We start from the raw sequence: 144,179 nt of genomic DNA, 5'->3' as shown, positions 1-144,179 counted from the left end.
ATGTCAAAAAAAAAAAAAAAATGTTTTAATTAGAAAATGGCTAATTGAAGTCAATTGGTCAACAACTCGTGCAAGAGAATTTGGTACAACCTATGACTAATGACATAAACTTTTTATGCATTTGCTACTCCAACCGTACATGCATCCACATCCACATCCCCATCTCATTTTAATTAGTCTTCTCTTAGAAATAAATATGCATGCTCGTCTCAGTCAAACATTTCTGCACTACTTTATTTTCAGAAAGCAAAGGAAAAAACACAAGAAAAACAAAAACATTTATACGAATTATTTCTTTCCCATTGGCCGGGCCATTTACTAGCAGCCTACCAATTGCTGACTGGCTCATATGCAGTAATGAAGACAATTATTCTTATTTGAACGAATATGAGACTTTATTGATAACATCAATCAAGTAGGGGCAAAAGCTCCCTAGTTACAATACCGCTCAGAATTTCATCAATCTAAATTTTATTTACGACAGTTAAATGAGCAGCTGAATTCATCTCTCTTTATATGTACAATCCTCTACGATCTCATCTGGTGCAATCCTTCTTTAATACCATCAATGAAGAGGCCAATCTTACAACGCCCATATGATCTCGTACAATAATGCCAACCCCAATATGCCCATGAGATATGTCAATCGTTGCATTCCAATTAACCTTACATATACCACTGGATGGTTGCTACCATAGCATTGTTGGTTCGTCAACTTTAAAATTCCGGGACCGAGTTCGTTGGTATTAACCCTTTTGAACTCCTCAATAGAGTTTTTTGCTTCACGAAAAATTTGGTTAGGAAGACCATTATTCTTATTAAGTAATAATGTAAAAATAAATAAATAAAAGAGGAATTTTTCTACCTACAGCGGACTTAGATCATGATATATATTGATATCTCTTAAAGGGCATCAATATATATATATATATATATATATATATAGAAACTTGTGATCAAACTCTTGACACGCATGAACGTACGCTTTGAAAGATTGGAAAGACCGGATATTTCATATTTGTGTATTATTACATAGTAATTCTTTACTTGTATAATAAGGCATAAGCTATGTGATCGGAAGTTTCTTCTTCTTGGACTTGAGGGGAAAGTTGGAGAAGAATTTTGCAACCGCCAAGCATTTTCCTGTGTCAAAAGTAATATATTTGGTTGAATAAAGACGTACGACAATTCTTAAGAACTATATATATATATATGGGGTCTCTATGTTCGAAGTTTGAATATCAATTGCATCGTCATTCGTCAACAGCACAAGATTTGAACAATCTAATTGAAAATCAACTCAGATGGTAATAATAATAAATTTTCAATGTATACTAATAATATTTAATTTATCATTTAAAATAAATACTATTGGCTGAACGTTTTAAACATTTTTTATACGTATGTGGGCTAATTATTTGTTTTTTATTTACTATTGAGATGATATCACTAGCTCGAATTAATTGAATGGAATAATTTTGTATGAACTTATGAAATTAACGCAAAAATAAAATTTAGTCTCCAGGCTTTTGCATGATTTCAATGTATGTAATCCCGTGTTTCCAATTTCATCAGTCAAGTCCTTAGATTTTGTTCAAGTTTCAAATTTTTATCAATTAGCCATCATATTTAGTGATTTTTCATCTGCCACATTTGACACGTCTTGCACAAAATGTCAGCATCACGGTGACAAACTTGCCATGTCATCCCATAAAAAAAAAAAAAAAAAAAAAAAAAGAAAAAGAAAGACGCTTACAATGAGTGAAAAATATAGGTGTATACATTGGGGATCCGGATCCCCTGAAATTCTCAGGGGATTCTAGATTCTGAAATTAGGGGATCCTGGCCGTCCATTTTAATCCAAAGGCCAAGATCCCGCTACGTGTCCCACTAAATTAAAAAACCTTTAAAATAATAAAATAATATTTAAAATTTAAAAAGTAATTATAAAAGAAAATAATAAAATAATAAAATTTAAAAACAAAAAATAATAAAAAACTTGGGGTGGCTTCGGGTTGGGGGTGGCATCTGCCCTTGGGGGTGGCCGGCCACCCCATATGTCAAAATTGGGGTGGCTGGCCACCCCAAGTTTTTTATTATTTTTTTGTTTTTAAATTTTATTATTATTACTTTTTAAATTTTAAATATTATTTTATTAATTTAATTTTTTTTTTAATTTAGTGAGAAACGTGGCGGGATTCTGGCCTTTAGATTAAAATAGACGGCCAAAGATCTCTTAGTTCCAAAATCTGGAATCCCCCTTAGGATTTCAGGGATCCAGATCCATGCATTGAAGCCCATACTTTAATTTAATATACCAGCAAGTTAAGTCGCAAATGTGGTTTTTGTTTGAGCAAGAAGTTGTAGATGGCATAAATATGTGTTTTGTCATCACCAATAGCAGCCTGCCAAGTCAGCTCCTAACACAAAAATCGAAAACACTAAATGATTTCTTTATTATATTCTGACCAATCACCCTTCTTCTTCCACCGCCCATTCCCTTTTTTCTTTCTCCTTTGTCAACCATGGTCCAGAGCAATAACTATTCCACGGACACGCTCCTTCTTCATTGCAAAAGCCAGGCTGATGATCTAGAAGTGTTCTTCTTTTCTTTTCTTTTTTTCTTTTCTTTTTTTTTTGTTGAGAAATTTGAGTAATAGGGGTCTCTTCACTTTTAATCAACCCTATCTCTAATTGGAGGGGGAAGGAAACGTGAACAACACGTTAACGCAAAAGGGAAGGGAAAGAGACGGGGTGACTAGTATAATATATACGTCCTTTGGTTGTATGTTGTAAGTTACTTGTAACCCCTGAATTAAATTGAATACACACCGAGATAATTAATTAATTAATGCTACTCAGTCGTACGGAATGGAACGGACACCGTCCTTTTACGAAACGTTGAATCACGAGAAATTGATTGGTTTGGTTTGGTGGGAATGGGATCCACTTATTTCTAACTTTTTATTTTTTTATTTGTTTTTAGTTTATAATTAATCTATAGCCGGAGAAAAGGACTCCAATTATGTGAATTAAAATCTGATATGGTTTGCATTTTCTTTACCCTCCAAATTATGGATAAGTTATCACTCAAACAGATGTGGGTATCTGTTATTTAATATAATAATATTTTTATTATTTTATATAAAAGGAAGAGTATTCATTTAACGTAAAATAAAGAGTAATATTATTTAATTATTAAAGTTAAAAAATAAAATTTATAATATTATCACTTATTTTACATAATAAATATTATGCATTTTATTTCAAATAAATAAATAAAATGATCATAAATATATGGACAATAAGCTGTTCACATTGCATGGTGTGAACACATAAAAAATAATAATAATAATTTTTTAAAAGTAGGGTCAACAGTAGCATTTATGGTGAGGTATATTAATAAATTGGATAATGCTAGGCATCTCAAGGAATTCTTTCTAAAATGTTTTCCAAATGATGTGGCTAAGCATTTTTTTCTTTAAAAAATTTTCTCTCTCTCATTTGAAAATATTTTAAGAAACAATAGTGCTTACTACATCATTTGGGAAGGATTTTGGAACACCTAGCAACCTTCCAATAAATTTGGGCACTCAAAAGTTTCAACACTTAACTTTGTTGGCCAATGGGTGAGCTTGCTTGCGCATTCAACAAAATCGAACTCAAATATTCTTACCTGAGTTAAGAGTATTTTTGTTTTTTTAAAAAGTAAAAAGACAAAAATACGTACTTATTATAACTAACTAGATATTTTCTAATTCATTTGAGATATGAACTAGTGCAATAAAAATACTATTTTTGCCCTATAAAAGCCCTAGGTTGTAAGTGGCTGCAAGCCTCATCTGTAGTTGTTATAACCTCACCTATTAATTGAGCATATGACCTCTTTTCACCCATAACTTTTATGAAAAAAAAAATAATCTTTTTATTACACAATAACATTTCTCAGTTCAGGAGAGCATTAATGTTGGAAGTCTATGTACGGAGAGCGTCTTTTATTTCTCTTTCCACCTTTTTTTTTTTTCTAAACTTATTACAAATATTTAACAAAGTTACTTTTTTGGGTCGTGCTCGTGCATTATTTGGAATCTTTTTATATTTTAAAGTTACTAAGTTACTTTCTTTTTTCCTTTATGTCAAAATATGGTTAGAGTTATTTTATATTTTATAATGGGCTCGGCCCAAAATCATTTAAAATAGGGTTATAGTTTATTTTATTATGTCTATTTAAATGCTCTTTGTACTCCTTCGAAAATCAGATTATGATTAATGAAAAAAAAATATTTCTTAGAAGTACGAACGTTCTCTTCTTCTTAGTAGTGAGACAAAACTCTATTGTTGACCGATGAGACTTTAATCACCGAGGTTAATTTATTTATCTTTTTATATTATTCTCCTTTCTGTCTTGCATCAATTTGTTATCAAAGTCTTCCTGCATCAATATAAGATTAAGCATCGGTATAAGATTAAGCATCATCATATTTTGGTGAGTAAAATTAGATTATTCTTTAGCCAAATAAGTTGGAAAATAAATTGGATTGTAAATTTTTTTTTTAAAGGAAAAACATTCTATACTCATTCATAGATAAAAGGTCGCAAGTAAGAGCTATTACAAACAGAGCAAAAAGCTCTGAAGCAAATCATAGCCAAAGCTAAAGACACAGACATCAAAGATACCAACATACCAATCAATTAATCTGGCCAAACAAAGCAATAACATTCGCTAACCCATGACTATTTATCTGGTTTAAGATTAGATCTGAACCAAACAGACACAATCTAATGCATAGGTAGCGTTTATGCCTCAGCCTTGTGAGCAAAGAACCCCCATGCTGAAACTTATCCTCCTCGACCCGAAAGCTAGGATAACGTTAACATCCACAACCCAAAGGTCTAAACAAAAAACAAACAGGTAGATCATAGAGGGAGGACAGAGCCTTATTACAAACAAAAAAACATGAAAGAAAAAATGTACAGGGAAATAAAATAGGGAAGTAAATAACAAATACATGGAAAATGGAAATACAACAAAAGGCAGCCCACAATATAGGGAAAAATAACAGGAGAATCACACAATGCGGATGACAGCAGCCGGAAGAAGGCCGATCGCGTGCAGCCCAGAAACCTACGCGGAGGGTGGCATTAGAAGCTCATCGCGAGGGGATGTCTGGAAAGACCAGGCAACCTTGCCGGTGGACTGCAAAGCAGGCGCTGAGGAGATTAACGGCGCACTCAAAGAAACTGGGGGGAGAGTTTGAGTGAATCCCCCAATAGTGACACCCATAAAGTGTACCAAACAAGCAAAAACAACAAGAAACAAACACAAACACAACGTGAAACAAACTGCAAATAACAAGCGAAAACAGGAAAGGAAAAAGCCACAAAACAGAACAAAAACAAACCACAATCAAAGCGAACGGATTCGGTGCAAAAGGTGGGATAGACACAGACAGATTCGGAGAGTAGGAAGGCGGGACACGCATCAAGGTGGGTCAGACAGAGGATGAGAGATCGAGCCAAGACAAGCCAATCCAAAGACAAGCCCGACTCAGACAAGACGCGGTAGAGACAGATGGCGGTGAAAAAAGACGGCACGATGCAGAACGGCTAGGCAAGCACAGTGGCAAAGGGAGAAGGGCAAATGCCAAAGAACAGGACAAAAAGGAAAAGAGGCGGCACAGAATGAGGAAAACTGCACAATTCAAAGGGGGAGGGAGGAGGCAACGGAGATAAAGGCATCAAATAAATAGGCTAACTCACCATGCAGAGGAGGCGAGGGGAGGAGGGAGGAAGGAGGCAACCAACGGCCATCCCTCCTCCTCAAATCTGAGTTTACCTTAACTGTGCAGCAATGTAGAGAAAGAACACCTAGTTCTCTAAAAAATGTTGCAATTGGATTGTAGTTGTGGTAAATTAATTTGCACAAGTTGAGAAAGAAGACAAAAGAGATGAAGTAGTAATAAATATGTGAAGTTGGCATTAAATGGAGAGTTGGATGGCAAAGGAAACAATATTGAATACAACATCGCAACCGCTCTATAGTTATTTCATTTCTTCAACTCCAACGGTCCCATTAAGCAACACCATTTTCCAAAAATATAAATAATAATAATAATAATTAAGCAAGACCACCTATATTGTTGGGCTCCAACTGTGTTTGTTTGTTTGTCTCATTTTCACTGTTATGCATACATCTCGACAAAAACAAAAATGAATTTCATAAGCTTATTACTTTTGCAAAACATTAATTTGTCGGAAATAATTGAAAAGTGCCAACTTAATTATGTTTTTTTTTTTTTTTTTTTTTTTTAAAAAAAACATTGTTATTGAAATTTGCATACAAGTCAAGCAACTTTAATAAGTTCGTGGAGGTCAAGACCGAAGAAAATAAATAAATAAATAAATAAATAAAAACTTCGGATTACAAAATTTCCCTCCCCCTAGCAAGAAAAAAAAATCAAAATTAATTATCGAAAAATTTTCACTTACTATCTTAATCTTTTATTACTTTTATAATCATGCTCTTAAACTTTAAAAAGTGTCATTTTAGTATATTCATCTTTCATTTTTTTTGTTTTTCAATTGAACCCTTTCGTTAGAATTAAAGAATGGACTCACAAATTGAGAATAGGAAAGAATAGTGGAGCATTTTTGGGAGCCAAGATTTGAGAATAATAAAGAAGGCTTGGGCCTAGAGAGTTGAGAGTGTCCCTTGTGTCCCTAATTGGGTCCCTTAGGCTTGTTGTGTTGGGAGGGAGTCACGGGCGTTTGCTGAGTTAAATAAGAAGACGGTGGAGTGAAAGAAACACTTATGAAAGCAACATTACTAAATACTACAACTACTGCAGAGCTTAACTTAATTAACCTCCATTTTTGTCATCTTAATTTGTCTTAATATATAATTTAATGCAACAGGAGTATTTTTGTCTTTTCACTTTTTGATGGGACAAAAATACTCATCTATTATAACTAACTGGATATTCTTCAATTCAAATGAAATAAAGAGAACCCCTCTCTCTCTCTCTCTCCTTCTCATATTAGCTATCATCTTGTGTGTAAGTGTACCTATTTGTATTGGCATGCAATCTCTTGCAAGAATCGTGTCATAAATACTTTATTATTTTTTTATCCCTTGGAATTATATTAGGGTCTGTTTGAGATTGCAATTTCAGAAAGTGCGATTTAAAAATAATGATTTTAAAATGTGCAATTTGAAAACGTGATTTTTAAAAAACGCAGTTAAGCGTATGGCAAAATCACGATTTGACATTTAAAATCGCAATTTAGCTTTTAAAATTGTGCATGTTCAAAAAAAAGCACATGCATTTTCAAATCTCAATTTCTTAAAAACACAATTTGAAAAAAAAAAAAAAAAAAAAACTTTACTATTTTTTTTTTTTTCTATGAAATTGCAATTTCAAATGCACCCTTAGTAGTAGCATACCCAAAATTCCAAATACATAAGTTAGAAATCACACTATTATTATTATTATTATTTCATCTAATTGATGTGTTAATAACAATTAACCATTGAGAAACTATTTTCAAAAAAAAAAAAAAAAAAACCATCGAGAAACTCTGAACTTCTGGTTTGATTGTAAAATTTAAACTACCGCCTGCAGACTGCACATCCTTTAAATAGAAGATGGACTAATATTTATATTGCTGATGGCTTTGTAAATGTCGATATAACATTTTGTAGATTACAGTAGCCATTATATTTATAATTTTGTACAAAAATTCCATTTTAATGTTACCATATATTTATCTATATCTATATGAATCTTATAAAAACAACAATTCAATTTATTAATATTTTGATTATTATTTAAGAGGCAGACATATATAGATGCTCAAATCTCATATGTACCTTTCCTTCTTTCTTCTATTCTACGTACGTAATATTCATAAATTGGAAATAATAATATTTATGAATAATTGAATATCATTATTCTACTATTTAAACTACCATTAATATATATATAAGGGATAAATAGAGTAGTACAACATGTACGACAAGCAGTGTTTAACTGAAACCCATGTGCAACGGTGGCCTCCGCAAGTTATCCGACATGCAAATGAGACAACAAACATTCAAGTCTACTCGTACGGATGACTTGTGTACTTTCAAATTGCCACTATATATATATAGAAGGTAGTTGAAATCTGCTAGCACATGTCATGAAGAAAACGTACAAATTAACACCGGTTGTTTCCAGCGCGGAGCGATTCGGCTTCATTTGGAAATTTTTTTTTTTTTTTTTATTACCATTTTTTAAAAAAATTAACATTAAAATATTTTTAACTTTTTCACCTTTTATATCACATCATTTAATTTTTTATTATTATTCAAATAAAAAAATTATTACAAAACAAAATTTTTTTATATTACTTTTTTATTTTTTTATATTAAACATTTTTACTTTTTTATTTTTATTTTTTTTAATTTTTAAATGTACATCAACTACAGTGTTTAAAGAAAAGACTTTGCTGCTTTGAGTATGTAAGAATGAACTCCCTTCTAAGTTTGAAATCATCTCTCCTCAATCTATCTCTTATATTTAAGAGTAGATTTGCTCATCTCTTATAGGAAGATGAACAAAAGATAAGTAAAAAGTAAAAACTAAACATTTCTCATATTAAAAAGAGATACATGTACTTTATTAACTAGAAGTATTTTACATCCATTTCTTATCTATTTTTTGCCCATCTCTTTTGTAAATTTATAATTGAATCTGTGAGTCCTACACGTAATCCTACAAATTTAATGATAGATTTACCCATCTCGTATGTAGTTGGACAAGAGATGGGCAAAAGATACAAACCAAACATTTCTCTTCCCTAAATCATTGTGTGATACTAATTTTCCTAATCATCAAGTTATCACAACATTTTCTCTCAACTCATCACATAATTTAATTTCCCAACGTCTACTTAAAATGCCCATAGCAGAAAATTAAGGAATTAGAGCAACACTGGCCGGAAAATGGGCTTTTCAGGTAAATAAGCCCACTTGATTATTGGATCCGCACTCACGTTCGCAAATGGGCCAATGTTTTAGGGAAAGCAAGCACACATCAGCCTTCCATGACTAATTGGGCTTTCCTTTTACTCGCATAGCCCAAAAGATCCAGAAACGTTCACTTTCTTTCTCTACAACTACAAATGTTTCATATTTCGAGGTTAAAAGAATTACAATCAATTTATATGCACTTTGGTATTAGATAAACGATTGCTTGAATGTTTGTTACGGAAAATCAGAAAAAGCTATTTAAATATTATTTCAAATAAATGCTAGAGAATAGAGAAAAGGTCTTTTTATATTAAAATAATGTTGAATGAACTAAAAATGCTACCTTAGATTTAAGATATCAGTTTTGGTTTCCTTGGTTAAGAGCATGTTTGGGTATGCGTTTGAGGGGTTTAAAAGTGCGTTTAGCACTCAAATCATTCGTTTGAAAGAAAAAAAAAAAAAAAGTACATGTTCGGTTAAAAAAAATTAAAAAAAGCGCTTTTAAGGGTTTAAAAAACTTTAAAATGGTCAAAACACATTTTTGGCAAAAGCTTAAAAATGACAAAAATATGTTTTTTATCTAAAAATTCTATTTCTCAAACACAATTTCCAACATGCTCTAAATGAATACCAAGAGAGTTTGTTGTGAGTGATTTTTTTTTTTTTTTTTTTTAGAAGTTTTTCTTATATTTAAAGAAAATAAAATTTAAAAAATCAGTTGCTAATCCGGTTACCTGCCCCCTATATGCAATGACAACTAAAAAGGCATAGTAAGAATACAATTATACAAATATGCTTTACACAATTAATGGTGCTAAGCAGACCATGTGGATGTGGTGACAAAAACCCAAATATTTCTATTAATTAAAAATCAATAAATAAAAAGAAAAATGGATAAAAATTGATAGTTTTAAGGGGCCGGGTCAAACCTCCAATTGCCTTCTATTATATAAAATGAAATGTAAGTGAGAAAAAAAATAAAATCATTAAAATTCAAATTTAAGTTAAAAGAAAAGAAACTAGGAAGAGGGCAAGTTCAAGCGTTATATTATTTGAACAAAACACATCAATTTTTTTTTTTTTTAACATGTCTGCACAGAAAAAGAAAAATAAAAAACATGATTAGAACTAGTAATTTCCACTTTAAAATATATGGTATTTGACCAATTCAGCTACTATTTAAGATATACAAAACACACCGTTTAAATGTATAAATAAGTCAGTCAAACGAACCGTTAAAATATGTTTAAGTTTTTTGTATATATATATATATATATCACCTCTTGTTCGTCAAAACTTTAATCTAATTTCTGCTTATGGAATCTGGCAATCACATCCATTAGGGCTACTACTTTCATCACATGATACGTTTGGCATCACATGAAATTGTTATAGGCTGAAACGGTAGAAAAAATTTATTGATATTAAAAAAAAAAAATATATATATATATATATATATATATATATATATTTGTAGTGATTTTTTTATTTAAACAATAATAAAAAGTGATTAATATGATGTAAAATATAAAAATGTTTAGAATATAATTTTTTTTATGAATAGGATATAGCTCTTGCTGAATGGAGCAGAACACGCTTTCTCTATTATTATTTTTATTATTTCAAAAGAGAGCCCCTATGGTCGGATTGAGGTGCAAACCCTGCATTTTACAACACCCAATCCCCACATGACACCTCATCAATTTCAACAAAAGTGCAAAAAATAAAAATGAACACAAGCACACCAAATCAAAGCCATCCAAACCACACCGGCGCACCCCAACCCGCCCAGACCAGACCCATGCCGGGGTCTGGCCAGACCCGTGCCTGTCCGGTGAGACCCATGCTTGGATTTGGCGATACCCACGGACAAGAAGGCTAGACCCATGCCGTGACCCGCTTTAACCCTGCCTCAAAAACCTGTTTCTAATGCATCAAAAATCGTTTCTAATGTTTCAAAACTCGTTTTTGGATTTAAATCTAAAACTTAGAGGGAGAAGATTAACCCTTAAGGAATTTTATTACCCTAAAGGTCGGACCGGCACCAAAGATGATAACTCGCGGCGCTGGAGTGGCTGGTCTGGCCAGCCGTGGGTCACGGCCACCCACGGCCAGCGCCCCTTCAGCCAGACCCACTGGGTCTCTTCTCTTCTTTCTCTCTTTTCTTCTGTCTGTTCTTCTTTCATCCGGTGAAGTTGGTTTTAGTTTAAGAAAAATGCAATACTTGTGTTTTAGCTTAGGTGTCAGTTGCTGATAGGGTGCTGCAATTTGAGGGTTTTAAGGAGCCACCTGACCAAAGTTAAATCCATTTAAAAAATTATGGCTTTAATAGAGCTACGAGGCATTTCACATATACACAGTGAAAGTTTTGACAGATGAAAGACTTTTCAAATCTTGATTTAGCAGGTATCGCATGCTCCCAGTTGATCATCTTTTAAAAATAAACAATAATTTATCAAACATTTTTTTGAGAGTTTGTCTATAACATAATAAAAAAGTCAACTCTCTTTTTGACAATTTATTTTTATTTAAAATTTTTAGGTATGCACATTTATTATTAAATAATAAAATTGTATGTGTAAGCTTTTATATTTAAATTGCTCTTTAAAAATAATTGTTTATCAATATACATTGTTTTTACCATAATACTCAAAAGGGATTGGCTAGCTTGTTGAAAAAGATGATACAGATGAGAATGATATGATGTATCAACTGGCTTATTTATTGGTGACATTGTCATTAATTGTAGTAGTTGCGATAGATACCGTTGAAAAAGCTTTTTGGGAATAATTATTGTTAAAAATTGTTTAGGGTGGATGAATGATTATCTGGTATATATATATATATATATATATATATATATATATATATATAATTTGTTAAATTGTTTATTCATTTTGTTAGTTATATTTTTTGTTAATTTTTTTTCTTAATTGTAACTCTTTTAAACCAAAATCTTAACTATGCCCCACAGTTTAGATTGCAAGCAACACGATCGAGCATCTCCAGCACCACAATGAAGAACCGAGAAGACAGTTTGAAAGCCATGATAACGAGATAGCAATTGTAAGTTTGGGGATTTTTAAACCAAGATAAATGATTTCTCTATGTTTTCTCCTTTTTTTTTTTTTTTTTTTTTCCTTTTTCTAAAAAAATTATTATTAGATTTGTGAGTGTGTTTGAGTCTTAAACGTTGGACTTCATAAAAAAATAAAAAAATAAAAGGGAAAAAAATTATGGCATGATATGGGTGAAAATGCATGTCAGGCGACGTGGCAAGCTCAATATGATCTATATAAGAGAAAAAGAGAAATGCTTCAATCTAATAAAAACTTCATATTTTGCCCATAAAAGTCTATTTGCCAAGATGCCACATCATTTTTTTTTTTTTTTGGAGGAAAAAAAACAAAACAAAAAGAAAATGATGTTTTTTTTTTTGAATTAAAAAAGAAAATGATGTTGCATCTTGCTACATGGACTTTTATAAACAAAATATGGAGTTTTTATTAGATTGTAACATATCTCAGAGAAAAATATTTGAAAATTTTAGGGTCCCCAAGAGATTGAATATGTTGAAGTGTACATGTATTGAATAAGTTTTTCAGAAAAAAAGTTTCACTTTTTAATTAATTATTTTATTTAATTTTGTTTGAAGAACAAGTATGTGGCATTCAGAGAAACATAAAATTAACATTATTCTGTTCATTGTGGGCACCCTTTCACTTTCTACGCTTGCGAAGAGTTTTTTGTTTATTTTTTTGGTGAGTATTGCAAAGAGTTTTCAATGTTGATAACGTGAAATGAGTTCTAAGAAAAGTATTCAACAAACGCTTTATATTCTCAACAGCGCGCAGCTGCCATATCCGATATTTGTGACGTATATGATAATATTAAACAGTAGACGCACACGGTTTAGGTTGATTTATGAAATCACAAGAGCCGTTGAAGAGGGCTTCGCTAGACCGAGCTGAGCCAAGAAGGTTCAACATGTCCATCTTTCTTTATTGTGGTATCAATTATTCATTAAATACAAGTTCCACCTTGACGCTTACTTTTGGGAATTAAGATTATTTTCGGTGCATTTTAATTGAAAAATATCCAGTTAATTATGTAAAAATACAAACATACCCCTTAAATATAACTAATTGGAGAGGATTATGTTCTCACTTTTGGTGCTATGTGTTGTTTTCCTTCAACTTGTCCTTAATAAATTTATAAGAGTACAATGTTCCCATAAATTTATTCATCCATTTTTTTTTTTTTTTTTTAAATGTTCCTTGTTCAATAAAGTTCATTAAAATGCGCTCATTAGTGGGAAGTGGAAGACAACCTGCAGTGCTTTCTTGCAACTCCAGTGGCAGAAACTGGGGCGCCAGCTTCAGAGAGCCCTGTTGACCCGATAAAGTGGGAAAGACCACCTTTTGGGTGGTATAAATTAAATTGGGATATGGCCTTAGATAATCAGAGGAAATGCATGGGCTTTGGAGCAGTTATAAGGGATCATCATGGGAGTGTCTGTGCTGCGAAAAGCTTGAGGGTCGAAGGCCTACAGGAGCCAGTGGTTGGAGAAGCTATGGCGGCACTGGCTGCTGTGGAATTTAGCAAAGAAAGAGCAATACAGGATGTCATCCTTGAAGGTGACTCATTGCAGGTAGTACAAGCTCTGAAGGATAGGGGACCAAACTGGAGGAAGTATGGCCACTTAATGGACGATATTCGGCTCCTCCTTGGATCATGCAGAAGCTGGATGGTACTCCATGTGAAAAGAGAAGCAAACCGCGCGGCCCACGGCCTTGCAAAAGTTGGTCTCGCTCAGGCTCACGATAGAACTTGGATCGATGAAGTGCCAGAATGTATAACTGATGTGGTATCCTCAGAGCTCTTAGCTCTTGTACCTTAGAACCTTGTGGGTTCTTTATGTTCTCTTGATTGAGGAAAGTAATGAAATCAGTCTGATTGTTCCAAAAAAAAAAAAAAATGTGCTCATTAGTTTACTTCATTTATCTTAATTATCAGTGATATTAAAAAGAAGACTCGTATTTTCTTTGTATTCTTCTAAAATTGATTCGACTTTTTAAAATTACCATTAGTCAACAGTCAATAGTAATTTTAAAAGTCATATCAATTTTAAAAAAGACACAAAAATAACATGAGAATTTAAATGTAAATGTTATTCACTATTTAGCGTTACTCTAAATCATTGGTCTCTAATAATAGCTAGGGAGGAAGAACTGGTAATAGATGTAATATATACTTCAAACAAATACGTGGCAAATCTTTAAAATGAAAGCTAATTAATAATAGTTATAACAATAATCCAAATAATATTTTAGATTCATGAAAATAATAAATTTAGACAGAAATACTCAATTACGGGGAAATAGTAATTGAAATAGAAACAAATGAGAAAGGTTAATTTTTAAATAAGAGTTTAAAACACTTTGAATTTTAGGATTCAGGTGCACCATTCGAACAATGCCACGTTAAAGCAGAAATGAGAGGTTTTTAAGGTAGGTTTGAAGCTAAAATTCCAAACTCTACTTGATTCATAATATTTTAGTCTTTATTTATTTATTTTTATTTGTGATTCATAATATTTTAATCTTGTTTATCTATATGCTGACTCCATGTGGGCATTTTGAAGTAATTTTTGTGGCAACTTAAGCCTTAAGAATTGAAGATGGAGTTGAGTTGGTCCTAAAATATTAAAGCTAATTAAATGCAACTCTACGCTACGCAGGAAAGGTTGCTTCAATTATCAATATGGTTCTAGTGTGAAAAGAGGCGTACGTTTTGAATGATTTTTGTTTATTTTATGAAATCCTATATCTATATATTCAAGTTGTTAGTTGTTGAATACGTTACGTCGTTACAATCCTCAAAGTCAGAAAGTGAAGCTGCCCTTTGGCGATGCAGATACGTCACTGTGCTGGGCCAACCAAGCTTGAAAATTCAAAATTGAAAATTACACGGGCTGAATTGACCCGAAAGCACCACCCTGAATTGGCTGTAAAGCCGAACCCGACACACGAGAAATAATGACGGCTAATTTTTGACATGACTTACTAATTTAATTAAATAGATCGAATTACAAGGAACACAAATTTCCTCCTACTTGACAATAGGAGTGAGTGGGTGGGTGCCGTGGGGCATATAGCTTCAATGGCGACTCTTCTCCAAAGCTTTCAACGTTGAGACTGATAATATTATAATAATATAATTTTAAAAGAGAAATGTTAAATCCAGTGAGTGTGATATCTCTAATATTATTATATCAACCAATTACTGGATGGATGAGCTGATCATGAGCAGAGGCAGCATATATGGCGCTCTGCATCTGTAAATTGTAATCTCATTGCTCCTCCTCCTCCCCCGCCTCCTCGATCTTCTATTGTTCTGCCCATAGCCATCCATCAATCTCATATTAATATAGAGAGAAGCATAAAATTGATGGTGGGAGGACCATCACCATCCCCAGTTTTAGGCTTTGCCTTTTATGCTGCTTGCATCTTTGGCCAGCTGCTTCACCTTGCTCAAGCTCAAAATGGAACCAGCGCTGTTACAGATCCTGCTGAAGGTATCTCTCTCTCTCTATCTCTCTCTATTACTAATTATCCAGAAAGAAAAGGAATTACAAGAAAACTATATATATGTGAAGATGGAGTAATCTCTTATATATTTTTGTGATTGATGAGATGATTGAAGTTTGAACTTCACCTAAATCCTTTCAATAACTGATTTCTGTACGGTTTAATTCTGGTTTGAGGAAGAAGATGCTGAACCAATCAAAGAATTGTGCAGAAAACTGGAATATGCAAAATACATTATCCACTTTTTATGTTATTATCATCATCTCCTAGCTACGGCTCAAGCTTTCCTCCTTCGATTTTCCGATGGCCACAAAACAACTTCTTTCTCCTCCTCTTTTTTTTTTGAAAAAATTTCAAAAATACCCCATAATTTATATGCATTTTGAAAAAGACTCCTTTAAAGCTCAAAATCTCTCAATCTATCACTCGAACTTTTACTTTGATGTAATCTATCCCTTCGTCAATTTTTGGCGTTAACTCCTAATAAAAGCTATGAAAAATATCATTAATTTTTTTTTTTTCTAATTTTTAATTTGAAATTAAGGATCAATTTAAAATTTTAATAAATGTTATTTCATTCATTTTACGGTTTGTCTTAAAGCTCGAGGGGGAGATTGCATCAAATTAAAAATTTGAGGGGTAAAATTAAGAGTTTTTAAATTTTGAAGAGTCTTTTCAAAATGTGTGAAAAGTTCAAGGGGCTTTTGTGAAGTTTTTTTCTATTTTTTATTTTGGAAAATTAAATAAAGAAAAGACAAGATAATCTTAATTTCTATGTTTTTATAAGTATTGATGTTTAGAGTCTATTTGAGATTGCGTTTGAGAAATATATTTTAAGTTAAAAAGAGATTTTGGATAAAAGCTTCATTTTTAAACTTTTTAAAAAAAAATGCTTTTTGGCAATTTTTAGATTTTTTGGACCATTAAAAGCGTTTTTAATTTTTTACCAAACAAATACTTTTTTTTTTCAAACAAATTTTTTAAGTATTAAAAGTACTTTTAAACTTCTCAAACACAACAATGCTAAATAGGCATTTAGTCTTGCGTGTGTGTAGATATTTTCTTTTATATATAATGATTTATTGCCAAGAATAATGTCTACTAAGTCACAACGAAGACATGTGGACAAAAATTAGAGAGGATAAGGATGAGCAGACAGGCTGTGCCACTCAACTGTCTTCTCTCTTAGGTGGACGAAAGAAATGAATTTTCCTACGGTTAATATTTTTTATTTTTTTTAATATATTTGGCTAATTTTATCAAACAAATTAATCATTAGATTTGTAAATTTATGTGAACCTTACATAAATTCATAGTGGACTCCACAAATGTAATGGTTAATCTATTAAATTTCTTAGAGAATATAATCAAAAATATGGATAACTTATTAAAACTGTGTTTGGCAAAGGACTTGAAAAAGGAAGTGGGCCAGAACTGTAACAGATTTGATTGATGAGAGAAAAAAAAAAGTAAGAATGTTTTATATAAAAAATGAAAAAATTTGTTTTGTAATGATTTTTTATTTAAATAGTAATAAAAAGTAATTGATGTGATGTAAAAAATAAGAATGTTCAAGTTAATTTTTTAAACGTTTTTTTGAATTTTCGGGTCCAATTCGGCCACTCCTTTGCCAAACACAACCTATGTACCGTCTTTTTGAGCGTGTGATTTGCTTATTGCCACGCTTCAATTGTTGGTCACCTTAACTAGTGCTATATCTAATAAAGAGGGAGAGAGTCGATGACTTTAATTAAAAATATAATTTATGTATAATAATGGCTATTTGTAGTCTGTATCTTCTCCAACACTCCTATTAAACATATTTTTAAAATATCATTCGTAATATTTTGACATTAAAATGAGCAAAATGTTGTGCACACTAAAACTTATAATTTTTTTTTTTTTTTTTTTGACAAAAAATAATAACTTATGTGTTTTAAGTCAAAGATGCACGTTTCGATCACGTGGGCCAGTTTCCTTCTATAACATCTACGGTCAAAATTGTATGGAAATGTCTCTTCAAAATAGGTGTTAGTTTAGTTTAGGTGAGTTAATTAAATGTAATTTCCATATTGCATAGAACCAAAAAAAAAAAAAATGTAATTCCTCCTAATAATGTTATAAGTCCCCCTAGAGTCCTCTTAGGGTCATCCTAAATGTGATGTGACTTTTAAAAATATCGTTGAATTTGAGATGTTATTTATTGAACTTTGATCTATTAGTGATTTTAAAAGCCACATCACATTTTTTTTTTTTTTTTTTTTTGAAAAGAGAATCCAGACTTGTATTAATTAACAACATTCCTGCTCAACAAGAACAATCTCCTGGATACATGTAGGACATTCCAGAAACCAAACTTGCTCTACAGTGGAAACAAAAGCAAACTTAGCTAATAAATGGGCAGCCTCATTACCCGTTCTTCTAACATGTTTAGCCTCCCAGAAGGCTGCCGTGTTAAGCAATAATTTTGCCCCTTCAATTAGATGCCCATAGCTCTGCATACAGATTGAATCTGTACGTAGGGATTGTACAATCTCTAGTGCATCGCCTTCCACCTCAATCTTATGGAAACCCCTTCTGGAACAGAAATCAGCCAACTTCCACACACCATAGGCTTCCGCAGATGAAGGGTCAAGATGAGCAGATAAAAAACAACTAAGAGCTGCAACAACCTTTCCTTCATAATCACGAATTACTACACCAATACCTATCTTCCCTCTCTCTCGATCCACCGCAACATCCCAATTTGCCTTGACTGAACCCATATTCGGCGCCTTCCAACTAGCTTCCAGCAAGGTGTTTGGCTTAAATAGGTTATCATGACGGACTTGATCAGCGGAATTAGAGGCCTCTTGCTGCTCTTTTGCTCTATGAATTAACAAGGAAGGAGACAGGAATTCGCCACCAAAAACAACATCATTACGTCTGAGCCAAATGAGCCTTGCTGTGATGGCAATAAACTGTAAGTCTTCCATTTCAAACTTGTCATGCATTTGTTTAAAAATGTTCAAAAAAGAGTCCTCAACCACAACACATTTTTGGATCCGTGAAGAGCATTCAAGCCAAACATCCGAAGCTGCTGGACAATTCCAAAGAACATGGCTTACTGTTTCAGGTTCCATCTTACAAATGGGGCACATAGGATCTTCAATCACACCTCTTCTATGCAAATTCTCTCTTGTAGGTAAGATATTAGCACAAGCCTTCCAAAGAAATGACATTAATACCCGAGGTCCCTTTACACGCCAGATATCCCTCCAGATTTGGATGCTATGGTCTGTACTGGAGCTGCTGCCTATAGTACTTTCCATCATGGATTTAGCAAAGTGATAGGCACTTCTCACACTGAAATCTCCCTTGCAAGATCCTACCCACACCATACGATCACTTTGCTGTCTAGGACATATAGGCATACTACATATAATCTCTGCTTCTTCCTTCCTAAAAATGCTATAAACCAATGCCTTGTTCCACCATTTAGTATCTTCATCAATCAAAGAACACACCCTAGCATCATACTCAAGAGTATTAATAGAAGATTGTACTGCATAAGTAGTTGGTAGAGGAATCCACCGATCATGCCAGACTTTAATTGACTTGCCATCTCCTACTCTCCACATCATACCCTCCTGAAGAAGTTTTCTGGATGACCAAATACTTCTCCAAGCATATGAGGGTCTTCTCCCTAAATTGGATGTTTGAAAGGATGCATTAGGGTAATATTTCTCCTTAAAAATCTGAGCAACCAAGGAATCAGTATTATGAATGAGTCGCCAACCCTGCTTGGCAAGAAGAGCTAAATTGAAACATTCTAAATCTCGAAACCCCATCCCACCTTTCTCCTTTGCCCTTCCAAGCTTCTCCCAGCTCATCCAAGCCATTTTAGTGTCATTCTCCTTATGCCTAAGAATCAGCCACTATCTTTCTACTTTTCTTACCTGCAGCCTTGCCCTGCTTGTCAACCACTCCTCCTACAGCTTTCCGCTTCTGCACTCCGGAAGAAACCGAAGCCATTCCTTCTTCTGAAAATTTCTTAACTCGAGCTTTCTTCTTCCAAGTGCGTACACTTTCCAAAACTGGCCGTGATATCCCTTCCTGTAGTACCCCTGCAAAATCTCCTCCATTCGGTTCCATTTCATCACCACTAAATGTAGCCTTCTCTGCATGCAAAGTATCTATTATCAAAGCACTAGAAGGGGACACGTGAACCATAGTTTCATCCTCCATTATGGGAATCTTCTGGGCCACCTCTTTGAATGTGGGAGTCACATTGGTGTTCTTAAATATTGGAACATTTTCACACGTGGCTTTCAACTCTGTTTCAATAGAAACGTGGCATTCTGGAGAGACTTGAAATAAAATTTCCTTGCCCTTACGTGGAACTTTATCTACCAACTTACTTTTACCATGCGTACTAGCAAGAGATACATGATCTCCCTCACACGACCTATAATGTCCTGAATCATCTCCACCCTCCTCACCACGTGTATGACGATTATTTCTCACGTTCCCGGAAGAAGGGGAGCTACGTGAATCAAACTGCCGCTCATCACAACCGCCATCATCAGAATTCTGCTCCTCCACCATTCTGGAATTCCTAGGCCTACCACCGCTGTCATTTGAAAAAATTTGCTTACGCACCTCCGCCCTCAACGAGGTACCCCACTCTTTCTTATCCTCTGCTGCATTCACCCTTGAATCTTGCCTTGCAGGACACCCCACCCTACCATGAACCACCCTCCCACAGAAGAAGCAAAACATTGGGAGTTTTTCATACTTAAAAACTACCCAATATGACTGTTCACCCAAGTGCAAAGCTCTCCCTCGCTCCAATGGTTTTGAAAGATCAATGTGCACCCGTAATCGCAGACAACGTCCCCAGCCTACCCCATCCCCCGCTAAATCCACATCCTCCAATTCCCCCATAGATTCACCAATCTTTATGCCCACCGCCTTAGACATGCATAATAGCGGCATCTCATGAACCTGAATCCATATAGGAGAAGACATGAATGTCATCTGTGATGGAGGAGTCTTCCCGTCAAACTCAGTAATGACCAGAATCTGTCGATCAAAGGCCCACGGCCTTCCTGCCAAGACCCTCCTCTTATCAATGCCATTAGAAAATTCAAACAACCATAGATTGTCTTGAATTTCTTTGAAGACTACAGTCCCTATAGTTCTCCAAATCCTAGAAAGGACAGATTTAAAAGCCTCTTTATTTGTAGACTTCTCTAACCATAATCTACCTACCAGACATTGTTCACCTTGCTTCCTTACAACAGATACCTCCCCTTCTGTGATCGAAATCCCTTTCTGTTCTCCACTGGTCAGTGTTATCCGGCTACATAAATGTTCCAAATCTTCGGCCATCTTCTTTCTCCACACTCAACTACAAGGACAAACCACCCAAACAAAACCTCCCCTCCTGTCAATCAGAGAGAGACTTTCCCCTCACCTAGTTGTGCCACTCCAAGAAACCCCAAAAAGAATCCCAGAGAGAAACCTAGAGAGAGCTATAAAGTCACATCACATTTGAGAGGACTCTAAGAAGACTAATAGCATTACTCAATTCCTCTTGATCCACCATTTTTTTTTTTTTTTTAATTTTTTTAAAAGGCTCAAAATGTGTTGTTGGATTTTGGTAGTTTTGGACTAATAATATTATAAGTTACTTTTGTGCCCTACCTTTTAAAATCAACATTGAATGTGTGGTAACATGATTCTTGCCCGTTCAAATGAGTTATAATTTAGGGGTATTTTTGTCTTTTTACTTTTTAAGAGAACAAAAATACCCCTCAACTATAATTAATCGTATATTATCCACTTCAAATGAAATAAAGATGATGTTAATTCAAATTTATGATTGATAACTATTAAATTTTGATTAAATTGTAATTTAAAAAATCACATTTTTAAAAAAACACAAGAGCGGCGGACACGACGACTTGTAGCATTACTCTCATAATTCGCATATAGTAACTGGGTGGGATTTGTTTTGTGCGCAAGCAGGAGAGAGATTTGAAAGATTAAAAGATGTATAATTGTGAATTTGATTATTGCAGTAAGGACTTTGAATTCCATATTTCAAGGATGGGCAATCGAAGCACCATCAGGGCAATGGAATATAAGTGGGGAACCATGCAGCGGAGCGGCCATCGGCTCTGCCACCATCGATGACGGAGATTACAATCCCTTTATCAAATGCGTCTGTACATACGACAATAACACTACTTGCCACATTACCGAACTGTATGTTCTTCTCTCTCTTTCTATTTTTCTATCCCATTCCATTTTTGCTTAAAAATTACATTTTTATACGTAAAAACAAAGAGGAATGATAGGGACCCAACTTTTTTGCCCAATAAAAGTCCAACTTTTGCCTTATTTATTTTTAAAAAATAAAATAAAATAAAAAATGGAAAAAATGTTTGAAGTAACTCTATCTATTTTTTGTCTTTATTTTATTTGGTATTTTTAAAAAAATGAAAAATGGTATTTTTTTCATAATAATGTCATTTTTTTTAAGAAAATGTCATTATTATGAAGAAAAATACTATTTTTCATTTTTAAAAAAATACTGAATAAAAGAAAGGCAAAAAATAGATAGAGTTGCTTCAGACATTTTTTTCATTTTTGATTTTGTTTTTTTTAGAAAAAAAAAAGAAGGTAAAAGTTGGACTTTTGTTGGGTAAAAAAGTTGGGCCTTTAGCATTGCTTCAAGTGCTTCGTGTTCATGCTTGGATATCTGTTTCTTTCTCTATATGGGTTCTACTGATCGTTTCACTTTCACCAATTCGAAAAAAAGAAAAAAGAAAAAAAAGGATTTGTATGCCATGGGTTCGATATTATGTATGACTGGTACTGCAAAGCCCTTATACTTATAACAACGTACAACACACGCATTTTATGGAAGATTACGGTAGCAAACTGGGCAGAGCAAAGTGGCGAACGTCACTTACTTTTGTCTCTGAAAAACAAAAAAGATGACATGGTCAGTCATTTTGTTGAAAATTGAAATAGCCCTTCTTTTCTGGACCAACTCCTACGATCAAATTTCTTGCCACTCCAATCTACCCATGCACTCTTCTTTACAGTAGTAACAGGCTGACAACGGTCTAGAAAATAAATAAATAAAAACTAGTTGACAACAAAGACTTAGAAAACAATAAAAAATAAAATAAATTGAGAAACTTCACTTAGTCGTCTGAATTATCACTTATTTTGCAATATCCTTTTAAAGTTCAAAACCTCTCAATTTAATGTATCGAACTTTTAATTTTTTTCAATGTCTCACATCTGTTAGGATTTTTCGTTAAATTTCAACAAAATTCCCAAAATACCTGCCTTTTTTTTTTTAAGAAAAGATATTTAAAACTTTTTTTCAAAGATTGAGGTATGGGTATTTTTGCAAATACCGTTAAATTCGGACCACCGCCTCAATCTTTGTAATTTTTTTATTTTTTATTTCCTAAAACAAATGAGGGTATTTTGGGTAAGTGAAGTTTCCCAAAGAGATTTTTTATCTTTCAAATTTAGGTCATAAAACAATACATATTTTGCACAAATTTCAATGAAAAAAAAAAAAGAAAAAAGAAGAAATTTGGCAACAGAAGGCCATGTGGCACAATAAGTAACATATACACATCAATATATATATATATTTTTTTGGGAATGTTAGGAGTACTAACTTTTTTACTAACGGATGCTTACTAAACTGATGCGTAACTCATTAAATGGAAAAAAATAAAATAATTAATTAAGAGAAATATAACGAATACCAAAATGAGCTACACATCAGTTTAGTAAGCCTCTGTTGGTAAAAGAGTTAATACCCCTAATATTTTTTTTTAAAAGTTTGATTTTGTTATAAAATATTCCCTTATATATATATATATATATATATATATATATATATATATATATATTTATGAAATTCCTGATATGGCACTTCTCTTACCACATGGTCGTTTGTTGCCAAATCTCTTTTTATTTTACTTTTTATGAAATTTTTTAGCAAAAATACTTAAAATTTATGAGTGGTATTAGTTACTTATGGAAGTATTATCAAATTCTTATTTTAATAGTTACTTATTTGAGTTTTCTTAAGGTAAAAGTTTTTTTTTTTTTCTTGTTATATAAGTAATTTGGAATTCCTTATTCAACAAAGAGCATGAGTTGGACCTATAAATAAAGCATCGTGGTTTCAGCACAAGTTTGAGAGGGACTTTAGCCTAAAGTCGTCCTCTTTTATGTGGGAAGTGGCTTGCTAACTTTTGAGGCTGAAAGTGCCCGCGTGAGTTGGGCTTTGGTCTATTGGACTTAAGTTTGAGCATTTGTCACCACCTCTTATATTGCATCTTTTGTTAGTGGAATTTCTCCCAAAAACTTTTCTCTTATGGAAGTAGATTTTTATGTTGAACCATGTAAATATTGTCTTTTGAGTGTAATTAACTTATTTCATTTCTGTCCTCAAGGAGTAGTTCAATTGACTGAAGACCATGCCTTATGAAGCGGAGGTTACTAGTTCGAATCTCATCTACCCCTCTTGTGTGAACATGTAAAAAAAAAACTTATTTCATTTCCCTCTTCTCTACTAGGTTGTCATCCAATATTTTGTTATAATAACCTAGTATCAAAACTTTTTTCCGTCACAATAGTTACAAGGGCACTTTTGGGTGTGCAATTTTTTTTTTTTTTTTTTACTTAACTTAATTCAAAATTGCAAATATCGAGAAAAAAAAAAGTTGAGATTATGTTTGAGTTGTTTGAAGAATATAAAATATAATAATAAAAAATCTAATTAAAAAATAAAAAAATATATATTACAAAAAACAAAAAAACAGAAAGAAAAAAAATATATATATTAGGGGTGGTATTGAACCACCCCTAGGGGTGGCCGAGCCACCCCAAGTAGCTGCTTGCGGTGGATTGGCCACCCCTAAATTTTACATGAGCCACCCCTAAAAAGTGCTTGGGGAGGGTGGATCAGCAACCCTAAGCCACCCCCAGCCGCTAGTTGGGGGTTTAGGGGTGGTGCCGGCCACCACCCCTATATATATATATATATTTTATTGATTTTTAAAATTTTTATTTAATGTTTTTTATTAGTTTGGTTGAATAAAGCTCAAAAATTTTGAGTTGAGTTGAGTTGAGTCTTAGTGATGTCAAATCACCCTGAAAAAGAGAAAAAAGTTGGGAAGAATTACCTTCCCAAACAAGCCCGAGTCTTGAGCAGGCATTCATCTACCACCGTAGATTAAACTTACAATTTTGAACTTCAACTAATTAAATTCACATAAAATGTGAGCAATTTCAATACAAATTGAAGTGCAATCCTTCCATATGATAATCAACTTTTTGGTTTTAAATGACCTTGAAAAGTTAAATAAAATTATGTTAAGCAACCGACACATAGGTTATGTAATGGCGGACAACTTACACTTTCAAGTATCTTGAACATCTTGCATGTATTAATCTTCCATTTTTTTGATTGCTTGTTTCTTGAATTTATTTTCTTTGCAGGAAGGTTTATGCATTGAGTGTTGTCGGTGTAATCCCAGAAGAGCTATGGACTCTAAATTTCCTCACCAATCTGTATGGTTTATTCTTTAATGTTTGTTTAGTTGGGTTTTGCATGAATTTTGGTTTCCTTCTTTCTCATGTAAGCTAGGATTGAACTTAGACCTTGAATTTGTGGTTCACAATATCAACCAATTGAAATTTATGCTAGATGTGTTCTGCTAGTTTTCCACAATGGTCCATTTGCTTTGGGCACTGTTAAATATGCTAAGCTTCCTCCATTTCTTACAGGATTTTGTCCCAAAATTACTTGACGGGTAACCTGTCTGCTTCCATCAGCAATCTAACTCTCTTGCAATACCTGTAAGCCCATCTTACTTTGATTTGAAACTCCTAGGACATAGTACATTAATATTATTTAACCTTTCCTGTTTTTTCTGATGTTTAATGCATTAGGACTCTTGGCATTAATGCATTATCAAGGGAGCTCCCAAAGGAACTTGGAAACCTTACCGAATTAAAATCATTGTAAGTCATACTCATTCTCAATTTCGTAAGTCATCTATGTGGTGTCTTGGTTTTGTTGCTTTTCTACAGATATTTGTGATCTTTTTAAAATGAGACTCATTTGTTCCTGTTGCCTTTATCTTTAGATGGTAGTAGGTTTAAAGAGGTGTTTTCACAAAATAGCATGCCTGTTCTGTTGCTTTCTGCATTTCATATACCTGATCTTGATTTTCTGAACCTGAGAGAATAAAATCATTCACTTATAATTCATTTATTGTTTCACTTGTTAAATTTGCAGGTCGTTTGCATCAAACAACTTCTCGGGCTCTCTGCCATCTGAGCTTGGGAATTTAGTGAATTTAGAACAAATGTAAGTTCTAGTACAATGCAGAAATTCTTTTTTACTGTAAGTCCGCAAAACCATTAGATTGCAATTTGTAGCCAGGTGGTGAAGACTTTGCAAATGGTTCTAATAAAGCTACTACTCTGAGACTCAAGATTATAAGAACTTTGTAACAGCCAATCTTATAATATGCCATATTAAACGGTTTTGCATATGCAAGACTTTGTCTTTTTTCCTTTTCGCATGCTAGAGTAAATTAGTAGCGGCAGAAATGATTTGGTTTATATGATATGGCTATTGTAGAGAGTTGATACCAGCAATCACATTTTACTATGATATTTAGTTTGTACATACCATGAGAAATTTTGAAAATTATTCTCTTGAAAAGTTAGCTTGAGAGCTGTCTTTCGGTTGTTAAATCCATTATCTAATATTACTAAATTTTCATATGAGCTGAGGATAGGCTGTTATCAGTAGATTCATATGTATGTTGTTTGCTTTGACAGCTACTTGGATAGTTCTGGAGTTAGTGGTGAGATTCCTTCCACATTTGCTGACTTACGAAACCTCAAAACAATGTAAGAACTTCTTGTCTTCTTTTCCCAGTTGAAAGCTTTCTAAAATGTACATATAGTTAAACATAAAAACAAAAACTGCAACTGAATTGTTTGAGGAAATACTTCTTTTCATCTCAGGTGGGCATCAGACACTGAACTCACAGGCAGGATACCCGACTTCATAGGGAATTGGTCAAAGCTTAATGACTTGTAAGACGATATTGCTAGCCCTTAGCCTTAGATCCTTTTTTTTTTTTTTTTTTTTTTTTTTTTGTCTTTGTTTAATCATCCATGACAAGGCTCAAGCATTCATTACAAGACAATGTCAATAAGAAACATTATTGTTGTAAGACTTATGATTGAACTAATTTTAATCTGTACTTGTTTATTCTACATAAAAGATGCATTATTCACAATTTCTGATTAACTACTCCCAAATGCTCTTTTAGGAGGCTTCAAGGGAACTCTTTCCAAGGTCCCATACCCTCAACATTTTCCAATTTGACTTCTCTGACACAGTTGTGAGTGTCTGCATCTTTTAGTTAACTTTTTATTTTTTTATCGTGTATATATTTTTTATTTTTCCATTTTGCAGATCTTAACAATCTGATGTCTGATATTACTGTAGGAGAATAGGTGATTTATCTAATGGGAGCTCTTCACTGGCATTCATAAAGAATATGAAGTCTCTAAGTTTCTTGTAAGGCAACATCGTAGTGGATATGTAGGATATATGTTTTTTTCCCTTCTTTGTTGCTTCCTGAATATGGTATAACACTTTAGTTACATGCATTGCAGAGAGCTGAGGAACAATAACATTTCTGATTCAATTCCATCCAATATAGGAGAGTACCAAAATTTGACACAGCTGTAAGTAATAGCCATTGGTTGATAACTCTTTAGATTCGCAGGGCTTGTACCGTTTTCCAAAGCTATAAAGGCAGGAACCTCTCTATTATTTGTTAGATTGGACCAACTCAACCTGAAAAAATAATTTGTAATGATTGGTGCACTAAAATCTAAGGACTGTTCAAGTTTTGACATAATTATCAGGTTATTTCTCCCAGCTTAAAAAAAATCTGAACTTACCTGGTTTGTAATCAACTTAGGACCACTGCATTGTATATCGTACACATCCGATTTCTTTTCATCTTCATTTATCTTTACTCCATCCTCCTCTTGTTCCTTCTATCTTGTTTAGATGATGTGTAAGGCTTAAATTTTGTCTGCTCGTTGCATGAGAATCATAAGTGTTAATCATTTCTTGTTGATAACGGGTTTTAAATATCTCACAACCATTTTGTAGTTACTGTTGTATCAGTCCATGTGACAGTATTATATATCTTTTCAGGGATTTGAGCTTCAACAATATAACAGGGCAGATTCCAGACTCCCTTTTCAATTTGAGTTCGCTCTCTTACTTGTAATATGCCTTACTTGCTGAGCTGCACAGTATACATCCCAACATATTCCTATTTGTATTGAAGCATGTATTGGTTCCTTCATTATCAGGTTTCTTGGAAATAATAAGTTAAACGGCACCCTCCCTGCACAAAAAATTGCGAATCTTCTCAACATGTAAGTGCATAAGACATTATGTGCTATCACAATATTATAGTGCATTTAAAATGGAGTTTTCTAACAACTGGTTTTCAACTGTAAAAATCATCCCCTTTTGGTTGATTAAATTTATTAAGTTTTTCTAAACCGTTTGATGCATATATACCTAGGAATTATATTCTATCTAATGTTGAGCAGTAGTACAGAATCCTATCTCTTATTGAAGATATGCTATTTTAGGGTAGCCCGAGTAACACATCTGAAATCTTGTTTGAGCTAAGGGAACACTCATACAGTGAGATATACCAATCATATTGGAGAAGATGTAAAAGGAGATCATAAATCTAGGTTCTACACTCAAGTTAATACAAGTTTTGATCTCCATGCAATAAATTACTGATTACTCTAAACGATTAATTGTATCCTTTTTCTCTTTTGGATTTTCAGTTTTTCTGAAAGCAATTCTAGAGTAAATTCTGATCACCACTAGAATGATTTGTACTGGCTTAATTTTACAGTATTTCAAAATTTAAATGTAGGTGAGAATGCAGAGTCATTTCAACTAAAAACTTGAAACTCTTAATAGGATTTTCCCTATTTGGAACTCTTGAATTTACCTATTTGAACTATCACAACTTTATCTAGATATATGGATTTAGCTAGTAGCATAAACAAGTGTAGCATTATGAGGAAAAATGGAAAATAGAGGTTTTGGATTTAAAATTGAGGGGTCAAATTCCAATTTTATTTATTTTTCCTAATTAACTAATGTCACTTGGCTAATGCCTAATTAGTACTGTTCATGGCATTGTTTACTGGTTGGATGGAGCGAGCATGTACCTAACATCCTTGAAATGTTATGCTTTCAGTGATTTGTCGTACAATAACTTGGTGGGAAGCTTTCCTTCTTGGATCAGTGAAGCAAATTTACAACTGTATGTTTACTTCATAGTGTCGATTATATTCGAAGGTTATCTATATTTTCTATTTATTTTTCCAATATTTATTACCTTCTACTCTCGAATAACATTTTTTATTAACAATCGTATAAAAATCTTGAATTTTGAATATGGCCTTGCATACTCTGCATTCACTAATGATGAAACTGACATTTGGATCATATGGGTATACTATGCAGCAATGTAGTATCCAACAACTTCACAATAGAAAGTTCAAACAGCAGGTAAATCTTTCCAGATTATATTTTCTACTTTTAGTGGTTGAATTTTTTGCCAAGATGAATCTGGAACAAAACAAATTGTTGTTTCCGATCCAGTTAAAAATGTTATTGGTCTCATTGTAATTTGACTCTTGTAAACTACCTAAGTGGTCAATTATGGCCATGAGGGTATTCGAAACTGATAAATCATGAGGCTCTCAACATGCTAATTTGTCCTCAAGTACATTTATGAACAAATTTTTCATTTTTTAATTTTTAATGTGGAGCATAAATCATCATTAACTCTTTTCTTCTGATAATTATAATGTTTTACTAGCATTAAATTATAAATAGAAAACTAATTAGCTATTGTTTAGCATGTAAATTACTTAAAATGTCCATTAAAAGGAGGACCATTGGGGCTTGTTATTGGAGTGGGAGCGTGGCGTGGCAAGGTAAGGAAGTAACCGATAGAGAAGAAGCCAAACTGGTCTATTAAGCATAGTTCAGCTTACAAATAAATAAATCACTTCATCCCTAATCTTCCCCATGCCACGATTGCTACAAGTTAGAACAATCTCATGCATAAGATTGTTATGCGTTTTTTTTCCATTTACCTTTGTGGTATTCTTGTGTCATGGTGGAATAATATTATGTGATTGCCAAATCAATGCTATTAAATATGGGATAACTAAAAGGCCCAGAAGAAAAAAAATATGTGATACCTAAATATTTGTACCTATATCTACACATTGTTTCAAACTTAGATCTGTTAAGGGAGATTCCGTCACAAACTCCAACAGCTAGCTAGTCATCATGTTCCAAAATTTGCAAATTGAAGAATTCATTTTATGAATTAGAAGGTGTCAAGCCAGGTTATGTCATCTTAATGAGATTTGTACAGTCAAATGGCTAGAGCATTTAGCCAATTTGATACCTAGCAAGGAGGACTATCGAACCCCAATTGACTATAGGAAACTTTATTCTGTGACGTCATTTCTATCTAAAAAACCAAAAAAGAAAAGATAAGGTTAGATTTAACAACAAATGTAAAATCAATTCTTTCTAAATATTATACATTTCTCTTCATGGAAATTTTCTGTCCGGTCTAGGATGAATTGCGATATCTTAGTTACTTGTAGTGATTGCAATTACTATCTTGCATTAGACAACCAAACACATTTCGCATTCAAAGAACCCTCTTTCATCATGGGGCAGTCATGCGTTAGTATTATTAGGAGAATGCTTATTTGCGTATCACCAAGGGACCATTTCTCTTATCAAGAGTTAAACTTAATCCCAATAAGAATATTTTGTGTCTGATATAGTTGCTTATAATTTGCGTTTCATGTGCAACATTAAAAACAATATTCTTTGTCTAAGTTTGTTTCCTTCTGCTTTAGTGCTTTGCCTTCAGGATTGAACTGCCTACAACGGGGCTTTCCTTGCAATCGAGGCTCATGTAAGTACAGTTAAAAGCATACTCTTGATTATTAGATTGGAAAGGATTAGCAGGTACTAAGACAAATATTGTGAGAGCTTGGATTTGAATATATTAATCTTTCTTCTAAGTCAAATATTGAAATTTTTTAAAGATGAACTGACCTATTTTAGTTTCGTAGTAAAGGACTAGTAGACTTGAATTAGGCTTTAACTTGAACCATATCCAGTGTTGAAATGCATAACATGCTTATGAACACATCAGGATATATATATACATGATCCAACCTTGTACAATTTAATCACCTGTTCTGAGCTTACACATTGATTATGTGCTTCTTTTGTATTGGATTTCAGATTATAACTTTAGCATTAAGTGTGGTGGTCCTCAGTATACATCTTCTACTGGTATTGTCTATGAGAGGGATTACGAGATACTTGGTCCAGCCACATATTATGTGACCAAGACAAACAGGTGGGCTGTTAGCAATGTTGGATATTTCAGTGGGAGCAGTGATCCCCAGTACACAAGTACTTTTTTTTCTCAATTCCCAGGTATAGACCCAGAGCTATTCCAGACAGCTAGACTCTCTGCTTCATCATTAAGGTACTATGGCTTGGGGCTTCAGAACGGGAACTACACTGTAAGGCTCCAGTTTGTAGAAACAGATTTTCCAAATACTCCCACCTGGCAAAGTCTTGGGAGGCGTGTCTTTGATATTTATATGCAGGTCTGGATCATATTATTGAATTGTTTTAGATCAAAGTGTTCTCTTTGGAAATGATTTTCATTACCTTCTAATTTCTTTCAACCCAATATATAATATTTTTCTTCCAATAAGCATGATTTAAAAATAAAAAAAAATAAAAAAAACAAACAAGCAAACAGATAAGATAGATTGTGTAGAATGATAATAATCATACACCTTGATCGGGATTATGATGGTCTCAAAAAGATTGAAAACACGCAACAATCCATGTGAGTCTATATTTCTTGGACAAAGATTTTTTAAAATTGTTAACATATTGTATGGAGTAGATTTATTCAAAATCTCAACCATTATTTTTTAATTAAATTTTGGAGATTCTATTTTATTATTTTTTTATGATAAATAACAAGATGATAAATGATAAGTGATAAATACTGATATAACAAAATCCTCATCAATAGTTAAGAAAATCTATTAGTAGAATGCCAATTTTAAGAGATCATGATGGATATTTCTCAACCAAAAAAAAAAAGTGTCTTAACAAATTTATTGATGTTCTTATACATCAACCAAGAAGTGTCTTCAAGAAATAGATCAATCGGCTGGAGACTATGTCTTATAAAGTGGAGGTCTCTAGTTTGAATCTCCCTCGAGTGGACATGTCAAAAAAATAATAATAATAAATAAATAAATAAATAGAAGTTACCTTGGATATGATGGATATTGGCGTCATTTGTGTTTTTGTTTAAAGGTTTAACTCTATTTATTCCAGGGGAATCGTGTATTAAAGGATTTTGACATACGAAGGGAGGCTGGCGGAGTCTCTTTGCAACCCATTCAGAAGGAATTTCAGGTCCAGGTATCAGAAAACTACATTGAAATCCATCTCTTTTGGGCCGGAAAAGGAACCTGCTGCATACCTCGTCAAGGTACTTATGGACCTTCTATTTCAGCCATCAGTGCTACCCCAGGTAATGTAGTGCAAAAATTGTTGTAGTTGCAATTCAGAAGATTAAGAACATGTTGTTGATGGCCTTGCTTTTGTATAGACTTTACACCCACAGGTGATAACAAACTTCCAAGCAGCAAGAAGAATAATAGGACTGGTCTGATCGTAGGTGTCGTTGTTGGTGCTGCAGTTTTAAGCTTTCTGTCTGTTTTTGTGGCTTTCTATATTGTTCGAAGAAGAAAACAGCTTCCAACCAGTGATGATGCGGGTAAGTCAAAAGTCATATTGTATGTCTATTCTAGTTGTCAAAGTTCATTCATTTTTTGTCTACATATTAGAAATATGCAACTTTTGCCTATGTGTGAGTCTATATTATTTATTTATCAGTGAGGTGGCCTCTGCGTGCTGCATATTGTGTTAAGTAGAAAACCCAGTGTATCATATCATGTTTATGACAACAGCTACGTCAAGGCAATTTTACCAAAACCTCTTCTATATGTCTGCTAAATAATACAGACACACGCATCCATATCAACAAAGAGTAGGGTAAAATGTAAGTTACTTCGCCGATAAAACCCCATTCTATAGACAACTTCCTATATATATTCTTGCTACTGAATCTCCCATCTTCAGTGCAACACATTTTGGACAAAAACACATTGATGATTATTTCTTAACGAGAGGATGAGGAGACATCCTCGATTTAACATGTAAAAACTATATTGCATTTTCACTCACAAACCTCTGAAGCAAATTGACAAGCAGATCAACCTGTGTTTATGTTGAAAATGCAGAGCTCTTGGGACTAGATGTTAGAACATTCACTTTCAGCTATGCTGAACTAAAGACAGCTACAGAAGAATTTAGTCCTGCTAATAAGCTTGGAGAGGGAGGATTTGGACCTGTCTTTAAGGTAAGTCCTTATTCTAATCAAGGACAAAAAGTGGCTGAACTCTATGTCAGTGGACAAAATTTTAGTTGACTATCTGATATAACTCTAGAGCTGTTATGTATCTATTGCAATTTCCAAGAAGTAATGAAGCACAGCTTGCAACATCACCTATCCACCATTTCTTTTCTTTTCTTTTATTTATTGTTCCTTATGTTTCCTGCCTATCTTTTTTGTGAAATTGCATGCACTCCTTACCATGGTATCTTGTGCTTGTGATTGGCAAGATGCTGGAAATTACATTTGTTGTAGAACTAAAGTGCAACGAAAATACTTAAAGATTCATAATACGATAGCCGGATCCAGATTCCCTATTATTCCTTGCACAAAGAAAGGGGTCGGGTAATAACAGAGGGATTGTGAGTGGGGCTCCCTTGCCCAAAGAGGAGGGGGCAAGGATAAGAGGAGGGATCCCCAATTCCTGGGGTTCCCTGTCCTATGATATCCATAAGCCCATTTCTTTTTCTTCTACTGGTTCTAATACGCTTGCATTTTCTATTATGGTTATCTTTTGACCTTAGTCAAAGTTGAAAGATATTCAAAGTTCTTAATCAAATGAAGAAACTTATTTTGTATTAATTTTCTGATTCACGCCATTTTCCCTAATTCAAGCTTGTATAAGTTGCCATATTATAAAATCTTTACACTTTTTTTTTTTGGTTTTAGCTTTCTTTGGTCTGGTTACACATACTCAAAATTGTGGTTTTTATTCAGTTTTTAGGCCTACAATGGAATTAGGACTCTTCAATGCAACTTGTTCTTTACACTCATTATACTAAAAGAAGAAAGCATTCTATGGTGAAACTAGGTCCATTATATGCCATTATATCTCAATTGGCTAGAATTTTCTATTAAAAATCTGTGATTGACAGAAAAAGTTTATAGAGAGTGAAGGGTTGCAAATATACTTATATAAAAAGTAAAACTTTGAACGGATTATTTCAGCAATTTAATTTTTTCATGGATGGTGTAAAGTTTGGGAACTTCATTCTCGATTGTTGAAATGGAATGTTTAAGAAAAATCATATATGGCCGATGTCTGTTAGATTTGATAACAGTGGGAATCATTAGAGGAGTAATTAATTTGAGGATTCACTTCTGGTGAGAATATAATATTTTCTAAATGTTCTAGTATTAGGAGTTTCTGACTGAATAATTGAGTACCATTAACACAAAGGACAATTTTTTGTTAAGTTTTGCCAAGAGCGTCAGATAGTGGGTTCATTCTTGTTTTTTCTTTTCTGGAAATTTTGTATGGCTTTTTACCTGATCTATGTAATGTGATCTATGAATTGATCTTTTTGGTAATTTATAGTTTGCTAGATGTATTGTGTGCATCAATGGAGGAAAAAATACTCTGGAAACAAGCTTTTGAATTTAAAAATTAAAGTCTTGGCCCAAATGACAGCAATCTGAAGCGTCACAGAACATTTAGATGGGGTAACCTTGTCGTCCCTGCCTGATACTTCTCTTTTGAAGTATGAGGCTAAAATTGAAACCTATTAGACTGGACATACAATTTCATGGTGAAAATAAGCAACTACAATGTTTGACTTTTATCCTTACAAGTTTTATATATAAATGGATATTGTTTGGTTTGGTTCTGCATAGATTGTACTTGGGCCATCAAACAGATAAGTGGTGTAAATTAAATGTATTTAAGCCATCCACCCAAGTCAGCCAGACTATCATTTTCTATTTACAACGATGTATCAAAATCATCCCTGTAGATTACTAATGTTTTTTCTTTCAATATTTTCTTTTACATTTTTTTTTCCTGAAACTTTGTACTAAATAGGGAACACTTCATGATGGGAGACTAATTGCTGTGAAGCAACTATCTATAACATCACGCCAAGGAAAGAACCAGTTCATAACCGAGATTGCTACTATATCTGCTGTGCAACACCGGAACCTTGTGAAATTGTACGGATGTTGCATTGAGGGAGATCAACGACTACTTGTTTATGAGTTTCTAGAGAATAGAAGTCTTGATCAAGCATTATTTGGTATGTGAATGTGTTTGCACTCTCTCTCTCTCTCTCTCTCTCTCTATATATATATATATATATATACGTGTGTGTATTTGTGTATGTATGTGTTATGTATTAAGCAGATTAAGTTATATATATATATATATATATATATATATATATATATATATATATGCTCTGTATGTATGTGTTATGTATACGCAGGAAAAAGAAGTTTGAATCTTGACTGGTCAACACGTTTTGAAATATGCTTGGGTGTAGCAAGAGGCTTAGCATATCTTCATGAGGAGTCACGACTTCGAATTGTACACAGAGATGTGAAGGCTAGTAATATCCTGCTTGACTCTCATCTCATCCCCAAAATTTCAGACTTTGGCTTGGCCAAGCTTTACGATGATCAAAAGACCCACATAAGCACCCACGTTGCAGGAACTATGTAAGATCATGAAGGCTTAGTTAGGCACCTTGTCTTTATGGACTATATAATCCTTTATTTTGTCTTTTTTTTATAAGTTATCTTGTACTAAATTTTACGTATGATTGTTACTAATGTAGTGGGTATCTTGCACCGGAGTATGCCATGCGTGGGCACCTTACGGAGAAGGCTGATGTGTTTGCCTTTGGTGTTGTGGCTCTGGAGATTGTTAGCGGGAGGCCAAATTCTGACTCAAGCTTGGAAGAAGAAAAAGTATATCTTCTTGAATGGGTATGAACAATATTTTTGTGCTCTATGTTTCCATTGTTATCTGTCTCCTAATGAGATGGATTTTTCAGTCCACTTCAAAAAGTTCCAATAGCATTTATCTTTATGTAGTTATGGGTTCCAGGTTAAAATAGTCATGACCATCCATACCTATATATATTTTGCTTCTGCCTAAAAGTTGAAACAAGATTAAAATTTGGATCATATTATGAGGAATTCTGGATGTTTGAAGGCAGCAGAATAATTTATTTGTTTATATAGAGCATCCGAAAATGAGTCCAGTATGCACTTAATAGGAAATGAAATGAGTCTCCGTAGCCAAATCTCCCCTAGTAAGACCCTACTTTTGTGACTCACACTATGAAATGGCCTTTGTCAAAGTTATTTTTGAAATTCAAGATAAGACATAAGTTCTATTTTACTTTGTGATGATCCTGAGTTATGAACTTTACACTAAATTTCATTGATTGTTGTTAAATAGTTGTCACTCGTGGCAGCAATTCGGATCCAAGACCCTGCTAAGATAAAAGAGAGATTAGTAGTAGAGGTCCGCAAAATGGGAGGTGTGGCGGTCATTCCACCTCCAATCCTTAAGTTAGAAATTGTGTAGTAATGAGAATAAATAATTAGAATAATGCTAGTGTAAAAAATGAGAGTAGTAGAGAGATTTCACTGTACTTTGTGTTGTAGTGGGTTGTTCCTTTTATAGGCGTAACTGGGTATGTGAGTCGCAAGGGGACTCTGACTTGACTTTCCCAGAATATTGCATATGTTTTGATGTTGATCTTGTGGATCTTCTTTGTAATTGTCTTTTGAATGGCTATATAGCAATTTGACCGTATCTTATTTGATGGAGTTTGTTTGGTGTGATCAAGTTTGTTGAGTTGTAGAATCAAGTTGGGACTCTTTACCTGTTGGAGTGTGGATCACATGTATTTTTATGTGTTAACCGGGTGCATGCTTTCATGGGTTGTTGGGCTGGAACCCATGTAAGTCAGTAACTCTTTCCGTCGTGGGCTTTTGGGCTTAGGCCCTATCTTTTTCATGGGAGAATCTGAGCTTAATGCTAGGCTTGGATAATCGTAGTGGGCTTTCATGAAGCCCGCTCCAGTAGTCCGCCATTCCCAGTGACCCAATGGAAATTAAGTATTTTGCGAATCCTATTAAGTAAACTTGGGCTTTGCTAAAGCCCCATTCCTTTGACAAGGCCTAGTGTTATTTCCCGCGTGAAGTTGTTTTTGATTTATGCTTGTACGCTTCTTGAGGAGGGCCACGTGTTTTATTGTAGATATTGGGGCATGCCTTTCTTTTAGACAAGACGCTCATCAATTATTTGTACGGCGCACGTTTTGTTTTAAATGGAGTAAGATATGTGTCTCCATAGGGTTGCCAGGGAGAACGTCTGTGGCGGTTTGATTTGATGCGCCGATTGAATTTTGAGAAGGCGTTGCTTTTGAGATGCATCTACTGGGCTACTTGAGACCCATTGGGTCTTTCTGTTTGTGATACGAGGCGTTTTTAGGGTTTATTATTCAAAGAAGAATTGGTTAGTCTTCTTTTATCACCGTTGTCTTCTCGTCCTTCTTATCCCTGTGGCAAAGAGTTATGTGCGATTATTCTTTTGTTCTTCATGAATTTGGTCTTTTTTCTTGGTAATGGAGTTCAATGGTACGGCATTGCGGTCAAACGTGAGGGCTTCGGCACTTGATTGTCTAAAACGGCTCATTCCCTACCCAACGACATTCAACTGAGACTACCTTCTTCCAGTGAAGGGGCAGACGGTGTTGAAGGGGGGGATGAAATCTGTCTAACAATGCCCATTCTTCACACTAGGTTTCAATTGCCTATCCCTTGGGTTGTAAGGGAGATTTTGGACATTCTTCATCTAGCTCCTTCTCAAGTGACTCCCAACGGATGGAGGATTCTGATTGGGATGTTGATTATCTGGCCGGAGTTATTCAAAGATGAAGGGAGACCCCAACTCATAGCAGCCGAATTTTTGTATTTGTACACATCATCTCCTACAAATCAAGATGTTGATGATGTGTGGAAGATTCATTCCAGGGGGACAAGTCAAGTGGTGGACATTCCTCATAGTCTCGAGGATCAAGAGCTGGCAAGAACAATTCTTTTTTGTAAGCCGAGGCTTCGAATTCTTCCCTCGAGAAGACCAGATTTTCCCTTCGAGGACTCGAAGGGGCGTGTTGCCACCTTTGGCTTTGAAGAAACCAACCTTCTCCCGTTCTGCCTTGCGTCAAGTAAAAAGGGCTTTAGATTGGGCCAGGAGTGCTGCCATAACTAATAATATTTGGGCCCACGAATACTGGTTGCTCAGGAATCAGCATTTGGAGGAGTCCATGTGGTATACTGGTCTTTCTACCCTATTTACAAAGGACTGGAGGGCATAGGAGATTAGGGCTCTTGAAAATCCTGATTCTTTCTTTCATGTGTCTATTATGGGACGTTTGGATGATGGCACTGTTCCTTCATGTCGAAGGGATTTTGATCTGGAGCGTCATGTTCACGATGTACAAGTGTCTGATGAGTCAGACAATGAAAATGTAGGCGAAGGTTCTGATTTAGGGGGAGAAGAGCCTGCTGGGTCTGTTGGTGTTGGTTCTTGATGCGGCGTGACATCATGGGATGTAGAGATAAATAGCAAGAAGAAAGGATAAATATTACTTAGATCTTGAATCTATCAAAGATCTAAGAAATCTTCTCAAAATGGTAGAGTCTATCTAGAGTTTGGAGGAAAATATTGAAAAAAACTCAACTCTGGGGTTTCTTATTGATAAAAACTGAATAATAATAAATAAATAAAAACTACGTTCTTGAGGCTATAAGCATGTATCTGTAGCCCCTAAACTCCTAACCCTAGTAGTAAATAGAGATTAAGTCGGTTTTAGAATTTTACGTTGGCCGTCCGGACTTAACATACCTCCGGCCGGACGGTCACCAAATAATTAAAGTACGTAAACTAAAAGATAAGGGCGTCCGGACAGCTAGAAGCCGTGTCCGGACAGGATTTCCAGGGAGTTCATTTTCGACAGCATGTTCGGACAGCCCGAAGCCATGTTCGAACAAATTTTCCAGGGAGTTCAATTTACGTGCCATGTCCGAACACTGTGATCTCTTCTTGACTCCTCTAACTAGTACGGCTCCCTGGGGTCCCTTCACACTTACATCTACACGAGTCTTCCTCATGAATTAGGGCTCTATTTATAGGCAGTAATGCCCCTTCAACTACATTTAATGTGATTTTTGACTAGCCATTCGGACGGGTAGAGTGGCCGTCCGAACGGGCTCCTCTCATGGGCTGCAGCAGTGACACGTGGAAAGCATCTCGTGATTCCTGCAAGCATTTAATGCATGGCGTTGACCAACCACCCACTGGCCGTCCTAACGGGCTTGACTGTCGTGCGAACTGGCAGACATTTAATGCCACCTACTCACGTGTCTCCCGGAAGCATTTAATGTGTTGGGCAAAATTTCAACGTAGTTGACCTTAGTCCATATGGATGATCCTTGTCTCCGTCCGGACGGGCCAACATTAATGGCCACCTACTTCCGTGTTTTCTGCAACATTAAAGTTGTCGGCCATTTCTAATTGTCGGCCATTTCCAACTGTCATCGCACCTTTCGTGTTTTCCGTAACCCTAGCTAGGGTTTAGGAATGCTTAGACCTTTGAAAAAGTCTTCCACATCCCCGGGCTTGGTAAGAGTGTGAGCTTTACGTTATCCACCATAACGCTATACGTGTTCTTCCTTCCATCATGATGAGCACCCCTGTCATATTGCCATGGCCTCCTTAACAAGAAGTGGCATGCATCCATGGCAACACATCACACCATGCTTTATCCTTGTACCTTGTTCTTTATCCTTGTACTTGGTTTCGATAGGGAAAGACACAAGGAAACGTTTTGATACTATTACCTCAATGCCTTTCTGAAGCCATTCCAAGCGGTAGGGAGTAGGATATTGCTCTGTCCTCTAGGACCAACTTCCGAACCGCATCTTCTGCTACTACATTCTCGCAGCTGCCGGAATCAGTGATGAGCTTGCAAACTTTACCCCCTATAGTGCACATAGACTGGAAGAGGTTATGGCGCTGCCCGTCATCGCCCTTTGACTTTCGGGGTATAAAACACACCCTTCTTACCACCAAAAGAAGACCATCATCCTCGGGGACAAACTCTTCGTCGATCTCCTCGCAGTCGTCGAAAGTTGCTTCTTGATTTACCCTATCACCTTGCTCATCGAAGGCTTCCCTTGAGTCAATAAGTAGACCATTACCATACTTCTCTCCCTTGCAGCAATCCGCCATCCTGTGGCTCGACTTGCCACATCGAAAGCACTTGGGCCCACTAGTTGTTCAAACCCGATTTGGTTGCCCCATCGTTGGCCCCCTATTTTGGATTGGGGGTTGAGTGGTATTTCGAGCCGTGAATGGGCCACTCGAACGGTTGTTGCCTCCACTACCTCCTCGCCCAAACAGGCCTAAGAGTCCTCATGTAAGCGTCTTGTCTAGTTGCAACACTCTTTGGTGTGCCTCCGACATGCTGACAGGATCGAAGAGATTCAATGGATCTTGGATTTGTTGACGCAAACCCCCAACATATCGGGACACCAACTAATCGTCAGATTCGGTTAGATCTACCCGTGTCAATAACTTGTAGAACTCCTTCGTGTACTCATCCACGGACTTCGAACCTTGGCCTAAATTCAGCAGCCGTTTGATACATGGTTCGGGTGTAGTTGTGGGGCAAGAAACAGCCCTCATGTGTTTCAATAGCTTCTCCCAACTATTGATCTTCCCTTTGCCCTGCCGCACTCTAGATTGCTTCAATTACTACCACCACACAGCAGCTCTTCCCTAGAACTTGGTTGCGACCAAAGAGACCCGTCGATCCACAGGCATCCACTTGAAATCAAGAACCTCTCTAACAGCCACCACCCAATCAAGGAATTCTTCGGGTTGTAAACACCCTTGGAACTCCAAAATGTCAAGTTTGAACCTGTTCTCCCACTGATAAGCATGAGCTTGTGTCGAGGGTTGACATCCCTACACTTTGCACTTTGTAAAAGGGTTGCCGGATTCATTCCCATCGTTGTAATCATCTTCCTACTCTGCAAAGTGCGGTGGGGGTTGATGACGACAACCATTTGGACATCCAATTTTGGTGAATTGGGTAGTGAGAGTCACCATCTGGCCCCTCATGAGCTCCAATTGCTACTCCATGCGTTGCCAACGAGCCGCCGATTGTTCTTCACAAACTGCCTCCTTGTGCTCATACACATTGTTGAAATCTACATATCAGTTGCCCCTTCCCCTTGTCAGTGGAGCCATGGAAAGTAACTTGAGCTCTAATACCAACTAATGCAGCGTGACGTCGTGGGATGCAGAGCTAAACATCAAGAAAAATGGATAAATATTACTTAGATCTTGAGTCTATCTAAGATCTATGTCTTCTCAAAACGCTAGAGTCTATCTAGGGTTTGAAGGAAAATATTGAAAAAACTCAACTCTGGGTTTTCTTATTGATCAAAACTGAATAATAAAAAAAAAACAAATATATGTTCTGGAGGCTATAAGCATGTATTTATAGCCCCTAAACTCCTAACCCTAGTAGTAAATAGAGATTAAGTCGATTTTAGAATTCTACATTGGCCGTTCGGACGGAACATACCTCCTTTCGGACAGTCACCAAATAATTAAAGTACGTAAACTAAAACATAGAGGCGTCGAGAGACATTCAGAAGCCGTGTCCGCACAGGATTTCCAGAGAGTTCCCTTCTGACGGCATGCCCAGATAGCTCGAAGCCGTGTCCAGACAGATTTTCTAGAGTGTTCAATTTACATGCCATGTCCGGACACTGTGATCTTGTCTTAACTCCTCTAACTGGTACGGCTTCCTAGGGTCCCTTCACACTTACACCTGCACAAGTCTTCCTCGTGAATTCCCAAGCACTTCGATCTACATTAGTTCTTCTGTTGGAGCCAATGCTCATCCCGAATCGAGGGTTACTAGTTCTTCTAAGAGGCCTCAAATGGAGGAGACTTGAATTTGGTGAAGGCTCGCGACTTCCGGCAGCCCCTTCGTCTAGCGGGACTTCTAGGCTGGCTGATCCTACAGTAGGACATAGTACGCCCTCTTATGGTACTGAGACCTTGGTAGTCACTCCATTGGCAATGCAACTTCCTGGTGGACCAAAGGTTCGGATTGTGGAGTCTGGAAGCACATCTTCATCTTTTGCGACTTCTATGGGAGATAACTCTGTTGGCGGTCCTTTTCGTGACGCTGGGTTTGCTGAGGAGGAAAGCGAAGGATCGCTAAAGATCATTTTAGTGGATTCTCCTTCCGATGAGGGTTCTGGCTTTAGATCCTGGAATTTGGGTGGTTTTGGGAGGTTCAGGACTAGGGTTCCTGAGGCTTCTGTTAATGGCGGTGCAGGCAGTCCAACCATTGTTACCCCGAGTCTCCGACAGGTTTCGAGGGGATGGACAATGTTGGTGCTCGGTTGCCTTTGCTCTGTGATGTGTCGTGGGTTGGCTCTGATGCGGAGGAGGGTGGCTCTCTAGGCAACTCGCAAAGGACTTAAGTGCTTTCTTTTTCAACTAGCAGTCAGGACGAGTAAGGACTCCTAGCGTCTCTGTTCGCACTGAGGTGTTGGAGTAGGGCTGGCAATTTTGACACAACCCACGAACATGACACGAAAAAACAGGTATTGGGTTTGGGCTAATCGGGTTCGGGTTGTAATCGGGTCTACCCGATTAAGACCCGAAAATTTCGTGTCTGGCAGGTCAACCCGCCAGACACGATTACTGTGCGGGTTTGGCGGGTCGACCCGTCAGACCCACACAGTATCCAGGTTTGGCGGGTTGGCGAGTCGACCCGCCAGACTCGGAATTTTTTTTTTCACTTTTTTTCTGCCTCGCGTGAGGAGTCAGACGACTCACGTTTACTAACTTACAGACTTTAAGACTTACTTTACCATTTTCAGCCTTTGGGGACAAGGAAGCCTGCTTCAAGAAATGAGTTAAGTACGTAATTACCAACAAAAGAGAAAGCCAACAAGAAAACTGTGATTTTCATTGTTTAAATTAATTTTTTAACACTTTTGTTACATGTGGGACTAAATAATAAGTGGACTATTTTAATAAATGAACTTACTTGTTTTAACTTTTAACTTTTAAGTTTAGGTGAAATTATGAGTTTAGTAATTTCTTTTGGAGTACAATTTGTCAATTACGGTCACTTTCCAATATATATATATATATATATTTTTTTTTTTTTCTTATCCTTTATTAAAGCCTTTAATCTCTTGGAACTCAATTTTTTGCATTGACTATATTGATGTATTAGTATTATTATTACAATTTTGAATTTTGAATTTTATTTTATTTTTTATTTTATAGTTTAGGGTAATCGGGTCGTGTCGGGGTTGTGTCGGGTCGTATCTACCCAATTAGACCCGGTTATTTTAAACGGGTAAAACGGGTCGTGTCGGGTTACCCGGCTATTTTCGTGTCATAATCGTGTCAAACCCGATTACCCGTTTAGCTAAACGGGTCGTGTCTGAGTATAGGCTAATCGTGTAACGGGTACCCGCGGGTCGTAATCGGGTCGTGTCAGGTACCCATTTTGCCACCCCTATGTTGGAGACCCTGCTTGATAAGGGATGTGGAGAGACATCGTGTTGGTTTGTACGGTCTAAGGTGCCCCCGTTTCCCACGGATAATCAGCTTGGTGGGGATTCATCTCATGTTCATGGAAAGGCACCTTTTGTAGGTGAGACATTGTCCTCACAAGGAGGGAAGGTCATTTCTGGTGACCCTGTGGAGGCTCTTGCTCGGCTTCTTCCATCTACCTTTGGACCTATGGAAGTTGACGGTCCTGCCCGTCAGCTATGAGAGACCATAGTGCGTGCTGCTCTTGAAGCCATGGCAATTTGTTATGGGGTTACGGTCCCTCCTTTGAGCTTGTCTACTTCTCTTCCTGCTACTTTAAGTTTGTCTGATTTTGCTGCTTTGGACGAGAAGTTGGAGGCCGTGTTGTTGGAGAATGTTGCTCTTCACTGGGAGAATGACCGCCTGTCCAAAAAACTTGCCGCAATCTAGCTTTCTAAGGTTGCCCTTCAAGCTCCCAAAGTTGAAGCTAAAGCAGAGTTGGCTGCCTCCTATGAGCGGGTGGCCATTACAGAGAGAACATTATTTGGTTTACTGGAGAGACTGCGCTTGGCTGATGAGTTGGTGAAGCAGGCTCAGGCTTTTTGTTATGCCGCCTGCGTGGCGCAGAGGCAAGGAGTGGAAAAAGCTCGTGATGAGGCTGATCGTGCGTCTCGTCGTAGTCGTGAACTTCGACGGGTTTATGATGAGCTAAAAGAAGAAAGGGAAGGCTTTTTTTTTTTCGCTCGGATCCGTTTTTTCATGGTACTAGTTGTAGCCTGAAGGCACAACTTCGACAGCTAGTTAAAACAGTATCCGGGTATGGCCACCTACCAAATATCTACACATACATATTGGTTGTATGCTACAAATGGTGACTGCTAACATCCCACTGGGTATGTGAGTCATAAAGGGACTCTTACTTAACTTTCCCAGAATATTGTATCTGTTTTGATGTCGATCTTGTGGATCTTCTTTGTAATTGCCTTTTGAACGGCTATATGACAATTTGACCGTATCTTATTTGATGAAGTTTGTTTCGTGGGATCGAGTTTGTTGAGTTGGAGAATCAAGTTGGGACTGTTTATATGTTGGAGTGTGGATCACATGTATTTTTATGTGCTGACCGGGTGCATGCTTTCATGGGTTGCTGAGTTGGAACCCGTGTAAGTCAATAACTCTTTCTGTCGTGAGATTTTGGGCTTAGGCCCTATCTTTTCATGGGAGAATCTGGGCTTAATGCCTAGCTTGGATAATCATAGTGGGCTTTCCTAAAGCCCACTCCAATAGCGAAATGTCAATTTGGATGTGTCGGATTGCTTAAAACAAAGTAACTTCTTAGAATCACAAAATGAGCATGTGAAAGAGTTACAAAAATCGACTGGATTTATCTAGATCTTCTGCAAAATATAGTTGCCTCATTGAAACAATTAGAATACTCACTTCCAACAGGTTTATGATATATTCTGAACCGTTAAGACTCATTGAAACAATTGGACTGCTGGCATCCGTCACCTATATAGTAGTGTATTCCTTAGAATTAAGTTGACTCATTGTCTAGCAAAACTGAGAGTGATTTTACAAAACTTAAGTTCTCTGCCTTCTGCTTCTCTCTTGCGAGAGAAGCTTTTTTTCCTTTTCTTACCCATCTACCTCCTCCGTGAGGGCTCTCCATTGCCTCTCTGCAATTTTCTATTGGGTGGAGGGATGGACTTTGTTCTATCCCGCCTCCCCTTTTCACCTCCGCCTAGTGTGGCCGCCCCTTCTCCCCCCTTTGTCATTGGTTTTCTCTTGTGTTTTCCTTTTTCACCACAAAGTAGCTTTAACGACGTTCCTCCGTCTCCAAGCCGCCTCGTCGTTACTCTCTAGCTGTTCTCCTCCCTTAGCCACCGCGCTGTGCTCGGTTCTACAGTGGATCTCAGATCCGATTCTCTCTAGGCCCGATCTGTCGCCTTCCATTCCTCCACAGCCCGATGCGCCTGGCCACTGGGTTCCACAGCCTCCTAGCTCTCAGCCGCTGCCTCGACTTTCTTCCTTTAACCAATGTGCACCGACACGTGGTCGTCACACGCCTAAGCGTGGATCACACGCACCGATGCGTGTTCGCCAAGCTGCCGCTAGAAGCTCCTCTGTCGGTTTTCGTCATCCCTGCCCTTTGTTGAAGTCGTTGCTTAGTGAATTTTTTTACTGTTATTTTTATTTTCCCTATATTTTTATCTTCGTTGTGTTTTGCAACTTTATTTGTATTCTGATGCATATTTGTTTTATGGGTTACTGTTTTCCTGCTTTATTGTGTTCTGTTTTTTCACTTGAAACTTTTGTAGCTAATTTAGTGGTAGATCGTCTCTCTTCTAAAGTCTTTGTTTCGGACTATGATAGTGCATTTTCGACTTCAACCTCCTGTAGGTAGTTGTTGCTAGTTCCAAGTGGGGGCTTAGATAGGTTCGTTTTAATCTGTACCTTTTTTACTTCTATAACCGCCTTGCGTGGCCCCTTGAGATGACTGTGTCACTTGTTTGACTTATTTCATATCCTCTGTAATTATTTCTGCACTGTTTTAGTTTGTTTTGGATTTGTTGTTGAGGAGCCCGCCCCTTTTTCGATTTCAGAATCACCCATTTTTTCTTTCTTTCGGATTAGGAGCAAGAAGAATTCTCCTTTGTAACCATTTTCCATATTCAATTAAAAAATAAAAAAAAAGTTGACTCATTGTAACAATTGGAATACTCTCCGCCACCATTGTTGTACTATATTCTGAAGCCTATTAACACATATCCTTCTCAGGCTTGGCATTTACATGAAAACAACTGTGAAGTCGATCTTATGGACTCTACATTATCAAAGTTCAATGAGGAAGAAGTAAAACGCATGATAGGAGTATCTCTTTTGTGCACACAAGCATCTCCAACGTTACGGCCATCAATGTCGCGTGTAGTGACAATGCTTTCAGGAGATATTGAAGTGAGCTCTGTAACTTCAAGGCCTGGATATTTGACTGACTGGAAATTTGATGATGAAACCAGCTTTATGAGTGATGTTGCAACCAAAGGAACCAATGCTAGCTATTTCAACTCATCAGCAGGTATAACCATAATGGGTGATGCACAGAATTCACCAGCAAATGCTTCTAAACGCATGCTTAATGATTATCAAAGAGGGTAGGTGAGAATCATTTTTTTTTTTTTTGTAAACATGAGATCATTAGTGCTGACATAAATAGTTGGTATATATATCACAAACATAATTCATGAGAAACTCACTATCTGAAAAGCTAAAAATGCCAAAGAAATGTTATAGATTCTGAGTAACTTGATGGATAGAGGAGAATATTAGAAGCAGGTGGAGTGGTTCTACTTTATTAAGAAAAATAAAAATAAAAATAAAAATATAATCATTTGTGCTGACATAAATAATTTATATATATCGTTGACTGGAGACTTAAGAGTTTTTTTTTTTTTTTTCCTTTCTGAATAATATAGCAAATCATGTTTTCTTTGTGATTTGTTGTAAGTTATCAAATGTGTAATACTACTAACTATGATTGTAATATATAATTGTAAACTATCGTTTCGATTCACAAAATTCAAAAGGTTTGTCAATATCGATCATAGGATCACTAATTTAGGACCCTCTTGCAACTTGATAGAAGGTATCAAAATTTACTCTTTTCTATGTAACAAAGCAATAGATAAAATTTCACGCACAATATAAGCAAATGATTTAAGAAAAGAAAAGTAAGCACGAAGAATTAGAATATTCATAGAGAGTTTTTAAATTAAATTATAAAGAAAAAAGACCCGCACATAGTGCGGGTTATATGCTGGTTTATATAAATGTGTAGTTAGTATACTATGAGATCTGGTTTGTCAAATATAGCAAACGAAAAACCTGAGATTTCTTTACCTTCAAACGTGTTTTCATTTTCTAGAAAGCCCTAAGTTTTGATTAGTTTGAGAGAGAGAACCTAAAACAATACTAACTTATGCAAATTAAACATTAAAACATTTCAAAAAAAAAAATGTAAATTAGACAATTATTTAAGGGCATTATAAAAAAAAAAAGGGGGGTTTAGAAATTATCCTTTCTCCTAAATATGCAGGTAAAATTCAATATGGACATAGATTATGGGTTAGTTTTCAAATTTCTCTACTATATATGATAGTTTTGAAATTTGCACATTATACCATACTGAACAACATAAGCAAAAAAAAAAAAAAAAAACCAAGGAATACAAATTCGAAAATAGTATAGTAATAAGCCACAATTCGGTGATCTTTATTTGCATATATGAGGATCCGAAACTGTAAGCGCAGCCCTTTCGTGCAACCAAAATATCACACCAAGCCTTACAATCAAAATTTGAGAATCCGAAGCTAAGCTTCATCATGATATTTCAATTCAAGATATTTACCAAAGCTAAAATTCCTCAAGCTTTAAACCAAAATCAAGAAACCCATATCTCTAAGGCTTCTTTTACTTCGACGTAAAATGGTTTTCGTCGGAAAATATTTCTGGAAGTCATTTTCCCTGAAAATATTTTATGTTGAAAACATTTTACGGCATTTACCTCGCGCGCGGAAAATAAATTTTTTTTTTTCCAATAAGATCCTTGTCGGGATCTGCTCGAGACTTGACCGAGACCCACCCGGGACTTGTTCGGGACCCCCCAGGACTTGACAGGGCTCCCGCCGTGACCCGCCTGGGATCCCGTGCACGCAGTAAACGCCGTAAAATATTTTTGACATAAAACGTTTTTAGGGAAAATGATTTCCCTGAAAATATTTTGCACCGGGACTTGCGCCCGGGTCTCAGTCAAGTCCTGCGCGGGTCCCGAGCAAGTCTCGGTCAAGTCTCGGTGGGGTCACAGTCGAGTTCGGGGTAGGTCCCGGCGGGGTCCCAGTCAAGCCTTGGGCGAGTCCCAGTGGGGTCTCGGGCAAGTCCCAGGCAGGTCTGGTCAAGTCCCAGGCGGGTTCCAGTCAAGTCTTAGGCGGGTCCCGGTCAAGTCTTAAGAGGGTCCCGGTGGGGTCTTGGGCAAGTCTTGGTCAGGTCTCGGTCAAGTCTTAGTCAAGTCTTGGGCAGGTCCCGGGCTAGTTCTAGTCAAGTCATGTGCGGGTCCCAACCAAGCCTCAGGCGAGTCCCTGTCAAGTCTAGGGCGGGTCCCGGTCAGGTCCCGCGGAGGTCTGGTGCAGTCCCGGGTGGGTCCCGGCGGGGTCCTAGGCAAGTCTCGGGTTGGTCTCGAGCAGGTCTTGGGCAAGTCCTAGGAGGGTCTTAGGCAGGTCTGGGCGAGTCTTGGGTAGGTCCGGGCGGGTCCAGTTCAAGTTGGGTCGGGTCCTGGGCAGGTCTTGGCGTGGTCCTAAGCTGGTCTTGGGCGAGTTCCGGTCAAGTCCCGGGGAGGTTCTAGGCGGGTCTTGGCAAGGTCCATCGATTTGAGAATGAGATGCTTAAAGTCTGAAAATGGTTTACGGTTTTTTACGAAAATTAAAGAAGAATTTTCGGTCAAAAGGAAAATATTTTTCGTTGACTACTATTTTACGTCGAAGTAAACACCATAAAATACAGAAATCATTTTCTAAAAACCATTTTACGTCGAAATAAACGGAGCCTAAGAAAAAAATGTTTGAAATTCAGGGTCGGCAAGAGAATATGTTGGTCGAAGTGTATACATAAGTTAAAATAAATAACTAAATAAATAAATAAAAGGAGGTTTCACTTTTTAATTAATTATTTAATTTAATTTTGTTTGAAGAACAAGTACGTGGCATTTAGTGCATTTTATTAATGGTAAGTAATGTAAAATTAACGTTACTCTGTTCATCGTGAGCATTCTTTCACTTTCTACACTTACGAAGAGTTTTCAATGTTGATAAGTTGAAACTTGAAATGAGTTCTAAGAAAAGTATTCAACAAACGCTCTACATTCTCAACAGCGCGCCGCCGCCATATCCAATATTTGTGACGTATATGATAATATTAAACAGTAGACGCACACAGTTCAGGTTGATTTGTGAAATCACAAGAGCCGTTGAAGAGGTCTTCGCTAGACTGAGCCGAGCCAAGAAGGTTCAACGTGTCCATCTTTCTTTAATATGGAGATTTGGCTTACATGCTGTTATTTTATATGTTGTAGTTTAATTAACGGTCAAGATTGAATTTCTTAAAATTTCTCTTCATTTTCTCTCTCTTATTAAAAGTTTCTAAAAGTAAGTCAACTTTAAAATTCAATCTTGGTATCAATTATTCATTAAAATACAAGTTCCACCTTCATGCTCACTTTTGGGAATTAAGATCATTTTCAATGCATTTTAATTGAAAAATATCATGTTAGTTATGTGAAAAATACAAACATACCCCTTAAATATAACTAATTTGAAATGAATTTGAGATGATCATGTTCTCACTTTTGGTACGTGTGTTGTTTTCCTTCAACTTGTCCTTAATAAATTTATAAGAGTACAATGTTCCCATAAATTTATTCATATTTTTTTTAAAATGTTCCTTGTTCAAGAAAGTTCATTAAAATGCGCTCATTAGTTTACTTCATTTATCTTAATTATCAGTGGTGTTAAAAAGAAGACTCGTTTTTTGTTTGTATTCTTCTAAAATTGATGCGACTTTTTAAAATTATCATTAGTCAACATTCAATAGTGATCTATTACAAATCTAATAGTAATTTTAAAAATCACATCAATTTTGAGAAGACACAAAAATAACATAAGAATGTAAATGTAAATGTTACTCACTATTTAGCATTACTCTAAATCATTGGTCTCTAATAGCTAGGGAGGAAGAACCGATAATAGATGTAATATACTTCAAACAAATACGTGGAAAATCTTTAAAATGAAAGCTAATATATAATAGTTATAACAATAATCCAAATAATATTTTAGATTCATGAAAATAATAAAGTTAGACAGAAATACTCAATTACGGGGAAATGGTAATTAAAATAGAAACAAATGAGAAAGGTTAATTTTCAAATAAGAGTTTAAAACACTTTGAATTTTAGGATTCAGAAGAACCATTCGAACAATGCCACGTTAAAGCAGAAATGAGAGGTTTGAAGCTAAAATTCCAAACTCTACTTGAACAAATTACATCAAATTTTTTTTTTTTTTTTTTTTTTACGTGTCTGCACAAAAAAAAGAAAAAGAAAAAACGATGATCAGAACTAGTAATTTCCACTCTATCTTACCAATTCAGCTACTATTTAAGATATACAAAACACACCGTTTAAATATATAAATAATTCAGTCAAACGAACCGTTAAAATATGTTTTAAGTTTTTTATTTTAACGCCGACTTGAACTCGTGAGTCATGGCCCACTTTAATTCTTTAATGAAAACGATTAACTGACGCCGACATCACTTGCCCACTTCTGAATAATTATATAAATCAGCTCTTCTTCGTCAAAACCTTTCATCTAATTTATGCCTATGGAATCTGGCAATCACATCCATCAGGGCCTACTACTTTCATGACATGATGGGTTTGGCATCCGCATGCAATTGTTATTGGAGTAAAAATTTATTGATATTAAAAATAAGGGTAATTTCATTAAGACTTGATTTTATAAATTTCTTCTAAATTTTAATATCTCTTAATTTAGTGTTTTAATCTTTCAATTGCTCTCAATTTAAACCACTTCATCTAAATCAATCGTTAACCTCAAACAAAAAATGAAAATATTGACTGCACGTGTTTTTTTAGACTGAACTACTCATTATACCATCTTACTCCCTCATTCTTACTAACTTAAATGTCTTTGAGTCCTTGAGCTTCTTCCTCAGCCCGTTGAAGACGGAGGACATGGTACAGCCCGACGACGAAACGGGTCCACAAAATTAGCCGGTTGAAATATAAGCAAAATTAAAGAAAAGAGAGGATATATTTAACAAGTGGGGAGTTGAAGGGGTATGGGTCAACTACGACTACTCTGGTTGAAGCCTGAAGGAGTAGTTGTGATAGATAGAATTTAATTTGTTAAATTGTTTATTCATTTCGTTAGTTGTATTTTTTATTAATTTTTGTTAATTTTTTTTTCTTAATTGTAACTATTTAAAACCAAAATCTTAACTATGCCCCACAGTGTAGATTGCAAGCAACACGATCGAGCATCACCAGGGAAGATTGTTTGAAAGCCATGATAACGAGTGTCAACCAAATTTACTGACAAAGGAGAGATAGCAATTGTAAGTTTGGGATTTTTAAACCAAGAGAAATGATTTCTCTATGTTTTCTCCTATTTTTTTATTTTTTAAAAATTATTATTAAATTTATGAATTTATATGAGTCTTAAACGTATGATTTCATAAAAAAAATTAAAAAAAAATAGGAAAAAAATTATCGAATGATATGGGCGAAAATGCATGTCAGGTGACGTGGCAAGGTATATAAATATGATCTATATAAGAGAAAAATGTTTGAAAATTTCAGGGTAGGCAAGAGAATATGTTGAAGTGTACATGTATTGAAAAAGTAAAAAAAAGAAAAAGAAAAAGAATTTCACTTTTTAATTAACTATTTTATTTAATTTTGTTTGAAGAACAAGTACGTGGCATTTTGTGCATTTTAGTGCGTGTGTTGTTTTCCTTCAACTTGTCCTTAATAAATTTATAAGAGTACAACGTTCCCATAAATTTATTCATCCAATTTTTTTTTTTTTTTTTTAAATGTTCCTTGTTCAATAAAGTTCATTAAAATGCGCTCATTAGTTTACTTCATTTATCTTAATTATCAGTGATGTTAAAAGAAGACTCATATTCTCTTTGTATTCTTATAAAATTGATATGACTTTTTAAAACTATCATTAATCAACATTTAATAGTGATTTATCACAAATTTAATTGTAATTTTAAAAGTCACATCAATTTTGAGAATACACAAAAATAACATGAGAATGTAAATGTAAATGTTATTCACTATTTTTTTTTTTAAAGAATTATCTCTTCATTGATAATAACAATTAAATGAGACAAAATGCTCCGTACAATGTTAAAGATATAATTTAAAATCTTCACAACTCAAACATTATCTATGACATATACAATAGCCTCTCAGGTTATTATTCTAAGACAATATTTATGAAAAGTCACCGTCTCAATCAGTTTCAGATCTACAGTAAATTCCGGCGAATCACGTCTCTATACGCTGCCATGTCCTTAATTCCTTGGCTTTTATTTATTTTTTATTTTTATTTTTTATCTCCGTTACTAGTGCTTTATCAATCGCAATCCCCTTCGCTACCTTTACAATAGTGACAATTCTTCTTTATGCTTGATAACTCATCCATTATGGTTTACTCAAAAAAAAAAAAAAAGAACCATAAGAAAACAAAAGACCGATCGAAAACTAATTCGATTATTCTTAGGGATTAATCGTGAAGACAAAACTTAAGAAAACAAATAAAATTTCACCCCATAAATCGCTATTAAAAGCAAATCTAGAAAGAATACATTATTATTTAAAAACAACGAAAATACAATAACAAAAATCCAACACACTCTCACGTGTTCCACGAGCCATCGTTGGCTAGCCACACGCCGCTAAAAAGCACTCCGATGATCATTGACAAATGCATCCTAATCGATCTATGGTGAATGCGGGAAAAGGGTGGGGAAGGGAGAAAGAGAAAGGGGGGTGAGGAAGAAGAACCGGTAATAGATGTAATATACTTCAAACAAATACGTGGAAAATCTTTAAAATGAAAGCTAATAATAATTATAACAATAATCCAAATAATATTTTAGATTCATGAAAATAATAAATTTAGACAGAAATACTCAATTACGGTGAAATAGTAATTAAAATAGCAACAAATGAGAAAGGTTAATTTTCAAATAAGAGTTTAAAACACTTTGAATTTTAGGATTCAGATGTACCATTCGAACAATGCCACGTTAAAGCAGAAATGAGAGGTTTTTAACTTTTAAGGAAGGTTTGAAGCTAAAATTCCAAACTCTACTTGATTCATAATATTTTAGTCTTTATTTATTTATTTATTTTTATTTGTGATTCATAATATTTTTAATCTTGTTTATCTATATGCTGATTCCATGTGGGCATTTTGAAGTAATTTTTGTGGCAACTTAAGCCTTAAGAATTGAAGATCGAGTTGAGTTGGTCCTAAAATATTAAAGCTAATTAAATGCTACTCTACGCTACGCAGGAAAGGCTCCTTCAATAATCAATATGGTTCTAGTGTGGAAAGAGGGCGTACGTTTTGAATGATTTTTGTTTATTTTATGAAATCCTATATCTATATATTCAAGTTGTTGAATACGTCAAAAGGCATTTTGAATCCTCAGAGTCAGAAAGTGAAGCTGCCCTTTGGCGATGCAGATATGTCACTGTGCTGGGCCAGCCAAACTTGAAAATTACACGAGCTGCTGAATTGACCCCAGAGCAACACCTGAATTGGCTGTAATGCCGACCGCATTAATTAAATAAGTCATATTGAAGTTGACCTATATAGTCTTTTATTCATGTTTTAACGTGATTTAAACCTGACACACAAGAAATAATGACAAATAATTTTTGAGATGATCTACCAATCTGACAATAACCTAATACAAAATTAGATAATTAAAATTGAAGAATTTGACCAGTTTAATTAAATAAATTGAATTACAATTGACTTTATCTTATCTTGAAGAGGGAACACAAATTTCCCCCTATTTGACAATAGGAGCGCATGGGTGGGTGCCGTGAGGCATAGAGCTTAATAGGCTTCAATGGCGACTCTTTCTCCAAAGCTTTCAACGTTGAGACTGATAATATTATAATAATATAATTTTAAAAAGAGCAATGTTAAATCCAGTGTGTTTGATATCTCTAATATTATTATATCAACCAATTACTGGATGGATGAGCTGATCATGAGCAAAGGCAGGATATATATATATATATAGCGCTCTGCATCTGTAAATTGTAATCTCATTGCTCCTCCTCCTCCGCCTCCTCGATCTTCTATTGTTCTGCCCATATCCATCCATCAATCTCATCTTAATATAGAGAGAAACATAAAATTGATGGTGGGAGGATCATCACCATCACCATCACCAGTTTTAGGCTTTGCCTTTTATGCTGCTTGCATCTTTGGCCAGCTGCTTCACCTTGCTCAAGCTCAAAATGGAACCAGCGCTGTTACAGATCCTGCTGAAGGTATCTCTCTCTCTCTCTCTCTCTATTTACTAATTATCCACAAAGAAAAGGAATTACAAGAAAATTATATATATGTGAAGATGGAGTAATCTCTTATATATTTTTGTGATTGATGAGATGATTGAAGTTTGAACTTCAACCTAAATCCTTTCAATAACTGATTTCTGTACGGTTTAATTCTGGGTTTGAGGAAGACGATGCTGAACCAATCAAAGAATTGTGCAGAAAACTGGAATATTCAAAATACATTATCCACTTTTTATGTTATCATCATCATCTCCTAGCTACGGCTCAACCTTTCCTCCTTCGATTTTCCGATGGCACAAATCAACTTCTTTCTCCTCCTCCTCTTTTTTATTTATTTATTTATTTTTAATTTCTAAAATACCCCATAAGTTTTACGAATTTTGAGAATACTTCTTTAAAGCTCAAAAATTCTCAATCTCATCACTCGAACTTTTATTTTGATGAAATCCATCCTTTCGTTAATTTTTGGCGTTAACTCCTAATAAAAGCTATGAAAAATACCATTAAATTTTTATTTTGTTTTTTTTAAAAAAATTTTTAATTTAAAATTAAGGATCAATTTGAAATTTTAATAAATGTTATTTCATTCATTTTACGGTTTGTCTTAAAGCTCAAGAGGGAGATTGCATTAAATTAAAAATTTGAGGGTAAAATTAAGAGTTTTTAAATTTTGAAGAGTCTTTTCAAAATGTGTGAAAAGTTTAAGGGGCTTTTGTGAAGTTTTTTCTATTTTTTATTTTTAAAATTTTTTATTTTGGAAAATTAAATAAAGAAAAGAAAAGATAATCTTAATTTCTATGATTTTATAAGTATTGATGTTTAGAGTCTGTTTGAGATTGCGTTTGAAAAATAGAGTTTTTAAGTTAAAAAGAGCTTTTGGGCAAAAACTTCATTTTTAAACTTTTTCAAAAAGTGCGTTTTGACAATTTTTAGATTTTTTAGACCATTAAAAGCGTTTTTAATTTTTTACCGAATAAGTACTTTTTTCTTCAAACAAATTTTTTGAGTATTAAAAGTATTTTTAAACTTCTCAAACACAATTCAAAATAGGCTTTTAGTCTTGCGTGTGTGTGCAGATATACTCATTTATATTTAATGATTTATTGCCAAGAATAATGTCTACTAAGTCACAACGAAGACATGTGGAACCAAAAATTAGAGAGGATAAGGATGAGGAGACAGGCTGTGCCACTCAACTGTCCTCTCTCTTAGGTGGACGGAAGAAATGAACTTTTCTACGGTTAATATTTTTTATTTTTTTTAATATATTTGGCTAATTTTATCAAACAAATTAATCATTAGATTTGTAAATTTATGCGAACCTTACATAAATTTATAGTAGACTCCACAAATGTAATGGCTAATCTATTAAATTTCTTAGAGAATATAATCAAAAATATGGATAATTTATTAAAACTGTGTTTGGCAAAGGACTTGAAAAAGGAAGTGGGCCAGAACTGTAACAGATTTGATTGATGAGAGAAAAAAAAGTAAGAATGTTTTATATAAAAAATGAAAAAATTTGTTTTGTAATTATTTTTTATTTAAATAGTAATAAAAAGTAATTGATGTGATGTAAAAAATAAGAATGTTTCAATTAATTTTTTAAACTTTTTTTTGAATTTTCGGGTCCAATTCGGCCCACTCCTTTGCCAAACACAGCCTACGTACTGTCTTTTTGAGGCGTGTGATTTACTTTATTGCCACGCTTCAATTGTTCGTCACCTTAACTAGTGCTATATCTAATAAAGAGGGAGAGAGTCGATGACTTTAATTAAAAATATAATTTATGTATAATAATGGCTATTTGTAGTCTGTATCTTCTCCAACACTCCTATTAAACATATTTTTAAAATATCATTTGTAATATTTTGACATTAAAATGAGCAAAATGTTATGCGCACTAAAACTTATAATTTTTTTTTTTTTTTGACAAAATAATAACTTATGTGTTTTAAGTCAAAGTTGCACGTTTCGATCATGTGGGCCAGTTTCCTTCCATAACATCTACGGTCAAAATTGTATGGAAGTGTTAGTTCAGTTTAGGTGAGTTAATTAAATGTAATTTCCATATTGCGTAGAACCAAAAAACAAAAAGTGTAATCCCTCTTAGTAATGTTATAAGTCTTCCTAAAATCTTTTTTAGGGTCATCCTAAATGTAATGTGATATCGTTGAATTTGAGATGTAATTTATTAAACTTTGATCTATTGGTGATTTTAAAAGTCATATCATATTTGGGAGGACTCTAAAAAGACTTATAGCATTACTTAATTTCTCTTGACCCAACATTTTTTTTTTTTTACAAAAAAAAAAGGCTCAAAATGTGTTGTTGGATTTTGGTAATTTTGGACTAATAATATTATAAGTTACTTTTGTATATTGGCTTTTAAAATCAACATTGAATTTGTGAAAATATAACCCTCTCCAATTCAAATAAGTTTATTATAGATAAGTATTTTTGTCTTTTCACTTTTTTAAGAAACAAAAATACCCGTCTACTATAATTAACTGGATATTATTCCGTTTAAATAAAATAGAAAATCTTAATTCGAATTTGTGATTAATCACTATTAAATTTTCATCCAATTGTAATTTTAAAAATCATATTACCTCTACAAAAACACAAGAGTGATGAACACAACTTGTACATTACTTTCATAATTCACATATAGTAACTAACTAGGTGGGATTTGTTTTCTGCGCAAGCAGGAGAGAGATTTGAAAGATTAAAAGATGTATAATTGTGAATTTGATTATTGCAGTAAGGACTTTGAATTCCATATTTCAAGGATGGGGAATCTCAGCAGCATCAGGGCAATGGAATATAAGTGGGGAACCATGCAGCGGAGCGGCCATCGGCTCTGTCACCATCGATAACACAGCTTACAACCCCTTTATCAAATGCGTCTGTACATACGACAATAACGCTACTTGCCACATTACCGAACTGTATGTTCTTCTCTCTCTTTCTATTTTTCTATCCCATTCCATTTTTGCTTAAAAATTACATTTGTATACATAAAAACAAAAGCCTCAAGTGCTTCGTGTTCATGCTTGGATATCTGTTTCTTTCTCTATATGGGTTCTATTGATCGTTTCACTTTCACCAATTCGAAAAAAGAAAAAAGAAAAAAAGGGATTTGTATGCCATGTGTTCGATATTATGTATGACTGGTACTGCAAAGCCCTTATACTTATAACAACAACAACACGCATTTTATGAAAGATTACGGTAGCAAACTGGGCAGAGCAAAGTGGCGAACGTCACTTACTTTTGTCTCTGAAAAACAAAAAAGATGACATGGTCAGTCATTTTGTTGAAAATTGAAATAGGCCATCTTTTCTGGACCAACTCCTACGATCAAATTTCTTGCTACTCCAATGACCAATCTACCCATGCACTCTTCTTTACAGTAGTAACAGGCTGACAACGGTCTAGAAAATAAATAAATACAAACTAGTTGACAACAAAGACTTAGAAAACAATAAAAAATAAAATAAATTGGGAAACTTCACTTAGTCGTTTGAATTATCACCCATTTTGCAATATCCTTCTAAAGTTCAAAACCTCTCAATTTAATGTATCGAATTTTTAATTTTTTTCAATGTCCCAGATCCGTTAGGATTTTCCGTTAAATTTCAACAAAATTCCCAAAATACTTGACTTTTTTTTTTTTTTTTTTTTTTTTAAGAAAAGATATTGAAAACTTTTTTTCAAAGATTGAGGCATGGGTATTTTTGCAAATACAGTTAAATTTGGACCACCGCCTTAATCTTTGCAATTTTTTTATTATTTTTTTTCCTAAAACAAATGAGGGTATTTTGAGTAAGTGAAGTTTCCCAAAAAGATTTTTTATCTTTCAAATTTAGGTCATAAAACAATGCATATTTTGCACAAATTTCAATGAAAAGAAAAAAAAAAAAGAAGAAGAAGAAATTTGGCAAGAGAAGGCCATGTGGCACAATAAGTAAAATATACACATCAATATTTTTTTTTTAGGAATGTTAGGAGTACTAATTTTTTTACTAGCGGATGCTTACTAAACTGATATGTAATTCATTAAATGGAGAAAAATAAAGCAATTAATTAAGAGAAATATAACGAATACCAAAATGAGCTACACATCAGTTTAGTAAGTCTCTGTTGGTAAAAGAGTTAGTACCCCTAATATATATATTTATGAAATTCCTGATATGGCACTCCTCTTGCCACATGGTCATTTGTTGCCAAATCTCTTTTTATTTTACTTTTTATGAAATTTTTTAGCAAAAATACTTAAAATTTATGAGTGGTATTAGTTACTTATGGAAGTTGTATCAAATTCTTATTTTAATAGTTACTTATTTGAGTTTTCTTAAGGTAGAATGAAAGTTTTTTTTTTTTTTTTTTTTTTTCTTGTTATATAAGTAATTTGGAATTCCTTATTCAACAAAGAGCATGAGTTGGACCTATAAATAAAGTATAGTGGTTTCAGCACAAGTCCGAGAGGGACTTTAGCCTAAAGTTGTCCTCTTTTATGTGGGGAAGCGGCTTGCTAACTTTTGAGGCTGAAAGTACCCGCGTGAGTTGGGCTTTGGTCTATTGGGATTTGGGACTTAAGTTTGAGCATTTGTCACCACCTCTTATATTGCATCTTTTGTTAGTGGAATTTCTCCCAAAAACTTTTCTCTTATGGAAGTAGATTTTTATGTTGAACCACGTAAATATTGTCTTTTGAGTGTAATTAACTTATTACATTTCCGTCCCCAAGGGGTAACTCAATCGGCTGGAGATCATGCCTTATGAAGCGAAGGTCACTAGTTCGAATCCTCCCTCCCCCTCTTGTGTGGACATGTAAAAAAAAAACTTATTTCATTTCCCTCTTCTATACTAGATTGTCATCCAAAATTTTATTTTTTTATAATAACCTAGTATGAAAACTTTTTTCCGTCACAATAAATACAAGGGCTCGTTTGGGTGTGCAATTTTTTTTTTCTTCTATTTTACTTAACTTAATTCAAAATTGCGAATATCGAGAAAAAAAAGAGTTGAGATTATGTTTGGGTTGTTTGAAGAATATAAAATATAATAATAAAAAATCTAATTAATATATATATATATATATATATATATATATATATATATATATATATAAATTACAAAAAACAAAAAACAAAAAAAAAGAAAAGAAAAAAAAAATATTGAGGGTGGTATTGAACCACCCCTAGGAGTGGCTGAGCCACCCCAAGGCGTTTGGGGTGGCCGAGCCACCCCCCAGTAGCTGCTTGCGGTGGCTTGTTCACCCCTAAAAAGTGCTTGGGGAGGGTGGATCAGCCACCCTCAAAACTTTCTAGGGGTGGCCGACCTCTGGTTGGGGGTTTAGGGGTGGTGTCGGCCACCACCTCTATATATATATATATATATATATATATATATATATATATATATATATATGTTTATTTTATTGATTTTTAAAATTTTTATTTAATGTTTTTTATTAGTTTGGTTGAATAAAGTTAAAAATTTTTGAATTGAGTTGAGTCTTAGTGGTGTCAAATCAACTTAAAAAAGAGAAAAAAGTTGAGAGAAAAGTTGGGAAGAATTACCTTCCCAAACAAGCCTGAGTCTTGAGTAGGCATTCATCTACCACCGTAGATTAAACTTACAATTTTGAACTTCAACTAATTAAATTCACATAAAATGTGAGCAATTTCAATACAAATTGAAGTGCAATCCTTCCATATGATAATCAACTTTTTGGTTTTAAATAACCTTGAAAAGTTCAGTAAAATTATGTTAAGCAACCGACACATAGGCTATGTAATGGCAGACAACTTACACTTTCAAGTATCTTGAACATCTTGCATCTATTAATCTTCCATTTTTCTGATTGCTTGTTTCTTGAATATATTTTCTTTGCAGGAAGGTTTATGTATTGAATGTTGTCGGTGTAATCCCAGAAGAGCTATGGACTCTAAATTTCCTCACCAATCTGTATGGTTTATTCTTTAATGTTTGTTTAGTTGGGTTTTGCATGAATTTTGGTTACCTTCTTTCTCATGTAAGCTAGGATTGAACTTAGATCTTGAATTTGTGGTTCACAATATCAACCAATTGAAATTTATGCTAGATGTGTTCTGCTAGTTTTCCACAATGGTCCATTTGCTTTGGGCACTGTTAAATATGCTAAGCTTCCTCCATTTCTTACAGGAATTTGGGCCAAAATTACTTGACAGGTAACCTGTCTGCTTCCATCAGCAATCTAACTCGCATGCAATACCTGTAAGCCCATCTTACTTTGATTTGAAACTCCTAGGACATAGTACATTAATATTATTTAACCTTTCCTGTTTTTCTGATGTTTAATGCATTAGGAGTTTTGGCATTAATGCATTATCAGGGGAGCTTCCAAAGGAACTTGGAAACCTTACCGAATTAATATCATTGTAAGTCATACTCATTCTCAATTTCGTAAGTCATCTATGTGGTGTCTTGGTTTTGTTGCTTTTCTACAGATATTTGTGATCTTTTTAAAATGAGACTCATTTGTTCCTGTTGCCTTTATCTTTAGATGGTAGTAGGTTTAAAGAGGTGTTTTCACAAAATAGCATGCCTGTTCTGTTGCTTTCTGCATTTCATATACCTGGTCTTGATTTTCTGAACCTGAGAAAATAAAATCATTCACTTATAATTCATTTATTGTTTCACTTGTTAAATTTGCAGGTCGTTTTCATCAAACAACTTCTCGGGCTCTCTGCCATCTGAGCTTGGGAATTTAATGAATTTAGAACAAATGTAAGTTCTAGTACAATGCAGAAATTCTTTTTTACTGTAAGTCCACAAAACCATTAGATTGCAATATGTAGCCAGGTGATGAAGACTTTGCAAATGGTTCTAATAAAGCTACTACTCTGAGACTCAAGATTATAAGAACTTTGTGACAGCCAATCTTATAATATGCCATATTAAACGGTTTTGCATATGCAAGACTTTGTCTTTTTTCTTTTTCGCATGCTAGAGTAAATTAGTAGCGGCAGAAATGATTTGGTTTATATGACATGGCTATTGTAGAGAGTTGATGCCAGCAATCACATTTTACTATGATATTTAATTTGTATATACCATGAGAAATTTTGAAAATTATTCTCTTGAAAAGTTAGCTTGAGAGCTGTCTTTCGGTTGTTAAATCCATTATCTAATATTACTAAATTTTCGTATGAGCTGAGGATAGGCTGTTATCAGTAGATTCATGTAAGTTGTTTGCCTTGACAGCTACTTTGATAGTTCTGGAGTTAGTGGTGAGATTCCTTCCACATTTGCTGACTTACGAAACCTCCAAACAATGTAAGAACTTCTTGTCTTCTTTTCCCAGTTGAAGGCTTTCTAAAATGTACATATAGTTAAACATAAAAACAAAAACTGCAACTGAATTGTTTGAGGAAATACTTCTTTTCATCTCAGGTGGGCATCAGACACTGAACTCACAGGCAGGATACCCGACTTCATAGGGAATTGGTCAAAGCTTAGTGACTTGTAAGACGATATTGCTAGCCTTAGCCTTAGCCTTGTGTTTTTTTTTTTTTGTTTTTTTTTTGGTCTTTGTTTAATCATCCTTGACAAGGCTCAAGCATTCATTACAACACAATGTCAATAAGAAACATTATTGTTGTAAGACTTATGATTGAGCTAATTTTAATCTGTACTTGTTTATTCTACACGAAAGATGCATTATTCACAATTTCTGATTAACTACTCCCAAATGCTCTTTTAGGAGGCTTCAAGGGAACTCTTTCCAAGGTCCCATACCCTCAACATTTTCCAATTTGACTTCTCTCTCACAGTTGTGAGTGTCTGCATCTTTTAGTTAACTTTTAATTTTTTATTGTGTATATATTTTTTATTTTTCCATTTTGCAGATCTTAACAATCTGATGTCCGATATTACTGTAGGAGAATAGGTGATTTATCTAATGGGAGCTCTTCACTGGCATTCATAAAGAATATGAAGTCTCTAAGTTTCTTGTAAGGCAACATCGTAGAGGATATGTAGGATATATGTTTTTTTCCCTTCTTTGTTGCTTCCTGAATATGGTATAACACTTTAGTTACATGCATTGCAGAGAGCTGAGGAACAATAACATTTCTGATTCAATTCCATCCAATATAGGAGAATACCAAAAATTGACGCAGCTGTAAGTAATAGCCATTGGTTGGTAACTCTTTAGATTCATGCAGGGCTTGAACCATTTTCCAAAGCTATAAAAGCAGGAACCTCTCTATTATTTGTTAGATTGGACCAACTCAACCTGAAAAAAATAATTTGTAATGATTGCTGCACTAAAATCTAATGACTGTTCAAGTTTTGACATAATTATCAGGTTATTTCTCCCAGCTTAAAAAAAATTTGAACTTACCCGGTTTTTAATCAACTTAGGACGACTGCATAGTATATCATACACATCCGATTTCTTTTCATCTTCATTTATCTTTACTCCGTCCTCCTCTTGTTCCTTCTATCTTGTTTAGATGATGTGTAAGGCTTAAATTTTGTCTGCTCCAGTTGCATGAGAATCATAAGTGTTAATCATTTCTTGTTGATAACTGGTTTTATATATCTCACAACCATTTCATAGTTGCTGTTGTATCAGTCCATGTGACAGTATTATATATCTTTTCAGGGATTTGAGCTTCAACAATATAACTGGGCAGATTTCAGACTCCCTTTTCAATTTGAGTTCGCTCTCTTACTTGTAATATGCCTTACTTGCTGAGCTGCACAGTATACATCCCAACATACTCCTATTTGTATTGAAGCATGTATTGTTTCCTTCATTATCAGGTTTCTTGGAAATAATAAGTTAAACGGCACCCTGCCTGCACAAAAAAGTGCGAATCTTCTCAACATGTAAGTGTATAAGACATTATGTGCATTCACAATATTATAGTGCATTTAAAATGGAGTTTTCTAACAACTGGTTTTCAACTGTAAAAATCATCCCTTTTTGGTTGATTAAATTTATTAAGTTTTTCTAAATGGTTTGATGCATATATACCTAGGAATTATATTCTATCTAATGTTGAGCAGTAGTACAGAATCCTATGATCCTATCCCTTATTGAAGATATGCTATTTTAGGGTAGCCCAAGTTACACATCTTAAAATCTTGTTTGGGCTAAGGGAACACTTATACAGTGAGATATACCAATCATATTGGAGAAGATGTAAAATGAGATCATAAATCTAGGTTCTACACTCAAGTTAATACAAGTTTTGATCTCCATGCAATAAAGTACTGATTACTCTAAACGATTAATTGTTTCCTTTTCCTCTTTTGGATTTTCAGTTTTTCTGAAAGCAATTATAGAGTAAATTCTGATCACCACAAGAATGATTTATACTGTCTTAATTTTATAGTATTTCAAAATTTAAATGTAGGTGAGAATGCAGAGTCATTTCAATTAAAAACTTGAAACTCTTAATAGGATTTTCCCTATTTGGAGCTCTTGTATTTACCTATTTGAACTATCACAACTTTATCTAGATATGGATTTAGCTAATAGCATAAACAAGTGTAGCATTATGAGGAAAAATAGAAAATAGAGGTTTTGGATTTAAAATTGAGGGGTCAAATTCCAATTTTATTTATTTTTCCTAATTAACTAATGTCACTTGGCTAATGCCTAATTGTACTGTTCATGGCATTGTTTACTGGTTGGATGGAGCAAGCATGTACCTAACATACTTGAAATGTTATGCTTTCAGTGATTTGTCGTACAATAACTTGGTGGGAAGCTTTCCTTCTTGGATCAGTGAAGAAAATTTACAACTGTATGTTTACTTCATAGTGTCTATTATATTCGAATGTTTTCTATATTTTCTATTTATTTTTCCAATATATATTACCTTCTACTCTCGAATAACATTTTTTATTAACAATTGTATAAAAATCTTGAATTTTGAATATGGCCTTGCATACTCTGCATTCACTAATGATGAAACTGACATTTGGATCATATGGGTATACTATGCAGCAATGTAGTTTCCAACAACTTCACAATAGAAAGTTCAAACAGCAGGTAAATCTTTCCAGATTATAGTTTCTACTTTTAGTGGTTGAATTTTTTGCCAAGATGAATCTGGAACAAAACAAATTATTGTTTCCAATCCAGTTAAAAATGTTATTGGTCTCATTGTAATTTGACTCTTGTAAAGTACCTAAGTTGTCAATTATGGCCATGAGGGTGTTCGAAACTGATAAATCATGAGGCTCTCAACATGCTAATTTGTCCTCAAGTACATTTATGAACAAATTTTTCATTTTTTAATTTTTAATGTGGAGCATAAATCATCATTAACTCTTTTCTTCTGATAATTATAATGTTTTACTAGCATTAAATTATAAATAGAAAACTAATTAGCTATTGTTTAGCATGTAAATTACTTAAAATGTCCATTAAAAGGAGGACCATTGGTGGTTGTTATTGGAGTGGGAGCGTGGCATGGCAAGGTAAGGAAGTAACTGATGGAGAAGAAGCCAGACTGGTCTATTAAGCATAGTTAAGCTTACAAATAAATAAATCACTTCATCCCTAATCTTCCCCATGCCACGACTTCTATAAGTTAGAAAAATCTCATGCTTAAGATTGTTATGCTTTTTTTTTTTTTTTCCCTTTACCTTTGTGGTATTCTTGTGTCATGGTGTAATAATATTATGTGATAGCCAAATCAATGCTATTAAATATGGGATAACTAAAAGGCCCAGAAGAAAAAAATATGTGATACCTAAATATTTGTACCTTATCTACACATTGTTTCAAACTTAGATCTGTTAAGGGAGATTCCGTCACAAACTCCAATAGCTAGCTAGTCATCATGTACCAAAATATGCAAATTGAAGAATTCATTTTATGAATTAGAAGGGGTCAAGCCAGGTTATGTCATCTTAATGAGATTTATACAGTCAAATGTCTGTCCTGGCTGAGCATCTATGTTCTCCTAATACAGGACATTGGGAACTAATCTAGAGCATTTAGCCAATTTGATACCTAGCAAGGAGTACTATCGAACCCCAATTGAGTATAGGAAACTTTATTCTGTGACATCATTTCTATCTAAAAAAACCAAAAAAGAAAAGATAAGGTTAGATTTAACAACAAATGTAAAATCAATTCTTTCTAAATATTATACATTTCTCTTCATGGAAATTTTCTGTCCTGTCTAGGATCAATTGCGAAATCTTTTACTTGTACTGATTGCAATTACTATCTTGCATTAGACAACCAAACACATTTCGCATTCAAAGGACCCTCTTTCATCATGGGGCAATCATGCGTTAGTATTATTAGGAGAATGCTTATTTGCGTATCATCGGGACCGTTTCTCTTATCAGGAGTTAAACTTAATCCCAATAAGAATATTTTATATGAGTCTGACATAGTTGCTTATAATTTGCGTTTCATGTGCAACATTAAATACAATATTCTTTGTCTAAGTTCGTTTCCTTCTGCTTTAGTGCTTTGCCTTCAGGATTGAACTGCCTACAACGGGGCTTTCCTTGCAATCGAGGCACATGTAAGTACAGTTAAAAGCATACTCTTGATTACTAGATTGGAAAGGATTATTAGGTACTAAGGCAAATATTGTGAAAGCTTGGATTTGAATATATTAATCTTTCTTCTAAGTCAAACATTGAACTTTTTTAAAGATGAACTGAACTATTTTAGTTTCATAGTAAAGGACTAGTAGACTTGAATTAGGCTTTTACTTGAACCATATCCAGTGTTGAAATGCATAACATGCTTAAGAACACATCAGGATATATATATATACATGATCCAACCTTGTACAATTTAATCACCTGTTCTGAGCTTACACATTGATTATGTGCTTCTTTTGTATTGGATTTCAGATTATAACTTTAGCATTAAGTGTGGTGGTCCTCAGATTACATCTTCTAGTGGTATTGTCTATGAGAGGGATAACGAGACACTTGGTCCAGCCACATATTATGTGACCAACACAGACAGGTGGGCTGTTAGCAATGTTGGATATTTTAGTGGGAGCAATGATCCCCAGTACACAAGGACTTTGTTATCTCAATTCCCAAGTATAGACTCAGAGCTGTTCCAGACAGCTAGACTCTCTGCTTCATCATTAAGGTACTATGGCTTGGGGCTTCAGAACGGGAACTACACTGTAAGGCTCCAGTTTGTAGAAACAGATTTTCCAGATACATCCACCTGGCAAAGTCTTGGGAGGCGTGTCTTTGATATTTATATGCAGGTCAGGATCATATTATTGAATTGTTTTAGATCAAAGTGTTCTCTTTGGAAATGATTTTTCATTACCTTCTAAGTTCTTTCAACCCAATGTATATTATTTTTCTTTCAATAAGCATGATTTAAAAAAAAAAAAAAAAAAGTTTCTTAACAAATTTATTGACGGTCTTATACATCAATCAAGAAGTTACCTTGGATATGATGGATATTGGCGTCATTTGTGTTTTTGTTTAAAGGTTTGACTCTGTTTATTCCAGGGGAATCGTTTATTAAAGGATTTTGACATACGAAAGGAGGCTGGTGGAGTCTCTTTGCAACCCGTTCAGAAGGAATTTCAGGTCCAGGTATCAGAAAACTACCTTGAAATCCATCTCTTTTGGGCCGGAAAAGGAACCTGCTGCATACCTCGTCAAGGTACTTATGGACCTTCTATTTCAGCCATCAGTGCTACCCCAGGTAATATAGTGCAAAAATTGTAGTTGCAATTCAGAAGATTAAGAACATGCTGTTGATGGCCTTGCTTTTGTGTAGACTTTACACCCACAGGTGATAACAAACTTCCAAGCAGCAAGAAGAATAATAGGACTGGTCTGATCGTAGGTGTCGTTGTTGGTGCTGGAGTTTTAAGCTTTCTGTCTGTTTTTGTGGTTTTCTATATTGTTCGAAGAAGAAAACAGCTTCCAACCAGTGATGATGCGGGTAAGTCAAAAGTCATATTGTATGTCTATTCTAGTTGTCAAAGTTCATTCTTTATTTAGTCTACATATTAGAAATATGCAACTTTTGCTAATGTGTGAGTCTATATTATTTATTTATTAGTGAGGTAGAAATTGTGTTAAGTAGAAATTGCAGTGTATCATATCATGTTTATGACAACAGCTACGTCAAGGCAATTTTACCAAAACCTCTTCTATATGTCGTCTAAATAATACAGACACACACATACACAACAGCAAAGAGTAGGGTAAAATGTAAGTTACTTCGCTGATAAAACCCCATTCTATAGACAACTTTCTATATATATTCTTGCTACTGAATCTCCGATCTTCAGTGCAACAACATTTTGGACTAAAACACATTGATGATTATTTCTTAACAAAAGGAGACATCCTCAATTTAACATGTAAAACTATACTGCATTTTCACTCACAAACCACTGAAGCAAATTGATAAGCAGATCAACCTGTGTTTATGTTGAAAATGCAGAGCTCTTGGGAATAGATGTTAAAACATTCACTTTCAGCTACGCTGAACTAAAGACAGCTACAGAAGAATTTAGTCCTGCTAACAAGCTTGGAGAGGGAGGATTTGGACCTGTCTTTAAGGTAAGTCCTTATTCTAATCAAGGACAAAAAGTGGCTGAACCTATGTTAGTGGACAAAAATTTAGTTGACTATCTGATATTAACTCTAGAGCTGTTATATATCTATTGCAATTTCCAAGAAGTAATGAAGCAAAACTCGCAACATCACCTTTCCACGATTTCTTTTCTTTTCTTTTATTTATGTTTCCTGCCTTTCTTTTTTTTTTTGTGAAAGTGCATGCACTCCGTACCATGGTATCTTGTGCTTATGATTGGCAAGATGCTGACAATTGCAATTGTTGTAGAAGTGAAACAAAAATACTTAAAGATTCATAATATGATGTCTGGATCCGGATTCTCTGTTATTCCTTTCACAAAGAAAGGGCCTGGGTAATAATAGAGGCATTGTGAGGGGGACTTCCTTGCCCAAAGAGGAGGGGGCAAGGATAAGAGGGATCCTCAATTGCTGGAGTTCCCTGTCCTATGATATCCATAACCCTTTTCTATTTCTTCTACCAGTTCTAATACACTTGCATTTTCTATTATGGTTATCTTTTGACCTTAGTTAAAGTTGAAAGATATTCAAAGTTCTTAATCAAATGAAGAAAGAAGAAATATATTTTGTAGTTATTTTCTGATTCACGCCACTTTCCCAAATTCAAACTTGTATAAGTTGCCATATTATAATCCTTACACTTTTTCTTTTTTCTTTTTTCTTTTTTTTTTTAAAAAAATTTCTTTGGTCTGGTTACACATACTCAAAATTATGGTTTTTATTCCTCTTTTAGGGCTACCTTGGAATTAGGACTCTTCAATGCAACTTGTTCTTTACATTCAGTATGCTAAAAGAAGAAAGCATTCTATGGTGAAATTAGGTCCATTATATCTCAATTGGCTAGAAATTTCTATTAAAAATTAGTGATTAACAGAAAAAAAAAAAAAGAAAAAAAAAAAAAAAGAAAAAAAAAGAAAAAAAAGAAGAAGAAGTTTATAGAGAGTGAAGGATTGCATATATATATATAAAGTAAAATTTTGAACTGATGATTTCAGCAATTTTATTTTTTTCATGGATGGTGTAAAGTTTAAGTTGTGTAAATTAAATTTATTTAAGCCATCCACCCTACTCAGCCAGACTATCATTTTCTATTTACATTGATAGATCAAAATCATCCCTGTAGATGACTAATTGTTTTTAAAAATATTTTCTGTCGCTTTTTTTTTTTTTTTTTTTTTTTCTGACACTTTGTACTAAATAGGGAACACTGCTTGATGGGCGAGTAATTGCTGTGAAGCAACTATCTGTAGTATCACACCAAGGAAAGAACCAGTTCATAACGGAGATTGCTACTATATCTGCTGTGCAACACCGCAACCTTGTGAAATTGTACGGATGTTGCATTGAGGGAGATCAACGACTACTTGTTTATGAGTATCTAGAGAATAGAAGTCTTGATCAAGCGTTATTTGGTATGTGAATGCGTCTTTGCACTTGCTCTCTCTCTCTCTCTCTCTCTATATATATATATATATATATATGCACGTGTGTGTGTTTATTTGTGTATGTATGTGTTATGTATTAAGCAGATTAAGTTTTATATGCTTGCATGAGGCAGGTAAAAGAAGTTTGAATCTCGACTGGTCTACACGTTTTGATATATGCTTGGGTGTAGCAAGAGGTTTAGCATATCTTCATGAGGAGTCACGACTTCGAATTGTACACAGAGATGTGAAGGCCAGTAATATCCTGCTTGACTCTGATCTCATCCCCAAAATATCAGACTTTGGCTTGGCCAAGCTTTACGACGATAAAAAGACCCACATAAGCACCCGTGTTGCAGGAACTATGTAAGATCATGAAGGCTTAGTTGGGCACCTTGTCTTTCTGAACTATATAATCCTTTATTTTGTCTTTTTTATAAGCTATCTTGTACTAATTTTTGCATATGATTATTACTGATGTAGTGGGTATCTTGCACCGGAGTACGCCATGCGTGGGCACCTTACGGAGAAGGCTGATGTGTTTGCCTTTGGTGTTGTGGCTCTAGAAATTGTTAGCGGGAGGCCAAATGCTGACTCGAGCTTGGAAGAAGAGAAAGTATATCTTCTTGAATGGGTACGAACAATATTTTTGTGCTCCATGTTTCCATTGTTACCTGTAATGAGATGGATTTTTCAGTCCACTTCGAAAAGTACCAGTAGCATTTATCTTTCTGTAGCTATGGGTTCCAGGTTAAAACAGTCATGACCATCCATACTTTGATTAAAACAAGATTAAAACTTTGATCATATTAGGAGGAAATTCTGGATGTCTCAAGGCAGCAGAATAATTTTACCTGCTTATACAGAGGATCCAAAAATGAGTCCAGTAGCATACTTAGCAGGAAATGAAATGAGTCTCCGTAGGCAAATCTCCCCTAGTAAGACCGTACTTTTGTGACTCACACTTTGAAATGGCCTTTGTCGAAGTTATTTTTGAAATTCAAGATAAGACATAAGTTCTATTTTACTTTGTGATGATCCCGATTTATGAAGTGTACACTAAACTTCATTGATAGTGAAATGTCAATCTGGATGTGTCGGTTATCCATATGGCACAGCACATTTTACATAGAGTGCTTAAAACAGAGTGACTTTGTAGAATTACAAAATGAGCCTGAGGAAGAGTTATGAAAATCGACTGGATTTATCTAGATCTTCTGCAAAATATAGTTGCCTCCTTGAAACAATTAGAATACTCACTTCCGACAGGTTTATACTAAATTCTGAACCGTTAAGACTCATTGAAACAATTGGACTGCTCACATCCACCACCTTTACAGTAACATATTCCTCATTGTAACAATTGGAATACTCGCCACCACCATTTTTGTACTATATTCTGAAGCCTGATAACACATATCCTTCTCAGGCTTGGCATTTACATGAAAGCAACTGTGAAGTCGGTCTTATAGACTCTACATTATCAACGTTCAATGAGGAAGAAGTAAAGCGCATGATAGGAGTATCTCTTTTGTGCACACAAGCATCCCCAACGTTACGGCCATCAATGTCGCGTGTGGTGGCAATGCTTTCGGGAGATATTGAAGTGAGTTCTGTAACTTCAAGGCCTGGATATTTGACTGACTGGAAATTTGATGATGAAAGCAGCGTAATGAGTGATGTTGCAATCCATGCTAGCAATTTCAACTCATTAGCAAGTACAAGCATAATGGGTGATGCAGAGAATTCACCAGCAAATGTTTCTAAACCCATGCTCGATGAGATTATCAAAGAGGGTAGGTGAGAATCGATTTTTTTTTTTTTTTTTTCCTTTGGGTAAATTTACAAACTTTGTATTGTTCAATTCCCGGCATAATATGTGATTATGCAATTTTAGATCTACTTGATTGTAAATTAATTTTTCATTTTATTTTTTCCTGAGGTATTTGCACCCTCCTTGCATGTTAGTATAGGCTATAGAGGTGCAGACATTAAGGCACTAATTCAAGAAGGCCTTCACACTGAGGTGGAAACTACAAGTTTGTCTTATAAGCCCCCTTTACTGTCAGGAAATTCTTTAACAAATTGTTTAGATGGAGTGATTTGGAATGGGTGGAACAAACAGAGTAGGGCTCCATTTCTGTCCCCTGAATCCCTGATTAATTAGGGTGAGATTTCATTTTGATCCATTCAACAAATATAAGCACAAACAAAAGAGAAAGAAAATGATAATCAATCTGTATGTTTAAGGCGAAAAGAAAATAAGGGTTAGGGAAAGAAGTTTAGATCTTCTAGTCGTAAGAACAATTCCTGTACACTGGTAATGTGAATAGGACTCGTCAAAGCTTTTATATAGTTTTGAATAGTACAAGTCATTACCCTATTTTCATGTAAAATTTAATTATATTCCTTCGGGTGGAAACCCTCCTGTGGATTGGCCATTAGTTTCAAAGGTAAATCCCTTCGCAGCCTAGTAGCTAAAATGATGTTTGCAGCAACAGTTTATGGAATTTGGCGTGAGAGAAACGCTAGAATGGTTCAGGGAGTTGGTAATGTGTCTTTTTTATGAGATTGTGTATTGGGTGAGGGCTAGGATCAAACTCCCTACATGGGTTGGATCTGTAAAATCTAACCTGGACCATGAACATTGGAAATGGAGATGGTCCTGAACTCCTGATCCTCCACTAAGTGGGTAGTGGCAAATAACTCTTTTAAACAAGATTCTCTTAGGAATTTTCTCAAACACCATCTTCACAAGACCAATCTCTACACATTTCATATAGAAATTCACTAACGTTGTACGAACAAATGAGGTCAAATTGAACCTAGATTGCGAAAACGCACATATGGACATGCTAACCCTCTTCAAAGGTTGACCCTTTTCCCCACAACTAAATCATATGAGACCCAACTTGCACAAAACGCATTTTTACAGGCATCTCACTTTAGATAATCTCTATAGTCATTGTATCTTGCTAATTGGATAAGAAAGAGGGAAAAACTTGGACCTGAAGAGGCAGCACAACTGGGAGTATGGATGATGCACTCGCTTCTATACGTAGAAGCTTGCCTAGGCCCTAGGGGGTGATAGAGTGCAGAGGGCGACAATTTTGGAGAAAGAGGAGGAAATAAGAAAGGGAGTGAGGAGTGTGGTGGTAACCAAACGATAGATTTTGGAGTGAGGCATTTTTTTATTTAAATATTAATTCAATAATATTTAATTTAATATTATATTTTAATATAAAAATAATTCTTCTGACTTTTTGGAACTCATTATTAAGGTCTTACTCTTATATTCAAGTTTTTTTTAACATTTTTTTTTTTTGGTTAAATCATTGATCATATATGGAATGATTTTAAGGGCTTGAACAATTAGTTGTTCGAAAAAAATGAAATTGGAGAAGAAGAGAAGAATTCAAATTTGAATAAGACTTAAATAGAGAAAAAGAGAGAAAAAACATAAACTTATAAATAGGAGTTTGTAATTGAATAAAGGGAAAACTTCACAAATAATTCATGAAATGCCACGCGATTTGAAAAAACCCTCCAAATTCTAAAACCTCTTAATTTCACCTATCGAACTTTCAATTTGATGCAATAAACTCTCCTCAGTTTTTGGACGTTAAAAGTGATGACATGATCTTAATACTCCTGAAACTTTTATAAAATTTTAAATTTACCCTTAAATTTAAATTGAAATAAAAATATAAATAAATTGAAGGGTAATTTAGTCTTTTTTAGTGGTTCCCGTTAAGGTTTAACTGTAAAAATTGACAAATAGGGGTCAATTGCATCAAATTGAAAGTTTAGGGGGATGAAATTGAGAGTTTTAAAAATTTGAAAAATCTTTTCAAAACGTGTGGTAGTTTAGGGGGTCCTAAGTGAAGTTATCCATTGAATAAAATATTCAAAGACTTTTCATATTCTTAACATTTAATTTCTTTAATGTTGGAATCCAATCATGAATTCATATTTTGTGGATAAAAGTAACCTCTATGTCTCGTGTTAGAGAGAGAAAAAAAAAAAAAACCCCATTTCTCATCCAATGACAATCCATAGCCAATTAGGAGTTAAGATTATAGTTGATTACTCATTAACTATTATTGTAAATTATGATAAGAATCTTTGACTACTCATTACAGTGCCCAAAATATCTTCTTGTTCTCGTTAAGAAACTAGCTCTCTTTTTAAGCCATTTTCAAACATTGTGAAGCTTATCCACTCTTCTCTCTCCCTTGCCTTATTGAATGAGAATTTATAGTGGCATCATATATAGTACGTCACAAAAGATCACCTGACTCTTAAATAATTTTGGTAGACCATCTATAGCAGCAAGAGCTATTTAGGTAATAAAAAAGTCTTCTTTTTTATTTTGGAGAAAAATGTAAAATCAGTCCATGTAGTTTACCTGATTTGTAATTAACTTCTTGTGGTATTAAAATGAACTCAAAGGTTCCTGATGTATGCCAAAAAAACAATATAGTCTTTATAGTTAAATTTCGTTCACTGATTTAACAAATTCTGATAGCGTAAAACGTTAAAACCAATAAAATTGTGATGCTTATCAGTTTTGGTTTTCTTGGTTAAGAGCCTGTTTGAGTGTGCGTTTGAGGGGTCTAAAAGTACGTTTAACACTCAAAAAGTCTGTTTGAAGAAAAAAGTATATGTTTAGTAAAAAAAATTGAAATCACTTTTAAGGGTTCAAAAAACTTAAAAATTGTCAAAACGCACTTTTTGCAAAAGTTTAAAAACAAAGTTTTTGCAAAAAGCCATTTTTTTTACTTAAAAGCTTTATTTCTCAAACACAATCCCAAGCGTACTCTAAATGAATACCAAAAGAGTTTGTTGCAAGTAATTTTTTTTTTTAAGTTTTTCCTATATTTAAAGAAGATAATAAAATTTAAAAAAATCGTTGCTAGTGCGGTTACCTGGATCCGGATCCCCTGGAATTCCTAGGGGAATTCTAGTTTCTAAAATTTCAGATCCAGGCCATCCATTTTCATCCAAGAGTCATTATCCTGCCACGTGTCCCACTACTAATAAAATAATAATAATTTTTTAATGATATTAATAATCATCATTATTTTATTATTTTATTAGTAGTGAGACACGTGGCAGAATAATGGATCTTGAATCAAAATAAATGGCCTGGATCTAAATTTCAGAAACTAAAATTTCCCTAAAAATTTCAAGAAATCCGAATCCACAGTTACCTACCCCCTATATACAATGACAACTAAATAAGGCATAGTAAGAATACAATTATACAAATATGCTTTACACAATTGGTGCTAAGCAGGCCATGTGGATGTGGTGACAAAAACCCAAATATTTCTATTAATTAAAAATCAATAAATAAAAAGAAAAATGGATAAAAATTGATAGTTTCAAGGGGATCAAACCTCCAATTGATTACTTCTAAGGGAATAAGCCTCCAATTGCCTTCTATTATATAAAATGAAATGTAAGTGAGAAAAAAATAAATAAAATCATTAAAATTCAAATTTAAGTTAAAAGAAAATAAACTAGGAAGATGGCAAGTTTGAAGAGAAAAATGAGAGACGATGATTAGAACTAATAATCTCCACTTCAAGAAATATGATTTCGGGCTAATTGAGTTACTATTTAAGATATTCAAAACACACCGTTTAAATATATAAATAAGTCAGTCAAACGAACCGTTAAAATATGTTTTAAGTTTTTTTGTTTTTTAAACCGACTTGAACTCGTGAGTCGTGGCCCACTTTAATTCTTTCATGAAAACGATTAGCTGACGCAGACATCACTGGCCACTTGCCCACTTCTGAATAATTATATATATCACCTCTTGTTCGTCAAAACTTTTATCTAATTTATGCTTATGGAATCTGGCAATCACATCCATCAGGGCCTACTACTTTCATGGCATGATACGTTTGGCATCCACATGAAATTGTTATAGGCTGAAACTGTAGAAAAAATTTATTGATATTAAAAAAATATATATTTGATTTGTAATGATTTTTTTATTTAAATAATAATAAAAAGTGATTAATATGATGTAAAATATAAAAATGTTAAAAATATAATTTTTTTTTTTTTATGAATAGTATATAGCTCTTGCCAAACGGAGCAGAACACGCTTTCTCTATTATTATTTTTATTATTTCAAAAGCGAGCCCCTATGGTCCGGTTCAGGTGCGAACCCCCCATTTTACAGCACCCAATCCCCGCATGACACCTCATCAATTCAACAAAAGTGCAAAAAATAAAAATAAGTACAACCCACCCAGACCAGACCCACTCCGGGGTCTAGCCAAACCCGCGCCTGGGTCTCGCCAGACCAAGCCGTGGGTCTGGCGAGACCCATGCCGTGACCGGCGAGCAGGCTGTGGGTCTGTCGAGATCCACGCCTGGATCCGGCGAGACCCACGGACAAGAAGGCGAGACCCATGCCGTGACCCGCTTCAAACTTATTTCAAAAACCCGTTTCTAATGCCTCAAAACTCGTTTCTAATGCCACAAAATTAGTTTTTAGATTCAAATCTAAAACTTCAAAGAGGAAGGTTAACCTTTAAGGGACTTTATCACCTTAAAAGTCGAATCGGCACCGAAGATGGTAACTCGTGGCGCTGGAGTGGCTGGTTTGGCCAGCCATGGGTCACCCACGGCCACCCACGGCCAGCACCGCTTCAGCCAAACCCACTGGGTCTCTTCTCTTCTTTATCTCTTTTCTTCTTTCTCTTCTTCTTTCATCTGGTGAAGTTGGTTTTAGTTTAAGAAAAATGCAATACTTGTGGTTTAGCTTAGGTGTCGGTTGCTGATAGGGTGCTGCAATTTGTGGGTTTTAAGGAGCCACCTGACTAAAGTTAAATCCATTTCAAATATTATGGCTTTAATAGAACAACGAGGCATTTCACATATACACAAAATTTTGATAGATGAAAGACTTTTCAAATCTTGATTTAGCAGGTATCGCATGCTACCAGTTGATCATCTTTTAAAAATAAACAATAATTTATCAAACATTCATTTTTTTAGAGTTTGTCTATGACATAATAAAAAAGTCAACTCTCTTTTTGACAATTTATTTTTATTTAAAATTTTCAGGTATGCACATGTATTATTAAATAATAAAAATGTATGAGTAAGCTTTTATATTTAAATTGCTCTTTAAAAATAATTGTTTATCAATTTATATTGTTTTTGTTACATATTTTAATTATGTGAAAAAAAAAAAAAAAAAAAACCATAATACTCAAAGGGATTGGCTAGCTTGTTGAAAAAGATGATATATAGAGATGAAAATGATATGATGTATCAATTGGCTTATTTATTGGTGACACTGTCATTAATTGTACTAGTTGCAATAACATTGAAAAAGCTTTTTGGGAATAATTATTGTTAAAAATTGTTTAGGGTGGATGAATGATTATCCGGTTAAAGGAATGATATATATATATATATATATATATATATATAATTTGTTAAATTGTTTATTCATTTTGTTAGTTATATTTTTAATTAATTTTTGTTAATTTTTTTTTTTCTTAATTGTAACTCTTTTAAACCAAAATCTTAACTATGCCCCACAGTGTAGATTGCAAGCAACACGATCGAGCATCACCAGCACCACAATGAAGAACCGAGAAGTTAGTTTGAAAGCCATGATAACGAGATAGCAATTGTAAGTTTGGGGATTTTTAAACCAAGAGAAATGATTTCTCTATGTTTTCTCCCTTTTTTTTATATATAATTATTATTATATTTGTAAGTTTATGTGAGACTTAAACGTTGGACTTCATAAAAAAATTTTAAAAAAAAATTAGGAAAAAAATTAGGGAATGATATGGGTGAAGATGCATGTCAGGCGACGTGGCAAGCTAAATATGATCTATATAAGAGAAAAAAAGAAATGCTTCAATCTAATAAAAACTTCATATTTTGCCCATAAAAATTTATTTGGCAAGATGCCACATTATTATTATTTTGGAGGGAAAAATACAAAACAAAAAGAAAATGATGTTGTATCTTGCTACATGGACTTTTATGGACAAAATATATAATTTTTATTAAATTGTAGCATACCTCATAGAAAAATGTTTGAAAATTTTTCTTAACAGCGAGCAGCCACCATATCCGATATTTGTGACGTATATGATAATATTAAACAGTAGATGCACACTTTCCAGGTTGATTTATGAAATCACAAGAGCCGTTGAAGAGGTCTTCGCTAGACCAAGCCGAGCGATCGAGAAGGTTCAACGTGTCCTTCTTTCCTTATTGTGGTATCAATTATTCATTAAATACAAGTTCCACCTTCATGCTCACTTTTGGGAATTAAGATTAGTTATGTGAAAATACAAACATACCCCTTAAATATAATTAATTAGAAATGAATTGGAGAGGATCATGTTCTCACTTTTGGTGTGTGTGCTGTTTTCGTTCAACTTGTCCTTAAAAAATTTATAAGAGTACAATGTTCCCATAAATTTATTAATATCTTTTTTTAAAAATGTTCCTTGTTCAATAAAGTTCATTAAAATGCGCTCATTAGTTTACTTCATTTATCTTAATTATCAGTGATGTTAAAAAGAAGATTCGTACTCTCTTTGTATTCTTCTAAAATTGATGTGACTTTTTAAAATTATTATTAGTCAACATTTAATAGTGATCTATCACAAATCTATTTGAGAATACACAAAAATAACATGAGAATATAAATGTAAATGCTACTCACTATTTAGCATTACTCTAAATCGTTGGTCTCTAATAGCTAGGGAGGAAGAACCAGTAATAGATGTAATATACTTCAAACAAATACGTGGCAAATCTTTAAAATGAAAACTAATAATAGTTATAACAATACTCCAAATAATATTTTAGATTCATGAAATAATAAATTTAGATAGAAATACTCAATTACGGTGAAATAGTAATTAAAATATAAACAAATAAGAAAGGTTAATTTTCAAATAAGAGTTTAAAACACTTTGAATTTTTGGATTCAGATGCACCATTCGAACAATGCCACGTTAAAGCAGAAATGAGAGGTTTTTAACTTTTAAGGAAGGTTTGAAGCTAAAATTCCAAACTCTACTTGATTCATAATATTTTAGTCTTTATTTATTTATTTTTATTTGTGATTCATAATATTTTAATCTTGTTTATCTATAATATGCTGATTCCAAGTGGGCATTTTGAAGTAATTTTTGTGGCAACTTAAGCCTTAAGAATTGAAGATCGAGTTGAGTTGGTCCTAAAATATTAAAGCTAATTAAATGCTACTCTACGCTACGCAGGAAAGGCTGCTTCAATAATCAATATGGTTCAAGTGTGGAAAGAGGCGTACGCTTTGACTGATTTTTGTTTATTTTATGAAATCCTATATCTATATATTCAAGTTGTTAGTTGTTGAATACGTTAAAATCCTCAAAGTCAGAAAGTGAAGCTGCCCTTTGGCGATGCAGATATGTCACTGTGCTTGGCCAACCAAGCTTGAAAATTCAAAATTGAAAATTACACGAGCTGATGAATTGACCCGAAAGCACTACCCTGAATTGGCTCTAATGCTGAACCCGGCACACGAGAAATAATGAGAGATAATTTTTGACATGACTTCCTACCAATCTGACTATAACTTAATACAAAATTAGATAATTAAAATTGAAGAATTTGATCAATTTAATTAAATAAATCGAATTACAATTGACTTCGTCTTATCTCGACGACGAGTGAACACAAATTTCCCCCTATCTGACAATAGGAGCGCGTGGGTGGGTGCCGTGGGGCATAGAGCTTAATAGCTTCGATGGCGACTCTTCTCCAAAGCTTTCAACGTTGAGACTGATAATATTATAATAATATAATTTTAAAAGGCAATATTAAATCCTGTGAGTGTGATATCTCTAATATTATTATATCAACCAATTACTGGCTGGATGAGCTGATCATGAGCAGAGGCAGCATATATAGCGCTCTGCATCTGTAAATTGTAATCTCATTGCTCCTCCTCCTCCGCCTCCTCGATCTTCTATTGTTCTGCCCATAGCCATCCATCAATCTCATATTAATATAGAGAGAAACATAAAACTGATGGCGGGAGGATCATCACCATCACCATCACCAGTTTTAGGCTTTGCCTTTTATGCTGCTTGCATCTTTGGCCAGCTGCTTCACCTTGCTCAAGCTCAAAATGGAACCAGCGCTGTTACAGATCCTGCTGAAGGTATCTCTCTCTCTCTCTCTCTATTTACTAATTATCCACAAAGAAAAGGAATTACAAGAAAACTATATATATGTGAAGATGGAGTAATCTCTTATATATTTTTGTGACTGATGAGATGATTGAAGTTTGAACTTCAACCTAAATCCTTTCAATAACTGATTTCTGTACGGTTTAATTCTGGTTTGAGGAAGACGATGCTGAACCAATCAAAGAATTGTGCAGAAAACTGGAATATGCAAAATACATTATCCACTTTTTATGTTATCATCATCATCTCCTAGCTACGGCTCAAGCTTTCCTCCGATTTTCCGATGGCACAAATCAACTTCTTTCTCCTCCTCCTCTTTTTTATTTATTTATTTATTTTTTAATTTCTAAAATACCCCATAATTTTTACGAATTTTGAGAATACTTCTTTAAAGCTCAAAAACTCTCAATCTCATCACTCGAACTTTTATTTTGATTAAATCCATCCCTTCGTTAATTTTTGGCGTTAACTCCTAATAAAAGCTATGAAAAATACCATTAAATTTTTATTTTGTTTTGTTTTTTTTTTTAATTTTTAATTTAAAATTAAGGATCAATTTGAAATTTTAATAAATGTTATTTCATTCATTTTACGGTTTGTCTTAAAGCTCGAGGGGGAGATTGCATTAAATTAAAAATTTGAGGGTAAAATTATGAGTTTTTAAATTTTGAAGAGTCTTTTCAAAATGTGTGAAAAGTTTAAGGGGCTTTTGTGAAGTTTTTTCTATTTTTTATTTTTAAAATTTTTTATTTTGGAAAATTAAATAAAGAAAAGAAAAGATAATCTTAATTTCTATGATTTTATAAGTATTGATGTTTAGAGTCTGTTTGGGATTGCGTTTGAGAAATAAAGTTTTTAAGTTAAAAAGAGCTTTTGGGCAAAACTTCATTTTTAAACTTTTTCAAAAAGTGCGTTTTGATAATTTTTAGGTTTTTTGGACCATTAAAAACGCTTTTAATTTTTTATTGAATGAGTACTTTTTTTTTTCAAATAAATTTTTTGAGTATTAAAAGTACTTTTAAATCTCTCAAACACAATTCTAAATAGGCTTTTAGTCTTGCGTGTGTGTGCAGATATACTCATTTATATTTAATGATTTATTGCCGAGAATAATGTCTACTAAGTCACAACGAAGACATGTGGAACCAAAAATTAGAGAGGATAAGGATGAGGAGACAGGCTGTGCCACTCAACTGTCCTCTCTCTTAGGTGGACGGAAGAAATGAACTTTTCTACGGTTAATATTTTTTATTTTTTTTAATATATTTGGCTAATTTTATCAAACAAATTAATCATTAGATTTGTAAATTTATGTGAACCTTACATAAATTCATAGTGGACTCCACAAATGTAATAGTTAATCTATTAAATTTCTTAGAGAATATAATCAAAAATATGGATAACTTATTAAAACTGTGTTTGGCAAAGGACTTGAAAAAGGAAGTGGGCCAGAACTGTAACAGATTTGATTGATGAGAGAAAAAAAAGTAAGAATGTTTTATATAAAAAATGAAAAAATTTGTTTTGTAATGATTTTTTATTTAAATAGTAATAAAAAGTAATTGATGTAATGTAAAAAATAAGAATGTTCAAGTTAATTTTTTAAACCTTTTTTTGAATTTTCGGGTCCAATTCGGCCCACTCCTTTGCCAAACACAACCTACGTACCGTCTTTTTGAGCGTGTGATTTGCTTATTGCCACGCTTCAATTGTTGGTCACCTTAACTAGTGCTATATCTAATAAAGAGGGAGAGAGTCGATGACTTTAATTAAAAATATAATTTATGTATAATAATGGCTATTTGTAGTCTGTATCTTCTCCAACACTCCTATTAAACATATTTTTAAAATATCATTTGTAATATTTTGACATTAAAATGAGCAAAATGTTATGCACACTAAAACTTATAATTTTTTCTTACAAAAAAAAAAAAAAAAAAAAAAAACTTAAATTTTTTTTTTTTTTTGACAAAATAATAACTTATGTGTTTTAAGTCAAAGTTGCACGTTTCGATCATGTGGGCCAGTTTCCTTCCATAACATTCTACGGTCAAAATTGTATGGAAGTGTTAGTTCAGTTTAGGTGAGTTAATTAAATGTAATTTCCATATTGCGTAGAACCAAAAAAAAAAAAAGTGTAATCCCTCTTAGTAATGTATAAGTCCTCCTAGAATTCTCTTAGGGTCATCATAAATGTGATGTGACTTTTAAAATTATCGTTGAATTTGAGATGTAATTTATTGAACTTTGATCTATTGGTGATTTTAAAAGTCACATCATATTTGGGAGGACTCTAAGAAGACTTATAGCATTACTTAATTCCTCTTTACCCAACATTTTTTTTTTTTTTTTTTTTTTTAAAAAAAGCTCAAAATGTGTTGTTGGATTTTGGTAATTTTGGACTAATAATATTATAAGTTACTTTTGTACATTGGCTTTTAAAATCAACATTGAATTTGTGAAAATATGACCCTCTCCAATTCAAATAAGTTATTGTAGATAAGTATTTTTGTTTTTTCACTTTTTTAAGAAACAAAAATACCCGTCCACTATAATTAATTGGATATTATTCCGTTTAAATAAAATAAAAAATATTAATTCAAATTTGTGATTAATCACTATTAAATTTTGACCAAATTGTAATTTTAAAAATCATATTACCTCTATAAAAACACAAGAGTGATGAACACAACTTGTACATTACTTTCATAATTCACATATAGTAACTAATTAGGTGGGATTTGTTTTCTGCGCAAGCAGGAGAGAGATTTGAAAGATTAAAAGATGTATAATTGTGAATTTGATTATTGCAGTAAGGACTTTGAATTCCATATTTCAAGGATGGGGAATCGAAGCACCATCAGGGCAATGGAATATAAGTGGGGAACCATGCAGCGGAGCGGCCATCGGCTCTGCCACCATCGATGACGGAGATTACAATCCCTTTATCAAATGCGTCTGTACATACGACAATAACACTACTTGCCACATTACCGAACTGTGTGTTCTTCTCTCTCTTTCTATTTTTCTATCCCATTCCATTTTTGCTTAAAAATTGCATTTTTATGCGTAAAAACAAAAGCTTCAAGTGCTTCGTGTTCATGCTTGGATATCTGTTTCTTTCTCTATATGGGTTCTATTGATCGTTTCACTTTCACCAATTCGAAAAAAGAAAAAAGAAAAAAGAAAAAAAAGGATTTGTATGCCATGTGTTCGATATTATGTATGACTGGTACTGCAAAGCCCTTATACTTATAACAACAACAGCACGCATTTTATGAAAGATTACGGTAGCAAACTGGGCAGAGCAAAGTGGCGAACGTCACTTACTTTTGTCTCTGAAAAACAAAAAAGATGACATGGTCAGTCATTTTGTTGAAAATTGAAATAGGCCATCTTTTCTGGACCTACTCCTACGATCAAATTTCTTGCAACTCCAATCTACCCATGCACTCTTCTTTACAGTAGTAACAGGCTGACAACGGTCTAGAAAATAAATAAATACAAACTAGTTGACAACAAAGACTTAGAAAACAATAAAAAATAAAATAAATTGGGAAACTTCACTTAGTCGTATGAATTATCACCCATTTTGCAATATCCTTCTAAAGTTCAAAACCTCTCAATTTAATGTATCGAATTTTTAATTTTTTTCAATGTCTCAGATCCGTTAGGATTTTCCGTTAAGTTTCAACAAAATTCCCAAAATACTTGACTTTTTTTTTTTTTTTTTTTTTTTTTTTCAAGAAAAGATATTTAAAACTTTCTTTCAAAGATTGAGACACGGATATTTTTGCAAATACCGTTAAATTTGGACCACCGCCTTAATCTTTGCAATTTTTTCATTATTTTTTTTCCTAAAACAAATGAGGGTATTTTGGGTAAGTAAAGTTTCCCAAAGAGATTTTTTATCTTTCAAATTTAGGTCATAAAACAATGCATATTTTGCACAAATTTCAATGAAAAGAAAAAAAAAAAAAAAAAAAGAAGAAATTTGGCAACAGAAGGCCATGTGGCACAATAAGTAAAATATACACATCAATATTTTTTTTTTAAGTAATGTTAGGGGTACTAACTTTTTTACTAACGTATGCTTACTAAACTGATGTATAACTCATTAAATTGAGAAAAATAAAACAATTAATTAAGAGAAATATCACGAATACCAAAATGAGCTTCACATCAGTTTAGTAAGTCTCTGTTGGTAAAAGAGTTAGTACCCCTAATATATATATTTCTGAAATTCCTGATATGGCACTTCTCTTGCCACATGGTCATTTGTTGCCAAATCTCTTTTTATTTTACTTTTTATGAAATTTTTTAGCAAAAATACTTAAAATTTATGAGTGGTATTAGTTACTTATGGAAGTTGTATCAAATTCTTATTTTAATAGTTACTTATTTGAGTTTTCTTAAGGTAGAATGAAAGTTTTTTTTTTTTTTTTTTTTTTTTTCTTGTTATATAAGTAATTTGGAATTCCTTATTCAACAACGAGCATGAGTTGGACCTATAAATAAAGTATAGTGGTTTCAGCACAAGTCTGAGAGGGACTTTGGCCTAAAGTCGTCCTCTTTTATGTGGGGAAGCGGCTTGCTAACTTTTGAGGCTGAAAGTGCCCGCGTGAGTTGGGCTTTGGTCTATTGGGACTTAAGTTTGAGCATTTGTCACCACCTCTTATATTGCATCTTTTGTTAGTGGAATTTCTCCCAAAAACTTTTCTCTTATGGAAGTAGATTTTTATGTTGAACCACGTAAATATTGTTTTTTGAGTGTAATTAACTTATTACATTTCCGTCCCCAAGGGGTAGCTCAATCGGCTGGAGACCATGCCTTATGAAGCGAAGGTCACTAGTTCGAATCCTCCCTCCCCCTCTTGTGTGGACATGTCAAAAACAAACTTATTTCATTTCCCTCTTCTCTACTAGATTGTCATCCAAAATTTTATTTTTTTATAATAACCTAGTATGAAAACTTTTTTCCGTCACAATAAATACAAGGGCTCGTTTGGGTGTGCAATTTTTTTTTTCTTCTATTCTACTTAACTTAATTCAAAATTGCGAATATTGAGGAAAAAAAGAGTTGAGATTATCTTTGGGTTGTTTGAAGAATTTAAAATATAATAATAAAAAATCTAATTAAAATATATATATATATATATATATATATATATATATATATAAATTATAAAAAACAAAAAACAAAAAAAAGAAAAGAAAAAAAATATATTGGGGGTGGTATTGAACCACCCCTAGGAGTGGCTGAGCCACCCCCAAGGCGTTTGGGGTGGCTGAGCCACCCCCCAGTAGCTGCTTGCGGTGGCTTGTTCACCCCTAAATTTTACCTCCGCCACCCCCAAAAAGTGCTTGGAGAGGGTGGATCAGCCACCCTCAAAACTTTCTGGGTGTGGCCGACCTCTAGTTGGGGGTTTAGGAGTGGTGTCGGCCACCACACCTATATATATATATATATATATATATATTTTATTTTATTGATTTTTAAAATTTTTATTTAATGTTTTTTTATTAGTTTGGTTGAATAAAGTTAAAATTTTTTGAATTGAGTTGAGTCTTAATGGTGCCAAATCAACTTAAAAAAGAGAAAAAAGTTGAGAGAAAAGTTGGGAAGAATTACCTTCCCAAACAAGCCTGAGTCTTGAGTAGGCATTCATCTACCACCGTAGATTAAACTTACAATTTTGAACTTCAACTAATTAAATTCACATAAAATGTGAGCAATTTCAATACAAATTGAAGTGCAATCCTTCTATATGATAATCAACTTTTTGGTTTTAAATGACCTTGAAAAGTTCAGTAAAATTATGTTAAGCAACCGACACATAGGTTATGTAATGGCGGACAACTTACACTTTCAAGTATCTTGAACGTCTTGCATCTATTAATCTTCCATTTTTTTGATTGCTTGTTTCTTGAATTTATTTTCTTTGCAGGAAGGTTTTTGCATTGGATGTTGTCGGTGTAATCCCAGAAGAGCTATGGACTCTAAATTTCCTCACCAGTCTGTATGGTTTATTCTTTAATGTTCGTTTAGTTGGGTTTTGCATGAATTTTGGTTACCTTCTTTCTCATGTAAGCTAGGGTTGAACTTAGACCTTGAATTTGTGGTTCACAATATCAACCAATTGAAATTTACGCTAGATGTGTTCTGCTAGTTTTCCACAATGGTCCATTTGCTTTGGGCACTGTTAAATATGCTAAGCTTCCTCCATTTCTTACAGGGATTTGCGCCAAAATTACTTGACAGGTAACCTGTCTGCTTCCATCAGCAATCTAAATCGCTTGCAATACCTGTAAGCCCATCTTACTTTGATTTGAAACTCCTAGGACATAGTACATTAATATTATTTAACCTTTCCTGTTTTTCTGATGTTTAATGCGTTAGGGTTCTTGGCATTAATGCATTATCAGGGGAGCTTCCAAAGGAACTTGGAAACCTTACCGAATTAAAAGCATTGTAAGTCATACTCATTCTCAATTTCGTAAGTCATCTATGTGGTGTCTTGGTTTTGTTGCTTTTCTACAGATATTTGTGATCTTTTTAAAATGAGACTCATTTGTTCCTGTTGCCTTTATCTTTAGATGGTAGTAGGTTTAAAGAGGTGTTTTCACAAAATAGCATGCCTGTTCTGTTGCTTTCTGCATTTCATATACCTGATCTTGATTTTCTGAACCTGAGAGAATAAAATCATTCACTTATAATTCATTTATTGTTTCACTTGTTAAATTTGCAGGTCGTTTGCATCAAACAACTTCTCGGGCTCTCTGCCATCTGAGCTTGGGAATTTAGTGAATTTAGAACAAATGTAAGTTCTAGTACAATGCAGAAATTCTTTTTTACTGTAAGTCCGCAAAACCATTAGATTGCAATTTGTAGCCAGGTGATGAAGACTTTGCAAATGGTTCTAATAAAGCTACTACTCTGAGACTCAAGATTATAAGAACTTTGTGACAGCCAATCTTATAATATGCCATATTTAACGGTTTTGCATATGCAAGACTTTGTCTTTTTTCTTTTTCGCATGCTAGAGTAAATTAGTAGCGGCAGAAATGATTTGGTTTATATGATATGGCTATTGTAGAGAGTTGATGCCAGCAATCACATTTTACTATGATATTTAATTTGTACATACCATGAGAAATTTTGAAAATTATTCTCTTGAAAAGTTAGCTTGAGAGCTGTCTTTCGGTTGTTAAATCCATTATCTAATATTACTAAATTTTCATATGAGCTGAGGATAGGCTGTTATCAGTAGATTCATGTGTAAGTTGTTTGCTTTGACAGCTACTTTAGTAGTTCTGGAGTTAGTGGTGAGATTCCTTCCACATTTGCTGACTTACGAAACCTCCAAACAATGTAAGAACTTCTTGTCTTCTTTTCCCAGTTGAAAGCTTTCTAAAATGTACGTATAGTTAAACATAAAAACAAAAACTGCAACTGAATTGTTTGAGGAAATACTTCTTTTCATCTCAGGTGGGCATCAGACACTGAACTCACAGGCAGGATACCCGACTTCATAGGGAATTGGTCAAAGCTTAGTGACTTGTAAGACGATATTGCTAGCCTTAGCCTTAGCCTTGTTTTTTTTTTTTTTTTTTTTTTTTTTGGTCTTTGTTTAATCATCCTTGACAAGGCTCAAGCATTCATTACAACACAATGTCAATAAGAAACATTATTGTTGTAAGACTTATGATTGAGCTAATTTTAATCTGTACTTGTTTATTCTACACGAAAGATGCATTATTCACAATTTCTGATTAACTACTCCCAAATGCTCTTTTAGGAGGCTTCAAGGGAACTCTTTCCAAGGTCCCATACCCTCAACATTTTCCAATTTGACTTCTCTCTCACAGTTGTGAGTGTCTGCATCTTTTAGTTAACTTTTAATTTTTTATTGTGTATATATTTTTTATTTTTCCATTTTGCAGATCTTAACAATCTGATGTCCGATATTACTGTAGGAGAATAGGTGATTTATCTAATGGGAGCTCTTCACTGGCATTCATAAAGAATATGAAGTCTCTAAGTTTCTTGTAAGGCAACATCGTAGAGGATATGTAGGATATATGTTTTTTTCCCTTCTTTGTTGCTTCCTGAATATGGTATAACACTTTAGTTACATGCATTGCAGAGAGCTGAGGAACAATAACATTTCTGATTCAATTCCATCCAATATAGGAGAGTACCAAAATTTGACACAGCTGTAAGTAATAGCCATTGGTTGATAACTCTTTAGATTCGCAGGGCTTGAACCGTTTTCCAAAGCTATAAAAGCAGGAACCTCTCTATTATTTGTTAGATTGGACCAACTCAACCTGAAAAATAATTTGTAATGATTGCTGCACTAAAATCTAAGGACTGTTCAAGTTTTGACATAATTATCAGGTTATTTCTCCCAGCTTAAAAAAATCTGAACTTACCCGGTTTGTAATCAACTTAGGACCACTGCATAGTATATCATACACATCTGATTTCTTTTCATCTTCATTTATCTTTGGGAAAAATATAAAAAAGCCCCCTAAACTACCAGCCGTTTTCGATTTAGCCCCCTAATGTTTCAAAAGTAGCCCCCCAAACTACCAAACTATTGCATTTTGGCCACTCCATTAGTCAAAACCGTCAGTTTGGACGGAAATTCAAAACAACGTGATTTTGTTGGGGGGCTACTTTATCACTTTCTGAATATTAGGGGTCTAAAATGAAAACGGCTGGTAGTTTGGGGGGCTTTTTTATATTTTTCCCAAAATTTTTTTTTTTCATAAAAGGGCATTGTAGTAACTTACCCATAACAAAACGATGTCGTTTTGCAGTTTCCGTTCAAACTGACGGTTTTGACTAACGGACTGGCCAAAATGCAATAGTTTGGTAGTTTGGGGGGCTACTTTATCACTTTTGGAACATTAGGGGGCTAAATCGAAAACGGCTGGTACTTTGGGGGGCTTTTTTATATTTTTTCCTTTATCTTTACTCTGTCCTCCTCTTGTTCCTTCTGTCTGGTTTTATATATCTCACAACCATTTCATAGTTACTGTTGTATCAGTCCATGTGACAGTATCATATATCTTTTCAGGGATTTGAGCTTCAACCATATAACAGGGCAGATTCCAGACTCCCTTTTCAATTTGAGTTCGCTCTCTTACTTGTAATATGCCTTACTTGCTCAGCTGCACAGTATACATCCCAACATACTTCTATTTGTATTCAAACATGTATTGTTTCCTTCATTATCAGGTTGCTTGGAAATAATAAGTTAAACGGCACCCTGCCTGCACAAAAAAGTGCGAATCTTCTCATCATGTAAGTGCATATGACATTATGTACATTCACAATATTATGGTGCATTTAAAATGGAGTTTTCTAACAACTGGTTTTCAACTGTAAAAATCATCCCCTTTTGGTTGATTAAATTTATTAAGTTTTTCTAAACCATTTGATGCATATATACCTAGGAATTATATTCTATCTAATGTTGAGCAGTAGTACAGAATCCTATCCCTTATTGAAGATATGCTATTTTAGGGTAGCCCGAATAACACATCTTAAAATCTTGTTTGAGCTAAGGGAACACTTATACAGTGAGATATACCAATCATATTGGAGAAGATGTAAAAGGAGATCATATATCTAGGTGCTACACTCAAGTTAATACAAGTTTTGATCTCCATGCAATAAATTACTGATTACTCTAAACGATTAATTGTTTCCTTTTTCTCTTTTGGATTTTCAGTTTTTCTGAAAGCAATTATAGAGTAAATTCTGATCACCACTAGAATGATTTGTACTGGCTTACTTTTATAGTATTTCAAAATTTAAATGTAGGTGAGAATGCAGAGTCATTTCAATTAAAAACTTGAAACTCTTAATAGGATTTTACCTACTTGGAGCTCTTGTATTTACCTATTTGAACTATCACAACTTTATCTAGATATATGGATTTAGCTAATAGCATAAACAAGTGTAGCATTATGAGGAAAAATGGAAAATAGAGGTTTTGGGTTTAAAATTGAGGGGTCAAATTCCAATTTTATTTATTTTTCCTAATTAACTAATGTCACTTGGCTAATGCCTAATTAGTACTGTTCATGGCATTGTTTACTGGTTGGACGGAGCGAGCATGTACCTAACATCCTTGAAATGTTATGCTTTCAGTGATTTGTCGTACAATTACTTGGAGGGAAGCTTTCCTTCTTGGATCAGTGAAGAAAATTTACAACTGTATGTTTACTATTGTTTACTTCAAAGTGTCTATTATATTTGAATGTTATCTATATTTTCTATTTATTTTTCCAATATTTATTACCTTCTACTCTCGAATAACATTTTTTTATTAACAATTGTAAAAAATCTTGAATTTTGAATATTGCCTTGCATACTCTGCATTCACTAATGATGAAACTGACATTTGGATCATATGGGTTTACTATGCAGCAATGTAGTTTCCAACAACTTCAAAATAGAAAGTTCAAACAGCAGGTAAATCTTTCCAGATTATATTTCGACTTTTAGTGGTTGAGTTTTTTGCCAAGATGAATCTGGAAAAAAACAAATTGTTGTTTCCAATCCAGTTAAAAATGTTATTGGTCTCATTGTAATTTGACTCTTGTAAACTACCTAAGTGGTCAATTATGGCCATGAGGGTGTTCGAAAGTCGAAACTGATAAATCATGAGGCTCTCAACATGCTAATTTGTCCTCAAGTACATTTATGAACAAATTTTTCATTTTTTAATTTTTAATGTGGAGCATAAGTCATCATTAACTCTCTTTTTTTGATAATTTTTTTTTTTTTTTGAAAGGGAAACATATAGTCTTATTCATTCATAACACGAGCATAAAGCTCAAATAACACAAAGCAAAGCTCTGAAGCAACCATAGCTGAAACTACAAGGTTACAAGCGTCAAATATGACGTATTACAATCCATAATCTATCAATCCGCTAACCCATGACTAGACTTCAGTTTAGATAACAGATCTGCACCAGACAGACTCATACAAATGCATAGGTAGCTCTTATTCCTCAGGCCTGAGAGCAGAAACTCATCCTCCTCGACCATAAAGCCAAAATAATGTTCACATCCACAACCCAAAGGTTTGGACCAAAGCTAATAACCCGAAGGTGGCAGATCGAGGACAGAGCCTTATTACAGGGAAATAAAACAGGAAGGAAAGAGCAAATACAGGGAAAAAACGGAAATACAACAAAAGGAAGCCAACAATACAGGGAAATAAACAAGCAGGAAATAGCACACGCTTCGCGGATGACAACAGCCAGAAGAAAAGCCAATCGCGCACTCTTCAGAAACCAAAAACGGAAGGGGGCGTTGTCAGCTCGTCGCGGTGGGGACGCGGGAAAAGGCTCTCAGTGGATTGTGGGCGGTGAAGAAGGCGTGGAGGAGATCGGCAGCGCACTCAAAGGAGCAGGGGGAGGTTTGAGTGAATCCCCAAGAGCAGCACCCACAAAGTGTACCAAACACAAGCAAAAACCACAGCAAAAGCAAATACAGAAAGAAACAAACACAACACGGTCAAAATAACAAGAAATAGAGAGATTACAATCAAGATAAAAGCATAAAAGAATAAATCCAACAGATGAACCACGTCGGAGGGGAGGTTGCCGGGGGAAAACAAGCCGAAACGCGAGGAAACAGCCGCGGCAGGAGGCGATGGACCCGGACAGAGCCGGAGATAAACAGAGATGGGGCGTGCGACGACGTGGGACTGGCAATGGAGGGGAGATCAGGCGTTGGCTAGCCGATCCAAAAAACCTAGAACAAAAAAGGGCAGATAGGAAAGGGGAGGAAGAAAATGCCCAAAGAGCTAGGGACATTAGGTAAATAGGCTAGCTCTCGAAGAAAAGAGGGCATGGGGGGGGGGGGGGGGGGGGAGAACAGATCCAACGGCGCTCTCTGTTAGAGATGAAACTCTAGCAGAGAGAGCGTCTTGCCGAGAGAGGGAGAGAGGGAAAAAAAATTACATATCAATCCGGATCTTCTGATAATTATAATGTTTTACTAGCATTAAATTATAAATAGAAAACTAATTAGCTATTGTTTAGCATGTAAATGACTTAAAATGTCCATTAAAAGGAGGACCAGTGGCGGTTGTTATTGGAGTGGGAGCATGGCATGGCATGGTCAGGAAGTAATCGATGGAGAAGAAGCCAAACTGGTCTATTAAGCATAGTTAAGCTTACAAAAAAATAAATCACTTCATCCCTAATCTTCCCCATGCCACGACTTCTATAAGTTAGAACAATCTCATGCTTAAGATTGTTATGCGTTTTTTTTTCCTTTACCTTTGTGGTATTCTTGTGTCATGGTGTAATAATATTATGTGATAGCCAAATTAATGCTATTAAATATGGGATAACTAAAAGACCCAGAAGAAAAAAATATGTGATACCTAAATATTTGTACCTATATCTACACATTGTTTCAAACTTAGATCTGTTAAGGGAGATTCCGTCACAAACTCCAACAGCTAACTAGCCATCATGTACCAAAATATGCAAATTGAAGAATTCATTTTATGAATTAGAAGGCGTCAAGCCAGGTTATCTCATCTTAATGAGATTTATATGGTCAAATGTCTGTCTTGGCTGAGCGTCTATGTTATCCTAATACAGGACATTGGGAACTAATCTAAAGCATTTAGCCAATTTGATACCTTGCAAGGAGGACTATCGAACCCCAATTGAGTTGAGGAAACTTTATTCTGTGACATCATTTCTATCTAAAAAAACCAAAAAAGAAAAGATAAGGCTAGATTTAACAACAAATGTAAAATCAATTCTTTATAAATATTATACATTTCTCTTCATGAAAATTTTCTGTCCTGTCTAGGATCAATTGCGATATCTTAGTTTCTTGTAGTGATTACAATTACTATCTTGCATTAGACAACCAAACACATTTCACGTATTTGGTTGCAATCATGCGTTAGTATTATTAGGAGAATGTGTATTTGCATATCACCAAGGGATCATTTCTCTTATCAGGAGTTAAACTTAATCCCAATAAGAATATTTTGTATGAGTCTGATATAGTTGCTTATAATTGGCATTTCATGTGCAACATTAAATACAATATTCTTTGTCTAAGTTTGTTTCCTTCTGCTTTAGTGCTCTGCCTTCAGGATTGAACTGCCTACAACGGGGCTTTCCTTGCAATCGGAGCTCATGTAAGTACAGTTAAAAGCATACTCTTGATTACTAGATTGGAAAGGATTAGTAGGTGTAACACCCTAGGAATTTATTAGGATGACTAAGAATGCTTCAGTATAAATTTTGGTCTTTAAGTTAAATCAAATATATTAGGGGTAATTACCTTTTCCCCACATGAACTACAACACATTTTCACTTTGCTCCCATAAACTACCAACTGTGACACCCAACCCCCGTGAACTACCATTTTGTGCCAAAAACCCTATTTTGTTAGTCAAAGGCCGTTTCCGTTAGTCAAAGGCGTCAACTCAGACGGTTAAAATGACAATGTGTTGTAGTTCATGGGGGCAAAGTGACAATGCGTTGTAGTTCATGGGAGCAAAATGACAATGAATTGTAGTTTATGGGGGCAAAGTGACGGGTATACCATCTGAGTTAATGCCTTTAGCTGACGGAAGGGGCTTTTGAGTGACGGAAGGAGGGATTTGGGCACAAAATGGTAGTTCATGGGGGTCGGGTGTCATAGTTGGTAGTTCATAGGGAGAAAGTGCCAAAGCGTTGTAGTTGATGGGGGGAAAAGGTAATTACCCCAATATATTAGGAAAATATATTTGATGTCGAACTTTAGATTCTCAGTTCAATTTGAGAAGGAGTTGGTTTGGACTAGGCTTTGATTCGCATTTATTAATAATTTGTTATTCAAGATTTAATTATACTTAAAAGAAAATGGATTACACTTACTTTAGCATTTACATAAGCAAAATATATATATGGATTATAATATATTATATTATATTGCACCTACTATAGCATGTACGTACACATACAATTGCATTCACATGGACACTAGAACCTTCAAGCTCAGTAGTGTGAGTGGGTGCAATATAGTGGACTTTAAAATAATGATAAAAATTTCTCAAAAGCTATAGATGGGTGAATGCCTACTGCAGCATGGGTTTTTCTAAAACCTTCTTGAAAGCTCCTAGTTCATGAGCTAACATAAAGGAATTTCTCCACACACAAGACTTCATGCCTACAAGGAAAAAGGCTGCAGTAAATTATTATTTTTCCAACGATTGAGTTACTGTTCACGCTTACAAAAAAAATAGCGTCAATCAAGTTTTGTCGTCCGATCAACCTTTATGTTTTATACCAGCCATGCCCCAAAACTTCACCTATAAATAGCCCACGCCATGTATTAATTTTCACTCATAAATTCCTATCCCTCTCTCACATACTAAGAGTTCTAGAGAGTGAAAAATATATATTAGTAATAAGCTTTAGAACTTAAAAGCTTTGGAGCTACTTCAAGTGGGAGTGCTAGGTATAATTCTTTTATCCTCAATTTATGTCAATTCTAGCTATTATAATTTAATTGATGTCGTTATGATGTCTAAATTGCTTGGAAAAGTGTGATTGAATATCTTAGGGAAGGATATATATATATATATATATATATATATATATATATTTGATAAGTAAAGATATATAGATTAAGAGCGCAGAGGGGCGCAACCCTAGTACACCGGGAGTATACAAGAGAGCGACTAAGAAGAAGAGAACATAAAAAGAAAATCTTGGAAGCTGGCCACTATAGGCGCTAGCCAACCAGCAGTTCAAGAGAAAATGGTGTACAAGAAGAAATGAATGAGGTCCTCTATATTCCTAGATGAGTCCTCAAAATATCTAGCATTTCTCTCATTCCAAATGCACCACATGAGGCAGAGAGGAACCATCTTCCATACAACGGCGCTGCTAGTTTTACCATCAGGGAAGGATATTATATTCAATCATCCTTGTAAATATTACAAATGCGTCATTATGTTACCTAAATTTTATTAGGTATTTTACAATAGCGCCGTTGTGATGCCCAAGTAATATTAGAAGTTCTAGATAAATATTATATTAATGCCATAGTAATGCCCATATAAAGATATGTGGTTGTTGATGACAGTTTTTCAAGGATGACGTGGCACGACTCCTGTGGATCGCTGTGCTATCCGAGGATTGTAGAGATTGGCTTTGTTGCAAAAAGAGAAGAATAGGATAAGAGCTGCCGGTGGTTGCCGACGGGGGATAGCTTCGATGCCTAAGTCAGTAATTGTGTTTGAAAGTATATGAGCTTAAAATGAGAAATCAAGCAAGAGAGAATTGATTACCAGAAAATGAGTTGGATCTTCCCTTTTATAGGCATTTGGTAGTAGTTGCCACGTTAGCATAGTAGGCCCCACATTTCTTGAGATTTCACGTGGCGCTATATGAATGGGATGAATCATCCCGAGTATCAGTCGGGAACTAAGTTCCCGAGTGTTCATTAGAAGGTGGTTCCCGAGTATTCCTTGGTGGGCCGATCTTTTAGTCGGTTGGGCCAACTAAGTCTCAGCCAGGATCTGGTCCTTAATGGGCTCATGTCCTGGACCAGATCTAGAGGTCTGCCGAGCTCTGTGTGGCCGATCCATGACCCAACAGTTACCGCCCAATTTCCTTGTCTGAGTGACTATGGAAATTTCATGCTCCTGAGAATGGGTCGGCTCTCAAACCTGAGAATGGCTCGGTTTTAATAGTCTCGACCTGTCTTCGGCGGTAATATATCGAGACGGCGACAAACTGTTGATCTTCGGAGTTTAGAAATTTTTTGAAATTTCAATTTTTAAGGAGGGAACAGTTGGCGTGCCAGACGTTCCACATAACCTGGTCCAGCAGCACGTGTTGCACTTCGCGTTGTTGGAAGATACGGCAGCCATGTGTTGGCTCCTACACAATAGAGCAAATCAAGGCGCGCGCCTTTTCGAGGAACCCTAGCCTCTAGGGTATTAAATGCGCACCGCCGATGCTTCGTCTTCTCTAATTTCTATAAAATCTTCCTTTTCACCATGTCTTCATCTTTATCCATTTGCCTCGACGGAAGCCATTTTCTTCACCCTTCAAGTTCTGCAACCGTTCACCTTGCCCCTGGCGCACCTTCATCCAGACTGCTTTGCGAAGTTCTACTCCTTGAGAGTGGTCTATTTCAGGGTGTAGACCGAGTCTGTGTCCTTTGTTGTACCTTTTGTAGCCCCAAATAGCCCAATACTCAAATACTTAGGTTTTCTGCTTCCTTTTATTGAATTAGCAGTAGATCAGCTTCGTTTGAGTGTTACACATCTTCTGATTCAGCAAGGATACCCTCATATTCCTCGGTTGCTAATTCCCGAGCTATTATATCTAATGGGTCGCATAGGCCATGAGGATCCTGATGGACTGGGTAACACATATCCAGCCTTATGGAAAACGTAACTGACAGCTGCTGAAGAGCCCAGAATTCGCAAAAAGTGCTTCATTCCTTCCACGGTACAGTTGCTCTTTGATAGTGAAGATACCGATACTGTGGTATGCATAGAAAAGAACGAAGTTTGCGTGTATGAAGATATGTTTGAGACAGGCTTTAGATTGCCTCTCCCAAGGATAGTTCGGGAACTGCTGAGTTACCTTCGGTTGGCCCCTCATCAGATCGTGCCAAATGCTTGAAGGGTTTTCTTCGGCTGCGCAGTGCTATGGCCAAAAGTTCTTGGGAAGGAGCATCCTTTGTCGGTTCGCAAGTTCTTGAAAGTGTACAAGTCCGTGAGGAATCCCAATACCGAGTATATTTTCAACTTCCAGGGTCGGCATAAGTCAAAATTTATACTGCTAGCAGGAACCTATTCTAGCAACAAAGGGTGGAAAGATAAATTCTTTTTCGCTCAAGGTGACTGGGAGTTTGGACCCTCTGAAGTTCTTAGGGATCCGAGTGTTCCTTGGGAAACAATCCTTCCCTCAAAGGCAGGTAACTGTTACTGCTGAAGTGTGTGCGTTTTCTTTTCTCTCTTTCTTCTTTTTATTTATTTTTTAATAACAGCTTCTCATAGGGCAAAAAGAACCAAAGTTATCCAAGGAAGAACAATCTCGGGTGAATCAGATGCTAGCATATGCTTTGGAGAACCCCGATGAGATGAACTATGACCTTTTGGTCACCCAGACTCAGCTAGAAGAATACTTGGGGTACCCCCCAACTGGAGAATCGGATGAAGTTGCTCAGTAGAAGAGGAAAAAGAAGAGGCAGCTTCCACCCAAAACTTCAAAGAAACCAATCATTGCCACTTTGAAGAAGCTTGCTGGTGTTTCTACTAATAAACAGCCTATTCGTGAGGTTGTGGAAATAACAGCTCCCGAGGCTTACAAGAAGCATACTTCTGAGGCTTCAAAGGTACCCACTTCTGAGCCTCCGAGGAAAATTGTCGCCGATAGAAGCAAGGTTGGTGAGCCTTCTAAAAAAACAATCCGAGATAAAGGCAAGAGGAAAGCTAGTGACGCTCTCCAAAGAATTCCAACGTCAGCTAGACCTCGAGCCCCTGTTACCACCTCTTTGAGGCTCTTAGATGAACTTGAAGACCCTGAAGTCTCTCCTTTAAAGAGGAAGAAAGTGGAGAGGACCGAAGCTAGTTTAAGAATAGCAAGACCTAAAATTGACTTGGAGGCAAAGAGGTCCGAATATGACTCGGGAGTGGAGAAGCCTGAAATTGATTTGGGAGAAGAGAAGGCTGAATCTGACTTCGGAGCAGAAAGGCCTGTACATGTACCTGCTCCTGTCGCCAAAGCTTTTACCAATGTCTTGAGCGGTGTGAGGAGACTTTTGAACAGAAACCTGACAATTCATGAGGTTCTTCTCGAGGGTAGGCCAGCCAGGCCATCTACAGTGACTATGCTAAATAGTGAACCTCTTTTCGTTGCACCACTCTCAGCTATACCCATTTCATCCACTCCTATAGAGGTTGTGCACATGTCAGCATCGGAGTCTGAAGGGGGAAGTCCTGTTGATGTAGACCGCATTCTTCGAGCTGTGTCTGCTAAAATCCCGAGGGTAGAACCCGTCGCTATGGTGACCCCAGAACAGATCGAGCTCGGAGATTTGTCTATGATCCCTGGGACCGGTTGCGATGAGCTTAACCCTGAGCCTGTGGCAACTAAGCTTGCAACCACCGAATATGTATCCACCAAGCCTGAGATCATCGAGCCTGAGATTGCCGAGCCTTCCTCTGCAACTGGTGAAGCTGAGCAAACTGAAACGTTTGATCTTCAGAGTGGTGAGGAGACAGTGAATGTACTAGAACCAACCTAGTTACCGGGGAATAATCCGATTCACCTTGGAGTGCACAACACTGCCCAAACTTCTCAAGTGGCTGGCTTCCCAGAGAATCGCACACCTGAGGCAATCACTTGGTCATTCAGGGAACCCCTTTCTCGACTAGGTGAAGGCTAGTTGGGAAATCCTTTTAGCACTCTTGTTGGTTTGATCCCAGCAACTCCTTCAGCTGGTGGTGGCACATAGGTTTCGAAAGAAGTGATGGAGAAGATGTTATACATCAGCTCAATGTAAGTGTTACCTCAGAATCTTTTGCTTTTTTTTCTTTACTTTTTATTCTTAACATCTTATGCCTTTGCAGGGATCCATGAAGAGCCTTGACTGCTACCTCAGCTTCAGAAAATCTATTGAAAACTCTGCTTCTGATATCGAAGCTTTAAAGAAGAGACTTGAAGACTCTAAGGCTGAGGTTAGTCGATTGCAAGAGTGGTCAGCTCAGCAAGACCACGAACTTCTACTCTTGGGGAACGCATTGTGTTGCTGGAAGCTCAATCTGCTCGAGCTTCTAAAGCTAATATTAAAGCAGAGTTTCAAATCCAAGAGCTAGAAACCGAGCTTGCTGCTGCTAAAGCAAGATCCTAGAGGCTTTTGGCAGACTGTTCAGCTCTTGAAGATGAAGCTAACCAAATTAGAGAGAAACATGCCGAGGCTAAACTTCAATGCAGAGCTTCTGAAATTCGGATTGACTTTGTCTCCGAGGAGCTCCAGGAAGCGCGAAAGGAAGCCTCGGTTCAATGCGCAAGAGCTGAGTTTGCCGAGGAGAAATTGAAGACTGCTGAGGAGAGGGCTTCAAGTTTTAAAGGGAAGTTTGGCCGAGCGAAAAAACAAGTGCGCAGATATAAGGAAAAAGCTTCGGGTTTCTACAAGCAGCTATCATTTGCTTCCTGGGCCTGTGACTCAGGTTGGGGCGGATTATATTGCGGGCTTCGAGGCTTTTCGAGACTAGGTCAAGAGTCCTTCTAATCTCATCAAGCTTGATACTGTCAATGCTGAGGACTTCCCTCCTACCGAAGAAGCCATTCAAGAGGTTGCTAGTATTGGCCAACAAGAGATGCCAAATTGCAGGGGAATCACGTATTTGTCAGTCAGATATGGTCTATATATATCATATATATTTAGCCATAATTAGTCTTTCTAGTTATGGCATGTTCTTGTATTATAGCTATAGTATATTATAATTAATAGGTAGATTTTAGTTACCTTATTTGTTTCCCTAGATTGCTGTAATCGCTGAGATACAGCCTGTAATTACCTAGACAATTTCTATATAATACAAGCAACCCTCACATTGAGAGGTATTCAGTACAATTAACATGGTATCAGAGCCATCATCTAAATTAGGGTTGTTTTCAGTTACCTGTTGAGGGGCGTAGGAATTGTCAAGCTTGGGTTGGGACTGGGTCGTTGTTTTTGTGTCGGTCGATAACTTCAGGGGAGTTGTCGATCATTCTGGTGGGTTCTAAACTGCTGTTCGGCAGTTTCTTGGTTTGTGGAGGATCCTTGGTGGCTGTCGGCAGATTCTATGCAGACGTGGACTTTCGGCAATCTGTGGTGTTATTGGCGACTTGGGCTGTCGGCGTGGTGCGGTCGGCGTGGCGTTTCCGGCGAGTTGGGCTATCAGCGATTTGGGTGGTCGGCGTGGTGTTTCCGGCGTTTTGGGGCTGCTAGAGATTTCTGGAGGAGTTGGGCTGTCGGCTTGCTGTTTGGGCTTGTTGTTCGGTGTGGTCAGCAATCATCAAATTAGGCTTGCTGTTTGGTGAGAGTGGCTTAGTGTTTGTTGGGTGGGTTGCTGTTTGGATTTGGGCTTGCGGTTTGGTGTGGTCAGCAACCATCAAATTAGGCTTGCTGTTTGGTGAGAGTGGCTTAGTGTTTGCTGGGTGGGTTGTTGTTTGGATTTGGGCTTGCGGTTTGGTGTGGTCAGCAACCATCAAATTAGGATTGCTATTTGGCTTGCTTGGACTTGGGGTTGCTGGGCTTGGGCTTGGGCTTGGGCTTGGTTGCTGTTTGGGTTGCTATTCTGGTGGGCCTGTTACTCATTTATTAGGTTTTATAATTTCTAATTTTTGATTTCATTATGTCATCTAGCGAGACTTTTGGGGTCCGTTTTACTGGAAAAAATTATTCTGCTTGGGAATTCCAATTTCAATTATTTGTTATGGGAAAAGAGTTGTGGGGCCATATTGACGGTAGTGATCCAACTCCTACGGAAGCTAAGGATTTGGCTAAGTGGAAGGTCAAGGATGCACGTGTGAAGTCTTGGATCTTAGGGTCTGTTGATCCTCTTATTGTGCTCAATTTGAGGCCCTATAAGACTGCGAAGACTATGTGGGTGTATTTGCTGAAGGTTTATCATCAGACAATACTGCACGCCGTTTTCAGCTGGAATATGAGATTTCTAATTACACTCAAGGCAATCTCTCCATTCCGGAGTATTTTTTTGGTTTTCAAAATTTGTGGGGAGAATTTTCTAATATGGTTTATGCGAAGGTACCTGCTGCATCTCTCTCTGCTGTTTAGGCTGTTCATGAGCAGAGCAAGAAAGATCAATTCCTGATGAAATTACGCCCTGAATTTGAGGTTACTCGCTCAAATTTAATGAATCGGGATCCTTCGCCATCTTTGGATGTTTGTTTTGGAGAATTACTTCGTGAGGAGCAGCGTCTTCTCACACAGGCTACGTTCCAGCACGATTCCAACCCAAATCCAGTAGCCTATGCAGCCTATGGGAAAGGGAAGGGTAAGGATATGCGCAAGGTCCAGTGTTTCAGCTGTAAGGAGTATGGTCATATTGCCGCCAATTGTGCAAAGAAATCTTGCAATTACTGTAAGAAACCGGGCCACTTTATCAAAGAATGTCCCACTCGGCCTCAGAATCATCAAGCTATTGCCTATCAGGCTGCAGTAAACACCTATTTTGCTCCAGTGATGTCCTCAGCCTCTTCTTCTGCGGTCGGATCAGCTGTTCTTACTCCTGAATTGGTCCAGCAGATGATTATGTCAGCCTTTTTTGCCTTAGGGCTCCAAGGTAGTGGTACTGTTTCGTCTAAGTCTTGGCTTATTGATTCTGCAGCATCCAATCATATGACCAGATCGTCTGATACTCTTTGCAATGTTCGTCCATATCATGGTTCCTTGCCCCTCTCATGTTAAAGCCATTGGTTGTAAATGGGTTTACTCGATTAAGCTTCGCTCTGATGGGACTCTGGATCAGTATAAGGCCCGATTAGTTGCTCTTGTGAACAAGCAAGAATATGGAATGGACTATGAGGAGACATTTGCTCCAGTCGCGAAGATGACTATAGTGCATACAATTATTTCTATTGCCGCCTCCCAAGGCTGGCCACTTTACCAGATGGATGTCAAAAATGCTTTTCTTCATGGTAATCTCAAAGAGGATATTTACATGACTCCTCCTGCAGGGTTGTTTTCTTCTCTATCTGCCGCTATGTGTAAGTTAAAGCAGTCTCTCTATGGCTTAAAATAGGCTCCCCGGGCATGGTTTGAAAAATTCAGGTCTACTCTGCTTCGCTTCTCCTTTGTCCAAAGCCAATATGATTCTTCTTTGTTCCTTTGCAAGACTTCGACTGGTCTCGTTCTTTTACTTGTGTATGTGGATGATATTGTCATTACGGGAACCGACTCCAGTTTGATTGCACATCTCAAGCGGAATCTTCAAGACTCTTTTCATCTGAAAGACCTTGGTCCTCTTACGTATTTTTTGGGGTTGGAGGTGCACATTGATTCTTCCGGTATATTCTTGAATCAACACAAATATACCCAGGACTTGATTAGTCTAGCTGGTCTTTAGGATTCTTCTTCGGTGGATACTCCTATGGAGGTTAATGTGAAACATCGAAGTGAGGAGGGTGATCTTCTCTCTGATCCTATTGTGTTTCGACAGTTGGTAGGCAGCTTGAATTATTTGACTATTACTCGGCCCGATATTTCCTTCGCTGTCCAGCAGGTTAGCCAATTTATGCAAACTCCACGCCATCTTCATTTAGCTGTTGTTCGACGTATCATTCGATATCTTCGAGGGTCTTCTGGCCGTGGGTTGTTCTTTCCAACTGGCTATCCTCTTCGCCTTGTTGCTTATAGTGATGCGGATTGGGTAGGATGTCTTGACACTCGGCGGTCTGTCACGGGTTGGTGCATGTTTCTTGGTGATTCTTTGATTTCTTGGAAGAGTAAGAAGCAAGCTCGCGTTTTCAAATCATCTACTGAATCCGAATACTGGGCAATGTCTGCTGCTTGTTCTGAGATTGTCTGGCTTCGTGGGCTTTTGGCTGAGCTTGGTTTTTCTCAATCTGATTCTACTCCTCTTCATGCTGATAATACTAGTGCCATTCAAATAGCTGCTAATCCTGTTTACCATGAACGTACGAAGCATATTGAGGTAGACTGTCATTCTATTCGGGAAGCCTTGGACACTCGTGTTATCTCTCTTCCTCATGTTTCCACTGATCTCCAAATAGCTGACGTCTTCACGAAGGCTATGACACGACAACGTCATTAGTTCCTTGTGGGCAAATTGATGCTTCTTGATCGACCAGCATCAATTTAAGGGGGATGTCAGTCAGATACGGTCTATATATATCATATATATTTAGCCATAATTAGTCTTTCTAGTTATGGCGTGTTCTTGTATTATAGTTATAGTATATTGTAATTAATAGGTAGATTTTAGTTACCTTATTTGTTTCCCTAGATTGCTGTAATCGCTGAGATACAGCCTGTAATTACCTAGACAATTTCTATATAATACGAGCAACCCTCACATTGAGAGGTATTCAGTACAATTGACAGTATTTTGGCTACAACCCTTTTGCTGGATCTAAGGTTAAGAAACACCTAGAAGCTGAGGAACACTCATATGATGATGCTTCTTCGGAATCAATGAGTGTCTCAGAAGAGGTGTGGGACTATTCATCGGATGACATTGAGAGTCCTAAAACTTAATCCTCAAGTCTTTGTAAATGTAATCCTCTGCAGATATTTTTAATGAAAATCTTTTTCTCCAAACTTCTTGTTTGCTTCCTTTATACAATCCTGCAATTTTTAGAAACAAACTTGAGTTTAGTCATTTTAGTTTCCATTGCGTTTAGTCATTTTAGTTTCCACCTTGCTTTCCCCTCGATTCCCGTGGCTAAGATGTTTAGCATGACTCATTAGGCATCGGGAATCTTAAACATTTGAGCAAAAATGTAAACTCAAATGGCCCTATTAACAATGAAACTTAAAGGTTTAATTGCTTGGCAAGGTGCTTGTCCTCGGGAAAGTACCTTTATGGTTGTATTTCACTTGGGAATTCTAGCCTTTGAATGATCCTACTTTAGAGGTTTTTCATTCTTAATATGGGCTAGGTTCAGAAAGTGCCTTGAAGGCTATTTTTCTCAAACATTTGCCTTGGGAAAGTGACATTGAACAATCCTTCTTCAGAGGCTTTATGTTCAATACTATATTTCTCAAGCTCTTTTATCCGCAGAACAATCCTTCTTCAAAGGCTTTATGTTCTTAATGGGTTAATTCCTGTAAGCACCTTTTCAGTTATATTTCATAGACTTCATCCTTAGGAAAGTGCCCTGGTTATATTGCACCGAGGTTCACTCGGGAAAGTACCTAGGCTATATTTCACTGAGGGGTTCAGCCTCAAAATTAACCTGCGTGGAGGTTTTAAATTCTTAGTTGGGCTGAGTTTGGAAAGCGCCTTAACGACTGTATTTCATAAACGTTTTCCTCGGGAAAGCACCTTGGCGGCTATATCTCCCGAGTGTTGGTTTTTAGCAAAGCACCTTGTCGGTTATGTTTACTACAACTCTGCTTAAGAGTGTAATCTCAAGAGATTATTTATTAACAAAATGTTTTTACTCTGAAGAGGTTTGAAAGTAAAAACGAATCTTCCTGATGAAATTACAATGTCTTAAACAAAATATCTCTTGAGATGCTCGGCATTCTACGGCCTCAGAAGTGCTTTTCCCTCAGGATCCTCGAGATGATATGCTCCTGATCTTTGACACCCAATCACCTTGTATGGCCCTTCCTAGTTTGGAGTTAGCTTCCCTTCAATTGGATCTTTAGTGGCAATAATGACCTATCGCAAAACCAAATCTCCGAAATTGAAACTTCGGTACTTAACCTTTTGGTTAAAGTACCGTGCTACACTTTCTTGGTATGCTACCATGGTTACTTGGGCCAGATCTCGTTTTTCCTGCGCCAGATCCAGATGTAGCTGAAGGCCTTCACTATTGGTTTTTGGGTGAAAGGTCTCCACCCGAAAACTTCCCAATCCAACTTCGGCAGGGATGACTGCTTCAGTTCCAAAGGCTAGAGCATACGGGGTTTCCTCAGTTTGGTTCTCTTTGTGGTTCAATACGCCCACAAAACCTCTGGAAGATCATCAGCCCAATCTCCCCTGTGCTCGCCAAATTTTTTCTTCAAAACTTTGAAAATAGTTTTGTTGGTACCTTCTACTTGTCCATTAGCTTGGGGATGTCTTGGAGACGAGAAGTAGTTTTTGATGTGAAGCTCTGCACACCACTCTCGGAACAAATCACAATCAAATTACTTGTCATTGTTCGTGACAAATGCATGTGGAATGCCATAACGACATATGACACTCTTCCACAAGAACCGTTGCATGGCTTTGGCTGTAATGTTCGTTTGAGCCTCCACTTCTGCCCACTTGGTGAAATAATCGACAGCCACTATTGCAAATCGAACACCCCCCTTACCTCGGGGTAATGATCCTACTATATCCACCCCCCATTGCAAGAAAGGCGAAGGTGAGGAAATTGAACTCTGCTCTTTGGGGGGTTCCTTAGGAACATTTGCGAAGCGCTGGCAATTGTTGCAAGTTCGGACCATTTTCATCGAGTCCCGACTCATGTTTAGCAAGTACAAACCTGCTCGGACAGCTTTGTGCGCCAACACTCTTAACTCCTGAGTGACTACCGCAGACTCCTTCATGAATCTCATTGAGGATATAATTACCCTCCTCCTGAGAAACACATTTAAGAAGAGGTAACATAAAACCACGTTTATAGAGGGTTCCGTTTACCATAGTAAATCGTGCTGCTTTAGTTCTTAGCTGAACTGCCTTTTTCTTGTCTTTTGGGAGAATACTTTTGTTCAAGTATTCTACGAGTTCTTCAGCCCATGTAGGCATAACTTCAATCGCTAAAACCGTGACCTCCTTGGTTATAGCAGGCTGCAACAAAGTCTGGGTCGGTACTTCGATCTTGTGTGGATTATCCTCGGTTGCAAAGCCAATTCGAGCTAAACGATCAACCTTTTCATTTTCTTCCTTAGGGATTTTGACAATGCAAAATTTTTTGAAGAAATTTTGCATTTTTTGTACTTTAGATAAGTACAACTTCATTTTCTCTCCCTTGGTTTCGAATTCACCTCTGATGTGTCCACAGATGACCTGAGAATCGCTTTGAATTTCTACAAACTCTGCTTCCATTTCCCGAGCTAAGCTAAGCCCGACTAGGACTGCTTCATACTCGGCTTCATTATTGGTAGTTTTGAATTCCAGTTTCAAGGAACTATACAACTTTTCTCCTTCTGGTGTGATTAGTACCACTCTAGCCCCACCATTCTTCTTTGTAGATGAACCATCCACATAGATCACCCACGCTTTATCACTCGGTTCTTGCTCTGTTTCTCGCAGATTAGTAAACTCTTCCAAAAAATTTGCAAGTGCTTGGCCTTTGATAGCATTTCGAGAGATAAACTCAATATCAAACTCACCAAATTCGATTGCCCAGTTTATCAATTGGCTAGATAGATCTAGCTTCCGCAGTACTTTCTTCAATGGATACTCAGTTAGAACCCTAATGGTGTGAGCTTGAAAATACAGTCGAAGCTTCCTTGATGCGATGGTTAAGGCGAAGGCAAGCTTTTCCATCTGCATATATCTTTCTTTAGCTCCTCTCAAGGCTCAGCTAATGAAGTAAACTGGCTTCTGTACACACTCCTCTTCTCGGATTAGAGCTGCACTCACTGCAGTTGGAGATACAACTAAGTATAAATACAACGTTTCTCCGGGAATAGTTCGACTAAGCAGAGGGGGACTGGCCAGATACTTCTTTAACTGGCCAAAAGCTTGTTCACACTCCTTGGACCACTCAAATGCCTTTCTCAGAATTTTAAAGAAAGTGAGGCATTTGTCAGTTGATCAAGAGATAAACCTATTCAAGGCTGCAATCCTTCTTGTGAGCTGTTAAAGCTGCTTTGTATTCTTCGGGGATTGCATGTTTAGAACTGCTTGGATCTTTGCAGGATTGGCTTCAATTCCTCTACTAGACACCATGTAACCAAGGAATTTGCAGAAGAGACTCCAAAAGCACATTTAGCTGGATTGAGCTTCATCTTATAATGCTTTAACGTCTTAAACGTCTCTTGTAAATTATGGGCATGATCCAGTGGTAACACACTCTTAACAAGCATGTCGTCAATATAGACTTTCATGTTTTTGTTGATCTATTCTCGGAACATTTTGTTTACCAATCTCTGATATGTTGCTCCAGCATTCTTCAATCCGAATGGCATGACCTTATAACAATACAAACCACGGTCTGTGATGAACGCAGTCTTATCTTCGTCAGCTGGGTGCATGCGAATCTGATTGTAACAAGAAAATGCACCTATAAAACTGAGCAGACCATATCCAGCTGTCGCATCTACCAGCGCATCAATCCTCGGAAGTGGAAAGCTATCCTTTGGACATGCCTTCTTAAGATCGGTAAAGTCCACACACATCCTCCACTTGCTATTAGATTTCTTGACCAATACTACATTGGCCAACCAGTCAGGGTAATAAACTTCTTTAATGAACCGAGCCTTGAGCAATTTTTCTACTTCCTCGGCAATCACCATGTTTCGCTCATAAGCAAATTTTCTTCTCTTCTGTTTCATCGGTTTCATCTCCGAGTCCACATTGAGTTGATGGACAATCTCTTCGGGGTTAATTCCCAGCATGTCTTCATGTGTCCATGCAAACACTTCCACATTCTCTTGAAGAAAGCTAATAAGACCCTCTCGGATTTTAGGGGTTAGCTGTGAGCCGATTTTCACAACCTTACCGTCTCCTACTGGGGTATCGACCATCTCCTCGGCTGGCTCACCCTCTTTTCTATTACCAACATTGCTGATTGTTAGAAGCATAGATCCCGAGGGTTTTTCCAAGGAGATATTATAGTACTTGCTGCAATCTAATCTCCTTTGATTTCCCCGACTCCTTCTGTCGGAAATTTCATTTTCAGATGGTAAGTTGAAGTTGCAACTTTCAACTTATTCAAGGCTGGTCGACCGATTATTGCGTTGTAAGTAGGGTCGGTCAACCACCAACAAATCCACCATAATGGTTGCTTGCTTAGGGGCTATTCCTGGTACAACAGGAAGAGAAACCAGTCCCATAGTTTGGATTTGCTCTCCTGCAAACCCAACCAATGGTGAACCGAAAGGCTTAATCCTTTTCCCGGCTAATGCCTAGCTAGTTGAAAACTGACCAATACAAAATATCGGCCGAACTTCCATTATCCACTAAAATTCGATGGACAACATGGTTCGCTACAGTCATCATCGTGAGGCATAGAGACTCCTTCTGCATCTTCTTGGGAAAACATTAGAATCATCGGTTCCTTCTTTTGGACTTTTAAGGGTCTTTCAAGAAGGAATACATCTTCTATGTTTACTCTTCTTGAGTGAGCTTTCCTCGCTGAGCTAGATTCCCCTCCACCAGCTAATCCACCTGAAATTGTATGGATTTCCCCGATCACCGCTTGGTTCTGAGGATTCTGGTGGTCATCCCGCTCTCTTCTCGACTCATCACATCTCCTTCTTCGATCACGCCCACTTTCAAGGGCTTCATCATTATGTTCCCGAGGCAGAGGTTGATTCCCTTGGGAATTTTTGTTCCCTTGTCTTTCCCCAGCTATGAACTTCACCAATTTCCCATTCCTGATGAAATTTTCAATTTGCATCCGTAGGGAGATACAATCTTTGGTCAAATGACCATGATTATTGTAATAATCACAGAACTTTTGATTACTGCGTCTCTGCGGAGGGGTCCTTATCCTGGATGGCCATTTGAAGTTAGGAACTCTTTGGACCTCCATAAACACCTCAGAGATGGTGGTATTAATGGAGTCCACCTTTGATCCGTTGATTGATTCTGCACACGGAATGGCTATACTTTTTTCTCGGAAATCTTTGGAACCTTTTGCCCCTTTCTCTTCCTCCTAGAAAGACTCTCTGACATCTTCTTTTCAGAAGATTTCTTAGGTATTACCTTGCTACCACTCGTCATCCTTTGATCACCTTCAACTTTGGACTTCATTAAAGCCCCAATAGTCTCTTCTTGATTGATAAATTCCTCGGCTTTATTCATGAATTGCCGAAGAGTTACCAATGTCGACTTTCGAGCAAGCTTGGCCATCAATGGTCCTTCTCTCCTGATTCCATTCATCAAAGCCAAAAGTACTGTCTCTTCATTCAGGTTATCTACTGTTAGTTTTTTCCCGATTGAATCTTAGCATGTAGTCCTTTAAAGCTATCAAATAAGCAGGGTTCTTCTTCGTCTTACGGATAGCAAGGAATTGACTCAGAAATTGGCGTCCAAGAGAATCAAAGCTATCAATAGATTTAAGAGGCATTCTTCCAAACCACTCCTTGGCAATCCCCTTCAACGTCAAAGGGAAAGCTCGGCATGCAATCTCATTAGGGGTGTCATGTAGAATGAGATGAGCTCGAAAACTCTCCATATGTTCAGCAGGATCACCATTCCCATCATATTTATCAACACGAGGTACTTTAAACTTATCCGGAAGAGGATATCTCATTACCCGATCAGTGAAAGGTAAGTTGGTGTCTTGCATCAGTTCCTCGGCTACCGAGCGATCTTCGTCATTTTTCATCTGAAGAGCTATCCCTGCATATTTCTCCTTCAAATCTTGGACCTCTCTATCCACGCCGGTTTCTTCAAGCCTGCTACGCTGAGATCAGTCATGATGAGACCGACTATGATGAGATCGACTGTGGCGAGATTTCTCACTATAAGTAGGCTCAAGACGAACTGTCTCATGACAAGATTTCTCATGATCGGAATTCCCACAATAAGAATTCTCACGACAAGAATTCCCGCGATAAGAATTCTTTCCCAGTTGAACAGTTGTATCATGACTTCCATGAACAGAACTCTCATCATTTTACCGATTCACTGGTTGCTTTCCTTTGTGTATTGCTTCGCGCTTATCTTCCTGCCCTTGATCAACCTTAGCAGGAAGACAAGCGACAATATCTTCGTTTTGCTTTTTCATAGCATCTAGAGACTCGGTCATTTGCTTCATGAAATCTCCTAATGAAGCGAATCGAGCATTTGGATTATAAGAGGCTTCCGGAATACCAATTTGAGCATGCAAATCAGGATGTAATGGTGTAGTCATCCTACTAGATTAGTAGATAGTAAGAACTAATAAAATCGAGTCTCCCACAGACGACGCCAAATTGTTAATGACAGTTTTCCGAGGATGACGTGGAACAACTCTTGTGGATCTCTGTGCTATCCGAGGATTGTAGAGATTAGCTTTGCTACAAAAAGGGAAGAATAGGATAAGAGCTGCCGGTGGTTGCCGGCGGGAGATAGCTTCGATACCTAAGTCAATAATTGTGTTTGAGAGTATATGAGCTTAAAATGAGAAATCAAGCAAAAGAGAATTGATTACCAGAAAATGAGTTGGAGCTACCCTTTTACAGGCATTTGGTAGTAGCTGCCACGTTAGCATAGTAGGCCCCACATTTCCTGAGAGTTCACTTGGCGCTATATGAACGGGATGGATCATCCCGAGTATCACTCGGGAACTGAGTTCCTAAGTGTTCATCAAGAGGTGGTTCCCGAGTATTCCTCAGTGGGTCGATCTTTTAGTCGGTTGGGCCAACTAAGTCTCGGCCCGGATCTGGTCCTTAATGGGTTCATGTCCTGGACTAGATCTAGAGGTCTGCCGGGCCCTGTGTGGCCGATCCATGACCCAACAATGGTAAACGCTACATAGTGTTAGAGGGATTTAGGGTTTGCATGGAAAGAGAAGAAAGAAGAGGCTGTATGTTTTTTTCACGTAGCCTTCTTCTCTCATACTTCATATATATAACTAAGGTAACATTGAGTACAAAGACCAAAATACCCTATATAATATATTAACCCTAATATGCTCATCTAACACTCCCCCTCAATCTGGAGCATATATATCATATAAGCCCAGCTTGGAACAAATAAACTCTAACTTCTTTCGACACAAGGACTTTGTAAACATATCAGCTAGTTGATCTCCAGACTTCACAAATGGTGTAGATATATCTCTGCTGAGTATCTTATCTCGAACAAAGTGGCAATCGACCTCAATATGCTTAGTTCTTTCATGAAAAACAGAGTTAGACGCAATATGTATAGCGGCATGATTGTCACAAAATAACGGGATAGGAGTAGGAGCGGTGAATCCAATCTCCTGTAGGAAATGTTGTAACCACGTCAATTCACTAGCAGTATTAGACATAGCCCTGTATTCTGCCTCAGCACTCGACCGTGCCACCACCGTCTGTTTCTTACTTTTCCAAGTCACCAGATTACCACCCAAGAATGTGCAATACCCTATAGTAGATCGCCTATCTGGGAGGGAACCTGCCCAATCTGCATCAGTAAATCCTTCTACCCGGAGGTGCCCATTCGGTCTATACAATATCCCAAGGCCAGGAGCTCTTTTCAAATACCGAATAATACGAGTAACAGCTTCCCAATGTAAAACTCTAGGAGCTTCCAAGAATTGACTAACAACACCAACTGCATATGAAATGTCTGGCCTAGTAATAGTGAGATAATTCAACTTTCCAACCAAACGACGATACCTACTAGGATCTTCAAATAATTCTCCTTCATCCTTTACTAATTTCTGATTAGGATCCATTGGAGTGTCAACAGGACGAGCACCCAGGAGACCTGTCTCTTCTAACAAATGAAGTGCATATTTTCTTTGGGATAAATTGATACCCTTTCGGGATCTAGCAACTTCAATCCCCAAGAAATATCTTAGTTTTCCCAAATCTTTTGTATGAAACTTCTGCTGTAAAAACAGTTTCAATCGAGCAATACCTCCGGAATCATCACCTGTAATCACAATGTCATCCACATATACCACAAGAAGAATGTAGCCTGCATTTGTATGCAAGTGAAATACTGAATGATCTGTTTGACAACGCTGAAGACCAAACTCCATAACGGCCTCAGAGAACTTCCCAAACCATGCCCGTGGAGATTGCTTGAGACCATACAAAGCCTTTTTTAACTTACAAACACAACTCCGATACTCCCCCTGAGCAACAAACCCAGGTGGTTGCTCCATATAGACTTCCTCATGTAAATCCCCATGTAAAAATGCATTTTTGACATCCAACTGAAATAAGGGCCAATTAAGATTAGTAGCCAAAGAAATAAGAATACGAACGGAAGAGATTTTGGCAACTGGAGAAAACGTCTCATCATAATCAATACCATATGTCTGGGTATAACCCTTTGCAACCAAACGAGCTTTCAACCGTTCAACAGAACCATCAGGATTAAACTTAACCGTGTATACCCATTTGCAACCAACAGTTTTCTTAGCAGGGGGTAATGGAACAAGTTCCCACGTACCATTTTGATGTAAGGCCTTCATTTCCAATTCCATAGCTTGCCTCCAACCAGAGTCAGAGAAGGCATCCTGCACTGTCTTTGGGGTGGAAACAGTAGAAATATGGGAAATAAAGCAAGAATGGGAAGGACATAAAGAACTAGTGGATACAAATTGACTGATAGGATGTTTAGTAGTGCAAGAACGTGTACCTTTCCGTAGGGCAATGGGCAAGGAATCAGATGCAGGTGCCAGCGGATCCGAAGACGGGGAGGATGATGGTGGAGGTGCAGGAGCTGATGGGTGTGGCCGACGTGTATAAACCTGGAGAGGAGCAGGTGAAGGTGGAGGCAACATGACAGGCTTAGAGAGATATGGAACAGGCAGCGGAACAGACGCGACATCAGGCTCAAGGGTAGATGCTCTGAAAGACTCATCAACAGGAAAATAGGAAAGAGACTCAACAAATGTGACATCGGCACTAGTAAAGTAGCGGTGAAGAACAGGACTATAACAACGATATCCTTTCTGAGTTGTGGAATAACCAAGAAAGACACATTTGGTAGAACGAGGATCAAGTTTATCATAACCAGGACCCAAATTATGAACATAACAAACACACCCAAAAACCTTAAGTGGTAAGGCAAATGGGGGTGAAGAACAGTATAAGAGAGAATGAGGAGAAGCACCATCTAAGACCGAGGAGGGCATTCGATTAATGAGGTAACAAGCAGTAAGAACAGCATCACTCCAAAAATGTTTGGAGACATGCATATGAAATAAGAGACAACGTGCAACATCCAATAAATGACGATTCTTGCGTTCAGCCACTCCATTTTGTTGTGGAGTGTGAGCACATGATGTTTGATGGATAATGCCTTTATCAGACAAATAAGAGGCAAAAGAACTAGATGTGTATTCTTTGGCATTATCAGAACGCAAAATACGAATTTTCTTAGTAAATTGAGTCTTAATCATATTACGAAAAATGCGAAAAACAGAAAATAACTCTGAACGATTTTTCATTAAAAATAGCCAAGTCATACGAGAAAAATCATCCACAAAGGTCACAAAATAATGAAATTTATTGGATGCAATATTCATAGGACCCCATACATCAGAATGAACTAACTCAAAAGGATGTGAAACACGACTAACAACTCTTGACGGAAAAGAAACACGACGGTGCTTACTAAGCTGACAAGCTTCGCAAGACACGGACAACTCATTTCGAAGACTCGGGACTTGATGCTTCAACGTAGGAAGGGAAGAATGACCAAGACGACAATGCCACTGAAGAGCTGAGGTTGACGACTGTAAAGCACATGAGGAAAATGAAGGTGCAAGATCCAGATAATATAAGCCACCAACTTCATGCCCCATACCAATCATCTTCCTCGTCTTGAGATCCTGAAAAATGCACAAAGAAGGGTAAAAACTGACAGAACAATTAAGGGCTTTGGTAATTTTACTAATGGATAACAAATTAAAAGGAAAACCAGGAACGTGTAGAACAGAAAACAACTCAATATCTGGACTCAAATGGGTATGGCCAAAGCCGGCTACGGTGGAGAGGGAACCATTAGCTAGGGTGACACTGTGGGGTGTATCAACAGGACGATAATCAGAGAGAGAAGTGGACGAACCAGTCATATGCTCATTGGCGCCAGAATCAATAATCCAAGAGTCGCGAGTGGAGGATAAAAGGCAGTGAGATGCAGTACCTGACTGAGCAAGAGTAGCAGTGGAAGAGATAGAAGCCCGCTTATGGGTTAAGAACTGAGCATACTCATCTTTCGGAATGGAGATCAAATCATTCTCGAAGTGTGAGCTCGAGCTAACAGGTGGTCCAGATGGAGCTGGTGAATCATCGTGAGAAGCAACCTGATTGGCCAACCCAGAGGGTGTGCCATGTAAATCCCAACAAAAATCCACAGAATGGTTAGTACGACCACAATGAGTGCATTTGCGAGGCCCACGACCTCCAATGCGACCTCCACCTCGAGAATCACGGCCACCACGAAAACCACGACCACCACGTCCCCCACGAGAACTACCATAACTTCCACGGGCAGCAATAAAAGCAGCGCGCTCACCAGCACGCTCAGAACTTATCTGAGAGCTATGATCAGTAAGATTAGCACGCTGAATCCGAGAAAAGACTTCAGGAAGTGAGGGAAGTGTAGAACCCCCCAAAATCTGCGCACGAACCGACTCAAACTCGGGTTTCAAGCCAAGAAGAAACCGAACCACATCCACATCTTGACGTTGCTGTTCCATTTTCTTCAGGTCCGTAGAGAGCGGTTGGTACAAGTTTCGCTCCTTACAAATAGCCACAACTTGGTTGTAGTACTCATCCACAGTTTGATCACCTTGTTCAAGTCCAAAATATTGTTTACACACTTCATAAATCCGAGTGATATTCCCAGTTCCAGAGTACATGTGACTAAGATGATCCCAAATGTCCTTGGCACTAGGCAAGTAGATGCATGAAGATCCAATGTGAGACTCAATACTATTCAACATAAGAGAGATAATTTGATTATCTTCTTGTTCCCAAAGGCTAGGAGGATACTCTGTAGGCATACCCGAGGTTAAGTGAAGAAACAAACCCTTGCCTTTGAGAAAAACTTCAACAGACCTTGCCCAATAAATATAATTCTTTCCATTGAGCTTCACAAGAGTCATAGGGGCATTAACAAAGGAAGTTTCAAGTTTAGAGGCCATAATCTCAACAACAAAGAAGCCAGACTCCACAGAAATACAAACAAAAGGAGCAACTGGAACAACCACTTAAAGGGAATGAAAAGAAAAAACAAAACCAGAAACTCGCCGGAGACTCGCCGGAGACCGTCAAAACTCGTCGGGGACAGGCAGACCACGCCGGAAATCCCACTGGAAAGACCAAAACCAGAAGCTAAACCAAACAGGGACCTGCGCTGGAGACTTACCGGAGGCTCGCCGGAAACTCGCCGGAAACTCGCTGGAAATACACGGAAACACACCGGCGTCTGACAGACCTCACCGGTGATACCAAAAAACATGGCGACAGACCCAATCGACTACCACAGAATACGCCGGCAAACCACCACAGACCCAATCGACGACCACACGGCAACGACGACCCAGTTTCTGCCAATCATCACTGTAACCTGCCGGTAGCCATATACGTCACCAACAACCATAGACTAGACCGGAAATACACCACAAACCACGTCGGCAACCATCTATCCCCAATTACTATTTGTGGGCATGAAGCCCACGTCTCACAGTTCCACGCTCAGTAGAATAAAACTAGAATTTGGGTAAAAAAAAAAATATTAATAAAGAAGCGGGGTGGGAAAGTTATGGCTCTGATACCATGTTAGAGGGATTTAGGGTTTGCATGGAAAGAGAAGAAAGAAGAGGCTGTATGTTTTTTTCACGTAGCCTTCTCCTCTCATACTTCATATATATAACTAAGGTAACATTGAGTACAAAGACCAAAATACCCCATATAATATATTAACCCTAATATGCTCATCTAACAGTCGTTATGATGCCCGAGTGACATTATAATATTTTAGATATATATCGTTATGTTGTCCAATTTTCGATAGAGCATAGGAAGAAATTAAGAGGTCGTTATTTTAGCCTTTTAAATATAATTTTAAACTAATATATGGTCGCGCGCAGGCACACTAAATGCAGTGAATATTAGAATCAAGGGTTAGAACGGGAATCCAACTTAACGGTCTACGGTGAAAAGTAAGTATAACTACTTACTAAGAATGATACTGTTTTAGTAAGTATATTACTTACTGAATCATTTTATAAAACTTTTGAAGTATGATTATTACATGAGCTTGAATATTTTATGAATAAGATGATTATATGCTTTCAATTATTTTTAAATGTATTGAAATAAGTTGCTAAATGAAAGGATATGATTATGAGAACAAAACAGTGATTTTAAGAGACATGTTATTGCATACGGTTGAACATTGAGAATAAGAGATGAATTAAATATGAAGCAATAAGGTTTTCCTATGTTAACGGTGGGAGCCGAAGGAGCCTCTCAGGTTAAATAAGAAGCCTTTTGTCTTCCTAAAGTTGAATGTAAAATTATAAGGTGTTCTTATGTTAACAGTGGAAGCCGAAGGAGCCTTCCAGGTTAAAATAAGAAGCCAGGTGCTAACCGAGGAGCTGGAGGTGTCTCCTGTAGCCGTAAACAAAAGGTTCAAGTCCTTTAGAAAGCCGGAAAGGCCAAAGATTGCATTGCATACATTGAATAATGTGATTTATATGGTTTGTGATTTATTTGTTTAACCTCTTTATATTCATATGCATATTCATTTTATGAGATGCAAGTAAAATGCATATATGTATAAATATAAAGTCGTACATAGTAAAGAAAATGCCTAGAGATGATAAATGGATTTTATTACAAAACAACTCTATATTGCTTATCTTATCAGCTATGGATTATACAAAATGAATCTATTTGGAAAACCTAACGTAGTGGGAGGTGGAGGATTAATCACCATGTTAGAGATATTTTCGAAAAAGATGGCTTATATTGAAAATGTCAGTAATTCTTATACCTATTGAGACCGTGGACTCATTAATCCGCCTATGTAAATGTGGCAACACCACAATTACACCACATTTACATAGATGTTGATGCAGATATAGAAGAGGGTGAAGATGATCCATATGCCTGCCTAGGGTATTATGGATAAGGTTTTCTGGTGCCTAAGTTTATTGTAGAATATCACGAAGATGTCTATCTTTTGAAATGTATCTATAGTTAGACATGTTTTGGGTACTTTTGGTGTACAGTTACTTATGTGCTGTCTGTGGCACTTTTGACTAGTGTGTTTCTTATCATGTAAAGTACAATGTAAAAATCTGTTTAATATAGAAGTCTTGTTATCAGCTCTGATGTGTTCTGTAAGGGTTATATAAGAAAAAAATAATTTATTCCACTGCAAGATTTATAATCTCTGATGATATTGAGAAAGAGATAGTAGTGCTTAGTGGGAATTGGAGATTTCTATTTTCGCCTTTCATTAAGTAAAGTCGGTACTAAGGCAAATATTGTGAGAGCTTGGATTTGAATATATTAATCTTTCTTCTAAGTCAAATATTGAACTTTTTAAAGATGAACTGAACTATTTTAGTTTCATAGTAAAGGACCAGTAGACTTGAATTAGGCTTTAACTTGAACCATATCCAGTGTTGAATTGCATAACATGCTTATGAACACATCAGGATATATATATACATGATCCAACATTGTACAATTTAATCACCTGTTCTGAGCTTACACATTGATTATGTGCTTCTTTTGTATTGGATTTCAGATTATAACTTTAGCATTAAGTGTGGTGGTCCTCAGATCACATCTACTAGTGGTATTGTCTATGAGAGGGATAACGCGACACTTGGTCCAGCCACATATTATGTGACAAACACAAACAGGTGGGCTGTTAGCAATGTTGGATATTTCAGTGGGAGCAATGATCCTCAGTACAGAAGTACTTCGTTACTTCAATTCTTCCAGACATCTAGACTCTCTGCTTCATCATTAAGGTACTATGGCTTAGGGCTTCAGAACGGGAACTACACTGTAATGCTCCAGTTTGTAGAAACAGATTTTCCAGATACTTCCACCTGGCAAAGTCTTGGGAGACGTGTCTTTGATATTTATATTCAGGTTGGATCATATTATTGAATTGTTTTAGATCAAAGTGTTCTCTTTGGAAATGAGTTTTCATTACCTTCTAAGTTCTTTCAACCCAATATATATTATTTTTCTTTCAATAAGCATGATTTTTTTTTTTAAAAAAAAAAAAAAAAAAAAAACAGATAAGATAGATTGTGTAGAATGATAATAATCATATGCCTTGATGGGGGATTATGGTCTCAAAAAGACTGAAAACACGCAACAATCCATGTGAGTCTATATTTCTTGGACAAAGATTTTTTAAAATTCTTAACATATTGTATGGAGTAGATTTATTCAAAATCTCAACCATTATTTTTTAATTAAATTTTGGAGATTCTATTTTATTATTTTTTATGATAAATAATAAGATGATAAATGATAAGTGATAAATACTGATATAACAAAATCCTCATCAATAGTTAAGAAAATCTACTAGTAAAATGTAACAAGCTATGCAAATGAGGAGAGAAGTCTGAAGATGAGTTGCAGAAAACTTTACTTCATTTGCATTAATGAATAATAATACATGAGTTCAGTATTTATACTACTCATTTACAAAGAGAGATAGACTAACCAACTAACAACTTTAGTCAACAAACTATCTAACTAAATAACATTTTTAACTATCTTAACAGAAGTGCTCCAGCTCATTCATACACGTGTTAAACATTCTCCACATTCTCCTAATTTAGCTCAACTAATCCAGCTCAACGTTTGTTTAATAATCTGCTAACTTGTAATGCCCCCCTTCAAGATGAAGCATAGATGTTCAAGAGGTTCATGTTAGAAGTGATAGCAGAAAATGGAGCAAAGCCCAGAGGCTTAGTGAAAATATCAGCTAATTGGTGTTCTGTTTTGACATGGAAAGTTCGAACAGCCCCTTTCTGAATTTGATCACAAACCAAATGACAGTCAATGTCTATGCGCTTAGTACGCTCATGGAACACAGGGTTTGCAGCAATATGTAGAGCAGCTTTGGAATCATAAAACAACAAGGCTGACTGTGGAAAAGAAACTTGTAAATCACAAAGCAGAGACTTAATCCACATGATCTCACAACAAGCAACAGCCATGGCCCGATACTCTGCTTCAGCTGAAGATCGAGAGATGGTTTGTTGTTTCTTGGATTTCCAAGAAATCAAAGAATCACCAAGAAACAAACAAAAAACAGTAACTGATTTTCTGGTGTCAGGACAAGCAACCCAATCTGCATCACAGAAATTCTTGAGCTTAAAATCAGAGGAAGCTGGAAAGAACAACCCTTGGCTTGGAGCAGACTTGATATAATGAAGAACCTTATTAGCAGCATCTAAATGAGGTTGTCGAGGCTGAGACATAAACTAACTCAAAACCTGAAAGGAATAAACCAAGTCTGGGCGAGTAATAGTAAGGTATAATAACCTGCCAACCAATCTTCTTTAAGGAGTGGGATCATCCAATAACAAACCCTCACGTTGAGAAAGTCTAAGATTAGAATTCATAGGGAACTTCAATGGTTTGCAAGTAAGTAAACCAGAATCTTCTAGGATCTCAAGAGCATATTTGCGTTGACAAAGGCCAGTAGACTTTCTAGCAATTTCTAAACCCAAGAAGAACTTCAAATCACCTAAGTCCTTGAGCTTAAACTTCTCATTGAGAAGCTTTGTAAAAGTTGAAAGAGCCTTAGAATCATTCCCAGCTAGAATAATGTCATCGACATAAACTAACAAGGCAATGAAGGAAGATCCATCCAACCTAAACAGACTATAGTCACTCATGGATTGAATGAAACCAAGTTTTAGTAAGGTATTAGAAAACTTAGAAAACTTAGAAAACCACTGTTGTGAGGCAGGCTTCAATCCATAAAGGGATTTCTTTAATCTGCAAAATTGAGGCTCCCCTTTAGCACCAAAACCAAGAGGTAAATCCATATATACCTCTTCATCCAGCTCCCCATGGAGAAAAGCATTGTTAACATCAAGTTGATGCTATTGATGTGAGATAGGAGGGTGGTGGAGTGTAAGGAGGAGTGTGTGGGGCACTTCTCCTTGGCATGCTCTTTCAAAATGTGGAGGGCAACTGGGAGTGGGCTTTTGGGGGGGTGTATGGTCCGAATGAGGATGGAGAGAGAAGGGCCATTTGGGAAGAGTTGGCTGGTTTGATGAATGTGTGGGAGGTTCCTTGGTGCCTTGGAGGGGATTTTAATATCGTTCGGTTTCCTAGCAGTGAGCGTTCCAGTGTTTCTTACTATTCCACTAGCATGATGGATTTATCGGATTTCATCTCAGAGAACAACTTGGTGGACATGCCCATGATGGGGGGTCAATTTACGTGGTCTAATAATCAAGAAAATGAGAGCTGGTCTAGAATTGACCGATTCTTGATTTCTTCGGATTGGGAAGATCACTACCCTGCAGTGTCACAAAGAAGACTTCAGCGCTTGATCTCCGATCACTTCCCTTTATTATTGGACTATGGGGCCCCTTGTGGAGGTAATAAGTGCTTTAAATTTGAAAATATGTGGCTTAAAGCTGAAAGTTTTGTTGACAAGGTTAGTTCTTAGTGGGGGTCTTATTCGTTGGAGGGTTTACCTAGTTTTGTGCTAGCTAAGAAATTGAAATCTCTCAAATTGGATTTGAAAAAGTGGAATGAGGAGGTGTTTGGGGACATTGGGAGGAAGAAAAAGGAGTTGTTGGGAGGTATTCAGGAGATGGATGAGTTGGCAGAGGTAAGAGGATTAGCCCAGGAGGAGAAGGTTCGAAAGGCGGATATGGTGAAAGATTTGGAGAACACCTTGCTGTATGAAGAAATTCATTGGCGCCAAAAATCAAGAGCTTTGTGGCTCAAGGAGGGGGACCGTAATACTCGTTTCTTTCACAAGATGGCTAACTCTCATCACAGGTTCAATCGTGTGGAAGTGCTTCGTATTAATGGCGTACTATCCGATGATCCAGCTGAGGTAAAAGATCACATTGTGAGGTATTATTAAAGCTTATACTCGGAACAAAGCACGTGGCAGCCTAGAATGGACAACCAGCCTTTTTTGTCCATAGATGAGGAGGATAATAGGTGGTTAGAAAGAGATTTTGAGGAAAAGGAAGTTTGGGAGGTGGTTAAAGGCATGGATGGTGATAAGGCTCCGGGTCCGGATGGCTTCTCCATGGCTTTTTTTCAAGCCTGTTGGGGTGTTGTCAAACATGATGTTATGGCGGTTTTTGCCAAGTTCCATCGTAGATGACAGTTGGTGAAGAGCTTGAATGCAACTTTTATTTCCTTGATCCCAAAAAAGGCGGATGCGGTGGAGATGAAGGACTTTCGGCCCATTAGCTTGGTGGGAGGGGTGTACAAAATTGTTTCTAAGGTTGTTGCAAACAGGATGAGAACTGTGTTGGGTAAGATCATACCATACTCTCAAAATGCTTTTATTGGGGGTCACCAAATCCTAGATTCTGTTCTTATTGCAAATGAAAGTGTGGATAGTCGCATGAAGTCAGGGGTGCCAGGTGTTCTTTGCAAATTAGACTTGGAGAAGGCCTACAACCACGTGAATTGGGACTTTGTGTTGTATTTGCTGCATAGGTGTGGTTTTGGCGAGAGGTGGAGGGCGTGGATAGAGTGGTGTATTACGTCGGTAAGATTTTCCATTCTTGTGAATGGTTCTCCGGAAGGCTTCTTCAACAGCTCAAGGGGAATTCGGCAAGGGGACCCTCTTTCTCCGTTTCTTTTTGTGCTTGTTATGGAGGCTTTGAGTAAGATGGTGAATGCGACGGTTGACCAAGGCTTTTTGACTGGTTTCTCGGTGGGAAATAGGGTATTATCGGAGTTAGTGGTCTCTCACTCTTTATTTGCTGATGACACTTTGATTTTTTGTGAAGCTTCTATCGAGCAAATCCGGTATGTGCGTCTCATTCTCTTATGTTTTGAAGCTGTTTCGGGTTTGAGAGTGAATCTTGGAAAGTCTAAAATTGTGGCTATTGGTGAGGTGGAGAACATAGAAGTTTTAGCTAATATCCTTGGGTGTAGTGTTGCCGATTTGCCGATGAAGTATTTGGGTCTCCCTCTTGGGGCGGCGCATAAGGATAAGGTTATGTGGAATGAGGTGATCGAAAAAATGGAGCGTCAGATGGCAGGTTGGAAGAGAATGCATCTCTCCAAAGGAGGTCGTTTAACTCTCATTAAGAGTACGCTCTCTAATCTTCCGACTTACTTTTTATCTCTGTTTCTGATTCCTATGAGTGTAGCCAAAAGACTTGAGAAAGTTCAAAGAGATTTCTTATGGGGAGGGATGGGAAACGAGCCTAAGCTGCATCTTGTAAATTGGAATCAAGTTTGTCGTCCCCTTCGGTACGGTGGGCTTGGCATTCATAAGTTGCATCAGTATAATCAAGCTCTCCTAGGTAAATGGCTTTGGAGATATGCGAATGAGAGTGAGGCTCAGTGGTATGAGGTTATCAAAGCTAAATATGAAGATCAGCAGGTGGGTGGTGCACAAAGGAGGTTTCGGGTTTCCATGGTGTGGGCTTATGGAAGCACATTCGTCAAGGTTGGAATTTTTTTGCCAAAGGTATTCGTTATGAGGTGGGGGTGGGTTCGAAAGTTCGTTTTTGGCATGATATTTGGTGTGGGGACTCCTCTTTGAAGCATGCTTTCTCGTCCTTGTTCAGCATCGCCAGACATAAAGAAGCTTGGGTGAAGGATAACTTTATTTGGAGGAATGGGGTTGTCGAGTGGAATGTCCATTTTGTGCGGCTAGTACGAGATTGGGAGATGGATTTGATTTCTTCTTTCTTTGATCGGTTGTACTCATGCAAGATATCCATAGGTTCTATGGATCGTATACGATGGTCATCGTCTAAGAAAGGCAAGTTCGAGGTTAAGTCTCTCTTCAAGGCCTTATTCAAATTTGACCATGAGGTGTTTCCTTGGAAGAGCATTTGGCGTACTAAGGTGCCTTTGCGAGTGGCTTTTTTCAGGTGGACCACGGCCTTAGGCAAAATTTTGACTCACGACACCCTGCGAAAGAGGAATCTAGTGGTAGTGGAGTGGTGTTGTATGTGCAAGAAGAATGGAGAGTCAGTCGATTATCTTCTTCTCCATTGCGAGATTGCAAGTGTTCTTTGGCATACTATTTTTGATCGGTTTGGGTTGCATTGGGTCATGCCTTGCAAGGTGAGGGGTTTGTTCGATTGCTGGTGGTCGGGAGGCCTTTCTCGAAACGCGGTAGTGTGGAAGATGATCCCTCTGTGTCTTATGTGGTGTATTTGGAATGAAAGGAATGCTAGATGCTTTGAGGACTCCACTAGGACTATAAAAGAATTGACTCATTGTTTCTTCTTTAATTTGTATTCCTGGACGGCCGCTTGGCTAGCTCCTATAGGGATTAGCTTCTCTGATTTCCTTTTTCATTTTTCTCCCTCTTAGGCGCTCTCTTTTATACTTCCAATATGTGGGTTGCACCCCTCTGCGCTCTTTTATATCATAATTACTTATCCAAAAAAAAAACATCAAGCTGATGCAAATGCCAATTCTTGGCTGCAGCCACTGCCAACAAACACTTGACAGTGGTTAACTTGGCTACATGTGAGAAAGTCTCATAGTATTCAAGCCCCTCACTTTGTGTATATCCCTTTGCAACCAACCGGGCCTTGTACCTCTCAATGGAACCACCAGCTTTAAGCTTCACCTTATAAACCCATTTGCAACCAATGGCATGCTTATTAGATGGTAGAGAAGTGAGCTGCCAAGTGTCATTAGCCTCAAGAGCATCAATCTCAGCCTTCATAGCATCACACCAGTGAGGTATTTTGACAGCTTGATGATAAAATTTAGGCTCAAAATGAGAAGAGACTGAAAGACTAAAAAAATTTTGAGGAGAAGACAACTTATCATAGGAAAGAACAGAAGACAAGCTAAAAGGAATACCTGAAGTGGAAGAAACTGTCATGGACTTAGAAGATGATGGAATTGGAAAAGATGCAGCAGCCAAATAACAATGATATTCCTGCAAGTAGCTTGGTTGAGATCTGGATCTAGTGGACCTACGAGGCAACCTAGATGGACTATGATGAATAGGTGGTATAGAAGAAGTGGTGTCAACAGAAGGTTTGGTGTCATCATGAGGACATGCAGGAGAAGAAGAATGCTGATGACAGTCAGAATGTTCTAAGGAAGGAATGAATGCAAGAAGAACATTTTGGTTTGAAATAGGAGATTTTAAAAGAAATCTAGAAGAAGCATAAGGACATATATGCTCATGAAAGATGACATCTCTTGAGACAAAGAATTGCTTGAGAGAAATGTCAAACAACCTATAACCTTTGACACCAAATGGGTATCCAAGAAAAATGTAAACCCGAGCCCTATGATCAAATTTGGATCTGTCTCTAGTGATTGTGGATGCATAACACAAACAACCAACGACCCTAAGATGAGAATATTGAGGAGGAGAGGAAAACAGACATCATAAGGACTTTTATTTTTGAGAATTGGAGTGGGAATTCGGTTTATAAGATAAGCTGCAGTAAGTATACATTCACCCCAAAAATGTAAAGGAAGGTTTGATTGAAATCTTAGGGCACGAGCAACATTTAAGAGGTGTTGATGTTTTCTTTCTGCCACAGCATTTTGTTGAGGAGTTTCAACACAAGTGAGTTGATGGATAATGCCCTTAGAAGAAAAAAATTCAGTCATTTGAAATTCACTACCATTATCGGATCTTAAGCATTTTATTTGAGTTGAATTGGGTTTCTACTAAATGAAAGAAAGACTTCATAAGAATTCTGGTTTGAGACTTACTATGCATCAAATAAACCCATGTAAACCTACCGTGATCATCTATAATTGTAAGGAAGAACTTGGAACCATTTGATGAAGAAGAAGAAAAGGGTCCCCATATATTACAGTGAACTAAATCAAAAGAATGATTAGAATGTGTGGTACTAGTTGGAAAAGGAATTCTACGTTGCTTTGCCAAAGGACAAATGGAACAATCTTTATTTGGAATTGATGAACAGCCAGGAATTACAGGATGTAGTAATTGCAATCTAGAATCAGATAAATGCCCTAACCTAGAATGCCAAACATTGGCTGAAACATCAACAGAATTGACAGAAAGTAAAACAACAGAATTGGAATCAACGGAATTTGAAACAACAAAATTGGAAACAACACGTTTTATTTGTGCAAAAGGTGAAACTAAAACAGGAACATTTGAAGCACAGAAGCCTTCCAAGTCATGCAGTATGAGATGATATAGGCCGCCTCTCTCTCTACCCAATCCAATCATCTTCCAGCCTAACGGTTACTGAATGAAACAAAATTCACCAAGGAAAATTAAACAGCAGTGAAGAACTTTGATCAATTTGCTTACAGAAATCAAATTGAAAGAAAAAGCAGGAACACATAAGACATTTGTAAGGGTTAATGGTGCACTAATCCTAACAGTGCCTATATGTGTGACAGCAGCAAGGTTACCATTCGGCAGTTTAACTTGTTTAGAAACAATGGAAGTAATTGTGGTAAGAAAAGAGAGGGAACAGACCATGTCATCTGTAGCACCAGTATCAATTATCCATGGATAATCAACAGAGTTCTTTACAGCCATTTGAAAAAGATGATTGGAAGAATAAACAGAATGTTTATCTCCTAAAGAAGAAGATTGAAAACAAAAGGAATGGCGTGTATTACCTGCCATCTCACTGAGCAAATGATCCTGGTTGTCAGTGGTGACAGGCTGAGCAGAAGCATGAGTAGAGGCATTATTAGGACACTAGGACCTTAGCAAGGTTAACAGCTGCTGGCATTGCTCAGAAGTGATTTGAAGTTGTGGCATGGGGGAGTCATACACCAGATTTGCTGAAGGAGCATAAACAGCATTCTTTCCTTTGGTGAATTTGTATCCCGGAGGATAGCCATGCAACTTATAGCATTTTTCAATAGTATGGCTAAGGAGACCACAGTGAGTGCAAAGTGGGCGCTCCTTGCGAGCATATCCTTGTGTCCTTGAGCCTTGAGGACGATAAGATGGAGGATATTTTGGCACCATCGCAGCAGGAGCAGATGGAGTAAACTTTGACACCATCGCAGCAGGGGCATGGTTCAAAGGAGCAAAGAAGGTAGAGGTAATTTCTCTCTGACGTTTTTCTTGCACAACCATGTAAAAAATCTTACTGATCTGCGGCAATGGATCCATCAACAGAATATGTCCTCTGATATGAGAAAATGACTCGTTGAGTCCCATCAAGAATTGGAACACATATTCTCGATGCTGATGCTCAAGAACAGTGCGTGAAGTTCCACAAGAGCACAAAGGCAGGGGGCGATAATTATTCAGCTTATCCCAAAAACCTTTAAGAGCGGTATAGTAGGAACTCATAGATTGATTGTTCTGAGAAAGAGCAGAAATGGCCTTTTGCAGCTGAAAGATTCTAGGTCTATTTGATTGAGAGAAACACTCTTTAATGTTATTCCACATCTCTTGAGCAGATTCGATGTTGATGATACTGGAGGAGATCTCCTGAGACACTGAATTGAGAATCCAGCTCAACACCATATTATTGCATCGATCCCATGCAAAATACAGTGTCTGTTGCTAGTTTTGCCAAAGTACCATCAATGAAACCAAGCTTGTTCTTGGCCGAAAGTGCCATTGACATAGATCTCTTCCAAGTATGATAATTGTTTCCAACCAAAGGTTGTGAAACAAGTAGAGTCCCTTGACTGTCTCCATGATGGAGATAGAAAGGACTGGAAAACTCCACAGCAGAAGGGCAGAGCTTAATGGAGCAGTGTCCATGGAGCTAACACCATCAATAGAGGTATTGACAGTTGTATTATCAGGAATAGAAGGCATTTTTGAAGATTAAAAAGAAGAGCAGAAGTGATATAGATGAAAAACAGAGGAGAACAGAGGAGACTTAGATGAAGATGGAAAGAAAAGAAGAAAGCACGATGAAGAACAAAATCTGCTCTGATACCATAACAAGCTATGCAAATGAGGAGAGAAGTCTGAAGAAGAGTTGTAGAAAACTTTACTTCATTTGCATTTGTTGAGAGGTTTGCATGAAGAAAGTTTAGAGAAAAGAGGATGCTTTTTCAATATACGTAGCCTACCTCAAACATGTTATTATATAAGCTTAAAGAATACACAAATGACCAAATTACCCTCAAACCCTAATACATTCTTCTAACACTCCCCCTCAAGCTGGAGCATATATATCATATAGGCCCAGCTTGGAACAAATAAACTCTAACCGGTTACGACATAAAGACTTTGTAAACATATCAGCTAATTGGTCTCCAGACTTCACGAATACTGTAGATATATCTCCATTGAGTATCTTGTCTCGGATGAAATGACAATCAACCTCAATGTGTTTAGTCCTTTCATGAAAAACCGGGTTAGATGCAATATGTATGGCAGCCTGGTTATCACAAGATAATGGGATAGGAGTAGCAGTCGAGAAACCAATCTCCTGAAAGAAATGTTGTAACCATGTCAACTCAGTAGTCGTATGAGCCGTTGCCCTGTACTCTGCTTCAGCACTAGATCGTGCCACCACTGTTTGTTTCTTACTCTTCCAAGTTACAAGATTACCACCAAAGAATGTGCAATATTCTATAGTAGACCGTCTATCTGAAGGAGAACCTGCCCAATCTGCATCAGTAAAACCTTCTACCCTAAGATGTCCATTTGGTCTATACAATATTCCTAGACCAGGTTGTCTCTTTACATAACGAATAATCCGAGTAACAGCTTCCCAATGTGAAACCCGAGGAGCCTCCAAGAACTGACTGACAACACTAACGGCATATGAAATATCTGGCCTGGTGATAGTAAGATAGTTCAACATCCCAACTAGACGACGGTATCTGCCGGGATCTTCAAATAATTCACCTTCATTCTTTAGTATCTTATTTGGATCCATTGGAACATCAACTGGTCGAGAACCCAAAAAACATGTCTCTTCTAATAAGTCAAGTGCATACTTTCTCTGGGATAAGTTGATACCTATTCGAGATCTAGCAACTTCAATGCCTAGAAAATATCGAAGTTTGCCCAAATCCTTTGTATGAAACTGATCCTGTAGGAATTGTTTTAATCGGGCAATGCCTCCTGAATCATCTCCAGTAATGACAATGTCATCTACATATACCACAAGGAGAATATAGCCAGCACTAGTATGTAAGTGAAATACTGAATGATCTGTCTAACATCTCTGAAGACCAAACTTCAATACCGCTTCAGAGAACTTTCCAAACCATGCCCGCGGTGATTGCTTGAGACCATACAATGCCTTTCTTAATTTACAGACATAGCCCTGAGACTCCTCCTGAGCGACAAACCCAGGTGGTTGCTCCATATAAACTTCCTCACTCAAATCCCCATGTAGAAAGGCATTTTTGACATCCAATTGGAACAATGGCCAATCAAGATTAGTAGCCATGGAAATAAGAACACGAATAGATGAAATTTTGGCTACAGGAGAAAAAGTGTCATCATAATCAATACCATACGTTTGCATATAGCCCTTAGCAACCAACCGAGCTTTCAATCTTTCAACCGAACCATCAGGATGAAACTTAACTGTGTAGACCCATTTGCAACCCACAGTTTTCTTATGAGGTGGTAATGGGAACAAGCTCCCATGTCCCATTGTGATGCAAGGCCTTCATTTCCAATTCCATAGCTTGCCTCCAACCAGAGTCAGATATTGCAACCTGCACTGTCTTAGGAATAGAAACACTAGAGAGATGGGAAAGAAAGCAAGAAAGTGTAGGAGATAAAGTATTAGTGGAGACAAACTGACTGATAGGATGTTGGGTAGTGCAAGAACGTGTACCTTTCCGTAGGGCAATAGGCGAGTGGTCGGATGGATGTGGAGGCAACGGATTTGGAGACAATAAGGATGATGATGGCGGTGCAGGGGTTGATGGTCAAAGTCGGCGTTGATAAACTTGGAGTGGAGCAGGCTGGCGGTGAGGCAACAAGACCGGAGGAGAAGAAGAGTCCGGCACGGAGAGAAGAGGAACAGGCAGCGGAAGAGACTCGACATTAGGCTCAAGGGAAGAGTCACCCAAAGAGGTAGTAGCAGGAAAATAGGGGAGAGACTCAACAAATGTGACATCGGCACTAGTGAAGTAGCGTCGAAGAACCGGACTATAGCAACGGTATCCTTTTTAGGTTGTGGAATACCCAAGGAAGACACATTTAGTAGCTCGAGGGTCAAGCTTATCAAATCCGGGACCCAAATTATGAACATAGCAGACACACCCAAAAACCTTCAATGGCAAGGAGAACGGGGATGAAGAAGGATATAAAAGAGAATGAGGAGAGGTACCATCAAAGACTGAGGAGGACATCCTATTAATTAAATAATAAGCAGTGAGGACAGCATCACTCCAAAATTGTTTGGGAACATGCATATGAATTAAGAGACAATGTGCGACATCCAATAAATGACGATTTTTGCGTTCAGCCACATCATTTTGTTGTGGAGTGTGAGCACAGGATGTTTGATGGATAATGCCTTTATCAGACAAATAAGAGTCAAAAGAATGAGATGTATATTCTTTAGCATTATCCGAACGCAAGATATGGATTTTCTGAGCAAATTGAGTCTTAATCATATTGCGGAAAATTTGGAAAATAGAAAATAACTCGGAACGATTTTTCATTAAAAATAACCATGTCATACGGGAAAAATCATCCACAAAGGTCACAAAATAGTGGAATTTATTGGCCGCGATATTAATTGGACCCCATACATCAGAATGAACTAACTCAAAAGCACTAGAAACGAGACACGATGATGCTTACTAAGCTGACAAGCTTCGCAAGGCACAGACACCTCATGACGAAGACTGGGGACTTGATGCTTCAATGTAGAAAGGGAAGGATGACCAAGACGACAATGCCACTGAAGAGCGGAGGCCGACGACTGCAACGCATGAGAGGAAATTGTAGGTGCTTGATCGAGATAATATAGGCCATCAACTTCATGCCCCATACCAATCATCCTCCTAGTCTTGAGATCCTGAAAAATGCACAGAGAAGGATAAAAACTAACTGAACAATTAAGATATTTTATGATTTGACTAATAGATAACAAATTAAAAGGAAAACCAGGAACATGTAAAACAGATAACAACTCAATGTCAGGACTCAGATGGGTAGTGCCTGAGCCGACCACTTTGGATAGGGAACCATTAGCTAGGGTGACACTTCTAGGTGATGCGACAGGATGATAATTAGAGAGGAAAGTAGACGAACCAGTCATATGTTCATTGGCGCCAGAATCGATAACCCACGGGTTGCTAGTGGAGGATAAAAGACAGTGAGATGCAGTACTTGACTGAGCAAGAGTAGCAGTGGAAGAGGAAGAAGCCTGCTTATGGGCTAAGAACTGAGCATACTCATCTTTCGGAATGGAGATGAGATCATTCTCAAGAGTTGAGCTTGAAGTAACAAGTGGTCTAGTCGGGGCTGGAGAATCCTCATGAGAAGTAACCTGATTGGCAAACCCAGATGGTGTGCCATGTAAGTCCCAACAAAACCCCACAGAATGATTAGTACGGCCACAATGAGTACATTTGCGAGGCCCATGACCTCCAATGCGACCACCTCCCCAAAAATCACGTCCACCATGAAAACCACGACCACCTTGACTGCCACGTCCCCCACGGGAACTACCATAGCTACCACGGGCAGCAATAAATGCAGCACGATCACCATTACGTTCTGTGCTCAACAAAGAATCATGATCAGAAATAGTAGCACGCTGAACCCGAGAAAAAACCTCAGAAAGCAAGGGGAGATCAGAACCACCCAAAATCTGCGCACAAACAGACTCATACTCAGGTTTCAAGCTGAGAAGAAATCGAACCACATCCACATCTTGACGTTGCTTCTCCATTTTTTTCAAGTCAATGGAGAGAGGCTGATACATGTCTCTTTCCCGATAGACGGCCACAACCTGATTGTAGTACTCATCTAAAGTTTGAGTACCTTGTTCAAGTCCAAAATATTGTTGACACACCTCATAAACTCGAGTGATATTCCCAGTACCAGAGTACATATGCCGGAGATGATCCCAAATTGCTTTAGCCGTAGGAAGATAGAGACACGAGGATCCAATGTGAGGTTCAATACTATTCAACATAAGAGATATAATTTGATTATCAGCCTGGTCCCAAAGGCTTTTGGTGTCATCTTCTGGAGGTTGCTCAGATTCCAAGTGAGAATACAGACCTTTCCCTCTCAAGTATACTTGCACAGATCGTGACCAATAACCATAATTTTTGCCATTAAGTTTCACAAGTGTCATAGTAGCCGGACCTATAGAAGCAAAATTAATTAAATCAGAAGGAGGAGCCATTATAATGCACTAACAAGATGCAAACAACTACACAATTCCACCAACCAACGAACGACGAAGGAGAATAAAAAAAAACTCACACAAAACAGCCCCAACTTGAAGCAAAACTTGCTAACAGTGATGAATGCCAACTAAAAACAACTCAAACCATGGCAGAATCGATAAAATTCATCAAAAACTAACCTGAACCGGACTGAAGTTCGGCAAAACAGGTCTAAACCATAGTGAACCGGGAGAAACCAAGAGAAATTGTCAAAAAACTGACCTGAACCGGCTTGAACTTGGCCTGAACTGATGGAAAATGGCCTGAACCGGAATGAACCTGCCGGAAAGTGGACTGAACCAGGATGAACCGGCCAGAAAATGGGTCTGGACTGGGGAAAATCAAAAACCGGATAGCCTTATCCCGATTTGAGGGTGGGATATCCTTATCCCGAATACGCGACAGCAAGCACCTGGAGCCAAACACCTAATCTTCGTCTGTGAAAACTGTCGAAACCGCGCCGAAGACTGCCAGACCTTGCCGGAACCGTGCCGGAGACTGCCAGACCTCGCCGACAACAACCAATCCGTGCCGGCGACACCCAGATCGTGCCGGAAAACAACCAACTATGACGAACAAACCTCCGGAGACTGCCAGACGCCGACGACAACCAACCCGTGCCGGAAAACTCCCAACTACAATCTTCAGCCACCGCAGAGAGTATCAATCACTACAGACAGCACTGACCGATGACTCCAACCAATCATCGACGACGACTTAAGACCCATGGAGATGACGGCGAGATCACACCATCGGCGATGGGGAACCTGGCGCCATCTTCCACCACAGGCTTGAAGCCCAGCACTTCAACTGCCTTCGACCAGTCGCAATATAAATGGGAGAGGAGAAAAGAATAGAACCGGGAAGAAAAAAAATAAAAGAAAGAAAAAGATTTGTGAGAGAAAAACAAGATATCAGAAAAAGGTATAAACCCTAGGCTCTGATACCATGTTGAGAGGTTTGCATGAAGAAAGTTTAGAGAAAAGAGGAGGCTTTTTCAATATACGTAGCCTACCTCAAACATGTTATTATATAAGCTTAAAGAATACATAAATGACCAAATTACCCTCAAACCCTAATACATTCTTCTAACAGCATTAATGAATAATAATACAAGAGTTCAGTATTTATACTACTCATTTACAAAGAGAGATAGACTAACCAACTAACAACTTTAGTCAACAAACTATCTAACTAAACAACAGTTTTAACTATCTTAACAGAAGTGCTCCAGCCCATTCATACATGTGTTAAACATTCTCCACATTCTCCTAATTTAGCTCAACTAATCCAGCTCAACGTGTGTTTAATAATCTGCTAATTTGTAATAGAATGCCAATTTTAAGAGATCATGAAACAGAAGAAAAAAAAAATGTCTTAACAAATTTATTGACTGTCCTATACATCAATCAAGAAGTTACCTTGGATATGATGGATATCGGTGTCATATGTGTTTGTGTTTAAAGGTTTGACTCTGTTTATTCCAGGGGAATCGTTTATTAAAGGATTTTGACATACGAAGGGAGGCTGGTGGAGTCTCTTTTCAACCTGTTCAGAGGGAATTTCAGGTCCAGGTATCAGAAAACTACCTTGAAATCCATCTCTTTTGGGCTGGAAAAGGAACCTGCTGCATACCTAGTCAAGGTACTTATGGACCTTCTATTTCAGCCATCAGTGCTACCCGAGGTAATATAGTGCAAAAATTGTAGTTGCAATTCAGAAGATTAAGAACGTACATCTGAACATGTTGTTGATGGCCTTGCTTTTGTATTGACTTTACACCCACAGGTGATAACAAACTTCCAAGCAGCAAGAAGAATAGGACTGGTATGATCGTAGGTATCGTTGTTGGTGCTGGGGTTTTCAGCTTTCTGTTTGTGGTTTTCTGCATTGTTCGAAGTAGAAAACAGCTTCCAACCAGTGATGATGCGGGTAAGTCAAAAGTCATATTGTACGTCTATTCTAGTTGTCAAAGTTCATTCATTTTTAGTCTACATATTAGAAATATGCAACTTTTGCCTATGTGTGAGTCTATATTATTTATTTATTGGTGAGGTGGCCTCTGCGTGCTGCATATTGTGTTAAGTAGAAAATGCAGCGTATCATATCATGTTTATGACAACAGCTACGTCAAGGCAATTCACCAAAACCTCTTCTATTTGTCTGCTAAATAATACAGACACACACATACATATCAGCAAAGAGTAGGGTAAAATGTAAGTTACTTCGCCAATAAAACCCCATTCTATAGACAACTTCCTATATATTTCTTGCTACTGAATCTCCCATCTTCAGTGCAACACATTTTGGACTAAAACACATTGATGATTATTTCTTAACAAGAGGAGACATCCTCGATTTAACATGTAAAAACTATATTGCATTTTCACTCACAAACCTCTGAAGCAAATTGACAAGCAGATCAACCTGTGTTTATGTTGAAAATGCAGAGCTCTTGGGACTAGATGTTAGAACATTCACTTTCAGCTATGCTGAACTAAAGACAGCTACAGAAGAATTTAGTCCTACTAATAAGCTTGGAGAGGGAGGATTTGGACCTGTCTTTAAGGTAAGTCCTTATTCTAATCAAGGACAAAAAGTGGCTGAACCTATGTCAGTGGACAAAATTTTAGTTGACTATCTGATATAACTCTAGAGCTGTTATATATCTATTGCAATTTCCAAGAAGTAATGAAGCACAACTTGCAACATCACCTTTCCACCATTTCTTTTCTTTTCTTTTATTTATTGTTCCTTATGTTTCCTGCCTATCTTTTTTGTGAAATTGCATGCACTCCTTACCATGGTATCTTGTGCTTGTGATTGGCAAGATGCTGGAAATTACAATTGTTGTAGAACTAAAGTGAAACGAAAATACTTAAAGATTCATAATACGATAGCGGGATCCAGATTCCCTGTTATTCCTTGCACAAAGAAAGGGGGCGGGTAATAACAGAGAGATTATGAGAAGGGCTCCCTTGCCCAAAGAGGAGGGGGCAAGGATAAGAGGAGGGATCCCCAATTGCAGGGGTTCCCTGTCCTATGATATCCATAAGCCCTTTTCTTTTTCTTCTACTAGTTCTAATACGCTTGCATTTTCTGTTATGGTTATCTTTTGACCTTAGTCAAAGTTGAAAGATATTCAAAGTTCTTAATCAAATGAAGAAACATATGTTGTATTTATTTTCTGATTCACGCCATTCTCCCAAATTCAAACTTGTATAAGTTGCCATATTATAAAATCTTTACACTTTTTTTTGTTTGTTTTAGCTTTCTTTGGTCTGGTTACACATACTCAAAATTGTGGTTTTTATTCAGTTTTTAGGCCTACAATGGAATTAGGACTCTTCAATACAACTTGTTCTTTACACTCATTATACTAAAAGAAGAAAGCATTCTATGGTGAAACGGCGTCCATTATATGTCATTATATCTCAATTGGCTAGAATTTTCTATTAAAAATTTGTGATTGACAGAAAAAGTTTATAGAGAGTGAAGGGTGGCAAATATACATATATAAAAAGTAAAACTTTGAACTGATGATTTCAGCAATTTAATTTTTTCATGGATGGTGTAAAGTTTGGGAACTTCGTTCTCGATTGTTGAAATGGAATGTTTAAGAAAAATCATACATGGCCGATGTCTGTTAGATTTGATAACAGTGGGAATCATTAGAGGAGTAATTAATTTGAGGATTCACATCTGGTGAGAATATAATATTTTCTAAATGTTCTAGTATTGGGAGTTTCTGACTGAATAATTGAGTACCATTAACACGAAGGACATTCTTGTTTTTTCTCTTCTGGAAATTTTGTATGGCTTTTTACCAGATCTATGTAATGGGATCTATGAATTGATCTTTTTGGTAATTTATAGTTTGCTAGATGTATTGTGTGCATCAATGGAAGAAAAAATACTCTGGAAACAAGCTGTTGAATTTAAAATTAAAGTCTTGGCCTAAATGACAGCAATCTAAAGCTTCGTAGAACATTTAGATGGGGTAACCTTGTTGTCCCTCCCTGATACTTCTCCTTTGAAATATGAGGCTAAAATTGAAACCTATTAGACTGGACATACAATTTCATGGTGAAAATAAGCAACTACAGTGTTTGACTTTTATCCTTAACAAGTTTTATATATAAATGGATATTGTCTGGTTTGGTTCTGCATAGATTATACTTGGGCCATCAAATAGATAAGTGGTGTAAATTAAATGTATTTAGGCCATCCACCCAAGTCAGCCAGACTATCATTTTCTATTTACATCGATATATCAAAATCATCCCTGTAGATTACTAATGTTTTTTCTTTCAATATTTTCTGTTACATTTTTTTTTTCCTGAAACTTTGTACTAAATAGGGAACACTTCATGATGGGAGACTAATTGCTGTGAAGCAACTATCTATAACATCACACCAAGGAAAGAACCAGTTCATAACTGAGATTGCTACTATATCTGCTGTGCAACACCGGAACCTTGTGAAATTGTACGGATGTTGCATTGAGCGAGATCAACGACTACTTGTTTATGAGTTTCTAGAGAATAGAAGTCTTGATCAAGCATTATTTGGTATGTGAATGTGTTTGCACTCTCTCTCTCTCTCTCTCTCTCTCTATATATATATATATATATATATATATATATATACGTGTGTGTATTTGTGTATGTATGTGTTATATATTAAGCAGATTAAGTTTTATATATATTTATATATATATGCACGTGTATGTATGTGTTATGTATACGCAGGAAAAAGAAGTTTGAATCTCGACTGGTCAACACGTTTTGAAATATGCTTGGGTGTAGCAAGAGGCTTAGCATATCTTCACGAGGAGTCACGACTTCGAATTGTACACAGAGATGTGAAGGCCAGTAATATCTTGCTTGACTCTCATCTCATCCCCAAAATTTCAGACTTTGGCTTGGCCAAGCTTTACGATGATAAAAAGACCCACATAAGCACCCGCGTTGCAGGAACTATGTAAGATCATGAAGGCTTAGTTAGGCACCTTGTCTTTCTAAACTATATAATCCTTTATTTTGTCTTTTTTTATAAGTTATCTTGTACTAAATTTTACATATGATTGTTACTAATGTAGTGGGTATCTTGCACCGGAGTATGCCATGCGTGGGCACCTTACGGAGAAGGCCGATGTGTTTGCCTTTGGTGTTGTGGCTCTGGAGATTGTTAGCGGGAGGCCAAATTCTGACACAAGCTTGGAAGAAGAAAAAGTATATCTTCTTGAATGGGTATGAACAATATTTTTGTGCTTTATGTTTCCATTGTTATTTGTCTTCTAATGAGATGGATTTTTCAATCCACTTCGAAAAGTTCCAATAGCATTTATCTTTCTGTAGTTATGGGTTCCAGGTTAAAATAGTCATGACCATCCATACCTATATATATTTTGCTTCTGCCTAAAAGTTGAAACAAGATTAAAACTTGGATCATATTATGAGGAATTCTGGATGTTTCAAGGCAGCAGAATAATTTATTTGCTTATATAGAGCATCCGAAAATGAGTCCAGTATGCACTTAATAGGGAATAAAATGAGTCTCTGTAGCCAAATCTCCACTAGTAAGACCCTACTTTTATGACTCACACTATGAAATGGCCTTTGTCAAAGTTATTTTTGAAATTCAAGATAAGACATAAGTTCTATTTTACTTTGTGATGATCCCGAGTTATGAACTTTACACTAAATTTCATTGATAGTTGTTAAATAGTTGTTACTCATGGCAGCAATCCGGATCCAATACCCTACGGTCGTTCCATCTCTAATGCCTATGTCAGAAATTGTGTAGTAATGAGAATAAATAATTAAAGGGAGTTCATCTTCGACAGCATGTCCGGACAGCCCGTAGTCGTGTTCGAACAAATTTTCCAGGGAGTTCAATTTACGTTCCATGTCCGGACACTGGGATGTCATGTCCGGACACTGTGATCTCTTCTTTACTCTAACTGGTATGGCTCCCTGGGGTCCCTTCACACTTACATCTGCATGAGTCTTCCTTATGAATTAGGGCTCTATTTATAGGCAGTAATGAGATGCCCATTTAGCTACATTTAATATGATTTCTAACTGGCCATCCGGATAGGTAGAGTGGCCTTCCGGACAGGCTCCTCTCGTGGGCTGAAGCGGCGACACGTGGAAAGCATCTCGTGATTCCTGCAAGCATTTAATGCGTGGCGTTGACCAACCACCCACTGGTCGTCCTGACGGGCTTGACTGCCGTGCGGACTGGCAGACATTTAATGCCACCTACTCCCGTGTCTCCCGAAAGCATTTAATGTGTTGGGCAAAATTTCAACGTAGTTGACCTTAGTCCGTCCGGACGATCCTTGTCTCCGTCTGGACGAGCCAACATTCATGGCCACCTACTTCCGTGTTTTCTGCAGCATTAAAGTTGTCAGCCATTTCCAGCTGTCATCGCACCTTCCTCCATCCGGACGGGGCTTCGAATGGGGCTATGTTAAATCTCTGGATGACACGTGGTAACCCTAGCTAGGGTTTAGGAATGCTTAGACCTTTGAAAAAGTCTTCCACATCCTCGGGCTTGGTAAGAGTGTGAGCTTTACATTATTCACCATAAAGCTATACGTTTTCTTCCTCCCATCATGATGAGCACCCCTGTCATATTGCCATGGCCTCCTTAACAACAAGTGGCATGCATGATGCATCCATGGCAACACATCACACCATGTTTTATCCTTGTACTTGGTTACGATATGGAAAGACACAAGGCAACGTGTGGATACTATTACCTCAATGCTTTTCATGAGCCATTCCAAGCGGTAAGGAGTAGGATGTTGCTCCGTCTTTAGGCCCAACTTCCGAACCGCATCTTCCACTACTACATTCTCACAGCTGCCGAAATCAATGACGAGCTTGCAGACTTTACCCCCTATAGTGCACGTAGACTGGAAGAGGTTATGGCGCTGCCCGTCGTCACCCTTCGACTTTCGGGGTATAAAACACACCCTTCTTACCACCAAAAGAAGACCATCATCCCCGGTTGCAAACTCTTCGTCGACCTTCTCGCAGTCGTCGAAAGTTGCTTCTTGATCTACCCTATCACTTTGCTCATCGATGGCTTCCCCCGAGTCAATAAGTAGACCATTACCATACGTATCTCCCTTGCGGCAATCCGCCATCCTGTGGCCCGGCTCGCCACATCGAAAGCACTTGGGCCTACTAGTCGTTCAAGCCCGATTTGGTTGCCTCGTCGTTGGCCCTCTATTTTGGATCGGGGGTTGAGTGGTGTTTCAAGCAGTGAATGGACCACTCGAACGGTTGTTGCCTCCACTACCTCCTCGCCCAAACAGGCCTAAGAGTCCTCGTGTGAGCGTCTTGTCTAGTTGCAACACTTTTTTGTGTGCCTCCGGCATGCTGACAGGATCGAAGAGATTCAATGGTTCTTGGATCTGTTGGCGCAAACCCCCAACATATTGAGACACCAACTAATCGTCAGATTCGGCCAGATCTACCCGTGTCAATAACTTGTAGAACTCCTCCGGGTACTCATCCATGGACTTTAAACCTTGGCCTAAATTCAGCAGTCGGGGATACATGGTTTGGGTGTAGTTGTGGGGCAAGAAACGACCCTCATGTGTTTCAATAGCTTCTCCCAACTATTGATCTTCCCTTTGCCCTGCCGCACTCTAGATTGCTTCAATTACTGCCACTACACAGCAGCTCTTCCCCAGAACTTGGTTGCAACCAAACAGACCCGTCGATCCATAGGCACCCCCTTGAAATCAAGAACCTCTCCAACAGCCGCCACCCAATCAAGGAATTCTTCGGGTTGTAAACACCCTTAGAACTCCGAAATGTCGAGTTTGAACCCGTTCTCCCACCGATAACCATGAGCTTGTGCCGAGGGTTGACGTCCCTGCACTCTGCAAAAGGGTTGCCGGATTCATTCCCATCGCTGTAATCATCTTCCTACTCCGCAAAGTGCGGTGGGGGTTGATGACGACGACCATTTGGACTACCAATTTTGGTGAATTGGGTAGTGAGAGTCACCATCTTGCCCCTCATGAGCTCCAATTGCTACTCCATGCGTTGCCAATGAGCCGCCGATTGTCGTTCACAAATTGCCTCCATGCGCTCATACACGTTGAAATTTGCATAACGGTTGCCCCTTTCCCTTGTCAGTGGAGCTATAGAAAGTAACTTGAGCTTTGATACCAACTGATGCAGCGTGACATCGTGGGATGCAAAGATAAACAGCAAGAAAAATGGATAAATATTACTTAGATCTTGAGTTTGTCTAAGATCTAAGTAATCTTCTCAAAACGCTAGAGTCTATCTAGGGATTGAAGGAAAATATTGAAGAAACTCAACTCTAGGTTTTCTGGGTTTTCTTATTAATCAAAACTGAATAATAATAAAAAAAAAAAATTACGTTCTGGAGGCTATAAGCATGTATTTATAGCTCCTAAACTCCTAACCATAAAGTAAATAGAGATTAAGTCGATTTTAGAATTCTACATTGGCCGTCCGGACGGAACGTACCTCCATTTGGACGGTCACCAAATAATTAAAGTACGTAAACTAAAACATAGGGGCATCCAGAAACATTCAAAAGCCGTGTCCGCACAGGATTTCTAGATATTTCTCTTTTGACGGCATGCCCAAACAGCCCGAAGCCGTGTCCTGATAAATTTTTCAAAGAGTTCAATTTACTTGCCATGTCTGGACACTCTGATCTCATCTTAACTCCTCTAACTGGTACGGCTCCCTGGGGTCCCTTCACACTTACATTTGCACGAGTCTTCGTCGTGAATTCCCAAGTACCTCGATCTACATTAATTCTTCTGCTGGTGCCAATGCTCATCCCGAATCGAGGGTTACTAGTTCTTCTAAGAGGCCTCAAATGAAGGAGACTCGAATTTGGTGAAGGCTTGCGGCGTCCGGCCACCCCTTCGTCTAGTGGGACTTCTAGGCTGGCTGATCCTACAGTAGGACATAGTACGCCCCCTTATGGTACTGGGACCTTGGTGGTTACTCCATTGGCAATGCAACTTCCTGGTGGACCAGAGGTTCGGATTGTGGAGTCTGAAAGCACATCTTCATCTTTTGCGACTTCTATGAGAGATAACTCTGTTGGCGGTCCTTTTCGTGAGGCTGGGTTTGCTGAGGAGGAAAGCGAAGGATCACTAGAGATCATTTTAGTGGATTCTCCTTCCGATGAGGGTTTTGGCTTTAGATCCTCGAATTTGGGTGGTTTTGGGAGGTTCAGGACTAGGGTTCCTGAGGCTTCTGTTAATGGCGGTGCAGGTAGTCCACCCATTGTTACCCCGAGTCTCCGGCAGGTTTTGGGGGGATGGACGGTGTTGGTGCTCGGTTGCCCTTGCTTTGTGATGTGCCGTGGGTTGGCTCTGATGCGGAGGAGGGTGCAACACATTCTTCTAGCTCTCTAGGCAACTCGCAGAGGACTTAAGTGCTTTCTTTTTCGACTAGCAGTCGGGACGAGTAAGGACTCCTAGCGTCTCTGTTCGCACTGAGGTGTTGGAGACCCTGCTTGATGAGGGATGTGGAGAGACATCGTGTTGGTTTGCACGGCCTAAGGTGCCACCGTTTCCCACAGATAATCTGCCTGGTGGGGATTTATATCATGTTCATGGAAAGGCACCTTTTGTAGGTGAGACATTGTCCCCACAAGGAGGGAAGGTCATTTATGGTGACCGTGTGGAGGCTCTTGCTTGGCTTCTTCCATCTACCTCTGGACCTATGGAAATTGACGGTCCTGCTCGTCAACTATGTGAGACCATAGTGCGTGCTGCTCTTGAAGCCATGGCAATTTGTTATGGGGTTATGGTCCTCCTTCGAGCGTGTCTACTACTCTTCCCGCATCTTTAAGTTTGTCTGATTTTGCTGCTTTGGACGAGAAGTTGGAGGCCGCTTTGTTGGAGAACGCTGCTCTTCACAGGGAGAATGACCGCCTGTCCGAAAAACTTGCTACAATCCAGCTTTATGAGGTTGCCCTTCAAGCTCCCAAAGTTGAAGCTGAAGCTGAAGCAGAGTTGGCTGCCTCCTATGAGCGGATGGCCATTGCAGAGAGAACATTATTTGGTTTACAGGAGAGATTGTGTGTGGCTGATGAGTTGGTGAAGCAAGCTCAGGCTTTTTGTTATGCTGCCGGCGTGGCATAGAGGCAAGGAGAGAAAAAAGCTCGTGATGAGGCTGATCGTGCGTCTCGTCATAATCGTGAACTTCGACGAGTTTATGATGAGCTAAAAGAAGAAAGGGAAGGCTTTTTTCCCTTGGATCCGATTTTTTCATGGTACCATATGCAGCCTGAAGGCACAACTTCGACAACTAGTTAAAACAGTGTCCAAGTATGGCCACCTACCAAATATCTACACATACATATTGGTTGTATGCTACAAATGGTGGCTAACATCCCGCTGGGTATGTGAGTCATAAAGGGACTCTTACTTAACTTTCCTAGAATATTGTATCTATTTTGATGTCGATCTTGTGGATCTTCTTTGTAATTGCCTTTTGAATGGTGATATGACAATTTGACCGTATCTTATTTGATGAAGTTTGTTTGGTGGGATCGAGTTGGGACTCTTTATCTGTTGGAGTGTGGATCACATGTATTTTTATGTGTTGACCGAGTCCATGCTTTCATGGGTTGCTGAGTTGGAACCCGTGTAAGTCAATAACTCTTTCTGTTGTGGGCTTTTAGGCTTAGGCCCTATCTTTTCATGGGAGAATCTGGGCTTCATGCCTGGCTTGGATGATTATAGTGGGCTTTCCTGAAGCCCACTCCAATAGTGAAATGTCAATCTGGATGTGTCGAATACCCATATGGCAAGGCACATTCTACATAGAGTGCTTAAAACAAAGTAACTTCTTAGAATCACAAAATGAGCATGTGAAAGAGTTACAAAAATCGACTGGATTTATCTAGATCTTCTGCAAAATATAGTTGCCTCATTGAAACAATTAGAATACTCACTTCCAACAGGTTTATGATATATTCTGAACCGTTAAGACTCATTGAAACAATTGGACTGTTGGCATCCACCACCTATATAGTAGCGTATTCCTTAGAAGTTAAGATGACTCAATGTCTAGCAAAACTGAGAGTAATTTTACAAAACTTAAGCTCTCTGGTTTTTTTCCATTTCTTACCCATCTACCTCCTCCGCGAGGGCTCTCCACTACCTCTGTGCAGTTTTTTATTGGGAGGAGGGATGGACTTTGTTCTATCCCTCCTCCCCTTTTCACCTCAGCCTAGTGCAGCCGCCCCTTCTCCCCCCTTTGTCACTGGTTTTCTCTTGTGTTTTCCTTTTTCACCACGAAGTAGCTTCAACGACGTTCCTCCGTCTCCAAGCTGCCTTGTCGTTACTCTCTAGCTGTTCTCCTCCCTCAGCCGCCGCGCTGTGCCTGGTTCTACGGTGGATTTCGGATCTGATTCTCTCTAGGCCCGATCTGTCGCCCTCCATTCCTCCACAGCCCCAATGCGCCTGGTCACTGGGTTCCACAGCCTCCTAACTCTCCGACGCTGCCTCGACTTTCTTCCTCTAACCATTGTGCACAGGCACGTGGTCGTCACACGCCTAAGCGTGGATCACATGCACCGATGCGTGTTCGCCAAGCTGCCGCTAGAAGCTCCTCTGTCGATTTTCCTCATCCCTGCCCTTTGTTGAAGTCATTGCTTAGTGAATTTTTTTACTGTTATTTTTATTTTCCCTGTATTTTTATCTTCCTTGTGTTTTGAAACTTTCTTTGTATTTTGTTGCATATTTGTTTTGTGGGTTACTGTCTCCCTGATTTATTGTGTTATGTTTTTTCAGTAGAGACTTTTGTAGCCAATTTAGTGGTAGATCATCTCTCTTCTACGGTCTTTGTTTCGGACTATGACAGTGCATTTTCGGCTTCAACCTCCTATAGGTAGTTGTGTTGGTTCCAAGTGGGGGCTTAGATAGGTTCGTTTTAATCTGTGCCTCTTTTGCTTTTCTAACCGCCTTGCACGGCTCCTTGAGATGACTGTCACTCGTTTGACTCATTTCATATTCTTTATAATTATGTATGCACTGTTTTAGTTTGTTTTGAGTTTGTTATTGAGGAGTCCACCCCTTTTTCGATTTTATAATCACCCATTCTTTCTTTCTTTCGGATTAGGAGTAAAAAGAATTCTCCTTTGTAACCATTTTCCATATTCAATTAAAAAAAAAAAAAAAAAAAAAAAGTTGACTCATTGTAACAATTAGAATACTCGCCGCCACCATTGTTGTACTATATTCTGAAGCCTGATAACACATATCCTTCTCAGGCTTGGCATTTACATGAAAACAACTGTGAAGTCGATCTTATGGACTCTACATTATCAAAGTTCAATGAGAAAGAAGTAAAACGCGTGATAGGAGTATCTCTTTTGTGCACACAAGCATCCCCAACGTTACGGCCATCAATGTCGCGTGTAGTGACAATGCTTTCAGGAGATATTGAAGTGAGCTCTGTAACTTCAAGGCCTGGATATTTGACTGACTGGAAATTTGATGATAAAACCAGCTTAATGAGTGATGTTGCAACCAAAGGAACCCATGCTAGCTATTTCAACTCATCAGCAGGTACAACCAAAATGGGTGATGCAGAGAATTCACCAGCAAATGCTTCTAAACGCATGCTTAACGATTATCAAAGAGGGTAGGTGAGAATCATTTCTTTTTTTTTTTTTTTTCTTTTTTTTTGTAAACATGAGATCATTAGTGCTGACATAAATAGTTGGTATATATATCACAAACATAATTCATGAGAAACTCACTATCTGAAAAGCTAAAAATGCCAAAGAAATGTTATAGATTCTGAGTAACTTGATGGATAGAGGAGAATATTATAAGATACAAATTAGAAGCAGGTGGAGTGGTTCTACTTTATTAAGGAAAAAAATAAAAATATAATCATTAGTGCTGACATATAT

General features: G+C 36.9%; 3 protein-coding genes and 2 pseudogenes across 5 annotated transcripts; 3 read left to right on the top strand and 2 right to left on the bottom strand.

Moving 5' to 3' along the window:
• The first annotated feature begins 15,325 nt into the window (after positions 1-15,325).
• LOC132173598 (putative LRR receptor-like serine/threonine-protein kinase At1g56140) lies at positions 15,326-47,092 on the top strand. The gene is given in 25 exon segments (XM_088514216.1): positions 15,326-15,590; positions 21,669-21,855; positions 25,129-25,200; positions 25,417-25,488; positions 25,582-25,653; positions 25,931-26,002; positions 26,482-26,553; positions 26,671-26,742; positions 26,982-27,053; positions 27,161-27,232; positions 27,331-27,402; positions 27,884-27,955; positions 28,045-28,110; positions 28,962-29,027; positions 29,231-29,275; positions 30,655-30,713; positions 31,049-31,422; positions 32,174-32,372; positions 32,451-32,618; positions 33,145-33,263; positions 35,098-35,308; positions 35,498-35,729; positions 35,849-35,999; positions 46,447-46,805; positions 46,807-47,092. Coding segments are annotated over 25 exon segments (3,105 nt in total). The 5' UTR covers positions 15,326-15,463; the 3' UTR covers positions 46,829-47,092.
• A 7,517-nt stretch (positions 47,093-54,609) lies between these two features.
• Positions 54,610-72,066, top strand: LOC132174028 (putative LRR receptor-like serine/threonine-protein kinase At1g56140). 2 transcript variants are annotated; one of them, XM_088514215.1, is made up of 24 exons: positions 54,610-54,826; positions 57,618-57,804; positions 60,758-60,829; positions 61,046-61,117; positions 61,210-61,281; positions 61,559-61,630; positions 62,108-62,179; positions 62,297-62,368; positions 62,607-62,678; positions 62,785-62,856; positions 62,955-63,026; positions 63,513-63,584; positions 63,674-63,739; positions 64,597-64,662; positions 64,866-64,910; positions 66,347-66,405; positions 66,743-67,116; positions 67,370-67,568; positions 67,644-67,811; positions 68,319-68,437; positions 69,672-69,882; positions 70,029-70,260; positions 70,378-70,528; positions 71,324-72,066. In XM_088514215.1, exons 1-24 carry the CDS (start codon positions 54,694-54,696, stop codon positions 71,696-71,698), a joined length of 3,105 nt encoding a protein of 1,034 aa, XP_088370341.1. In that variant the 5' UTR covers positions 54,610-54,693; the 3' UTR covers positions 71,699-72,066. The 2 variants fall into 2 exon arrangements, with proteins under 2 accessions (XP_088370341.1, XP_088370340.1); XM_088514214.1 differs by lacking the exon at positions 62,607-62,678 and having other exon boundaries at positions 54,611-54,826.
• Positions 72,067-79,798: 7,732 nt separating this feature from the next.
• Positions 79,799-143,913, top strand: LOC132173596 (putative LRR receptor-like serine/threonine-protein kinase At1g56140; annotated as a pseudogene). Its single transcript, XR_015911643.1, has 24 exons — positions 79,799-80,101; positions 82,943-83,129; positions 86,078-86,149; positions 86,366-86,437; positions 86,530-86,601; positions 86,879-86,950; positions 87,430-87,501; positions 87,619-87,690; positions 87,929-88,000; positions 88,107-88,178; positions 88,277-88,348; positions 89,216-89,287; positions 89,377-89,442; positions 90,295-90,360; positions 90,574-90,618; positions 93,266-93,324; positions 117,472-117,824; positions 132,722-132,920; positions 133,023-133,166; positions 133,685-133,803; positions 135,595-135,805; positions 135,986-136,217; positions 136,336-136,486; positions 143,532-143,913. The product of XR_015911643.1 is annotated as a putative LRR receptor-like serine/threonine-protein kinase At1g56140 (transcript).
• Positions 113,499-114,736, bottom strand: LOC148587071 (uncharacterized). The gene is made up of 2 exons (XM_088514086.1): positions 113,773-114,736; positions 113,499-113,536 (listed from the first exon to the last, which is right to left on the bottom strand). The coding sequence occupies exons 1-2, from the start codon at positions 114,710-114,712 to the stop codon at positions 113,499-113,501; spliced, it is 978 nt and encodes a 325-aa protein (XP_088370212.1). The 5' UTR covers positions 114,713-114,736.
• LOC148587070 (uncharacterized) lies at positions 125,084-126,559 on the bottom strand (annotated as a pseudogene).
• Positions 143,914-144,179: the final 266 nt, after the last annotated feature.

Source organism: Corylus avellana, chromosome 3, assembly GCF_965113065.1.
Source record: "Corylus avellana chromosome 3, dhCorAvel1.hap1.2, whole genome shotgun sequence".
NCBI lineage: Eukaryota > Viridiplantae > Streptophyta > Magnoliopsida > Fagales > Betulaceae > Corylus > Corylus avellana.
The sequence above is the reverse complement of the archived record's forward strand: the minus strand, read 5'-3'. Positions and strand labels throughout refer to the sequence as shown.

What these genes read in the sequence shown, in the direction of transcription:
- LOC148587071 (XM_088514086.1), bottom strand. Translation starts at nt 114,712, where the DNA reads ATGCCTACAGAGTATCCTCCTAGCCTTTGGGAACAAGAAGATAATCAA. An exon ending in CGCCAATGAGCATATGACTG is followed by an intron (nt 113,537 to 113,772) that starts GTTCGTCCACTT and finishes TGCATTTTTCAG; the next exon opens with GATCTCAAGACGAGGAAGAT.
- LOC132174028 (XM_088514215.1), top strand. Translation starts at nt 54,694, where the DNA reads ATGGTGGGAGGATCATCACCATCACCATCACCAGTTTTAGGCTTTGCC. An exon ending in ACTTGCCACATTACCGAACT is followed by an intron (nt 57,805 to 60,757) that starts GTATGTTCTTCT and finishes TTTTCTTTGCAG; the next exon opens with GAAGGTTTATGTATTGAATG. An exon ending in TTAATGAATTTAGAACAAAT is followed by an intron (nt 61,631 to 62,107) that starts GTAAGTTCTAGT and finishes TTGCCTTGACAG; the next exon opens with CTACTTTGATAGTTCTGGAG.